Here is a 144,179-nt window from a genome sequence, read left to right as displayed (position 1 = left end):
AGCGTTGGACTGTATGGTTCAGAGACTTGAACATTACGGAAGTTAGAGAAGAAATATTTAGAGAGCTTGAAAATGTGGTGTTAGAGGAAGATGGAGAAGATAAAATGAACAGAGAGAGTAACAAACAAATATGTTTTAAAACGGATAGGAGAGAAGAGGACACTTCTAGCCACCATCCTTCGTAGAAGGGCCAATTGGATTGGACAAATTGTCTTCTTCACACCGCCATAGAAGGAAAGATGGAAGGGAAGAGAGGAATAGGAAGAAGAAAAGCACAGCTGATCGATTATTTGAAAGATAGGAGAAAATATTGGGAGTTAAAAGAGGAAGCTGAAGATCGGGAAAAGTGGAAGAAACGTTTCCAGGCCCAAATCTAAAACTTGAAAAATAAATAAATAAATAAAAAAATCCTCATTAGTCCCAGGACCTGCCGAAAGGCAGAATACTTAATAGAAATATAGCTGAATGGCACTCACCAGGTTATGGGCTATGCTGATGATGACAATTGATGTCTCGTAAAATTATTATCGAAACTAATTTTATATTAAGCATTAATTTGTTTGGTTTGTCAAAAACTTTAAAAAAAAAATTCATATGTAGTTAATAGTAATGATTTTTTTCCGCTTTTAAGCGCTTTGGTAGGTATTATTAGTTTCTTCTGTTTCTTAGTACTATTATTATTATTTGTGACTTCTTAGCACTTTCGTTGTAGTCGGTCAATATTATTTCTTTTAAAAAGAGATTTTATACATAAACTGTTGAGTTTTTAAGGAGTTTGGTTTACCAGAACTCCTTTAGGTATTTACCATGTTCGTCCGTCCAGCAGACAAAAAATTTCTAGAACTACTTGATTATCATCTTCGTAGATATTCTGCCATTATTGGCAGGTCACTTGTCACAATTAAAATCTTCTATGCTTCACGGTCTTCCGCTAACCTCTTCATCTTCACATACGATTTTTCTGTTTTGATATCGTTCAATAATTGTAGTCTCCTTCGCCTCCTCCTTCATTTTCCTTCCAGCATACCCTCTAGCACGTCCCTCATGATACAATTCCTTCTTAGCCAATGTCTTAATCAGTTTCTCTTCCTCTAAAATTGTTCTTTTCTCCTCCACCAGTTTAAGACTCTCATTTGTTTTTCGCTCGGCCTAGTTAATTCTCTTCATTGATCTCCGCACTCACATTTCGAAAGCTTGCAGTCTTTTTTCATAATTTTTGCCTATGTCCTTGTTTCTGACTCACACAGTGCAATACTCCACACAAGCATTTTATGAGTCTTTTTCTCAACTCTTTATTCAAGGTCCCACAAAATAGTATTTTCTTTCTCCTAAAGGCGTATTTCACCATTCCTATCCTTGCTTTTATTTCACATTTGCACTTCTTATTATCAGTAATAATATTACACAAATATCGAAAACTAGTCACCAGTTCTATTTTCTCCCCTTCTACTTCTATATTTGATACCGATCGCATCGTTCCAATCACCATGGCTTTTGTCTTTCTAACATCTATTTTCATCCCATATTCTTCACAACCTTCCTCAAGTTTTGTAATACCTTATTGATTTTCTCTTCAGATTCTGAAACAAGTGCCATATTATCTGTAAACCGTATACACCTAATCATTCTACCTCCTACCGAAACGCCGTCTTCATTTTGTACGCCCTTTTTCATTACCTCTTCTATATATATATTAAATATTGTTAGCGAGAGACAATCTTTCTGTCGAACTCTCTTCACAGTTGCACTCCCCTCTGTCATTTCTTGTTGGTTCACATGTTAGTTTCTTATGAGTCTTCGATCTTTCCATTCTAACCCAACCTTCTTTAGAACTTCCAACAACAATTTCTAATTCACGTGGTCAAAAGCCTTTTCTAGATCAATAAATACAACATTCGCCTCTTTTCATTTTTCTACAAACCTATCACCGATCACACTTAATAATCCAATTGCATCTCTTCTTCGCTTATGTCACTTGAATCGAAACTGTTCCTCTTCAACTTTTTCATTTGTTCTTCGATACAACCTACTGTTCAGAATTCGAAGCAAATCTTTGTTTCAGTTATTCTAATACTTACAATCTCTGAGTTCAATTTCGTATCCATCAGTATAATGATTGTCTTCAGGAAGTCTTTTGGTCAGTCTCCTGTTTCATTTATTTCATCACAGAGTCGGAACAATTCTATCTTGCCCTTGAATCCCATACTCTAAATTAATTTGATTGGTATATTATCTATCCCGATTGCCTTTCCATTCCCAATCTCAGATACTGTTAAAATCACTCTGATCACGCTTGGGACTAATATCCAAATTGCCGTACCAATCACTATGACTTTCGCCAAGTTGGTTACTGGAGAACTGCTGCCTTCTGCCAGAACACTCTTCATCTGGCTACTCCATTTAGTCCAATTCGGTAGAAGTGGCCTTTCTGTTAGTGAGCTACCGCCGACATAGCTCTAAATTTCACTGTAGTACGCAACCCTTCCTACCTGACACATAAATGTCTTCGTAAAGGTGGTGTTTATCGGGGAGGCTACTACTTGATCAATCATCACTAAATTTGGACAAAATATAGAGAGTCAAAAGTTAGGAATTGAGCCTGTTGCTTTCCACTCTTTTTGCTTGCCTGGAACACTGGGAGATTCCGATCACAACTAAGCTTCCCTGGAGCTCTGTGGTTTTTAAATCACACCCTTAGAGCTCAGGAGTATCGTTTTTTGGCTGTCTGTGCTCAGACCATTTATCTACTTCACAAAAAACTAAACATAAACAATACTGTATCATTGTATCACCAGATCAGGTAGAGGGTTCAGAAGAGCTGATATGAAACCTACTGCTGCATTCAGGTCCGTATTTATGAGGGGACCACAAGGTCTGGGACAGGGCGGGATATTTTCAGAAGAAGCATATTTAAAAAACCGAGATTAAAGTACAGTATTCGAAGAAAAAACTAGGAGAGCAACTAGGAGAGAGAAATTTAACTGAAATTTGTACTGAAAACAATGTTGGTACCACAGTGCGAGAGAGTTCACTCGTTACAACGCTACTGGCCACTGGCGGATCCAAAGGGAGAGGAGGGGGCGACCGCCCCCCCCCTCAAAGGTCTGGTTTTTACTTCCAGCATCTATCGTTGGAAAATACAAATATGGACTTTTCCTGACTGATTCAATTTATGTGACAAGCCTAGCAGAGTCTAATCAAAATGTGGTACTTAGTACAGACATATTTGAAGTGTGAATACTTCTGCCCCTAAAGCCCAAAGGAGCGAGAATATGATTCATTCGTTGGACAAACAGCCGTAAGAAGGAGGGTAAGACGACTCACCCTTTGAACTAACAAGCTATATTTTACAATTGTGTCCTTGAAAACGGAAATGGAATTCCGAAACGTCAAGTACCTTTATCTTGAATGAAGAGAAATATAATCTTCAACGCTTCTTACCGAAAAGCTCTCTGAATCTAAGATGAAAATTTTTGATTGGTTGATTGATTGATATGTATGTACGTTCTTTGTCAAATGCGATGCTTTACAGAACGAGAACTAGAGTTTAAAGTTGGATCTGAACCACCGTCGTGCGTTCGATGCTCACTCACCGGGAATCGAACCATGCATCAAAGATACATTCGCTAGCTACTAGATCAACAAAGAGAGCCGCGACTTTTGGGGTTCAATACGGAAACATTAGGAAAGGACCAGGGATTCATTGTGATTTTTAATGACATTTCATCTTTTCTTGGGAAATAGCTACAAGCTGTTATATGAAAGACGAAGTCCTGAGTGAATAACTGATCGCACAGACCAAACCATTGAGGCTAGAAACTTGGAATTCGGACAGTAGATAAGATTTGTAATGTAGGATATCACAAAGAAAAGATTTCTTGGAAATTCGAAGAAAGTAATGGGTCATCTCTCCGAATCCCTTAAGGATGGAGACTTGAAATTTTGTAATTCGATTTTTCATTTTAAATAAGTTGAGCGTTTCAACTTTTTTTTTTTTTTTTTTTTTTTTAGATACTTTAGCAAAATGGGGAAAAAGAGGCAGGAAGAAAAGGGGCAGGGATTGCGATTATTATAATAACATATCAATATGTAAGAATCTTTGAAGGTTAGAAACATTAAATTTGGTGTATGGACTTCTCCCTCAAAATAATTCAATACGTATTTCAACGTTTTTGATATTTTACCTAGGAGGAAATAAAAGGGAATGAAAATTATTATTATTATCATTATTATTATAAGATACCCATATCTCGGGATCTTTTAAGGTTAGAGACATGAAAGTTGGTAGTTTAATTTTTCATTTAAAATAATTAAAAATGTATTTGAGCGTTTTTTGCCACTTAACATAGAAGGGAAGGAAAAGAAATGGGGATGGTTCACTAAAATGCCTTTTGAGGTGTTTGAAGTTCGTTAACAGAGTTTTAGCTCAATTCAGTTCTATATGAAAGATACAGAAGGAAGAACGCGAAATATTGTGCTACAGTAGCACGTTATGCTATATCGTGGGAGGCCGTACGCCAAGCAAATTGGGGGTCTGGGGGCGAAGCCCTATCTAGACGAAGGCTAGTATAATATAATGTTATTATTGTTGTAAGCATAACTATAATTATACTATGTTTCTAAGAACTGCATTTAAGAAATTACCAATTTCCAACCCCTTATTCCTAGTCTGGTCTAATGCTTTTTTCTTTACATACTCAATTATACCATTGCAAAAGCGGCGTATTCGGACAAAATACCCTATAGAGAGCATTAGCCGAAAGAACATTCTCAACACTAAAAAGGTTGAAGACATGGCCACGATCCCGGATGGGTGCAGATCGACTTAGCGACCTGGCACTACTAGGGCCTATATACGCACCGAGACAAACGTAGATTACGATTGTGTCATCGACAGATTTGCCAGGAACAAGAAAAGACGTAGATTTGAGTTTATGCTGTAACTTTCACAGAGATGGACTGCAAGGTGACTAAGGCCGTTGTGTAATTTCCACCCGTCGTGGTTTTGGCCCGTAATTATTTTCAATTCGTGGGTATTCCCCAAAAGTCATGAATCTGAGTGTAAAGTTGAACTCCTTGGATATACCTGAATCGCAAACAAAATCAAGAAAGATGAACGAACTCGTGAAATTACGTTTTTGAAATTGCTTTTCTAAAATCTTTAACTGAAACAAAAGGGCACAACTACAATCGTAAAAAATGTGTACCGGTATATAGCCTATATGATATTTTTAATAAACAGTTATATATTACACATGTGATATTTGTTTATTTAATGTCCCACGGTTGTGCCAGGACAGCTAAACGAGACATGGACCCAGGGGCGTCATTTAGGGAGGGCAGGAGGGGGCAATTGCCCCCCCAAGAGTTTGAGGAATACATATACTTTAATCAATTGTCTACTAATATACTAGTACAAAACCGGAAAGTCTTATGTCTGTCGTGCTTTTGCCCTCCTGTGGAAATGACGCTCCTGTATTACAATAAATCATGTTCTGGAAATGGTAAGAAAATGGGGAATTTCTGAGGTAGATTGAGATATTTGTTTAATACCATGCTTACTTTGTTAGATATCGCCATGATACTTGTAGGATATATTCTTGGAGGTTTACTTTCGGACAGTTTTTCTCTCTGATGGCAGTGTTTCCAGCCAAAACAATTAATTTCCGATTTTAGGTGAAAAATTCGGAAAATTTCCTTTCCCCTCTATAATTAGCCTCTTACTGGCTACTTTGAAACAAACGTACTGCTACCTGAAAGCTTCCTCTTTGGCCTACACAGCACACCATAAAAAGTTTCAATAGGATAATTAGAGAAGCTGTATCCCCGGCATATCTGTTGATTTTTGCTTCTGAGGCGTAAAAAGTATCAAAATTTCATGACAGAGAATTTTTTTCCCCTCTTTGAATGGAAGCCAGCGACTTCAGGATTTCATTGTACCTTGTCAACACACCAAAGAATTTTTTTAGGTGACTGGAACCCATATAGCAGCAGTGGTGCTAGATACAAAAACATTTGAAATTCGGTTAGGGATTTTTTTGTAAATTTTCACCCCTACATTTCCCTCAATAATTTCTCACCCGTTAGCAACACTGCAATACAACTTACACCAAAAAATAGCCACATCCATTTTCTAAAAAAAAAAAAGGCCTTAACCATATCAATCGAATGAATGGTTTTTGAGCAATAAGTCACTTACTGAAAATATAGGAAAACGCCAAAAATGACCTGGGTCCGAAAGAAATAATTACACAATTTTGCTCGTATAGGTACAAAGTTAAACAAACGATTTGTAAGTTACGAGGGCTTCGACTCAAGTTGTGTTGATTATTTCAATAATCAGCAACATAAATCAATAAATAATAGTTGCCAGAAAAAAAAACAGACATTTGAAAAAAAAACGTGAAAAATAACGGTTTTTTTTATTGAAAAAACTTCACAGAAAAAAACCGTTTTTTTACAACACTAGTTACAGCATATAAAAATTATAATGTACTTACAAATTAATTTAGTAGCACTGTTTTATGGTAGTATTTATGGTCCTTTTTTGTCTTCAAACTGTCAAATATACATAAATCGCAGTACATTGTGTAATGTGCTGTCACAAAAAAAAAAAAAAAAAAGTATACCATGATATTTTCCGATCAGTATAAGGAAGAGATACCATACTACTATTAGATTGATATGGTAAAATAGTATTTTAACACTATTTTACCATGAATTATTAATTATATACCTACATAAACTTTATTTTAAATGACTGAAGCGAGGTGATCTTACAATGATGTTCTAAAAGATGGTCATTTGGGGGGGGCAGGAGATCATTTGGGGGGCCTGGCTCCGATGGGGCCTCCCGTGGCTACACCCCTGCCAACACATGTACAAAATGAAGATCTTCAGGTAGCAATTGAGGCGAACAGTGGTCAGACATGTGAGGAACTGGGGTTAACATCCAATGTGAGTGGAGAAACCATTCAGCAACACCTCCATCAACTTGGGTCTATGGGTCCCACATGATTTGACTCCGGACCAGAAGGCTACGCGAGCAGATACCTGTGTTTCTTTGCTGTTTCGTCTGAGGAAAGAGCCATTTCTGGACAGGATGTTGACATGTGATGAGAAGTGGGTCGTGTACAAAGCTCCACGGCGTCGTCATCATTGGTTAAAATCCCATGAACCGGTTCCAAAACAACTGAAACCAGTAATGCAGCAGAAAGTTCTCCTGTATGTTTGGTGAACTGCTCGCGACATCGTGCATCGGGAAGTGCTACCGGCTGGTCAGAGCAGAACATCAATACAACTGTATACTATCAGCAGTGGAGCCGTGTTCAAGAAAAACTCAAAACCCTGGAGCCAGCACTTCTCAATCGCTAAGAGGTTCAATCGCTAAGAGATAACGCTAAGCCCCACATGGCTAGAATGACCCGGGACACCATCCTACGAGTTGGATGGGAAACACTATTGCATCTGCCATACTCCCCGGACATTGCACCGTACGATTATCATCTGTTCCATTCTTTGGACACTTACCTTAGAGGACTCCAGTTCAACTCCGTAGTAGAGCTGGAAAATGCACTTGATACCTTCTTCGCTACACGGCAAACCAAGTTCTACCGCGAAGGAATCCATGCCCATCCCAAACGTTGGCAGAAGGTCGTTGATACTCATGGGTACTATTTTTGATCTTCCATGTACGTCTTAGGTAACATATCGATGCTCTAAGGTGATAGGTCAAAAAGCGACAGAACTTTCTTCGTTACTTTTATACATACTATATAAAAAATATATAAGTTCTAGTATCTCGAGTTCGGGAAGTCGGAATGTCAAAATGCCTTCAGATTATTGCTCATTTTGGTCTATTTTACAGAATATATAAAAATGAAATGGGATCGTTTTTGCTTCAGTGGTGACTTTATGTTCGAATATCTCGAGTTCCGAAGTTCGGAATGTCAAAATTGCTTCAGATTCGTGTTCCTCGTGGTCTACTTTACAAAATATATAAAAATCAGGTGGTTTCCAGTTTGCTTCCATGGTCATTTTATGTTCAAATATCTCGAGTTCTGAAATTCGAAATGTTAAACATTCTTCAGATTCGTGTTCCTCGTGGTCTAATTTACAAAATATATAAAAATCATGTTTGGTCCAGTTTGCAGCAGTCTGTAGCAGAAAAGTACATTAAAAGTGTCATCGAGGAAATAACTTAAAAAAAAAAAAAAAAAAAAAGTGCGAAGGATTCCAGTTTAGTATTTGTAACACAAAAGTTCACATCAGTACTTACAATTTAGAACCCCCACTTTTCCGATTTTAAAATAAGGCAACCCTAATTTAGTTGTAACCTGTACAACCATCGAACTATCCCTTTCGCACAGTGCTGCAGATATTACCATAATAGTCTTGGAGCAAATAAAAAGAAAGCTAAAACACACATATAAATCAATACAATTGTCTCGATTGATAGATGCTTTCATAATTCTTAAAAGGTGTAATTAAAACAGTAAATATTGTTTCTGCTTTGAAAAGGACAAACATGGTTTCACTTATAAAAACGCAAACACGGTTTCTGGCGGCTTTCACTTTCGAAAAGAGCTTTTGCGGTTTTCGTTTGGAAATCCACTTTTGCTGTTTCGGTTTCGAAAACCGCTTTTGCTGTTTCGGTTTTGAAGACCACATTTGCGGTTTCGGTTTTGAAAACCGCATTTATGGTTTCGGTTTCGAAAACTACTTTTACGGTTTCGGTTTTGAAAACGGCAACGGTTTTCTCAAAAAAACGAAAACCGCAAATGTCTCAAAAATTCGACAGCACTAATAAAAAGCTAAGTAACACTTCCCAAGTGTAACACTCCGATTTTGATAAATTTGGCAGGTAGATACTACACATAAAATACACGAATACGTGTTTTTTTTTATTTAATGCGGAAAAACGATTTCAGGGGGCAAAAGCCCCCACCCAAAATTTTGAAAGTTGACGCCTGAAAGGCAAATACAAGTGGACCGAAGTGAAAGAAATTGTGCACAGATATTGTAGACGTAAAACGAGGGAATACGTGTTTCGTATTTTCCTGGAAAAAACGGTTAGGTAGGGCACGGACCCCTCCAAAGCTTTGATCATGAAATATCAAAAGTGCTAGTAACAGTGTCAGATGTGTGTAAAGTACATGAAGAATTGCAACGAAACTTTGTGTATTGACAATACACAAAAAATAAAAGAAAACTGTTTTTTTATTTGCAGCGGAAAAACGGTTTTAGGCGGCAAAAGACCCCACCCAAAGTTTTGAAAGTTGATGCCCGAAAGGCAAGAAGTCAACCGAAGTAAATGAAATTGCGTTCAGATATTGTATACATAAAATGAGGGAATACGGGTTTCGTATTTTCCTGGAAAAAACGGTTAGGTGGGGCACAGACTCCTCCAAACCTTTGATCATGAAATATCAAAAATGCTAATAACAGTGTGTCAGATGTGTGTAAAGAACATGAAAAATTGCAACGAAACTTTGTGTAGGGACAAGAAGCAAAAAATAAACAAATACAGCTTTTATATTTTCTGCGGAAAAACGTTTTAGGGGGCAAAAGCCTCCATCCAAAATTTTGAAAGTTGAGGCCCGAAAGGCCAAAAGGAAGTGATCCGAAGTGAATGAAAATGTGCACAGATATAAAACTTGCTTTCCGAAAGAATATTCACACATAAATGTATATTCTATACGTACATTTCAACAATTTTACGTTTAACTGTTTTCAGTATCCAAAAATTATTGAACATAAATATTTTTAATTTTTTTCTGTTCTTGTTTATATTATACCTAATCGTAAGTCATTTTTGGTAAAACTAGATTTTCGATTATTGTGTCCACTGTTGTAGTTACTAAGAGCTGGAAAATTTAGTGCGGTGACAATAGGCAATCTAGTTATACGTATGAGAGAAACGCTCTGAATTTTATGATGGCTGACTACTTTAAGACTTCCTTTATTGCTCTCTACTCTAAGCAAATTAGATTTCCGTTCATCGATAACCCTAGGAATACCATCAACTGTGACCGGCGCTGCACTGAGTACCAATCTAAGGATGCGAATGGAAATATAATATATACTTATAAGTATGATGAAGAGGTGGTTACTCGTGTTTTTATATACACCTTGCGTGCTTACTCAATTACATGGTTCTGTGTTAATGACATGTGTGTAAAATGCATGTTACCATATGTCAGTATCCGCACTGATTTACGATCCTTTGTACTTCATCAGGAGCCTTCCATTGAGTATGTTCCAGAAGATGCTTGCTGCGATCCAAATGCAACTGAAGATAACGAGAGCGATCGGGCCATGTTACTATGCGGCGGTGAAGAACTCGATTTTGTCAACAACATGCCTGAGCATCTAATACACTGCAGCAATTCAGTTACAACAATAGCTTCAGATGATGATAAAAGCGATGTCTCAGACAATGATACGCTAAGTGACATCCCAGAATCAGAGCTCGATGGAATCATATTCAATTCCTCTCCTGAGAAACAGTGGTTAGATGACATCCCAGAATCAGAAATTGATGCAGTGATACGCAATTCCTTTCCTGAAACTTCTGAACATCCAAGAAAGAAAAGATCGTGGTGGCGGCGCCTACTGTGTTGCTTCACAGGAAATCGATGAACATTAAGAGTCTCTTCAAACAACTACTGAAGCCCTTGCAACAGGGTTGAACTTCAGCTTTTTACACCTTTGTGCTGTCACTGTTTGATGTTTCCTTTAAAAAACCCTGATTGTTACTAGATGCTTTAACGCACTTTACTCTTTTGGAAAACCAAACAAAAGAAAATTTTTAGTTGTAGCTTCCGTGCCTTGGCACAAATTTTCTTTAAGAAAAAAAGAAAAATAATGAAAACATTTTGATATGTATTGAAGATATTTAATCATAAAAGGAAAAGAAAACGATACAGGATGATGAACAAGAGAAGTTTCTAACTACGAAGAAGTGGGACATCAGTTTCTTCTGTTTGAAATTATAAAAAGCAATTGAATCTAGTTACGATGAAATGGTTCAAATTTCTTCATGAATATGTATGGTCTACCACATGTGTAAATGTTATATATATTGTATGTTTTCGTTGTAGTCTGTTTTATAGTACTCTGCTTGCTTGTGAAGAAACGTTGTTTCTAATTATTTAATGTATTGATGGTTTAATGTATGAAGGATATTTTGTGATACGCATGTGACTGCCCATATGGAGTAGTAGTGAAGAAAGGGAGCTTTTGTTTGAAAAAAAAAATGCTATTTCGAAGTAATACTTATTTACAGCAGAGGACAAATAAGGCGAGAAGAATCTGATATAGTTATGGAGAGTTGATAACTGGATAAAAGTTTTCTGGAACGTTCATTATATCTTTGAAGAATATTTGGAGAAGTATTGGAGCGAGTTATTCTATTAGTAATATTTAGAATATTTTTCACCTGAAGAATGAGGAAAGAAAGAAAGAAAGAAAGAGAGAAAGAAAAAGAAAGAAAGGAAAAAGGGAAGAAAGAAAATCAATCGTTACTGCCGATCTCATACCATCTTAAATGAAACATCTGCGATAAATTTGTCACAATTTTTGGTCTGAAACAATATTAAAGAAAACCGTTGCTAATATTGATTTATTATTTATAATGCTTTTGAAACGATAGACAAGGGCCATATAAACTTGCATGGTCATAGTAGAACAACAGTTCCCAACCTTTGTTTATAGCATGAACAATGTATAAGCATTAGAATTGGCTTAAAATGGAAATAACAGACAAACGTTTTGATAAACCAATAGTTCTAAACTTCCGTCACTAGGCTTCATGACTTTGCGCAAGTAGAAAGTTACTTAAGTCGGAACCATACGTAGTTTCGAAAAAAAATACGAAAATAGAAAATAGAAAATACGAAAATAGCACATAGTTCATGCCTCAGTCTCTAGATGCCTCTCAAAATAGAATTTAGAAGTTTAATACTACTATTTACTGCAGATGTAAATTTTATTAATATCAGAAACTTCTTACGTAAATAAGAATTTATGTTTGTCGACTATTTGTACATATCGGTAGGTGCTATGCGCGAGTATGAGTGTGTTTACACAGAGATGTATTGCACATTGTCAGGTGCATAAGCGACAGATTATTAAAAAATCCGAAGATTGCAGTCTCACAGTTTCGTAGGCCAGTAATTAATGCCGAAGACTCAGTCGATATTGACTAAGAGAGTAGGACTGAGAAGTTCAACAAGGGGTCAAACTGGTAGCTCACAACTCGTATTTTCACTCCAGTTTCGCAGAAGTGGAGCATTCTGATTCCATAAAATGAGACTTCTTACCACATCTCTCCGTAGCGGGATACACTATGAGAATGATCATAGTGTCTTCATAGGACAATGTAGGGTATACACGGAGTCATTTTGGGTAATCAAGAACTCCTTAATGGTAAAGATCTATTTGTCCGTGGTTATCTCTGAACCAAGATGTGCTCTTACAACTCTCTTCCAGCGTATCTATGGAGTCAGGAAGATAGAGAAGAATGTTTTACTACTATGTATTTCGCATAATGTGTCATGGTCATTCTATAGACTGGCACTTTTCAAAAATCCAGTCCATAGTTTATCTGTATTTGGACTCAATTGTCCTCATGCATGATGTGCATCTTCAAGGTCTGTTCCTTGACCTTGGTTCATTTTAAACGTGTAACCCGGAAATCACAGGCAATGGAATAGCCCACTGTGTGGCCAAACCCAAGTCCTGAGTGCTTACCAATTATTCTATTAGTCGAGGCAATCGTGCTACCGAGTCAAGTTCTTCCATGCTCTGTAAGCATAACACCTATTGTAAGGCAAACTCACCTTCCGCCGGTGAACCCACTAGCTACCGCATCCTACGATTTGACCACAGCCCAGCAGAGTCCAATCCAATTCGGGAGTTCAGGCATGCCTATGGAAGGGGTTTTGTTCATTCCTGGCTCTATCTACCTCTATCGTTCAATGGCAACGCGTTGTAACTAAGATACTTCCGAACCAAATGGTATTTGTAGATCACCATTTGGGATGGCCATCAAACTTTCCCAGGGCCGTTCAAGTAATTCGTAAGCTCCTTCGTGGCTAAGCAGTAAGCGTACGTGAATTTTGCGTGGGCACTCGGGTTCAATTCCCGGCGGGAGCTCATGTGGTTCGGATTCTACGTTAATCAGTAGGTCCCGTCTCATATAGCCTCGCTGCTGAAAGGGACGTTAATCCCAAAATCAACTCAAGTAATATTCGTAACTTCTTCTAATTACGGTAAAGGTGCACCTACATTACTAGATCCAATGGGTGATGTAGACCGTCTCACTTTAAAGACAATGACCACTTGGAAACGTCGGCTCCCCTGGTGAAGTTGTGGATACTGCACCCAGTAAACACTTAAAATTCTGGGACGAAGGATTGATTCCACTACCTCTCTTACTACGAGGGAGGATCAAATGAAGACCTTAAAAGTGCAATACATTTTAGAATATAACAATGAAAAGGCAAGCTTACCTCTTATTTTTGAACGTAGTCCCTTTGACGCTGAATACAAGAATTTCACCGCTTCGGAAGCATGGATATCACGTTGGAATTATTATTTTGGTCGAGATTTTAGACACTCACGCATCATATATTTTTTTTTACCTCTTTATCACTATTGAAATGCTTGCCTCCGATCGCTTCTTTGAGTGGCCCGAACACATAAAAGTCACTTGGGGCAAGGTCTGGTGAATAGGGTGGATAAAACACTCAAATTTAATTTCATCTATAGTCTAAACAGTAAAACGGACAATATGTGGTCGGATGTTGTCATGTAGTAAGCTGAGGACAGAAGTCTGCCTCGTTTACACCTGGTTGCAGGGCAAAGTTGATTTTTCAGCAGGTTTGAACACGAGGCACGGGTTACCGTCACTCATTTTTCCATGTATCTTCCAAAATTACTCCTTTTGCATCCCAGAAGAGAGTGAGCATAACCTTTCCTGCTGATGGTTAAGTGCAGAAATATTATTATTTAGTTTCGGTGAAGAGCTATGCCACCACTCTTTGCTCGCTTTTCTGTTTTCTGATTGTTGATAGTGAACTCAGATTTCATCACCTGTAACAATCCTGTCGAGAAGTGCATCACCCTGGACGTTGAAACGACGCAAAAGTTCTTCACAGGCATCGACGCGAAGATCTTTCAGTTCAGCAGTCAACTGAAGAGGGACCTATCTTGCAGACACCATATTGAAATGCAGAACATTATGCACATTTTGTTGAGCTGATTGTGGCGATTTCTTTCAGAAAAATGTTTGTTTTCCTTTAAAAGCTGTACCGCTAAAGCAATGTTTTCATCGGTTACTACGCCGTGAGCCTGTCCCGGTCGAGTAGAATCCTCCATAGATATTATGCCACTTTTAAACTTCCTACACTACTCGTATACTTGCTGCAGACAAACACAAATCGCAATACTTTGTTGCCATCTTGCGATCAATTTCAATTGGTTTCACACCATCATTACTCAAAAACAAGATTACCGAATGCTGTTCTACCGCGGTACATGTGGACAGTGGGGCGGCCATCTTGATACGGACACTGCCGCTTTCGTCGTTCTTCCATCAACACTTTCCCAACTGTCAGTCATTACGTGCAACTTAAGGCGTATTACTGCCACGTATCGAAGCAATCGTCCAACTTTACGGCATTTGATTGCATTTTTAGTGTTTTCATTTGATCCTCCCTCGTAGTACTATTGAAGTAAGAGAATACGTTAGGATACTGGTATTCCATTCCGAACCCAAAAACACACGCAAATCGCTAATTGAGGACTTATCACACCATCCTCTCTGTAGTGCGTTGGATTCTCCACCTAGACACGCCAACAATCCCTCTTTCATACGTGTTGGAGTACTACGTAGTTTCATCTTCGAACCCAAGGGCATAACCTAGTTGCCCAATTCGGAGATAGAATGTGAGCCTCCACCTCCGCCAGTATGGATGGCAGTTGACATTATCTATTTCGATGAGACTGTGACGAGGTCTTTGCCACTCATGTCCTCTCAGATCCAACCCACTGATTAGTCGCTATTTATACGTATATCTGGTCGAAACCTTTGTTCCCCAACATATCGTTCTCCAGTCTTAACGATCAGTCCATAGATGGGAAGCATTACACCTGGACATACGAGAGTAAATTGTTTCCTTGCACTTCTTGAGTCCTATACCCCCATCAACACTACAGACACTAATGCATATACCCAGAAACAACCCCTCCCCCTTTCTCAGCACGGATTTGAAACCGGCCATGGTGGGGTTGGAATTAGGATTTAGACCAATTTGCGGCTTTTGTAGGTCCGGACTGTTAGATTCTCGCACAGTATCTGGTACGTGCATTGTAGATGCAATTTTGTTCTTTCGCCATGATATTTTGCTTCTGCAGCGATTGGAATCAAGTGCGCATATTTATGTTGGTCAATGCAATCCCTACAGCGCGTGCGCTACTCTGATGTAAATGATCCATGACAGTGGACGCCTCTATGTAAAGGTGACGAATACATTGGTAATTCCAAATGTCTACGGGAGGTTGAATATCTCAGTCTCGCTCTTACATAACTTATGCATATCTATAGCCATTATCCTCCTTCTCTAACTGAAATTAACAAACATAGGTATATCATACTGTAAATCACTTTTAAATGTCATGTGTCATGGAAGCTTTAAGTTGGCTACTTAGGATCGGGTGTGATTTTGTTTTATAAATTTGTATCAATTCCAGGCAATGCTGGAAAGTGATGAGTCCTATTGTTTTTCTTTTATGTAAAACGACTGAAATTTAGATGTAAAACAAACGCATGTACACTAGTAGAAGTTTAATATGCAGAGCACAATAGTTATTTTTCGACATAATTGCTATGGCAATCAACACCTTTTTGCAAACGTATGATCAGTTTCATAATCGTGTCGTTGTAAAAATATTCATCTTAATAACAAAACTACACCCCGACTTCATGCTTCACTTCATCATTAGAATCAAAATGAAGTCCTTTCAGATGTTTCTGAACTTCCGAAAATAATAGAAATCTGATGGAACTAGCTCTGAATTGTATGTAGGATAAGATATGACAGTGAAACCAGAACGTTGAATTTTCTCAGTTGCCATTGTACTAGTGTGAGGGAGAGCATTACCGTGCTAAATGAGATCATGCGATATAATGACGTTATTTTTTTCTTTGAAGTCTAAGGTTTATGCCAATAAACCTACGACCAATCCAGCCTTGAAGAAGGAAATTGAGTGCTGTATCAACAAAATTCAGCCACATTTATGACAAATGGTCATGAAAATATTCAACAAAAGAATATGTATGTGCTCGCAACACCGTGGAAGCAATTTACCCAATATGCCACTCTATACATAACCCTATACCGTTACTGTCTACTTATGAATCATTTTTTTTAAAAAATACGATTTTCTATTATAGACCTGTGTTTTCTATAAAAATGATTCCCTACGTGAAGTTTGGGACACTCATAATGATAACCATACCATTTATTAAGATAAAATTGATCCTTGCAAAATATTCCAAAACGGGGTGGCTAATGAGATATCAAGGGCGCCCATATTGTGGTTTCCAAGGGGGGGGGCAAGTATAAGCGACATTTCAAATGTTGTCTCAAATTTTGTGGTAACTACTCTAAAATATCTATTGGGTTTTCGATCTTCCGAACACAATTATTTTCTAAAGTGGGCGAGCGCCCCACCTTGCCCCCCTGATGGGCGCCCTTGTGAGATATACACTAAAATTATAATTAACACTCTTATATATATATATATATAGAGAGAGAGAGAGAGAGATACGAGGGCCATCCGGAAAGTGGTATCCGTTTGTGCAATAAAGACACAGTAGTACATATTAACAAATATACACATTTTTATTGGAAAGAGCATACTTTACACTACTTGTCCACATAATAACCAAGCAAATTGAGGCAGTTGTCATACCGTGTGTCGAGTTTTTGTATTCCAGCGTCATAGTCTTCCGCCGCCAGCGTATTGAGATACGTAGTGACGCCTCGTTTAAGTTCTTCATCGCTGTCAAATCTTTTTCCCGCCAGTCTTTAAGCTTCGTAAAGAGATGAAAATCCGAAGGGGCCAGGTCCGGGCTATACGGTGGATGGTCGAAGGTTTCCCACTGGAATTGCTGCAGAAGTTGTGTTTTCGCAGCTGCATGGGGTCTGGCATTGTCATGAAGGAGCATGACGCCAGTAGACAACAGACCTCGCATTCCATTTTGTATCGTCCGCCGTAATTTCTTTAATGTTTCACAATACGCATTAGCATTAATTGTGTCTCCACGGGCCATAAAATCAATGAGCAGTACACTTCGTCGATCCCAGAATATGGTTGCCATGAGTTTCCTGGGGGACGGAACTGTCTTGATTTTTTTTTGATTTGGTTGGTGAATGAGCGTGATGCCACTCCATGGACTGTTGTTTACTCTCAGGTGATGCATAACAAACCCATGTTTCGTCCCCTGTAATGATGCGATTCAGGAAAGATTCTCCTTCATGCGGCGCAAACGGGTACCACTTTCCAGATGGCCCTCGTAGATAGATATAGATATATCATAATATTGTTCAAAGAAAGACACGTATAAATCGATAGGCCAACTTAGGTTCAAGAAAGTTACGTGTGTGATTCAATTAATGCCTCCATGCCCACTACTTGGCCAGCACTGATGTTTAAACTATAGAATGTTCCAAGTTTCATCTTCCTGTCTCTTCTCGTTCCAGAGTAATGGAGCATTCCATGGCATCCAGTCGTGACGTCCGATTAAAACAGCGGGCTGTCATTGAATTTCTGACTGTGGAAGGTTGTGGGCCGAGGAACTTTCATCGCCGGCGACGAATCGTGGATATACCACTACGATCCCGAAACGAAGCGTTAGTGGATGGAGTACCGCCACACGTTCCCTTCTCTTCCAAAAATTAACTTATCCCATCTGCTGCTGGCAAAGTGTTGTTGATATTCTGCATCATTCTGCTAGTCCAGATCTTGCACCATGCGACTTTTGGCTCTTAACCAAATTTAAGGATTAAGGATTAACGCTACAGTTGTGACGCGGAGGTGGAAGCAGAAGTTCGGCTGTGGTGTCCCCAGCAGCCTCAACAATTCTTCGCCGACAGCATTAAAAACCTTGTTTGGCGTTGGCGCAAGTGTGTTGCCCGTAATGGGACTATGATGGAAAATGATGCCACCATTTGTAGGTGACATTGCAAACTTTGCACTGATACATCTGTCGGTGCTATCTGACAAACACAAATAAAGGTATTACTTTACAGACATTACTTTTTGTATCATACTCGTACATGCATGAGCACAAATTCACATGCGTAGTTTTTGAGAAAATTAACAATACAATATTTTTATGGGGTTAAAATATATGCCGTTCGTTGTCAATAACAATTCATAATTTACATTTTTCTGGAATAGACCGTTTATTTATTCATGTACTTATAATCGCCAAGTCGTGTCGCTGTTCGGGCTGCCATTTATTTGTAATCGCCTGGTCGTGGTTCGTGGTTCTGTCCTCCGTTGCCCTACCAATGAGTATTTCCTGTAGGCCTGGACTTACCTGGGTAAGACTTTGAAGGACATCTCCAAAAGTATTACAGAATTGTTCCTAAATTGCTCGTCGGTCTCAATGATAAGATGAGCATTAGACGCGGAGAGGTTCGGGTCAGGGGCGTCATTTAGGGTGGGCAGGAGGGGGCAATTGCCCCCCAAGAGTTTGAGGAATATATATACTTCAGTCGATTGTCTACTAATATACTAGTACAAAACGAGAAACCCTTACGTCGGTGGTGCTCTTGCCCCACCCAAGCGAAGTCTGAAATGACGCCCCTGCATGGACCTACTGATTATAATGGAATCCGAACCACATTTTTCGTTCAAGTGTACTCCCATCAGGAATCGAACCCGGGACCACGCGCTCCAAATGTAAGCGTGTTAACCATTAGACCAAACGGGATCCATGTTATATCTGAGATGAGAGAAAAACAAGTTATTCGTACTTTATTCTCCATTGGTAATTTCGTTTAGAGGTGAGAATTTTTCAAAAATAAATTTTAATTTTCACTTTTCTCAAATATCTGATATTGTCAAATAATATCGCCAGTCGGTATGTTTTAGGAAATATAGTTAGTGTGCAGTAATGAACGGAAACATCACTTTGGTTTTACATTTCTGATCTTCTTTTGTTCATTTTGTTCTAGGATTTGCTAATTTTTGAGTTTTTTTTAACTATTTATACAATATGGCTTATATTGTGATTCTATATAATTTTAATTGATATTTTATTTCATGTAAAATTTATACACATTTCGTGCTAGATCTGATAAAATTTCTGTTGAGTTTAGTTTAGTATTGATATTTTTGTTATTACATTATTTGCAGTATTTTATTGAATAAACTGTGCATTTACCTTCGTAGTGATTTATATGGTTAAGGAGTACTTTAATATATTATATTTATATAGGATATGTATTCACAATTCATTTCTTTATGTGTTACTGCTGTTGTTTAAACCGTCGCTCTGGGGTACTGTTAGTAGTACAGTACAAGGTTTAAATGCAGTGAGGATTAGTATTATGTATTAGGAAGTGTATCCATTTTATTCTCCTGTACTTGATATGTGCCCTTAAGTGAGCAGGCCAGTTCTTTTAAGGCAACATTCTTTATACATTCTTATTTCGGAGAAAAGCCACGAAATTCATTTTCGGGAAATCACTACCACGGGGATAAGCACGGAAACACTAAAACATACTTGGAGTTCAGTTTGAATATTACATTTTTTCTTTTCAATTTTCAATTTGCTGAATTATATCCTGATATAAATAGAAATGAAAGAAATATGTAAAGTTTGCTCCCCTACATTTCGACCCTTTGGAACACTGTTTGCCATATACTATTAAACATCAATTCATAGTTACCTCTAATTATTGTATTATTTTTATCTACCAAGAACTGTACATAGAAATATCATAATGTCTTTTGTTATTTGTTAACACTTTGTATTATTCTTTATGCATGTATACTTTGTTATCTATTTTTGCGTAGACTGACTGTCGTTATTTTTTTTTTCAACTGTTGTTCCTCAAATTCAAAATATAAATGATGGAGCAAATTGTACACCCTTTCGTTAAAATGAATGTAATCGTCAACACAGTATTTTCTTTTGTGCAAGTACTATGTAAGACAGCGCATGTGATACAGTATATTGCGGTGACTAGTGAATCATGACATGACACCATCACGCCTCCGAAACGAAAGTGCGTATTTAATTTATATCTACAGAAAGAATACTCTTTCATTACATATATATGGTCCCAAAATGGAATCTCGAAATCAGGTTTACACTCCCTCCAGCAGGGGCGTCGGAAGTATTTTTCAGCTGGGGGGGGGGGGCAAACTGCTGTCTTGAAAATAGACACAGGAATGTAACGTAGGTAAGATAATACGAATATATGTTTGTAATGTAACAATAATTTGATTTGATTGGTTAATAATAATAATAATAATAATAATAATAATAATAATAATAATAATAATAATAATAATAATAATAATAATAATAATAATAATAATAATAATAATAAATAAATAAATAAATAAATAAATAATAATAATAATAATAATAATAATAATAATAATAATAATAATAATAATATAATGAAGCTGTAAACAGTTTCGTGAGAGTGAAATTTCCATCTATGAGAGGCATCTTAGTTTCCATCTTTAGATTAATTAATTCCGTGTCAGTTTTGTGCTGGATTTTGGTCTGGTGCAGAAATTTTCAACCACTGAAATCAGAATTAAAAACATATAAAATTGTAAAGTTTGTACTGCTCACAATGACTATTTGTAAGTACAATTTTTACCATTTTATATACTGGTACATATTTTTAACTTTATTGGACGTGGTCACACGGCCACTATTAAAGAATCTTAAAGCTACTTAAATCACTTGGAAACGAGGAAATTAAAATTATATTTTTAAAATTCCAGTTCTAGTGTTGCACTACACTGTAATATTAGATATTGCTATTTAGAACTACAAACTTTGTAGCATTTTGTAGTAGATAGTAACTTGAAAATCATAAAACAGGCTACATAATCAAGTAAAAAATAAGAAAATATTTTTTCTACCTACTTGACTTCGTGCCAGAAATGGGAAAATGGAATTTTCACTAAAGACTTCATAAAATTTATATAGAAAATTCAATTACACTAATTATCCAGAGTTACTTGTATTTTTTACTTACTTCAGTATATCAAGTTTGTTATTACATTCACCTCTCTTTCAAATCTCATTATATTCACTTCACTTCACACTAATAAAGTACGACACAATCAATAAGGAATAATTCAAGTTTATGTTAAATTTGAAGTGCTATTTTGTAATTTAAATAATTGGTTATACAGAGGTTGTTCAGTCTACATTTGGCAAATTTCGACTTACCTAAAAATTTAGAAGAATCCATGGCTCCAGGTCCGTAAGTGCTCGATCTGTTTCCCTTGGTTCCTAACAATAGCCCGACACTATAATTTCCAATGTAATAGGCTTCTTTGAAGAACTGGAAGGAAATCTTGTTCCTTTGCACAGCTTTCCAAAGTCCTTCCACAGTTGTCACACGCCGTTTTCCCAAAGCCCGCTTCAGCAATCCAAATCCACAATAGTCCTTAGGACTTACATCTGGAAATTTAACATGTACGTCATTGAAAGGTATCACCTGTATACTACTTGCCTCCTCCATCTCCCTGTAGAATGCGAGGGACAATTTGAGGTATGTGATGAGGCCTTGTCCATGTGAATGCGCACCAGATTGCCGTCATTTCCGTACATTGTTGGAATCTCATGCTCGCAGATCGGCCGAATGATCTGTTCCTGAAATTACTACAAATTTATTTTGCAGTTCTTCGCCACCCTACGAATCTTCAGTTTACCTCGGTAACAGCAGCCAGTAGCGACCATGAACCCTTTTGGAAAGGATTCTTTAAAGACACGGACCCACCTTCTGAAGTTCTTGGTGTCTTTCTCTCGGTACATGATGGCTCTCGGTTTGCCGCAGTCAGAAAGGTAAATCCATGCTTTATCGAGCGTTACGACGTACATCCACCTTTGTTTTGCCAGATGCCGTTCGTACAGCTTCCGAGCGTTACACTTTCGTTCCTTTTGGTGGGCATCCATGAGAAGATGGCCGCGAGCTTTCATGACTTTTTCCAGCTTGAGTTGGTGAACGTCCGGCTCACAGTCCCCAAAGACACGTCAAGACGATTAGCCATACACTTTTGTGTTGGCGGATTTTCTTGCATTGCCATTTTGCGAAGTTTCCTCTGCATGGTGGAGGTGGCCTTGGTGCATTCCCGCTTCCTAGGCAACTTCGTTGGTAATCCAAATGGTGGAGCTTCGTTGCCCTTGTACTTTTTGATAACATTTTTTATTCCACTTAAACTGATGTTGCAAACATTCTTCTTGCACTGTTTTCTAATGACAGAAACACTAAAGTGGGCGTCATAAAGAGCCGCAACATAACCTTCCCCAAAACCGGCTTAGTTTGGGCGGCATTTTGGTCACAGAGCGGAAACCCACACACTTGGAAACAAACTTAACACAACACTCACAACAATGGTCCTGTTTTGTGCGTTATTGTCGTCCGCGCAAAAAATAACTCTGTTTCCAGGAAGCCACTGCACAACACTACAGGACGCCATGAGGCAGGTTGGGTGAGTCTATTCTGCCCGGGAGGGGGAAGAAACGAAATCGGCGAAACGTTGGCTGAACGATCTCTGTATAACGCATAACATTTTCACTTATGTAATTCTACATTTATTTCTTTTCAAAATTGACCAAAAGTATCTTTTACTTCGCTTGTCTTTGACATGAATTCTCTTTAATTGTGTTTAAATCTAAGTCTGGTCGCTATACATATGCAACAACAGCAGATAAGCCAATCTTTCCTGCGTCATGGAGGTCCTTAAATATGTCTTTAGACGACGCAAATAGCTGAATGATCTTTCGCAAATGCTCAAGATGCTGGCATAGTGAGAACGAAAGTCCCTAGACGAACAGCTTGGTCGAGAAGGCTGCGAACAGTTGGGGTTTCAGCACTAATAGTTTTTAATATTCTGGTGGTCGTCAGCGACTCAGTCGCCATCAAAGTATGTGGAAACAGCCTGAGCTGATCTCATAATCTATCCAGGTTAAAATCCGAAGCGTGAACTCCCAATTTCTGTTTCAAATAATCTCCTGACAGAGGCCCACCAGCACATATAGCTCCTTCACAAAGTATCTTCTAGAGTTTTATGAGTTGTTTGAGGCCTGGCTGATTGAAACGACGCTGCATTTCATTCAACAAATAGTCTATGATTTCGAAGTACATTTTTGGAAGATCTGATACAGGTTCTAGGGTAGGTGCTATAGAAGGATTATCAGTCTGCCCCAACCTAATTGGTGTTCTGTTTGATCTTGATGAAGTGAGCCATTTTAAGTGTAGTCTGTCTGCATTTTTCGTTGCTTCCTTATAGATGTTTTCAAATGCAATGTCCGTTCGTAGGTTTCTCAGAGTATCCTCTAGATAGAATTGCTGCTGCTCTTTTAGCTCCAGAATCAGAAGCTTCAGAATTTTGAAGCAATTTCGCCAGTTGTCCGCAAGGCACAAAAGCACGTATACTGTCTATCAGAAAAAATATCATTCTTTGTTTGTCCTTTTCTTTTCAAATACCCTTTTAGAATTACTTTTTGATCATCATTTGGACCACTTGTATTACTGATGATTCTTTTCCAACGTGATTTGAATTCGTTTGTAGTAGATTGAAATCTGATTATAGATTTTCGCCTAACACACCAGCGAGTAGGACAAAGAGGTAGCAAATGTTTAGGATTACTTTCGGTGATAGTTTTACAGGGTTCAAGAACAATGTCGGCGTATGTTGTCTATCGTTTTGCAGAATTCAGGTTGATGTTTCAAACGTGTTTCACTATGGCCCGTACGTCACACAAAGATTCGCATTTTCGTGCTTCTTCCTGCAATGAAAGATCTAATGCATGATTATTGCAATGAATGTATACAGCTTTCGGATGTTGAGTCGAAATTATCTTCTGCACACCATTCACTCGTCCTGACATAATAGCTGCACCATCATGACACTATTCGCGTATATTTTCCTCATTCAGGTTAAGCTTCGTTAGAATATCTTTGATCGTGAATTCTGTTTGTGCAATGTGGGGTGATCATTCTTATAAATATTTTATTGTGTTTGATGAATCAGAGTCAATACCGCGCACACAGAGACAACTGTTCTTTCTTTGAACTATCAGTCGTGGAGTCGGCTATGATTGCATAAAGTGGAGACTCTTTAACTTCTGCTACCAAGTCTCTCTATATTGCGTGTTATTGCGTGTACCATAATCTTTAAAATTGCATTCTTTCAATTAGCACTAAGCCAGTTATCCCGTCGATTAATCCATTGATTGAGAACAGGCACATCCACTTTTCTTTCAGCCAGGAGCGACATCAAATTATCCGTACTATGCAAATGTCCACTGATTGCTTGACCACTGCGAGATAAATATCTAAGACTACTAGCTATTATAAGCAGTGACTGACTTTCTTATTCTTCTTTACGAACTTGGTCTGAAAGGAGAGCTGAAACATGTTCTGTTTCTGCACTCATATCTTAAACGAACGGAACGACAATGTAGTTCGCATTTATCATGTGCTCTGAATTATTAATCCTACCTCATACATTTTTTCTCCTCACTATAAAACTTGATGCACTCTGTTTGTTTGTAAGATGATGTTGATGATGTTTGTAAGAACATTAATTTAACTTTATGGAAAATGTATGTAGGCCCTAAATGTCCTGTTACTCATTTAAACTGTTATATTTTTCAAACTTTAAAATCTCGCTCGACGACTCGTTTCATATTGCAGACTAATGATTACTTAAACAACTTAAAGAATTTACAATGTTTTGAGAATGTACACCAATGGAAATAAAGAGAATTTTCAATTCTTTTTCCTAACTCTTTCAGTCTAACATGGAGGCAAAAAAGCGCCCGTTCCCTTGTTTCAAAGAGAAAGATGAATCTGGAATAGAGATTTTTTTCCCCACATTACCATAAAAAGCAAAATTTAGTTCTTATAATCGGTATTGTGTGATGTTTTTAGTCTGAAAGTGAGGGGGCAAAACTAGTATCTTGCCCCCTCTGAAAATTTCAGGAGGGGCAACTGCCCCCTTGCCCCCCGGTTCCGGCGCCCCTGCCCTCCAGCCCTGCATTCATATGCGTCTGATTCTTGCAAACTATAATTCTGGTCACCTTGAGGCTATGTTTATCTTTTAGGAAGCGAACCGCCCCTCCCCCCAAACGATCCTTCTGGATTCGCTAGTGCTACTGGCGCTAGAAGATGTTATTGCTTATTAGCTACAAATACAGTATAATCCATGCATTTGGTTCTGTATACCTCGCCTCGTTCATGATGGCTAAATATAAGCGGACGTGGCAGTATTGTTTATGCCTATACAGAATACAAGTAAATAAGGAAGGGCGCATTTTTTTGGCTGACAAGGAGAAAGGGTGCAGAATTTTCTTAAGACTATGGCTGTAAAATACCAAACTACCGAACCTGCTTGTAACACTAAATTTATTGGGTTAAGGATTAATTCTTGCGTTTTCTTATTTAAATTTATTTTATACAAACTACAACAAATCAACTAATTATTTACTCTTCGTTGCTGATTACGACTTCCTCTCATCGTTGAATAAGTTTTCTGATCCCCCGGTAATAAAAATCTCTCTGTCTTAACGCAAGAAATTCGTTCAACCAAGCCCCCAATTTTTTTACGCCATTATTGAAAGATATATTGAGTATAGCGTTCGAAAGAGATGAAAATGTGACCGTTCCTAATCTGGAGTGTATGAGGAATGAGTTCTTAAATCGTGACTTTGATCATATTGGTGATGGAAAGACGGATGTTGTAATGTTACAGAAGATCCCTATTTCGCCTATTTGGTCTTTTTTTCCCTCAACTGCTTTGTTGAATCAGTGTAATCATTGAATATAGAGCTCCACATTAATTGGTTGCGCTCAAGCAGTTCGTAATGAATTGTGATTTCCTAGTTTCACCATACATACTAAATATTCTTTCGAAGATGAAAATCTTGTTTTACTTGCGGAGTCGACTTAGTTCAGTTTGCGTGGAAATGTCAGATGTCTGGGTAGCGTGAATACCTCTACGCTGAACGCCAAAATTTGTGTGAAAGCCCCTTCGCTGGGGGCCAAAAATTATGTGAAGTTTACTCTGACGGTGAGTTAAAGTTGTAAATCGCCCTGAAGAGGTCATTAATTAGGTCAATAAGCAAGAGAGTTTTTTTAAACGCAATGTAAAAGAAGTAGTCACTAAGAAGTGTACGTGCGAAAGAGTGTAGGAGAAAGAGAGAGAAAAAAAATTACCAAATGAAAGACTGGCAATACTGTAGACAGATTTAGAAAATATTATTTATACCCCTCCCTTAATTTGTCTCCTGCATAACATAATTATTAATTTGTGAGTTCAAGAATTTCTCATCTCTTATCCCGTAGGAAATGTGTCATATGCTGCCGTAGCTATGACAGGTAGATAACAAGTACGAAATTATTGGCTGCTTCCTGTAAAAAAAAACTTTGTGGATTATTTACTGTGGACGTAACCTTGGCTGGACAGCGACGTAAATACGCTAGTTGTAGCCTGGGCAAGAACTCGTCTTAGCGCCCCCCTGACCAACCAAACCAAAACGCTCCTTCAAACATTTGCCCAATTTTGCGCCCTTCCAATCCGGCGCCCGGGACACAAAATTTGGCTCTTTTGCCCCATCCCTAGTTTCGTCATTGCTGGATAGAGACAGGAACATCGAATTTAGAATCCATTGAACGTGTAGACATAATTATTTATTGGTTCCCCCAAACAGGAAAATTAATATTAAAAAAATATTTACACACATACAAATACCCACTTAATTTACAAACTTATTCACAGAGATGTTGAACTTGGTATCATGTTACCTCAAATGCTTACTTTCTTAAAAGTTAGCTTATCAATTTTAAAAGATAATAAATAAGATTTTATGTTTCACACGAATGTTTCAGTGTTGTTAGTCTTCAGTTTCCTTTTCTACTTTAGAACCATTCCTTTGAGATCTTCGTCACACTCTCTTTCTACTTGGTGTGAACCAACATTCTCCGTACTTTTCCAGCCGATGATCGAAGGTCCCACTTTCGGTATATTATCACCACGCATTTACTGCTACCAGCAAGATCATGACAGAGTCTTCCTCTCTAAATTAATTTTGGGTAACGTGAGTGTAATTAGTGCTGGTAATCAGATAATAGCACCATTAATAACGGATACAGTTAGTGCAACTTCTTTTGCGCACTGTCATCCCATTTTATGTTACAATATTTAAAGTTCTGTTACGTGCGAATAGAGTAGAAATACGGAACTGTTGATGAAATGTCCACCACTGTATACCCTATTTACAGTTCATACTGTTAAGTCAATACGGAGTCCCTACTGCGTCCTTTGCTGGAATACACATAATTCATTGCGATTACCACTTCCGACATGTAAAGTCATTCAGGAAAAAAATATTTTCCAATATTGCAGCCCTCAATTCACATTACAGCCAAATCATAGAAGGAAGGGCCAATCACACAACTGAATGTCTGAACAATATAATCAAACTTTAAAATTTTAGAATCTTAAAATTTCAGTCTAAGACAGAAGATCGAGCGAAGCGAATTATCCTGTGACTTCGCTTCGATATAAATAAATTGGTGCTTTTTGCTCCAGACAAGGTGTTAGCTTCTGCGGCCCGCCTATCTTCGGATGAGATGATACTGTTTTTTTAAAAAAAAATAAAAAAAACTAAAATAAATGATGCTGTACAATAATTATGTTACTTATTGAGACTAAACCAGTACTGAAATATGGCCTCTTCAATTTCTTTACTATGACAGTAGCAAGACGACAATAGATAGTACGATTGCTGAGGTATAGCCTAAAATTACCATTTACTCTTAAATTTCAATTGCTATCTAATTAAAATATACTCCAGATATAAGACATTAATCACTGAATAGGTCACATCAAGCCAGAGCACACCAACAGGAGTATCCACCGGGTCCGGATCTCTCCACAAGTTCCTAACTGAACATACATTTGTACACAATCCCAATAAAACCATGTTAACGGGAAGGTAATTGATGTAACATGAAAATTTGATCTTACACTTCATCTGTACTCTTTCTATCATAAAAATGATCTATATTTAAAAATATATGTAGGTGGTAGTATTTTACAATTACTTATCGTCTTTTCGAGTGCAGAATAATACCCGTTTAACACTTCATAGATGTAGTAGTTTGTTGTATTGGACCCCCTCTCAAAACTTGGATCCTTCCTAGCAAAAGTTTCTGGGTGTGCGCCTGCATCAAGCTAAACAATATAATATATGAAGACCTCAGGGGGAAAAGGAGGTAAGTCAAGAAATGGTCGAAAATGGGTTAACAGCAGAATAACGCAGCCTGAAAGATGTAGTTTGTATGTACTAAATCCGGCAGTAAGAAGAAGGTTAGTCACTAAGAAATTTAATGCTGAAGAGTTTGCTATAGGCGAAGAAGTAGGTAAGTCAGTGGAAAATAGGGCAGTTGTGTAAAATTATTAAAAAAACTGACTTGCCTCCTTTTTCACCTGTAGTCTTCGTATACAAAAAATATTCGAGATAACCGTAGTTTGGGAGAACCCTCTACTATTTAGAGAAGTTCAGCGCAAGTCACACGGATTAACACATGTTACTTTATAGCCCCATAATGCATTCCTTAATAGTGATTAATTGGTTATAAATTATTACTTATATCGTGTGTATTATACACTCATTAAATAACATCTATGCAATTGTCTGGTTGAAAATCCATTATATAATATTAAGCTTTTTACTGACCTACAAATTTCATCACCTGCAATTAAACATTAACTGTACTATACAAAGGGATTCTTAAAATAAATTGTTTGATAATGTCTGTCTAGATAGATGTCTTGGTAAGCCAAAATGAATGGAAAGATAAGATCACTCCATTTATAAGTTATATATACTCTGTCTCTTTAGAATATTGTAATATCCCTTCTGTTATCTTATCATACTTATAAGCTTACTATCAATTTTCGTGTATCTATTATAGAAGAACTATTTAAACACAATATACAATAGCTCATTCTTCATTTAGTAAGAAAACTACCAGAAACCATTCATCACAATGTTTGCACGACTTCTTGTAGTGTTGGTGATAGCTGAAGTTTGCTTTGCAGGTAAGTTTCTGATATTTGCCAGAAATACTCTTACTAATCTCCATTCACCGGAGAAGTGGTTGATCTTGTTTGTCTAAAGCGTTAGCCTATTGCATGCTTGTGCAATCAACCATCTTCGATGAAGGGAAATTAATGCTCAGAAAGGGATTATTTATGACTTAAATCTCCATTTTCTTTTTTTATTTGGATTAAATTACCAACTTCCATGGTCGCCTATGCTGATTATGCTGACTTCATTAAAAATATATTATGTACGGAATATTATTATTGTTTTTTTTTTTCATTTTCACAAAACTTCTACAATAAAGGTACTATCTTTTGATTGATTGCTACCCTACTTCAAAGTAATTTCTGTGATTATAAACATAAGTTGACAATCAAACGAAGATATAATTAATTAATTCACTAGGTGTTTGTATTTATACAGCTACAAATGAAAAGTAAGCGGATAGATAAAAAAGAAATCATACTTTTAATATAACTATGACGACTTAGGCTATCTTATAAAGCATCGGGCCTCCACTTGTTGCACTCTCCTCTATAGGCTTTCCACTAGTTTCTGATTAACACCAAGCGTTAAGACCGCCCATTTCTTCCTCAAAGTGACAGTCAGTGCTGCCAGCAATTTGGGTCGATTCAGACGACACCTTAAACGACGTTTCGCAGTTCATGAAACAGATAGGTTAAAATCGAAACTTGAAACAAGCCAGTTCAGTTATTGTGCAGAATTATGGCCATATAATATTATAAGAATGGCAGATCCATAGGAAGGAGCATTGCTACCTTGATAGAAATTTTAGTCCATTTAGTAAAACCCATGTAAAGCGCTGAATTGTCTAAAATGTTCAGGAAGTGCTACCAGGGACTACAAGGAGCATGCTCAGACCATACTCCACACCATAACATCATCAGTATAGAATGTCTGTTATAACAACACAAACAACTGAGAAGAGTTTGACGACTTGGCGCTACAGTTAACTCTCCCCTTTGACTGGAAACACGTGTACGTACGTTGATCCATCACTCCATAGTTTGTTCTTCCATTGGTACACTGTCTATGTTTATAGTCATTACATCACAGCAGTAGACTATTCCTATTGCAGCCAGTCATTGTACTCTTACGCCGGGCCGTTTCACGACACTAGTAATACCTGTACGTGTTCAATTTTCTATAACGCCACCAATTGTCTATAACTTTAACTTTGGGTGATTTAATTTGGCTGATAGCTTTACATTAAAAGAAAACATGTGATATCCAATGATTATGCCCTTTTCAAAGCCACTCAGTTCATATCTGTTTCCAGTTTGAGCTTCTGACACTCACGATCGTTGCATAGAACAAGTGTATGTGATAAGTGGGTCATTGTAGGGATGGCCTTTTTCGAAAAATCTGTTTTTTGATTTTCGGAAATTTCATTTTTCGTTTTTTCGTTTTTCGCTTTTTCGAAAAAATTTTCGTTTTTCGTTTTTTCGAAAAATTTTTCGTTTTTCGAAAAAATTTTCGTTTTTCGTTTTTCGAAAAATTTTTCGTTTTTCGTTTTTCGAAAAATTTTTCGTTTTTCGTTTTTCGAAAAATTTTTCGTTTTTCGTTTTTCGAAAAATTTTTCGTTTTTCGTTTTTCGATAAATTTTTCGTTTTTCGTTTTTCGAAAAATTTTTCGTTTTTCGAAAAAATTTTCGTTTTTCGAATAAAATTTCGTTTTTCGTTTTTAGTTTTCGAAAAAGTATTTTTCGAAAAAATGTGGCCATCCCTAATCTCAAGATTAAAGAGATTCGCAGTCACGTCCGGATGTGTCCAACACTGGCACTAGTACCCGTAGAGTATATTTCTGATGGTTTGTTGATCAACATGGAGGCTGTCCGATTAGACGAAGAGTCGAAGTCTTCAATGATTAGGAGCAATGGCTGGAAAATCGAAATTTTTCTCCGGAAAGTTGGAATTGTAGCAGTCACAGGAATCGAACAAATAAAGCAGTAGAAGACTGACACAAATGCTTAAACAAAATATTATCCAGAACCCCTGCACATTTCCAATCTTGTGAAGACTATTGAGGGAAGATTCTATATGTAATCATGTTTTCAGAAGAATGGAAATGCTGAGCATTACTCAAAAGAACGGAAAAGCCATGTATATGAAAGTTGACGATAGGATACAGTCAATACTTCAAAATTTGAGAGAACATGTTGACCTGAGAAAATGTCTCAGTCGCTTGAGCTTTGTATGTACTCCCATGCGCAAAAAATATTGCGCGTATACTGTAACTCACAATTTTTCGCAATTATTCCATTTTCCATATGTTTATTGGTAAAATTCAGTTATTAGTACGTGGAGATAATAGAAAGCAATCCATCTAAGGAGATATTTCCAAAAAATATAATAAAATAATAAATATATAAGCAAAAAACAAAATTATGTTCGGTTTTGTGTATACTGGCAATAATGTTTTCGAGGGAATTTTTGGAGTAGCACAGCACGATTGCAGAGGGAATAACAAGATTACTAGGAGAACTGCTGAATCAAGGAACTGGAAATTGGAGCAAAATATTGCATTTATTGGCTTAAATCTAGGGTGTAAATTGTCTGCCAAATATAAATTAGCTTCTGTAGGCAAGCTGTTATACGGAAAATATAAACAAGGAGAAAAACTGTTGTCTTAAGTTTGGAAGTGACATGCTCTATAGCCATGAGCATTTATTTCTTAAGAAAAAGATAGACAACAAAAGAAAATCTGTGTGGGCAAGTGGGTAGAGTGACGAGCTAGTAATTCTTATACTGTTTTGACACCAGATCGAATCCCATGCGGTCCTGTTCATTTTTTTTCTTTACAAAACATTGTAGAAAGTGTATAATTTTTATGTTAATAAAACTGAAACAATACAATTAGGAAATAACTTTTTGTTTCCTCTGATGACGTATTTATTTAGAATTAGTGTACTATTAGTAATATCGATTGCTTTCAGTTTATGATGTTGTATAGCTTCCTTTATCATCCTTTTTTTCTTGAAAAAAAAAAAATGTCTCCAATAAAGTATGAAAAATATATATAGTCAGAAACAGACATCTTAGTATCAAACATGATTTATCGTGATGCAATAAACAAGTTTCCCGTTATTAAAAAATAAAACTATAGAAAATCATTGAATTTGGTCTTAAGGTTTTTATTATGCTATATATATTCTTTATAAGACTATACTTTATAAGGCAAGATGAGTGATCATACCCTCAAATTTAGCTAGTGAGTGAAAGATGTTTTCGGCACAAATATTTTACAGGTTTAGGTGCATGAAACACCAATACGCTATGGTCTTGACCTTCGTTTATTTCACATTATTATCCGACATATCATAGCAGGTAAAAAGCAGCATCAATCGGCAAGAAGAACTGCAAGTTGTAGTCTTAGTCTGTTTCTGATGCTCCGGACTCGATCGCCTAGCACGCTCGTCTATACCTTGACTCATACGTCTATCATTCAGTGCAGGCACATATCCAGCTTTTCTTTTCGGAGGGGACCCGACACGAATCCTCGTAAGCACGTAATTCTAATGTTTCAAAAATATCAATAATAATAATAATAATAATAATAATAATAATAATAATAATAATAATAATAATAATAATAATAATAATAATAATAATAATAATGCAACAGTTCTGTATTTCTCTTAAACGTTTCTTACTTGTCATTTATGAACCGGTCAAACTTAATTCTAACTCACACGAAATCAAAAAATATTTTCTAGAGACATGTATGGAAAACTGTCTGCTACGTATATCACATAACAAAAATAGCAAATGGCAATGAGTGTATCGTTCTAATACAGTAATGTTATAAACAGACCGGAAACGAAATTGTAATCCCATTTAAAAGTGTTCTTTAATTCCACCTGGTATCAATGGCATTACGGTATATTCTTACAAGTAACACTTCCCAAGTGTAACACTCCGATTTTGATAAAATTTGCAGGCAGATACTACACATAAAATAAACGAATACATGTTTTTTATTTTCTGCGGAGAAACTGTTTTACGGGGGCAAAAGCACTCACCCAAAATTTTGAAAGTTGACGCCCGAAAGACAAAAACAAGTGGACCAAAGTGTACGAAATTGTGCACAGATATGGCAGACGTAAAATGAAGGAATATGTGTTTTGTATTTTCCTGGAAAAAAAGGTTAGGTGGGACGCAGACCCCTCCAAACCTTTGATCATGAAATATCAAAAGTGCTAGTAACAATATGTCTGATGTGTGTAAAGGACGAAGAATTCCGATGACACTTTGTGTATGGACAATACGCAAAAACTAAACGAATGCCTGTTTTAGGGGACAAAATCCCCCATCCAAAATGATGAAAGTTGACGCCCGAAAGGCAAGAAGAAGTGAACCGAAATGAATGAAATTGTACACAGATATTGTAGACGAAAAATGAGGGAATATGGGTTCCGTATTTTCCTGAAAAAAAAAAAAAAAAAACGTTTCGGTGGGACACAGACCCCTCCAAAACTTTGATCGTGAAATATCAAAAGTGCTAATAACAGTATGTCAGAAGTGCTTAAAGGACATGAATAATTGGAACGACACATTGTGTAGGGACAATACGCAAAAAAAAAAAAAAAAAAAAAAAAAAACGGGTTTATTTTCTGCGAAAAATTGGTTTTAGGGGGCAGAATTCCCCACCCAAAATTTTGAAATCGTGCACAGATATTCTAGACGTAAATTGAGGTAATTGTGTTTCGTATTTTCCTGAAAAAAAAAAAAAGCGATTGAGTGGGGCACGGACCTTCTAAGCTGTTGATTAGGAAATATCAAAAGTGCAAATAAGTATGTATACGTCAGAAGTTCCTAAAGAGTATGGAGAATTGCAACGAAACTTCGTATAGGGACAATTTGCAAAACAATAAATGAAATGCATTTTAATTTGTATGAAAAAACAGTGTTGGGGCCTAGAGCCCCTCCAAAAAAAAAAGTTAATATTACCGTAAAAGTGCAGGAAGGAGTGGACCGAAGCAAATGAAATTGTGTGTAGATATTGTATAGACTGTATGTAAAATAAGGACTTTCGTGTTTTAAAGATGTCCCTATCAATTTTGGCACATCAACAGCAAACAGGAAATTAATCGGCACGTGTTTTTGTTTATGCGGAAAAACATTGTAAGGGTTAAAGTTGCCTCGTGAAATACTACAAAATACGCTATACTGTTTGTGCTTGATGTTGATCTGCCAAATTTGAAGAAATCTGATGGAGACACTTGTGAAACACGAGAGGCTTTATTTTTCATATCCAATATCTACAGACAATTTCATTCGCTTCGGTCCAATCCTTCCAACACTCAATGCCTCGGTCCACTCAAAAGCTTTTTTTCTCTTTTCAGGAAAATACGAAGCACGTATTTCCTCATCTTACCTCTACAAGATTTGTGAACAATTTCATTCAGTTCGGTACATTTTTTCTTGCCTTTCTTGCGTCAAAATTCAAAATTCATGCGGGGGACCTTTTGTCCTCTAAAACCGTTTTTTCGCAGGAAATAAAAAAGCCGAATTTGTTTATTTTTTGCTTATTGTCCTAACAGAAAGTTTTGTTCCAATTCTTCATGTAAATTTAGGCACTTCTGACATACTGTTATTAGCACTTTTGATATTTCATGATCAAAGGTTTGGAGGGATCTGTGCCCCACCTAACCGTTTTTTCCAGGAAAATACAAAACACGTATTCTCTAATTTTATGTCCGCAATATCTGTTCACAATTTCGTTCACTTTGGTCCACTTGTTTTTGCCTTTCGAGCGTCAACTTTCAAATTTTGGGTAAGGGCTTTTGCCCCCTAAAACCGTTTTTCAGCAAAAAAAAATAAAAAAGCACTTATTTGTTTATTTTATGTATAGTATCTAACTGCCAAATTTTATCAAAATCGGAGTGTTACACTTGGGAAGTGTTACTTGTTAGAATTATAACAACAACGCATTGTCCACAGTTTGGACACTGACTCAAAGTAATCTGACATAAATAAAAAAAAAAAAAAACTCAAAAGGGAAAAAGTAGGTTTATTAAAAAGTGCTTGAGGTTTGGTAAGGGACAGCTTCCAGGACCTCAAGCTGGATACGTCACTGAGTCAATGCATTATATTTGTTTCTTGCAAAGATGATAATTAGATGCGTAATGTGTAAAATTATATCATAGTTTGACATTTTATAGGTCTTTCCTTAACACATCCATATTATCCGGCGTTCTGCCTGCCTGTTTTATGTCGGATAAGCGAAACTCTACTGTATTTTCAGATAGCATATACACAGGAGCTAGAGGTCTGCACGGGCCGGAATTTTTAGAACTGATCCGGCCCGTCCCCTTTAATTTATAATCTATAGGCATTAGCGGATTAAGGGCGGAGCCAATGGAGCCCAGGGCCCCCAGCTCAGGGGGCCCTTTAAAATCCCTCTGTTTAATACTTACGCTCGCGGTATCGCTAGATTTAAGTCTTTGCATCAGCAGCATTTACCTGTTAATAATGAATGCAATTATTTAATTGTTAATAATGAATTTAACTAAACTAATTATTGTAAACTTGAAGCACATTCAAATATTACAGCATAGTTCTCGGTAGTTCCATAAGTAATTTCAGAGACCACGGTGTTTCAGTAGTAGAGCGTTCACCTTTGGTGCATGGAGTCCTTGGTTCGATCTATGCTCGCGCCAAGTGAACCTTGTGCTGGACAAATACTGTGTGTGTGGGTTTTCTCGAGGTTCTCCCGTTTTATCCCACTTTTTTCATTCCACCATTTCATTCATTTCTTATCATCACTGTCTCCTTTAGCCTATCCGGCATAATCGTGGGACGTAAAACTTAAAAATTTCATTTCAAATCATTTCAATCAAAAAACAGTTGCAGGAAGTATGTAATTTCGAATAAAACAAACTACTATATACAATTCTGAGTATATTATTCTTTTATGAAATTCTCGCGAACCTTATTTCTAAATTGAAGGGTAAGAAGACTAAATTCTTTCTCTTATTATTATAGATCCATTTCAATTGAAGCAGTTGGAATAGTTGGAAAAAAAATAAAAAGAAAAAAAACATACCCTATATTCCAGTGTGCCACAATCGGTATAACGCGCCACACTGGTGTGTCCAACAAAGTGAACAGTGTGACGCAAACTTTTTCCTATTATTTGCAAGAATATTTGTCGAGTTCCTGTTATTTATTATTATTATTATTATTATTATTATTATTATTATTATTATTATTATTATTATTATTATTATTATTATTATTATTAACGATTTTTCCATGGATCAGCTGTCTGTATACGGTTAAGCAACCACAAGTATCACATTGAAGGAATGAGTGTAATTATTTACTTTAATAGTAATACAAAAGTCTATTTGCTTGTATATTCTACCGGTAATAACTGCATCCGTCTAGAAAGCTAGGACTAACAACAAAGGGATACCAAGTTGTGACCACACACCGCCCCAAATCCTGGGTGCCACAAGTTCTCTTCTACGCCTTAGAACAATAAGGGCTGTAGCGTTCAGGGAGAGAGAGAAACAACTTAATTCGATTGCAGTTATATGCTTATTAAATGTTAACTTATATTTATAAATTATGTAAGTGATCTATCGTTTTCTGTTTATTATTATTATTATTATTATTATTATTATTATTATTATTATTATTATTATTATTAATAATAATAATAATAATTCTTATTATTATACATTTCTTAAAACGTTGATTGCCATGTGTATGTGTCCACGGCTGTCCTGTACAGTAGAGCGTGATTATTTTCCATACGCAAACAATGTAGATATTCCAAGTTTGTTGTGTTCGTTCTATAGGTGTGTATGTATAATAATTAGATACATATGGCGTAGAAATCAAAATTTAATGTCCATGCCACGTATATGAAAAACCATACACAAAGACATTTATGAATAAAGACATTGAGTTTGAGTTTAACGTCTCGTTCAGCAACGAAGCTATATGATACGTCGGCCTACTGATTAACGTGGACTCCGAACCACGTGAGCTCTCGCCGGGAATCGAAGCCGGGTCTTCCACGCCAAAGGCGCGTACGCTAACCACTAATGAGCTTATGAACAGAGACATTTATGAGCTAAAACAAAGGCGAAAACAAAGATGTGTGATGTGATTTTGAGTTTATCGTCCCTTTCAGCAGCGAGGCTATATGAGACGTGGACCTACTGATTAACGTGAAATGCGAACCACATGAGCTCCCGCCGGACGAAACCAAAGACCTTTGGAATTGACAATTGTTTGGACATTCCAGTCGAACCTACCTAATATTAACAACGTTTCTACGATAATTTCGTAACATTGTATTATTTCTTTTGTTGATTAGCTTGGTTAGGCTTATTTAAACACTTTCTTCTTTGCACCGACGTGTCACATCTCTTGGATGAAGATACACTAGCTCTCACTGGAAATCTAATCCAGAAGCAATGCACTTCAACCATTTGATCACAACAAGGCACATTTAAAAAGAAGTTTCGATTTTGTTCGGAAAATTGTGATTAGGTGTAACATTTAAAAATATATTTAAGAAAGGGTACGGAGTAAACGCACTGTACTTTCTCGCTCGAATATTTTACACTGACTTATGTTAGGCTCCAACTGTTATTGATACATTTATTTGGGAAATTGCGAATAAAATAATGTTTTGGAAAACTTTGCTAGAAGAAACTTCAGGCCCAAAAGTAAAGTACCCATTGGTCATATTTCCGTTAGAAATAACTTGATCCATATATTAGAATTATAAAGGATATAATTGTATGTGAACTATAAGCAAAAGCGTCTGAGTAATTTCTGAGAAAATTATGCAAAAAGTCACCCCCAAGAATAAATTATCGATTGTAGATCTTTTCAGTATAAACGAGCTATGCTATATTGTTAGTGTTTTCATAAAACATTTATTTATGAAATACGAACACAATCGCCTGAATCGTTCTTGAGAAAATCGCAGGGTAAAACTTACTGTCAAAAGTAATATACCATTTCTAGATTTTCCGGATGAGGGAATTATACCATATAGCTAGGTTATTTATGTAATACGTATTTATAAAATATGAACAACAAACATCTCCTGAGTTGTTTTTAGGAAGGTCATCGGCAAAAGGTTACCCCCAAAGGTAAACTCTTCTATCTGTAATTTTGACAGTATATCGAGTAATTTTTAAGCAAATCGTCGAGAAAAATTTCACTGTCAAAGTAAACTATTTCTTTTGGATTTTTCTTTTCGGAACAAGCGAGTTATACCATATTGTAAGATTATTACAGAAAATATTTTTACTGAAATTAGAACAAATTTCAGTAAAAATAGAAATTTCAGTAATAACTGAGACAATTGTCCAAAAAAATCAACCCTTGAGAAAACCACTTCTTCTGTATGTTATCGGAATAAACTATTTATGCTCTATGTTAGTTTATTAATGAAATATTCCTTTACGAAATATGAACAAAATTGCCTGAGGCGTTAATGGGAAAACCATCGGGGGAAAGCTCACCCTAAGATTAAGCTACTCCTTCCAACGAGTTGACATATTGTTAGGTAATTAATGATACGTTTATTTATGAAATGTGGTTGAGAAAATTGTGCAAAAAGAACGCATACCATACAGTAAATTACACCATATATATTTTTTCAGAAAAATTATTCATATGTGGTGGAGATTTGTTAATAAAATATATATTTATCAAAAGTAAATAAAATAGTCACAGCTTTTTTTTATTTGAGAAAATTGAATTATTTTAAATTTTAATCCTTCAGTAAATTAACCTTGGTTTTAGGTGTCGAAGGACATAAAATTCGAAAGATATTATGTTACTAAAACGTTATGTCTAGAATTCGGTGCAGATACGTTGAACAGTATGGCTTCTATTTGAGTGCGTGTAAAAGCGTCACGAACCGAGAGACAAATAGATGGACAGACATCGAAAAATCATTTTTTTCGCTATGTAGGAGCCATGTAACTTGAATTTATTGAAATCTTGTATTCGGTTTTTATAACTATCACCACACATTCTTTTTTCGTCTCTCGAATGTGAAAACGAATAGGCCTACACCGACACGTAATGTGATAATTTGTAATCCCAAAAATTTAATTTGTTATATTTAATGTGTGGTTACTCTAAAAAAAAAAAGCTTATGCCTATTACATCATTTTATTATTAGTTTTTCACGCTACTGTATAATTCGGTACGATTATAGTTAATATTCATGGCATCTTTTGGAAGCATTCGCGTTCCTCACAAAGAGAGCTGTAAAATTTAGTTTTGTTTAAAGAAAGCACTCTTTATTTTTTTTTTCACACAGACTTGCATTTGTTGCACTTGTGGATATGAAACAAAAGGAGAGAGAGAGAGAGTCAATACTTTAAAAATAAACACACACACAGAAACACTAGAACAGTTTTTTTCTTCATGACAACGAGCTATCGCTGTGACTGTGTTCCTCACGCTGTGTGTAAAGCTGCAGGTTGCTCTTGTTTTGTTTTTTCCTATTCCTGACTCACAGACACTCGCAGTGAGTTGAAGCTGTGTAAAAACGGAGAGGGAACGGTTAAGCATACCATACCATAAACTAAAAACAATCGCTATTAGTAATAAATAGTAAGCTAATTCTGAATAAATACGTCATCAGAAAAACAAAAAGTTATTTCATTATTATATTATTTCGTTTCTTATTAACATAAAAATTATATACTTTCTACCAGTGTTGGGCAAAATCAATTGAAATCAATTGCAATTGATCAATCAATTGAAAGTAATTGCTCTGAAAATCAATTGCAATTGATTTCAATTGCAATTGATTTCAATTGCAATTGATTTCAATTTGTAATTGACAATTAATTTCAATTGCAATTGAATTCAATCATAAAATTTGCAATTAAATTTTCGTCAATTGTTAATTGTTAATTGGTCACCAGGCAATTGAAACTTTTAATTGTTAATTGTCAATTGCAAAGGGTACAATTGAAACATTTAATTGTTAATTGCAATTGACAATTGAAACTTGTAATTGTTAATTGTAATTGTTAATTGCAATTGAAATCAGCAATTAAAACTGAAGATAAGAAGATGTGTGTGTATTGTGTTGTCCACTTGTTACTGTTTTACATATTTCAAATAAGGTACTTATAAGAAATGCTGGATACCTACCATCCCTTCCCCCCCCCCCCATGGGAAGAAAGCCGGGAAGCTAAGTATTTTTTAAAATATATTATGTTTATGGTTCTATCCCCCTCGAAAGAACTCTATATGCCCGTCATGCATACAATAGGAATGGGCACCAACGAGTTCGAGCGAGTTTTCTTTAAAACTCGACTCGACTCAAAGCAGACATCTTTGAGCTCGACTTGAGATCTCGGCTCGAAAAATTTCCCCCAACTCGACTCGAATTCGGATCGAGTTTCCAGTCGAGTCGAGCCAATTCGAGCTAAATTCTTTGTGTAGTTCCAAGTACTACTATCTTCAAGTATCCTACATAGACAATATAATTATCAATGATACTACTACTATAATTAATTATCATTATAACACCGTGTACCTGTATAAACATGGAATATAGGCGGTTTGTATCGGAATACTAAAAATTAGTTGACTGTCGATCTCGGTCGTCAAGAAATCTTCAGGAGGCAAGGACATCGGTCACGAAGTTCTTGGTTTGAGTTCAGGAGGAGCAAGTATTCGGGCTCGAGCCAAAAAATATTAAAAGTTATGGGACTCCAGCCAAACATGTTCAAAACTGCTCGACCCGGGTTTAGGGTTGTCAACAGCTCAAGCGGCTCGCTCACAGCTTATTCACTTATCGAGCCGAACCGAGAAGTGAGCCGAGCCAACAGCTCATCCAACCGAGCCAGCTCGAGCCGATGGCTCACACGAGCCGAGCCGAACCGAGCTGATAGCTTACCCCAACCGAGCCGGTTCGAGCCATCGGCTCAGTTAAGCTGACTCGAACCCAGCCTATGGACTCGTTTCAACGGAGCCGGTTCAAGCCATTGGCTCAATTGAGCCCAGTCGATGGGTAATCCCAACCAAGCCAGTTCAAGCTGTACGCTCAGTTGAACCGATCCGAGTCGGTTGACATCACTATTCCGGTTGGGCTTCTACTTTGGCTAAAAAATTGGACCGTGCAGTTCTCAGCCTTGATGGTAAGAATTACAAAAAATGATATGAAATCTTTAGTTTTACGTCCCACGATTATGCCGGTTAGGCTAAAGGAGACGGTGATGATAGGAAATGAATGAAATGAAAAAAGTGGGAGGAAACGGGAGAACCCCGAGAAAATCCACGAGCACGGTGTTTGTCCACCACAAAGTACAAACTGCGCGAGCTGGGATCGAACCAGGAACCTCAAGCACCGGAGGTGAACGCTCTACCACTGACCCACCGCGCCAACTGGTAAGAACTACAGTATATATTTATATTGGTGCTCACGGCGTCATTAACTTGTTCCGCCACCAACGAATTTCAAGGTACTTTGTTTTGCATCTTTTGTGCGTGTTTTGTGTCGCTTTATGCGCCTATTCCCACATGTTGTGCATCACCGGAAGTGGGTCAAAATGGGCCTACAAATATGGTGGAACACATTATTGCTCTTCCGCCACCAATGAATTTCGAGATCGTTTCCTTCACATCGTTTTATGCCGTTTTGTGCATCTACTTCCGTTTTGTACGTCGTGGGATGTTGGTTAAAATGAGTCTCCAAGGTGGGACGAAAACGAGTTCCGCCACTATTAAATCTCGAGGTCGTTAATTTCACATCGCGTACCCTTTTGTACGTCTATTTCGACGTTTTGTGCGTCACTGGAAGATGGTCAAAATGGGCCTCGAAGGTGGGACGAAAATGACCCACTGCTCCGCCACTACCGAATTTCGAAGTCCTTCCTTTCGTATCGACTACTGAAGTTTCGTGCCCCCATTTCCACGTTTCGTGCGTCACCAGAAGTGGGTCAAAATGGGCTTCCAAGATAAGACGAAAATGACCCACTGTTCCGCCACTATCGAATTTCGAGGTCGTTAATTTCACATCGCGTACCCTTTTGTGCGCCTATTTCGACGTTTTGTGCGTCACTGGAAGACGGTCAAAATGGGCCTCGAAAGTGGGATGAAAATGACCAAGAGTTCCGCCACTACTGAATTTCGATATCCTTCCTTTTGCATCGACTAGTGGATTTTCGTGCCGTTTCGTGCCCTTATTTCCACGTTTTATGCGTCACCTGAAGTGGGTCAAAATGGGCTTCCAAGATGGGACGAAAATGACAAAGAGTTCCGCTACTATCGAATTTCGAGGTCGTTAATTTCATATTGCATACCCTTTTGTGCGCGTATTTCGACGTTTTGTGCGTCATTGGAAGACGGTCAAAATGGGCCTCGAAGGTGGGACGAAAATGACCCACTGCTCCTCCACTATACCTACCGAATTTCGTGGTCCTTCCTTTCGCGTCGACTAGTGAATGTTTCGTGCTCTTATTTTCACGTTTTGCGCGTCATCAGAAGTGTGTGAAAATGGACCTCCAAAGTGTGACCAAAATGACCCATTGTTCCGACACTGTCGAATTACTAGGTCGTTTCTTTCGCATCGTTTAGTGATTATTTTTTAAAAAGTTTTCTGTGCCTACTTCCTCGTCTTGTGCGTCACCGGAAGTGAGTTAAACGGGCCTTTAAAGTGGGAGTTAAATGGCTCACTATTCCGCCACCACTATTCGGGGTTGGTTCTTTCGCATCATTTAGTGTGTATTTTGTACCGTTCTGTTCGCCTACTTCCACGTTTTGAGCATCACCAGAAATGCGTCAAAATGGTCCATCAATGTGTGAGAAAATAGAGCCATTGTTCCGCCACTATCGAATTTGGGGGGTCGTTTCTTTCGTATCGTACAGTGCCTGCTTTGTACCGTTTTGTGCTCCTATTTCCACTTTAGTGCTTCTATTTCCACTTTAGTGCGACAACAAAAATGGTTCAAAATGGCCTACAAGTATAGCGGAATAACTTAATGCTGTTCCGTCACCATCAAATGAGGTCGTTTCCTTCACATTTTTTATACATGATTTGTGTCGCTTTGTGCATCAGTGGGAGAGGGTCAAAATGGACCTTGAAAGTGGAATGAATATGTCTTTCTCTGCCATATTTGTAGGTCGCCTTTGACCCACTTTCGTTGGCCTACAAAACGTGAAAGTATGCGCAGAAACGGTATAAATATGCACTAAACAATGCGAGAAAAGCGACCTTGAAATTCGATACTGGTGGGAGAGTGGTTCAGTTTTCTTCCCACATTGAATGCCCATTTTGACCCACTACCATTGAATCACAAAACGTGGAAATAGGCTTACAAAACGGTAGAAAACACGCACAAGACGATGTGAAGGAAACTACCTCGAAATCGTTCCTGACGGAACAGCATTAACTTGTTCCGCCATATTTGTAGGATAACATTGACCCATTTCCGGTGACGCAGAAAACGAGGAAATAGGCGCACAAAACGACACAAAAATGGAAATTTAGCTTAATTACATGGAAATTTTAAGTTTATAACCTTAATTATATGGAAAATTTTATACATTTCTCCTTTACGTTGATTTGGGACTTTTAAATTTTATTCATTTTTCCACTGAAAAGTATGTATAATTCAACAAGTTGATTTGATTTTGAGGCTTAATGTCCCGGTCAGCAGCGAGGCTATATGAGACATGGACCTACTGATTAACGTGGAATCCGAACCACATGAGCTCCCGCCGGGAATCGAACCCGGGTCTTCCACGCCAAAGGCGCGTACGCTAACCACTTAGCCACGGAGGAGCTCTATAATTCAACAACGAAATAATTATTAGTTATAATTATAATAATTATCTATATAATTGAATTCATTGTAATTTGGTCCATAACAAACACTTTACCATTTCGTAATAGCTGTTATGCCCGTTCTTCGAACGGATCAGATAAAATATCAATGTAAACAAACTGAACAACGGGAGAACAATTAAGAAACATTTCTAACATTGGATATATTTTGTGTGAATATATATCCAACAACGTATATGTGTTTTCATTGGGAAGGCCGATGGGGGCTGAATTTGAACGTAAACACTATCGGGGGTTTCACTATAGGTCTGAGCAACCCCGATAAATATGGATTCGACACAAATTCTAGTACTTTTACATGTCCCCTCAGACCCCCTTGGTTCGTATTGTGAAAAAATCTCCTCTGGCCCCCACCAACCCCCAACTAATACCGCGAAAACTATGAATGTGACACTAACATCTGCCATTTTCTACTACTTTTTACATATGCCGGTAAAAGTCCCTATAATCCTCTGGTTCCAATTTTGAAAAAAAAAAAAAAAAACAATGCCTCTGGCCCGCAGCCGATGGGGGCTGTATTTGGACGTCAACGCCTGTGGAAGTATCACCATTCATCTCAGCGACAGCGAAAACTATGGATTTGACACTAATATCGGTAACTTTCCATTATTTTTACATGTCTCGCAATTCCCCACCCCCGGTGACTCCCGGCCCGCATACAATGGTGGCTAAATTTGAAAATCATCGCTAATGAAAGTATCACCATTGATCTCAGCCTCCGCGAAAACTACGGATTTGACATCGGTCATTGTGGATTATTTTTACATGTCTCGTGATCCCCGTTATAATGCTCCCGTTTCTTATCTGATGGGGGCTAAATGTGAAAGTAAACGCGGTCTTGAGTTTCACCAATGAGCTCAGCTACCCCGAAAACTATGAATTTGACAATAATATCGGTCATTTTCGATTATTTTTTTACATGTCTCGGAATTTCCCCCTCTGGTGACCCAAGGCCCGCATACAACGGTGGATGAATTTGAAAGTCATCGCTAATGGTAGTGTCACCATTGATATCACCAACCGCGAAAACTATGGATTTGTCACTAATATCGGCATTTTGGATTACTTGTACGTTTCGGCATTCCCCCCCTTCCCCCGTTGACCCACGGCCCGTAGCCGAATACGGTGAATTTGGAAGTTAATGCGATCGGAGTTTCACCATTGATCTCAGCGACCGCGAAAACTGTGAAATCGACACTGATATCGGTCATTTTCTACTACTTTTACATGTCCCGGTAAACGCCCCCCTGAGACCCCCTGGTTCGAATTTTTTCGAAAAAGCTTTGCCTTAGTGTGGGACCTGGACCAAGGTATCTTTGACCAAAATTTGGTAACTCTCGGTCGACTTGTCTGGTCCCAGGCCGGTCCCGGTAAACGTCCCCTGGAGACCCCTAGTAAGGAATTAAAAAAAAAACCTCTTCGTCTTGGTCTGAGGCCTAGACCAAGCTACCCGTGACCAAATTTTGAAGAGTTTCGGTCCACTCGTCTCGTCCACAGGTCGCACAAAGATAGACAGATAGACACATGAACAAACTCTATTTTATTTATATTAGAAAGGTCAGATCCGCCGTTATTGTATTAGTGCGGTGCTTGAGCTATTGATCGTAAAAATTCAAACTCCGATGAGTGATAATTTTATAGGCTTGTTTTATTACAAGTTTAAACTCTTTAGTCAGTAGAGATGAGGGCGTGAATCATGGGTCAGAGTTGATGACAATGGGTTTTGGTGGGTCTGTGGGTCACAGTGGGTAAGAGTGGTTTATGGTGGGTGGTGGGTCAGAGTGGGTCACGGTGGGTCGTGGGTCATGACGGGTGGTGAGTCAATTGGTCGTGGCTAAAGTTTTCATTGCCCCACGCCCTCTCTGAACTACAGTGTTGAAAATTAATCAGTAAAAATCAATTGCAATTGATCAATCAATTGAAAGTAATCAATCAATTGATTGCTGTGGAAATCAATTGCAATTGAATCAATTGCCAATTAATTTCAATTGCAATTGAATTACAGAATTCAATTGCAATTACTTTCCACTGCAATTACTTTCAATCAATTGATCAATTGCAATTGATTCTCCTCTTTTAATGGCCAACTGCAATTAACAATTAACCATTACTTATTTCAATTGTTAATTGCAATTAACAATTAAATTTACAGATTAATTGTTAATTGTTAATTCAATTGAAATTTGCCCAACACTGCTTTCTACAATGTTTTGTAAAGAAAAAAAATGAACCGGACCGGATGGGATTCGATCTGGTGTCAAAACAGTATAAGAATTACTAGCCCGTCACTCTACCCACTTGCCCACACAGATTTTCTTTTGTTGTCTATCTTTTTCTTAAGAAATAAATGCTCATGCCTATAGAGCATGTCACTTCCAAACTTAAGACAACAGTTTTTCTCCTTGTTTATATTTTCCGTATAACAGCTTGCCTACAGAAGCTAATTTATATTTGGCAGACAATTTACACCCTAGATTTAAGCCAATAAATGCAATATTTTGCTCCAATTTCCAGTTCCTTGATTCAGCAGTTCTCCTAGTAATCTTGTTATTCCCTCTGCAATCGTGCTGTGCTACTCCAAAAATTCCCTCGAAAACATTATTGCCAGTATACACAAAACCGAACATAATTTTGTTTTTTGCTTATATATTTATTATTTTATTATATTTTTTGGAAATATCTCCTTAGATGGATTGCTTTCTATTATCTCCACGTACTAATAACTGAATTTTACCAATAAACATATGGAAAATGGAATAATTGCGAAAAATTGTGAGTTACAGTATACGCGCAATATTTTTTGCGCATGGGAGTACATAACCTTGAACAATTTCCTATGGGGGCGCGGTGGCTCAGTGGAAGAGCGTTCACCTCCGGTGCTTGGGGTCCCTGGTTCGATCCCAGCTCGCACCGTGTGGACCTTGTGGTGGACAAACACCGTGCTCGTGGGTTTTCTCGGGGTTCTCCCGTTTCCTCATTTCATAGCGTTGCACCATTTCATCCATTATTTTGCTCATCAGCATCTCCCTTAGTTACGCAGCCCCATTCGAGGTCCCTCGTGACTATATGTTTAGTGTATGCGTTTTCGGTTCGGGAGACCGGGTTCGATTCCAGCCTGGAGCTTAAGTGGTTTGTATCTCATGTTATGCTGAGTTCACGTCTCTATAGCTGAGTAGGACGCTAAACTAAAACCAATATCCTCATCATCATCGGAACACATTTGCAAGGTGTTGAGCTTAAAATAAAAACTAGATTGCGAATCTTCTATTTATATGTTTTCTTTTCACTTGAAAAATATTTTGAGTCTCTTTAAAAGAAGAAAACACAACAATCATTTGAGATTTTACATTTAAAGAAAGAAAAAAATGATTAATTAGGCTTATATTATATGGAACTTCTCCACTTTATAGTATAAAAATTTGAGATGGGCCATTTATCTTGATACGCCCATGTAATTTTGAAACTAATTGACAAAAATGGCTGGAATTTTGTAAGATGCAAATAACGACAAGGGAACTCTGTCTAATAAACTCTGCAGTACCAACAAATTAATAGTGTTGCCATCATAATATAAAGTTATATTTTTAACGCCACTATGCCATGTTATTACATATCTCAAATCTAAATATTAAACGAAACCTTACAACACAAATTTGTTATTCAGTGTTGCAAATTAAGGACGCTGCAATATGACAAGCATCTAAACTTTAGAAACCTGATAATAGTATTAATAAAAGCAGAGGCGGATTCAGGACGAATTCAACGGTGAGGAAAGAAGGTAGTGAAAGATTCTGTTTTCTCTCTCACCGACTTTTGCAGCACTGGTGATTGTGAAACTCAGGGAGGTGAATAACCTTTCCCCCCCTGGATCTGTCTATGAATAGAAGTGAGACGGACAGTGAAATGCAAACCCGAAATACCTTAGTGTCGAATACTATGACCATGGCTTATTTCGAATGAATACAAGAAATTAAAAATTAGACTTTTTTCGAAAAATTTCTTACATAAACAGAACGTCTAATCACGTAGGTGATTCTCAAAAGACGTAAACTTCTCGGAGCCGTTACAGCAATTTGATATCTCAAATCGTTCAGGAGATATGAAAAACGTGAATACTGATAGTGATACTCCTAAAAATGACGTATTTGGGGATTGTTCGTAATGTATCTTGATTCTCTTTGCTTTTATAACATTACAGAAACAGATTTTGGTACTTGTAATTACAATAAATTCTTGCAATTACATAATTTTAACCAGTGTTGCAAACTTTACCAATGTGTATCACATCTCCAGATCAGTTTGAGATATCAAATTGCTGTAAACTGCATTATGATCTTTACGTCCGTTGAAAACCTTCTATGTTGTTGGATATGATACTCATCCAAGCAGTTATCGAAATAAAATCTTTCTGGAAAAAAAGTCAAATTTTCAATCCCTTACGTGAAGACTAAGGAGCATGGAAGCTTCTCAGTTGCGGCAAGTGACTTGCCAATAATGGCAGAATACCTATGATGACAACTTTGTACCTATTTATTTGAAATAAATCATATCATGATCATAGTATGTAATGTGCTAATGTGCTGTGGATGTGCATGCCCCGTCCAAGTTATTATTTATTACTATTATAGAAGCCTAAAACATTTGGATCTTTGAAGGCCCATGCTGGCCCACCGGGACACCGGGACATGTCCCGGTGCGCCCTCCCAAACATCTCAATATAAATAAAGGTACAACTTTTTTTATATATATAGATCTAATAAATTCTTACATTTATTATTGCTAAAGAACTGGTGGTGAATACAGCGCGTTCTTTACATAAGACGCCCTCGCGAACTACATCAAAAATAAACAGTTTTATTTATTCTTCTGTATGGCACAATTTTGTACAATGAATACATACTGTTACTGTTGGTAAAGAACCCGTGAAAGGTACAATGCGCCCTTTATGTAAGGCGCCCTTGTGAAACCAAATTAAAGATAAACGGTTTAATTTATTCTGCGGTATGACACAGTTCTATACAATAAATACTTACTGTTACTGTGGGTAAAGAAACCGTGAAGAGTACAGTGCGCCTTTTACGTAAGGCACCCTTGCAAAACAACATCAAAGATAAAAGTTTAATTTATTCTTCTGTATATTGGTGGATCCACGACCACGTGGGGGCAGAGGGGGCGACCGTTCCCCCAAAGGTATTTTACTTCCAGTTTACTTTCGGAAATAAAAATATTGTCTTTTCAATCTGGCCGATCCAATCTGTGTGACAAGCCTAGCAGAGTCTAATCAAAATGTATGGTACTTAATACAGACATATTTGAATTGTGAATACTTCTGTCCCTAGTTCCTTGAGACTGTCACCATAAGCCGCAAACGAGCGAGAATGATTTATTCGTTGAACGAACAGCTGTAGGAAGAAGGAAAGATGGATCACTCTTTGAACTAAAAATGTATATTTTAAAACTATATCCTAGAAAAAAATGATGTGTGATTCAAAACCCGAATCTTCAATTACGTTTACCTTGAATAAAGAGAAATATAGAATATTCAGCGCTCCTTACCGAAAAGCTCTCTGAATCTAAAAGGAGACTTTTCGGTTGGTTGATTGATTGATATGTATTTATGTCGTTTGTCAAAAGCGATGCTTTACAGAACGAGAACTAGAGTTTAAAGTTGGATCTGAACCATTGCAGTGCGTTCTATGTTCACTTACCTTGTATCAAACCACAGAACCTCATGCATCAATTATCAAAGGTATGTCCGCTAGCTACTACATCAACAAAGAACTGTGACTTTTGGGGTTCAACACGGAAACATTCATTGTGACTTTTAATGGCATTTCATCTTTTCTTAGGAAATAATACAAGCTACAAGCTGTTATTGTAATCTATATATATAAAAGAGAACGTACAATTCTTTGTCCGCTCATCACGCTAATACGGCTGAACCAATTTCTTTCATTTTTGGGGGGTTATTAGGATTTGGACCCTAGATGGTTTTTATCATATCACTTTAATTTTTAATTACCAGTGTCTTGAGATAATTGACCATTCAAGTGTCCATAACGTACAAATCCTTTGTTATTAGTTCATCATAGGTAAAAATAAACGTATTTATATGCAACCCGCATGACCGTGTCACTCGGCGGGTTAACATAAATGACAGGCGATATACAGCGGAAAATAGCTTGAATCTTCTGTTTAAAATTTTTTAATTGATTTGCTTATTTTTACAGACACTTTTACAATATGCCAGCACCGGGATGACCGCAGCGAAGCGGGGCGGGTTAACATAAATGACAGGCGATATAATGTTAAGATTTACTGCAATCTTCTATGGTTTTTATCATATCACTTGAAAGCGAAAAAGTAAAAATTATCTAAGTAACAAAGTTTATTGCGTTCCGGGGTGACCGCAGCGAAGCGGGGTGAACGCTGCTAGTCATATATAAAGAAGTCGTCCTGATCTTCGCACAGGCCAAACCGCTTAAGCTAGAAACTTGAAATTCGGACAGTAGATAAGATTTTCGATCTAAGGTATCACTAAGGAAGGATTTTTGGGAAATTCAAAGAAAGGAAGGGGGAATGGGGTGGGAATTATTTTAATAAGATGATCATCTCTCCGAATCCCTTAAGGTTAGAAAACTGAAATTTGGATTTTGATTTCTCATTTAAAATAATGCGTTTCAACATTTTTTGATACTTCAGTAAAATGGGGAAAAGAGGTGTAAAGAAAAGGGGGCGGGGATTGCAATTATCATAATAAGATATCAATATCTAAGAATCTTTGAAGGTTAGAAACATGGAATTAGATATATGGACTTCTCACTTAAAACAATTCAATATATATTTTAGCGTTTTGTATTATTATTATTATTATTATTATTATTATTATTATTATTATTATTATTATTATTATTATTATTATAAGATGCCTATATTTCGGGATTCCTTACGGCTAGAGACATGAAAGTTGCTAATTTGATTATTCATTTAAAATAATGAAACATGTATTTGAGCATTTTTTGCCACTTAACGTACAGTAGAAAGGCCAAAAAAAAAAAAAAAAAAAAAAATAGGTGAGGGTTGACTAAAATGCCTTGCGAGGTGTTTGAATTTCGTGACAGCGTTTTAGCTCGATTCAATTATATGTATATGAAAGACACAGAAGGGAGAACGCAAAATATTGTGCCACAATACACGTAGAAGCATTTTCTACATTGTACAGGGCCGTATTCCGAACAAATTGGTGGTCTGGGAGCGAAATCCCACCTAGGTAAAGGCTACTATAATATAATTTTATTGTTGTTGTAGGCATACATGTTTCTAAATGCTGCTTTTAAGAAATTAATTAATAGAGCCAATTTCCAACACCCTCTTCCTCGTCTGGTCTTTTTTTTTTTTTTTTTTTTTTTTTTTTTTTTTACATACTCAATTATACCACTGCAAAAGCAGAGTATTCGGACAAAATACCCTATACGGTGTTTAAAGTCCCCAGTTTGATTCCCGTTGAGGGTACATTTCAACGAAAAATGTGGTTCGGATTCCATTACAATCAATAAGTGCACGTCTCCTTTAGCCGTCATGTCACTACCATGGAACGTTAAGCTCAAGCAACAAATCAAAATACCCTATGTATAGAGGTCTACACTTTTGTAATAGTGTCCTATATTTGTCTTCTTGCTCTCTCCTGCTTAAGTTAAAAATTCCTGAATGTACCAGAAATTGAATTCCTTACACATTCATCTTTAAATGCATCAATTGAGTACAGTTGGGAGCTTTTCTTGAGAAATGAACTATTCCATGCACACATAACGTCAAGGCTTATCAATGACTCCCCAACTCCTCGTGAATCCTTGGTTCTATACCAATCATAGAAATGTTTTCTTCACCTTTGATACATCAGAAGATTTTGGTACGACTTATGTAGCCGCAATCTTAACGCGCACTTAAGAAAATGTCAATAATGTTGATAAACTGAAATCATGGTGAAATATTGAGTTTAGCAAAACGAAACGTAACGGAAATCCAACATCTTGCCCTCAGGAAATGTTCTTTCCATAGCGCCATAGATCAAAGATCAGATCAGAGAGACAGTGAAAAAAAAATGTCATGGATAGGGGTCGACGAACGTCAAGGCATTCTATTGGATAATGAAATTGATAGTTATATCAAACTTCATGTTTTCTTGCGATCACTTTAGTGAAACAAAGGGAAGCTATATTTATATACACAGAGGAGATATGGGAGAGGCTCGTGGCAGATAACAGGTGACATATAAATGCAATCGTCAATATAGTACTTTGTGTAAGTACTGTGCAAGACAGTGCATCTGATATATTGTGGTGACTAAGTGTGAAGTGAATTATGATACCGCCACGCCTCCGAAACGGAAGTTCGTATTTAATTTAACTCTAGAGAAAGAATATACTTTCATAAAAATAATAATAATAATAATAATAATAATAATAATAATAATAATAATAATAATAATAATAATAATAATAATAATAATAATAATAATAATAATAATAATAATAATAAAATCGGGTCACAAAATATAATCTGAGAATCAGGTTTACGCCCCCCCTCCTCTCCAGCCCCGGATTCATATGTGTCCCATTTTTGCAAATTAAAATTCTGGTCACTTTTAGGCTATCTCATCTTCCAGAAAGCGAACCGCACCTCCAAACGATACCTCTGGATCCGCTAGTGCTTCTGTATGGCACAGTTCTATACAATATACATACTGTTATCGTTGGAAAAGAACCCGTCAAGGCACCCTTGCAAAACAACATCAAAGATAAACGGTTTTATTTATTTTTCTGTATGGCTTAGTTCTATAAAATGAATACATGCTGTTACTGTGGGTGAAGAACCCGTGAAGGGTGCAGTGCGTCCCGCGCATACAGCACCCTGCGAAACACCACGTTAGAGGGAAGTGGTTTTAATTGTCCTTCTGTACATCAGTTCTATATAGTAAATTCATATAGTCATTGGCGCAAATCCCGAGAGAATGAGGGGGGCATGTCCCCAATCTTGGAACTACGGGGGACTGTCCCCTCAATAATTCGATTTGAAATGTGTTTTTGGGGGAGAAATGTGATGATTTGTGTCCGACTGCCACAAAGGAAAGTGAGATGAAATTGATGTCTCTTGGCTTGTTTCATTTTAAAAAAAGAATCGTATTCTTTCATATTTCAAACTGAACTTCGTATCCTGGCGTATTTACGTCACACCAATCTGTATTAATTCAGCTCCCGTTACTTGGACACAAATTGCAATAAGTGTCAGAAAAGGATATGTGCCTCTCCTCATGCTGGAAAATTGTATCAGCTGTAGATAGGGCATAAATCCCGAGGAAATGGGGAGCCTGCCCCCCAATTTCAATACATTAAATTCGTCTTTAATTATTGTTAGTCTATTTATTTAATTCCTGTAACGATTCCTATAATGCTATTGAGATCATCATCATTTTTCTCAAATAATAGTATTCTTGCGTCATACATAATTTATTTTCTTTCTTCATAGTTTTGGGAAAGTCATTATTTAAGTTATTATAAAATAAGTGTCCTAAAATTTAATGCGGTCTAAGTAGAAGCATACCAATTACAAATATGCATGTATTCAGATTTCAGAATAAGTTCATGGCACTGATTTGTAATACTGATATTTACCACTATTTCATCTACATCGCCTGATATATAATATACATGTTCACCTCAGAAAGCAGATTCATCTGAGTCTCATCTGCCCCTTCGCCATCAAAAAAAGCCTTAAATCTGCCCGTCTCCCAATATTGAAGACAACTGTGCTCCCCCAGTTTCTTTGGGAGCCACCCTTGCACCGCCACTGCACTTTATCCGATTGTACACTAATGGAATCTATGACTAAAAATAATGGACATTCACTTTTGCCCAATTTCAATCCGACATTTTGTTCTGGAGTATGTCTGTTTTTACATTTTTCCGAAAATTTTCGGATGGTCATCGCTCCGAGGCATTTCTACACCCAGGTTGGTCTATACTTTTCTTTTTATCTTGGAGACAGGAATTAAATCTTCCAAAAGACACAGACACAGACACACACACACACACACACACACACACATATATATATATATATATATATATATATATATATATATAACGTAATCACGTTTGTATGACCGCCCTCTTGGTAGACTTGTCCACCGCCCTCATTAGTAAGCCAGCACGGGCCTGGATCTTTGTGGATGTTTGTGATACTGTAGCATCCTTAGTTTGTAACAATTTTTTTTTTTTTAGTGCTAGCCGAAGGCTAGCTCCCTTGCGAGGGTTACGCCCTCTATCCGGGGTGAGTGCTGAAAGTATTGGGGTAGTAAGGAGATTGGAGCTGGTCTATGGGATGTAGGAGAACTGGAACATCATGTATTTAAGTAACACTTTATTATATTTCAACTTTATTTCATTTTATTATAGTATCCATCAGACATTATGATCTTGTGATCATAATCATAAGGGCAGGAAAAGATGATGGTGAGGTGCACTTCACAGGACAAACACAAACAATTTGTTAAAAAGACGAATGCTGGTTATCTTCTTGTCCAGGGGCTACTCTGGACAGTGATGAAGACATGTGAAGCCCTGTTAGTATAATGGATTTACAGTGCAGTAAATGTGGGTGAAACATGATGGGGAAGATGATCGGAAGAATAGGCAGATGCGACAAAATTGTCGGGGTGATCAGGTGGAAGAGTTTTGAGATAAAGGGAGAAGAGCAGAGATAAAGGACAGGTGATGAAATTATAACCCAGATCGTAGTTGCGATCGATATCCATCGTGTCCACAAGTAGAGGGTGCCGTTGCTGAAAGCGGGTAGTTATGAACCTGAGCCTTAATTTTTCGATGTGATGAAGTAGGGTAGGAAACGTTATGCGGTCATACAACTCCTGCGTTGGACTCGGAAGCTTGATTCGGTATGCTACACGAAAAGCATGTCGTTCGAGCACTTTTAATTTGTTGTAGAAGTAAGGTAATGCACTAACCCAGGCGGGATGTCCATATGTTAAGACGGGGCGCAAAAATACCTTGTAGGTATTGAGTACTGTAGAAGGCTGTAATCCCCATGTGGTACCTATTAGACGTTTAAGAAGGTTTAAACGATTATAGGCCTTGCGAGTGATTTCTTTAAGATGTGGGCGCCAAGTTAGATGATGGTCGATAGTGAGACCGAGGTAAGTGACCTGTTTAGTGGGTTGAATTCGTGTACCGTCGACACTGATGTTAAGGAGATTCGGATTTTTCTGTACTCGAGAGCGCTTGCGAGGTGGAATAAAGACAATTGCCTGCGTCTTAGTGGAGTTTATGTGAAGTCGCCACTTATTGCACCATCGAAAGAAGGAGTCAATTGTTATGCTGAGAGAGGAATTAATCTGTTGAATGGTTCGGGCTGTACAGAGAAAAGCAGTGTCATCAGCATATTGGAAAGTGTGCACATTGAGAGGAAGTGCCGGCATGTCAGCTACAAACAGAAGATATAGTAGGGGTGAGAGAGCAGAGCCTTGGGGTACACCAGAGTGAATAAAAATCGGATGAGAGAAGGAGCTATTGATGGTTACATAAGAGAGGCGGTTAGAAAGAAAGTGAAATATGAATCGGAGATAAGAAAGCGGAAGTCGGAAGCGGTGTAGTTTGAACAGAAGAGCTAAATGCCAAACTTTATCAAAAGCTTTTTCGAGATCGAAAAGGATGAGACAAGACGGTCGAGTAGTATTATAATGATTGGTAATGAGATTTAAGAGTCTGAGCAGTTGATCGTTGATGCTAAAATTAGGTCTAAATCCAGCCTGATGCACAGGAAGCAAATTATGGGTAGAGAGATGGAGATGAAGTCTGGCGACGATGATGCGCTCGAGAATCTTGCTAAATACGGAGGTTAGCTGTATTGGACGGTAAGATGCAACAGAATCTGGAGGTTTGTTAGGTTTCAGAAACATTAAAGTAGAGGATGTTTTCCAGTCTGAGGGGAAGTAGCCGGTACGAAGTATAAATGTATAGACATACGAAAGAAGAAGAAGAAGACAGTATGGTGCTTCTTTGATGTGGCGATAAGTTATCCGATCCAAACCAGGAGCTGTATTACGCTTGCGATTCACGACAGACGAAATATCGTCAGTAGAGATAGGAGCGGTGAGAGGATTATTGTCGGGAAGACTATGAGTTTCACTCGGTTGTAAGTAAGGTGCTGATAGGTTCAAGATGTCCGTGGGATGCCTCCGGGGAAAGTCTGGTGAAAAAGGAGTGAATGTAGTTTGCAGGTGGTCGGCAAAAGCGTTGGCTTTATCTTCATCTGTTTGTAGCGGACAGTCATTAATAAGCAATGGATAAGGCGTCCTGGTAAGCTTGCCCGTCAGCAGATTAAAGCGTTTCCAGTACTTAGTTGGGTGCGAAGTTTCTGCCAATGTGTTGCAAGTCTTGACCCAGGTCCGGAGTTTATATGCCTTAACATAGTTTCGGACTGTGCGCTGGAGTTTGCGATGATGCTGCAGTGCTTCCAAGTTCCCAGTGCGCTGAAACTCTCGGAAAAATGCGCGGGAGCGGTGTATAAGAGGTAGATAACTTGGTGGTAGGCGTGGTTGGAACCGGGAGATTTCAGTGGTTGGTATATGAAGTTCGGACGCATGACGGATAGAGTAGGTGATATCAGAAATGCAATTATACAGAGCATCTTCTGTGGTAGGCGGCTCAAGATTGGCTAAATCGGCAGTGATTGTTGAGCGATAATGTTCCCATTTTGCTTGGTCAAAACGTGGGACACGCCGAGATTCTGGTAAGGTTCGAGGACTATGAGGCTGTGGTTGATCAATGTGAAGTTTGATGGGTAGATGATCGCTACCAATGGAATCTAGTACCTCGAGAGTACATCGTTGGGAAAGATTGACAGATGAAATCACTACGTCTGGTGTGGTTTCAGTGATAGGTCGGGTAGGTTTTGGTATGTCAAAGATATGGCCTGTGGTATGACTGGTGATGAAGTTAAGGAAACGTTGTTTCTGGTTATCTGAACGGCTATGAATATTAATATCTGCCATAATGATATAATATTTAAAGTTATTAGAGATATACTGAAAAAAGGAGAGGGGGATTGGGTGTCCAGGGCGCACATATATGGTGGCTATAGTGACATAAAGGGAGTGAAAATAGAGGGTGATAATGAGGTGCTCCGGTATGTTATATAAGGCAGGGTGGTATTGGCGATGACTAATGGAAGAATGAAAGCCAACAGCCACTCCCCCATTTGCTCGGCGTGCAGCTACTGTAGAATCACAACGTAGTAATGTATATCTAGGTATTTTAAAAGACATAGCTGGTGTGAGGTGAGTTTCGTTAATGAGGAAGGCTTGGATAGATTCTTCTAAGAGAAGCTGTTCGAAAAGAGTATAATGAGTAGCGATGGATCGAATATTAACAAATAAGAGCGAAATACCCATGATTACGCTGCAGTAGAAGGGTTGGAAGTTTCTGCGGAGGCATGTTCTTCGAATGGAGTGACATGAAAATACACGTGTGGACCAGAGTAGGTAGCTTGAAAGGAACATTTAAAGATCAGGCGAGCAGAGTGATTGACCACCCCGAGAATGTGTTGTCGAAGAAAAGGATGAATGTTTTGCATTGCGATAGTGAAAAAAGATAGTAATTGTTGGAGAGTAATAGGTTCGTCGATAGCAGGTGGTGGTAGTGCTTGCTGAGTTGGCGGTAAAACAGGTCGCAAAGGAACCGTGAGTTCCGGGCTGAGAGGCTCAGCTGTAGGTTTCGCTTTGCATCGATAACTATACGTCGGATGCTGCTCTGGACATGTGGAGCATTTAGGTGGTTTAGCTAAGTTGGTGCATGCCTTAGTATCGTGGGCCCCGCTACAGTATCCACATTTGCTAGGTTGCGTACATTTTGAAGTCGGGTGGGAATTGTACGCTTGACAGCGCTCGCATCGCAATGGTAAAGGTGGAGGTGATTTTGATGGCTCGACGCGATGCTTTCTTTTATAAATGAAAGCGCCATAAGCTAGCAAGTCATCGATGGTGGTTTCGGAATTAGTAAGGACTCGTACCATGTATGTGGCTCCATGGTCGTTTTTAATACGTATGCACTTAAGTATAGAGTGCCCCTCTTGAGTGAGTTCTTCCTGAATCTCATCGTCTGTCAGGGAAGGATCCACCCCCCTAATGACAACTGAAAGAGCCGGGGTTTTTCGTGGAGGTGGTGCCTGTTTAAACGCCTTTGATTCAAGTCGCTTCATTTCAGCATGTTTGCCAAAAATTTCGAAACTGCATTTGTTTCGGACAGTGGATAAGAATGATGAATCGTATGACTTGAAGATTATCCCATTGCGTGTATGAACAATTTGAGCGACGGAGGCGCGTGGTAGATATTTTATGAGTTGTTGAAAAGCCAGCTTGGTATTCTCAAATTTGGGATCAAAGTTGGTAAGCAGGAATGAATGAAGACGGGGTTTGGAAGAATCCAGTATAGTCGGAAATTCATTAGCGTCGTCGAGATTCATGGATGAAACAGACTGCTCGGATTCACTAACAGTATGATGACGCTTAGACGGTGGCTGGGTTGAAGAAGTGTGATGTTTGTCCGGTGTGCGTGATCGGGATCTACCAGAATTTTTGCCTTGGGAAGCAGTTGGATGCCTTCGGTCAGTCCCCTGGCCCACTGACGTGGGGTTCAGAGACGGCCCAGGAGGTTGCGGTGGTACTCCCGGATGGCCACCTGACGCCATCCAAATGGGCGCAAAAGACTTCGGCGAAGAGGATGATCGAGGAAGCCCACTGTGGCTCTCACTTGAGGCAGCAATACGTCCTCGCGGAGATGTCGGTCAGTGCGAGCACTGGCCCTCCACAAAAGAGATGAGGAGACGAAAATGATGATGATGGCCACGGGCTCCCACTTGAGTCAGCAATACGGACTGCAAGGGGATGTCGATTGTCTGTATCAGAACAATCCTCCCTAAATGATCAAAAATAGTAGTAAATGCTCGTAGAGCGTTAGAAATCGAACTCAGACCTGTAAATCGATGAACGATTCGGAATTCTGAGTGAGTATATGCAGTAACAAAATTTCAGCCTTTTTTTTTATATTATTCTAAAAGTTACAAGACTGTAAAGATAAATAGTCCACTAAGTGTGTTCGTGTCACGTTATTTTTTTATTTTTACTCTAAGAGTGTCAAACACGAGTATCCTCTAAATAAATCTTATCTACCCCACTCGGGGAGGGGGCTAGAAGATTCAAATGACACCAATGTACAATCACTTACCTCTGTTTCTTTTGTGGCTCCATCTCTGGATCACCCTCGGCCTCAATAATCTCTTCCAGTGACTGCTATCTTGATGTTTCCTGTATAACACCAACGTGTCGTGATCTTAAATGGTACCACAAGCCAGTCGTTGAATTTCGATTGTGGATAATACTTCGACAGTAATTGCATTTTGAAGAAACACCATCATTTTCACGAGTGAAATGTTCCCATATATTCGACTTTCCCATTGTAAATACTTCCCGAAAATATCTCTTCTTGCAGTTATCTTATATAGTTCGAAACAAGCTCTGCGTTGGTAACTGATATAATGAACTCAGTTGGGTATTCCTCATAACGAACTAATGCTTCTCCCACTAGGCCAATAAACATATCAGAAGTGTTGATATCGTAGGACACGTGTCCTTTCTCTAAACAACAATCTTTTATTGTTACCAAAATATTCAGTCACAGCGAATACGAAACCACGTACCGTATCAACAAAGGCGAGTACGAGATAGCTAGCTAAAAGCAGTCTCAAATAGCTATTACGATTAGAACACGCCGCATCAGCGAAATAAGATACTATTCAATTTCAGTCAGGGAGTAAAGCTTATCTGTATGTAACGATGCGTTTCTTTTCTTATGTTTATAACTTCAATCAAACCAGGCAGGGAAGGAAATGTTGCTCTTTCGCAACTTCAAATTTCTCATCAGTTTCGTTTCGTCCCTTCGTGTTCCATCTCCTTCTGTTTCGATTTTTTTCGTTTTTCGTTTTCCGAAAAATTTTTCGTTTTTCGTTTTCCGAAAAATTTTTCGTTTTTCGTTTCCGAAAAATTTTTCGTTTTTCGTTTTCCGAAAAATTTTTCGTTTTTCGTTTTTCGAAAAATTTTTCGTTTTTCGTTTTCCGAAAAATTTTTCGTTTTTCGTTTTTCGAAAAATTTTTCGTTTTTCGTTTTCCGAAAAATTTTTCGTTTTTCGTTTTTCGAAAAATTTTTCGTTTTTCGTTTTCCGAAAAATTTTTCGTTTTTCGTTTTTCGAAAAATTTTTCGTTTTTCGTTTTTCGAAAAATTTTTCGTTTTTCGTTTTTCGAAAAATTTTTCGTTTTTCGTTTTTCGTTTTCGAAAAATCCATTTTTCGAGAAAGTATTTTTCGAAAAAATGTGGCCATCCCTAGGTCATTGTGCAGCCTGCTTTCATTAGACCACGTACTTCTCGGCATGTGTGTACCGGGGAGGGCCAATCCCATGCATCGTTAGAGGTGTCCGGTGACTTCTTGAAAAGATCATATGTATATACATGAATATTCAGTTGTGATATATGGAGTAACATGTTGTAAGAGTTACTGTCAGAAGATCGTGCAAATTTAGAACGCATATGAAAGTCTAACAGCATGTTAATCTCCAATGAAATAATACACTGAAATAATCTCAATTGACACTTCATATTCTGTGCGTTTTAAACCATATTCAGATTTAGCAAACACTTCCGTCACACGTGCTATTTTCGATAAGCTATACATAGAGATGCCAGAGCTCGAGCATATATATATATATATATATATATATATATATATATATATATAACGAATTTTTTCAACGGCTCTTTTCAAGGGCAAATCTGTAGATGCAATGGTATTTCTAGTTCAAATGAATAGTTAGTAGAGCCATTGGAGAAATGTTTTATGACCAAAATGACTTAGTGAGAATTTAATGGCGTTAGCGACTACTGTTCTCAGTACGTAGTAGTTAAATTTAGCGAAATAAACTCATCATTTAAAATTTATCCATAAACTAAAACTTCAACATTTTTGGGTGCTAATGACACTTTTTATGTGGGAAATTATATCTATCTATATACATAGTATTTATTGAGGATGTTGAAATTCTAGCGTGAAGAGGTTAGAAATGAAGTACACAGATTTCTTATTTCAAATATATTAACATGATATACAGAAAGAAAGAGTAAATTCTGTAAATAATGAACTTCTACTACTGTTAAATTTACACTATATCTACTCTACTCTACTATATCTACTATAATAATCGCTGAATGGCTTTAATTTCGTAAACTGAACTTACATTGGGTTCTAATAGAATATCTAAAGCTCACAATAAAGTTTCCCCCGAACGGAGAACGAGTATAAGCGAAATTCAGTACAAAAATAAATGTGGGTTTTGTGTCTCTTTCTTGATTTATCATACTATTTCTTGTTTGCCAGTGTGAATTAGGCAAGCCATATAACACGACGGCAAGATGTATAACTTTCAGGAAGTTGACAAGATTGTGAGACAACCAACATAACTTTTATGATATACTGGGTTGCAATACTTACGAAATGCCAGCCCGAAAACCAACAAAGATAGCCAGCCCAGCCCCGGACTAAACACAGAACTTAATTTTATAGGTAACAAATATTGTAAAGATACTTTTTTAACTGTAGAATCCACTACAGGAAAACAAAGGTGATAGTTGAATAAGAAAATTATTTTTAAAATGTCAAAAAAAGCGAACATTTCAGTTTTTCCCCAAGAAAACGGGCTTTTTATGAAATAAACTCGATCCAAAAAAGCCAACTTTTTTGGCATATCTACGAATACCAGACGAAGTAAGATTATATTTTTTCTTTTTTTGTCCTCCTCCCAAAGTTGTTCAACTAATATTCTGTATGCAGATTGGTAAATCGTTTTGTTACACCCAGAAACGCCAGTTTCACTGTATTGCATTCGAATTGTTAGGCAATCCAAAGATGTAAACAAAATATAATAGAAATTGTTATTTCACACCTCATTCCATTTCTTACACTATTGACGGACTACTTAGAATCTAGCTCAGAATCATTATGATATTCCAACAAGGACATAAGTAGAAGTAAATTATCATTAGTTTTTGAAAGAAATAAATACAAATCTTCATACTTCATATAGACAGAGATAACAGATATCGTTTAGGAGTTTAATACATTCGGCTAGCGATCGTAAGATTGATTTGTCCCAGGTTTCAATTCTAGTCAAGAGGTTGGTGATATGCGTTGTTCTTTGTTTATAAACAGGATATAATAGTCAAAAATAAAGAAACACACGAAGTATCAATTGCCCATTATAAAAGTCACGAATAAAATTTTCTGCTCCTAGCAGACACGCGGCAAACCAGTGAAAGAGCTTAGAATGGGAGAAAGCGGGGCAGTTTAATAAGTGTTCCGAAAAGTCGGCCATGTAGCCCTACTAATAACCATTAAAGTTCCCGGAACTCATGAGCTCGGCGCTCACAAATGGAACTCGCGCTCACTTGACCTCACCTTCACGTGAGTGTGAGTTACAAATCTTGTGAGCGTGATGTCAAATTATGTTGTGAGTGTGAGGTTGAGTGATCGTAAAGTTGAGTGAGTTTAGTCCAAAGTGGACACCTTTGGCATGAGTCTGTCGTACTGTACCTGAAAGACCATACACTCTGTCATTGAAATTTTTATGTGTCTGCTATAGTGCGGAAGGTATAGCGTCGTTGGCTTCCCGCGAAAAGTAGTAGTGACGTTTATGCGGAGTTGCCAGCTTGGTTTACTCGTGGCACGCTGAGAGCAGTAGACGATTAAGGTTGACTGACCTTGCGATAAGTAAGTTAGGCAAATTTAAAGGGTGGTGATTGGCTATCCTCTTACCACACCCTCAGTGACGAGCACGTCTAAGCGCGGGAAGCCAACGACGTTATACCTTCTGGACTATAGTAATGCTTGGATAACCTGAAGTTACACTATCTGTTCCTTACGTTGTTTCTTGGTTTTAATAAAAACATGAAGCAGCTACGTATGAAGTCACACAACATAGAATTAAAAATGGCTGCTTTAGACTTTTATATATATTACTATGGCTAGATCATACTCAACTTCTTATCTTACTTCATAAATGTTTAATCGTTTGTTTAGTAATTCTTGAAATACTTCTTTTTACTTTTTTAAATGCAAATTGTAAATTTGTTTTCTTTAGCAAACCCAAGAACTTTGGAATTTAAGCTGCCTAAGAATCACCCTCTGGTCCGCAGAAGTACTAAAGCTATCGCAGATCCAGAAGGCTACGTAGACAGCATTATCATCCAACTAGATGAAGAACTTAGAAACAATGGTTACGATCATCTTCCTCTTCCCCCAGGCTCAATTGGCGTAGAGTGAGTATAACACTTAAATATACACAGAATGGGTATCACTAATATTTAAAATCAAAACATGAAACTATACATTATTTATGTCCTGTGGCTCTCATATGCTAAGAATTACTTATTAAATGAAATTACAAAATTAATTATATATATATATATATATATATATATATATAAATGAATGATATACATATCTTACGAGACCAATTAAACTCATGAAGTCTTGACTTTGAATGCTAGTAGTGTTTGACGATCTTATAGTACTTACTCATATGAGATATTATGCAGGGCAGTGGTTTTTGAACTATGGGCCATCAAAGTTGGAACTTGGACTTCGTAAGAAATGTAGAAGACGTGTAGCAATGATGGAAGTTGTAAAAAAAAAAAGTCGTAGGGTAAAACACCAGTAAAAGGCCATCACAAAGGAACAACCTTAGTGGTGGAACAAGGAAGTTTAAGTGGCAATAAACCATAACAAAGATATTATGAAAAGATGGAATGAAGTATGTAGTATGTAAAATTACAAATTGATTATCATATTTTCAGCTAAGATACTGTATCCTATAAACTTTTCTCTTCCATAAGTACGAATTCATTATTATTATTATATTTAATCTCTTTGCTTAGCGATGAAATTGCTGATGTCCCCATTCATATACGTGTTGCTGTGGAGAATGGAACGGTGAATGATTTGGAGAGTGTTCAAAGGAATGGAGAAGTTACTGTCAGTGAAGCAGCCGATGGTTCCACTCTCCTCACGACTACCCTCATTATCAACAATCTTACAGCCGATTACAATCTTCGTGCAGATTTTGAAGGAGTTGATCTTTTAAATACATTAATTCTCGCTGAAGCTGATCAAGTCGTTTTGACTTTGCAAGTAAGTACATTTTAGAGTCTTCAGAATCAAAATAAAGCGAATATGTAGTTTCTTAACTAAAACAATACCCCTGTAGAATCGTGAAGTATTGAAAACATTCATGATGTTACATTAAACCTTGTATTTTACGAGGGAAAGTTGAATAAACATGATCTATCTACAAACATAATGTGCATACATAAGACAGTAAATCCACTGACTTATTCATAACCACATCTCCGAGACTATTGGGTGTACATGCTTGAAAGCTGGTATAAAAATTGTCCTTGCATTCTATGTGTTAGTATCGCCATGCTATGGCTGTAGATAAAACGGGATATTCTGAAATGTATAAAGGAAAGGTTCGGAGAAGATAGTGCTCTGTCACACTTTGGCTAAAAATGAACAAAGATTTGTTTGTGGACCCTTATCTGCCCTCATCTTTAACTATCAGTAAAAAGTTTCAAAAATGTTAAGAGACAGTAGCACAAGTGCTGTGAATCTTTATTGTCCCCATAAGCATGATCTTAAACATTTCAGCACGGAAAGCCTATGCCATGTTTTGGAGCAATATGGTGGAAGGGACTGGAAGCTAGTAGCATACAAGAAGTGTCAGAATACGTGCAGAAAACATTTATATATGTAAACATATTAAGTGTTATTAAAATTTTACTTATTTTAAAAAGATGAATATGTTTCTCATACTAGGGAATGGAGGGTGATGGTATTGAGTAGCAAGAGATGCTTCTGCTTTGCACACGATGGCTGCCGTATGTTGTGCCTTTGCCCGTAAAAGTTAAAGTGAGTGAAGAAATCAAGCTTGTGTTCGCACTAGCCATACATATCCCACATCCAATATTCTGGTTTGAAGTCAAGAAGCTTCATAACCCGCTCATCTCCGGTATTCATTCAGGGGCGTTTGATAATGCGTCCTATATGGTATTCATGATGTCAATCCTCTCCTCCAATCTTGTCTGGACATATTTCAGCAAGACAATGTACGTTCCCATATCGTCAGCGCACCCAACAGTGCTCTATTCTCTAAACGTTTTTCATCCTGTGTCACTAGGTCCCCCGAATTTATCCTTATTGAATATATGTGGGATATGATGGGATGGTGCTTGATCTTCAGCCTGAGTCCCAGTAATACCCATATTTAGTTATGCAAAGATATACAGACGTTGGTGGTGGTATTGTTCCCAGACAGACATTCAGCATCTTTCTGCCCTGACAGATACTTGTGTTCACCGTTGACATGCTATTGTAGTGACTATTATTTGTCTTCCAACACCCTCTATATAACATGTCCGTAACGTCCCAATAACACTATCTTGAGATCATTCAAACCTAACACTATCTTCTTTCTGAGTTCAAATTTGCGGCCAGATCGTGAATTTCTACTGAGCATTCTTAAATTCGTTTCCACCAGTGTACAAGTGTAAACTGTCAGAAGTGGGCTCATAAGTATAGAGAATGTACAGCGCATCCTGAAACCCTTCCAAGTAGTGCATATCTTTGTTATTTTAATTTTACGTCTCCGGCACAATGCACTTTGATGTCACTTATAACGGCAGCAGCAAAAATAGGTATAGCATTAGTGAAATAGCAGTTCCCTACGAAAATGTTAATCCGTACCGACTTGTCAAAGTCATGAAATGACGTTTCCACATTATAATATAATTTAGAATGTCAATCATGAGGAATTCCTATAGTGCTGAGACAACCCTCTGACTAGAGGAAACTATTGTCACTACTTTTTAACAAACCTATGTAAAATAACTATAGATTTGTTTCAGCGTTATATTGATGTTTCCCTTAGAAGAGAAGAAAAAGGATGGGGGGATTGTAATTGTGAAAATAAGATGGCCATATTTTGATTATTTTAAGATTATGGATATGTTATGGATATGAGAAGTACGAGAGCATAGACTGAGCAAATGCGAGGCTCTGGAGGGCGAAGTCCCCAGTTAGCCGATAGCTTGTTATGTATCTGTCTCATCAGAGCTACAAGCTCTTTTTATACAGGCGAATTTGAGTTATTATTATTATTATTATTATTATTATTATTATTATTATTATTATTATTATTATTATTATTATTATTATTATTATTATTATAGTGGAAATCTGATTTTAAATATCCCCTTGGGCACGATCTTGAGTCAAGATGATAACCATAATCAATATAACACTCAAAGTAATGCAATTAGAAAGAATGCATAACAAATAAATTCACACTTTATAAATTTGCTTATTGCTACATTTATATTGTTCTTAATTATGTTGCGGCTTATTATAAATCTATTTTAAAATTAATTCACTGTTTTATTCAATAGCTTGGTGCCAACGAGACCTCAGGGCAGGTTAGAGTTATAAGTTTCCATGCTCAAGATGTTGAACAGGTTGAAGTAGATTTTGAAAACGGCAACTCAATCACTCAAGTTGTTGTCCCACAGGTGAGTACTGCCTTTTATACCAAATTACACCACTACTGATATCCGTTATACAAAATTATACTTGTACTTATTTTTAAAGTTCGGATTAGAATCAGTGATGTAGCATTTCTACGTGCGGATCCTCCACTCACGAAGAAAAAATGTTGCATCTAAATGAATATCATTTTTTTAAAAAAAGTATTTTTGTGTCTACACTGCTCATCGAAATGTCTCTGACGTATCGTGCAAATTTGAAACTATAGCAAAAGGTTTGTACAGATTATTAAAAGCTGCGATAGCTAATTGTAGAAGCCAGTGGCGTATTTAGGGGGGGCTTCCGGGATTAAGCCCCCCCCAAATCTTACTTACTATAGTAAAGTATATGAAATATCTTGCTGAATTTTCACATTTTCAGGCAAAGCCCCTTCCCCCGGAAGTTAGCAAAGCCCCTCCCGAAACAAAATCATAAATACGCCACTGGTAGAAGCATAACGACGTCTTAAAGTCTGGAAACACCCTTTTCTCAATCAACTTGACTTAAAATTAAAATACGGGGTGTGTTCAAAAAGTATCTAACTTTTGGTCGGCAAAAATTCATTTATTGATTTGAAAATCCGAAACACCAATTCCCTTCAAAGTAGTCTCCTTTGTAATGTACACACTTCTCGTAGCGGTCCCGCCATTGTTGGAGACACATCTGGAACGAAGTTTTTCAAATGGTGAGCAACCGTGTCGTCGCATTCCGCATCATGATGACTTCTCGTGACTCAAATCGAGCCCTTTTTAGTGGCATTGTCAGCATAGGAAATAACCAAAAATCACATAAAGTCATGTCGGGTGAGTAGGGAGCCCAACGACACACAGGAATATTGTGTTTGGCTATGAAAGCCTGAATAAAAATATTGCGGACATTCTTCTCATGCCCAAATTCTCGTTCGAAATTGAACGCACTATCCGATTGAATAGTTTCCGCTAAGGGTATCGCCAAGCTTTTGGCAAAATTTAATTCAATATCTCTGCTCAACTTTTTCTGTCATTTTATACAAAAGAAATCCGACGACCGCTCACTGCACATCTTCACTTGTTGGCCGACTGCCAGCGACTGATGCTTTCTGCGTGCGGGGAAAAATTCACGACTACGCATGAGTGTTTCCTCTATATCTACACTGTAGAAAGTCTCCTGTGCTTCATTGGTTTACCCGGGAAAAAATAAGGTTCGATACATTTTGAACACGCCTCGCATACATAAAAATCACATTTTAAGTATTCTTAGTCTATCTATAAGTATCATACAAATACGGAGTTACGACAAAAGAATCGTCTTGATTTCGAACTTTAACGACAATCATTGTAGTGAAGTTCAAAAATCTCTTTCCGTATCCTGCCAAACACAAGGTTAAACATTAGATATTTTGATTAATGTCTCTTTCAAAGAAAATACATTATTAATTTTATAATTAGGTATTTTGTCTCTTGACAAGGGCGCCGATTTCTCTGTAAATTTGGGGAAGGGGACATCCAGGTGCAGAAGGAATATATGAGGATTTTTAAGACAAATTGCATTCAAATTATACCAAATATTGTATATTCATAAATGCAATATCAGGGGGCCCACATGAGATTTGGGGACCGGGTCCCCTTGCCCCCCCAGGATCGGCGCCCTTGCCTCTTGATAGGTCTTTTGACTAATAGGAGAGAACTTTTTTGGATCAAAAGATCCTATATATTTCAATCAAAAATTTTCTTGTACGTCTTGCATCTGGAGAACTATATACAGTGTAGCCAAACCCAAACTATTACTTAACTCAGTATGATGTATTTATTCCGTAGAAAATACGAAAATTCGATTTAGGGACCGTTCAAAAATTATGTGGCTCCTGATCCAAAATCTAACAATATATTTCAATCAAAAATTTTCTTGTACGCATTATATCCGGAGAACTACGTGCGGTGTAGCCAAACCCAAGCTATCACTTAACTCAGTATGATGTGCTTATTCCGTAGAAAATTCGAAAACTCAATTTAGGGGCCGTTCAAAAATTTTGTGGCCCTTGACCAAAAACTAATTATTGTCAAGATCGCAATCTTTTGATGTATTTTTTGATCATTCCTAAAATTCTTGGTCAAGATCGCAATCTTTTGATCCATTTTTTTTTATCGTTCCTAAAATTCTTGTTTCATCGTAAGTTCAGATCTAAAAATATTTCTTCCATATTTCTCAACCTTCAGTTTCCTCTCTGAATTCCCAATATTTTCATCTATTTTGAAAATCATCGATCAGTTGTATTCTTCTTCCTTCCTTATTTTCCTTTCATTTTTCACTCTATGGCGTTATGAAGAAGATAATGTCTTCACAAGACTCGTTCAATCCAATTGGCCCTCCTGCAGAGGATGCTAGCTAAAAGCGACCTCTTCTCTCCTATTCGTTTTAAAGTACATTTATTTGTTACTCTCTTCATAAATTTGATCTTTACCATATTTCTCTAGCACTACATTTCGAAACTAAATATATTTCTTCTCTATAACTTCCATTACCCCAAGTCACCGAATCATACGTCCATACCCTATTTATAGGACTTGACCGGCTTCCTTACTTCAATGTTAAGCCTGCTAGTTAGGAGTGATCTTTTCTTGTTGAATACCTCTTTGGCTACGGTAATTCTTGACCTGATCTGTTTGATACACTAAGTATCTCTCCTTAAAAGACATCCCACGTATTTGAAACGATCAACTTCTTCAAGCTCTATTCTGATTCCTATGAGCGAAGTTTCACGGGATATCCTTATGTCGTTAGACTTTTCAATGCAGATTTTCATTCCATATTACTTCCCAGTGTCAACTATTCTATTCTGCATCTCCTACAGTTCTTTTTCGATTCTATCTATAATAACCATGTCATCCGCATCCTTCATCTTTTAAATGATTTTCTAAAAATATAATCTTGAAATATTCAACTTCAATTAATGTCTTCTTAAGTAAGTATTCACTGTAAACGTTCAATAATTAGGTGACGTAATATATCCTTGTCTGACTCCTTCCACTCTCCATATTATTAGCTTCCCTTTAATTAAAGCGCAACTTCATTATGTGTCCTATATACAGGTTGCGAATAAGTCGACAACCCGTCCAGTTGACCCCGAATTGCTGAAGTATTTTTAGAAGTTTGGTCCAATTGACTCTGTCGAAAGCTTTTCGCCAATCGATAAAGTATAAATATAACTGTTCCTTTACGTCAAGAACTCGTTCTAATATAATTCTCATAAACCCAATAACATTTCTTTTCTGCGTTTCTCCATCTTCTTAAGCGTCGTTTCAGTCACCCACGGTGTTTTCGATGCTATTTCTATCTTGCCAGTGTATCTAGTGGCATCTGCTTAACTTTTCCTCAGCTATTTTCTACACTGCCTACCATATCGTCCATTGCACAGAGAAATCAAAGGTTGAGAAAAGATTTGTTATCATTTTCAATTGATTGCTGTTCTTTAATAGAAATGTTATGCTTCTTCTATCTCTTCTCTTGCATTATCATTCTTACTTCTTAGTCGTTCTAAATTTTATGTTCGATATTTCCTTCCGTTTTTCTTGATTGACATTAACCAGGTTTGCACCTCTGCCATCAGAAGATTGAGGTCTGATTGAGACCCGCCTCTGGTAGTGTCTTCACATTCCGTACGCTATTTCCGAAACTTTCCTTGATAAACGATTTGGTAGTTATTTTTTTTTTTTTTTATTTCCTGGACTTTTTCACGTGTACAGCTTAGTTTCTACTTTCTTAAACAATGTATTTGTCACCATCACATCATGTTGCGTACAGAAGTCGACAAGCATCTGGTCCCGTGCATTTCTTCTACGTGTGCATAGCTCAAATTATGCCACCACTTTACCGTTGACCATTGCACTTTCCTCAAGCCCACTATATTCACTTCACATTTATCCATATCTACTTATAAATTTCCAAGTTTATCCGCACGTCGTATATTCTTACGTTCCACGTTCCTATGCTGAAGTGAAAGTTATTCTTATCTTATCCTGGGTTATTCTTCCCAGAGTAGCCTCAACTATATAGAACCGTAGGAGGGGGGGGCGGGCTATTTTATCGCTGAGATATTTCACCTCAGGAAGACCATTCATTCTTTTTCTTCATCCCTCCTCGGAAAAAATAATGTAGTAGTATTTCCATTTCCTTTCCATAGGAATACATATGAAAGCCAAGTTTTAAATATTGTTCATCAACTCTTCACCGAAGGTGCATTTTGAGTTAGTTCATTTACGGGGTCTACAGCTATCTTCCAGCTTCGATTCAAGGCTCATGGAGTATCGAAAAAGTTTGCGAATTCAGCTAGGGCTTCAAATGAAATTAGAAGTTCAATAACTTTTTAAGTCATAAAAACCAAGTGAGATATGATAAATGAAACAAAAAGAAGGTTACGTAATTGGCGCAGTGAGTTATAGAAGCAAATTAGATAACCCAGGGTCACATATAACATTTATGCCGCCCTAGATCATTAAAGAAATATTGCACTATTAATATCAATAAACACCGGTATAGAAAATTTGAAACAGTAAAGTGATTAATCAATATTTAAGTGGAAATTGAGAAAATAAAATATTTACAACGAATAAAATAATTTATAATTTTAGTTTAAGTTAATGAAATGATAGTTGGTTAGTTGGTTGACTCGATTTCGTACTATGAATTCCTTTGAGCTTTGTCATGGAGCAAATATCGCTCATATCATGACCATCTACAATCGAAAGTGATATTTTGAAAGATTTTCGATGCGAGGATAATAATATCCATCATCTCCATATGCGCTGCATAACGACTTTCTAACATTTCCAGAACTGGGGTATGAAAAAAGACTGATCCTAGAAATTTTGCAACATCCAAAACTTGCCGTCCTGGGTCATGGCCCATGTTGAATCATGAGTAAACACGGCCCTGGATAACCTCAATAAATCAATGTGCACAACATTAGTCAATCACCAGCTAACATGGGCTGAAATTGAACCAAATGGACCCAGAAGATTTCTCTTTAAGCAGATGCAAAGTGATGCAATTCAGCCACTCTTGCCTCTAACAAAGCAAGTTAAAATATGAAAATATGAACCAGTGGTGTAAGCAAGGGGGCTTTGGGAGCTTAACTCTCCTTGAGCAACATATTACGGAAAAATACAAATACGACATTAAGATGTTTAGCATGAACCAATGAGCTCCCAACGTGTTCTTTTCAAACCTCATGTGAGAAGTTTATATGAATATTGCGATATGATAACAAGGTTCTTGTTTCACGAAGAACAAATAGCATGTGTCTATACCGGATTTATGCATCTGCGTGTACGTTGCTGTAATCATATTAGGTAACGTGAGAACAATTTTAAAGTTCAAATGACGATTCGACTGCCATATATAATAAATATCTTTATATAATTATTTTTAACACTAAGTGTAACTGTGGACACTTAAGTTATTATATATAAGTTAACCCTCAGAATAATTTTTTTTCTCTATATTTCAGTTGCAGGAACTCTTGAAGATCTTGGTACGTGTTGGAGTGGATTTCCTGATTAACGACCCAATCGTAGGCATCCTTCAGAATGTCCTCGATGAAAACCCGCTTCCAACTGAATTTTAATAATGATAATAATGAAAGATTGATCGAAATAAATTCTCGTTTCAATTATATTTGAGCGGCTCGCCAAAAGATAATCTTAATCGAATGGTGTTACTGGGTGGAATGGGTTAGAATCGGATTACAGAACAGTATGCAGGTAGTTGAAGTTCAGAAATATACCTGCACATAGCAGGAGAGCTTTGCTTAGTATACTGCATTGCACGGGAATGTTTAGCATTCTTTTTCAATTTACTCAAAAGTTTAAAAATGTCACTTACTATTATCTTCCTCTGAGCCTCTCATTTGCTCGGCCATTGTAAATACCTGAGATGTATATAATATTTTAATCATTGGTACCTATGTATTGTAGAAAATGATTACTCGTATTGTTGTTGTTCTTTCTCTGTATTCATTTACTGTTCAAACTGTTCAATCACGCTTATTGCAATGTATAATATAGTCTTATACAGTTACAGCAGCTTGTTCCTTCAGGTTACGATTAACATTCCTAACAATGTTACTTTATTATACGAAGTACTTACTGTGTAAAAGAAAAGTCCTTAATAAATTGCCACACTTGTATAATAGAGAAATATATGAGTTCTATTTACAGTTGTTCTTGTTTTCATTATTGTTATCTTGAATCTGCGAATTCAGGTAGCAGATGACATATCAGATGTTCGCTATAGCTTAAACTTCAGTGGTATGTATAGGGATACTCTGCAAAAATAAAACTTTTTTTTTTTTTCTGTAGAAGAGTATCCTAAACGTATCAGAAAGTTTTCATACAGTGGCTCAAAAATACTGTACCCATCAGCTGATATTTCATATTTTGTTCTGTATGATTTCATAGTTTATCACTATCTCGGAAGCAGTCGAAAATACAAGGCTGTTCCACTAAACAAACATGCTCCTCTCATTAGTAGCAGTCAAGGTGATCTTAATTCTAAAATTAAAAAAAAAAAAAGACTTTTGGAAAAGAATAGACGGAGTTATACGCGATTAAACCTCATATTGAATCAACTTGATTGTTTCCCATTGATAACAATGACTTCAGATGCCTATACTTACAATTTTGTACAGATAAGTAACAGCAACATTGCAACGATTTTTGAACGGAGCGTGATTTGTGGGTACAAATTATAGACTCCTTTCTATTGTTGTTAAAGAGAATGTTCCGTAGAAAGTTAGTTACATTCTTTCAAGACTTGAAAAAAAGTAGCTTTTTGTAAGTCTTTTCTAACATCTGAGTGTGAACAATGAATGCATATTGTAGTATCCCGCACATGGTTCTGCTTGCAAACAGCCAAACGTTGCTTATATTTATAGACAGAACCATGTGTGTCCTAGTGCGAACTACCGCAGAGCCAGATGACAGGAACACCAGTGACACCGTGTCGAAGAAGGACTACCAGTGCCACCATCATACTGAAACTGGAGAACTACATTTGATATCAGTCTTTGGTTGGTCACCTTTGCTCTTCTATCTTGCTTGGAGCTCGAGGAGCTACCTAACCCAAAGTTTTTAGCTTCTTCGGAGCTCTAGTGCTCCTTTCCTGCCCACTTAGTTTGCTCAAAACTCTGTTGGACTCCTAACATCAGCCAGTCAGCTTGCGTAGATCTTGGTGGCTTCCAAATCACCCTCTGTTTGCGTGGAGCATTAAGGATCTTAAGTCCACTCCATCTAGCTTGCTCGAAGCTCTGTGGAGATCCTTCCCTAAGCTACTTAAGCTTTGGTATACCTCTCTTTACCCAGTATTAGTGAACTATTTACATGAGAGTGGTTTTGTATTACACCATTTATAATGAGATTTTTATAATAAAATTCGGTAGTGGGAAAAACGTTCCTGTGCATAATGCATCTCTACCCATGCTCTGCCTATACTTGCATAAGCACAACTTTACAATATGCAAAAACAACAGTCTGCATGCAACTCTGTGGTGACAAGACAACAGCCTGCCAACTTATTCTCACTACCAACTCTTCATATAGTTAATAAGGGTAAACAAATTACCTCTTTCTACATCTCTTGTTGAACATTAAATAAATGAGTTGGCTACCAAATCTCGACACATCTGTGTTTTCATCGTTCTTCAAAAAGAAAATCTTCCTTCGGAGCTTTCATGTTCCCAAATGTTTACTAGTAAAAATGATGCTTTCAAGTAATAATGATTTATTATATTAACACTTGTTGTTATATCACTGCTCCTTGCATTTTGTTATCCGAATAATGAATATTCATTATTTTTATAACTGAATTAAATATGTACAACACATGACTACATTTACAAGTAATTATATTTTAAATTAATCAGTCATCTATAGTCAGACATCTATACTATGTAAATATTACACAAAACATAAGCAAAAGTGTAAATATTAACCTTTTCCAGCCCGAATTTTCATGTGTGATGGAAACAAAATATTTTTTCAGCATTTCCTGTTGCAATGATGCCACTCAAGACATCAAACCCGAAAAATTGCCAAATGCTGAAAAAATTAGTGCTGAAAAAAGGTAGTGCAAAAAGCTATGATACCGTGTGACATCATTGAGCAAGCCATAAGGATAACGTTACTATAGGAAAATATTTTTTATTATTACCTCATTTAATTTCATGAGAAATACTTGATCTGAGAAGTGAATGTAAGAAAGGTATATTAGCATAAAACTTATTGTTTTGAAATATCCCAAGTCGATGGATCACTTTTTTGTGAAGAAAAGGAACCTGGGAAAATTACTTTCTTTATGAGCGACTTACTTTGGAGGCACATACAATTTTTTGGTAAATACTACTTTCATATAGAAAGAAAAGAACAAATTCTTACATTTCTTATACTATTACAGTACACGACACAGTAAATTTGAAGTTTATGCGAAATAGAAAACTGTAACAATTATTTTTTTTCGTGTAAAGCACAAAGATAGTTTCCACTTTATACATCTCACCCCTGGAATTCTCTTTGACACAAAGTTTACAGCGCTGCTTTTATTTTGCATACTCTGACCAATGACCACACCATCATATCTTACATCATCAATTGGTCTTGTAGCACGAGGCTTCCTCTTCTTAGTCGCTGGAAAACATTTACCATCATCATTGGAAAGCCTTCCTCGTTTGTGTGTCACACCCTTATTTGACATCATCAACCTTGCAGTCACTTCAAAGCGGAATCGCAGCAAACTTTTGAAGCTAGTTTTATCTTTTTGCATACAGTGTCTGCGATACAGTACCCATGCATTCACAACACATATGTCCAACACCTGTCAACATTTTTGTTAGTTTTCAGGGATGTCCCAGTTTGCTGCAGACAATAAAGGTTTGATTTCTCAACAATGTTCTCCATCACTTCATCGGTGCAAAATTATCTGTAATATTGTAACGGAGTCAACTCAATATCAGGTGGGACAGAAAACTACGTACAATATGAAGAATCCACAGCATCTATATCTTTTTACGCCAACTGAATTCCTCTTAATTGGCTCTGGAACTGTCTTTGGTCTAGATGTCTCCGTTGGAACTAGCATTGCATCAATGCGTTCAAAGGTACTACTTCATCAAACTGAACTTCTGTTTCTACTGTAACTGGAGTGAGCCTATCTGCAGATGTGATGATTGAGTAATAAGTGTATCAACTCATTATCTTCACCTTCTGAGAATTCAAGGTCTACATCAGATATGTCATCCTTAAACAGAACATCACACCCTTGCAGTGACTTCCTGCTTCTGTCAGCCATCTGTGAGAAACAAGGCAGAAACTTCAATAAAAAAAATAAATTATATATATATATATGTAGTGGGGGATCCAGGATATGATAAAGGGAGGGGCTAAACCATAATTTACTGGTTTATCTAGTGTAAAGCAGGATTGAAGCTCATTTTATCCAGTGTATACCTGAGCGTCAAGGGGAGGGGGGCTATAGCCCCTATAGCCCACCCTGGATTCGCCACTATATATATGGGGTGCAAGTTCTTCGACGTAAATATACATATTTAAAGACAAAGTCTTTGAAGCTGCAGTGGGTAAGTACATGAGTTCGAGCCCCAGGAATGACCATCTTGACAGATTTTCCTACATTTTCCTCAATTCTATCACGCAATAATAATAACCCCTTCGCAAAATAGACATACTCATCTCCGTTCTTTGATTGACATACATGCATGTATGCAATATTGGTTGAAGAAATGAAAAAAATCGTTTAAATACTTAAGAGGATAAAACGATATAATTTTCGTTCATTTCAGTAAAAGTCGCTGTCTTTCTGCCTATTGAAACTTTTCCTCTTAGAAGAAGCCACACCTCACACTCACGTGCGCATTTGAAGCATGAGATAGATCTACAAGCCGGCAACTAAAATAATAGTAAACCTTTTTCATGTGTCACATAATTACAGGTCACAACATTCCGGACAGCTTGCGTTTTGACATTACTTTTGATCTTACGTTACTTTTGTCAATTGAGAACATTTGGCAACAGGCGAACAAAGTCGTATTGTTTACCTTGAAAATTCATAAGGAATGAATTGTTTGTTTTATCATCGTAATCTATGATTATTCTAAATAGCTAAACATAAAAATATTTGAGAAAAATAACTTAGGGCACGTTTCCATTTTACATGAACTTGTAGCTGTCATTAAAAGAGACCTTGCAACCCCCATATTTCTATGTACAGTCTTAAATTAAAACATTCTTGTCAACTTGAAAGGAGTTCAACATGCGCACTTGCTGGGACGTCTTGTGACTAACAATTAACCCCTCCCCACTTAAAAAGAGAACCATTTTCGCGCACTCCCCTCCCTGTCCAAAATAATCCGTAGCGGCGAAACTGGTTTTTCTTTTATGTCAGCGGGAGGGCGATAGCAGGTAGCAAGCAAGACGTCCCAGAAAGTTGCGCATCGTTCAACTCCTTGCAAGATGGAAAAAATGTTTTATGACCTTTTCAAGACTGCGTGTACATGGTGAAATATGGTAGGGTTTCAAGATTTTTTTTTAATGACAGCTACAAGTTCTAACGTGGCAACCCATCTTTACTCATCTTATTTATAGCAAAATCACCATAGCCGTTTTTCTCTTCCTTCACAGCAGTACAACATGGCCTTGACAATTGACGTTCTAGATCCTCTGGCTTCACCGCGAGTAAAGGCCAATCTACACCATAAAAGATCTTGTACAAGATCTTGTAGCTGTCATAAAAAAATCTTGAAACCCAATCTTTCTATTTACTGTCTACACATATCAACTTCTTGAAAGCAAGAAAGACATTTCCACCCATGCAGCACTGCGCTCTAGTGGACAAATAGTGAACCTTCTCATTACAGGGTTCTGCCTGGATGACAAATGGGTTTACCTGAATCACCTGAATGAAGTCTATCTATATATTGTAATTTTCTTCACATTTATGTGGCTTTCAGATATTCACTACTAGCAGCGTTCACCCCGCTTCGCTGCGGTCACCCCGGAACGCAATAAACTTTGTTACTTAGATAATTTCTACTTTTTCGCTTTCAAGTGATATGATAAAAACCATAGAAGATTGCATTAAATGTTAACATTATATCGCCTGTCATTTATGTTAACCCGCCCCGCTTCGCTGCGGTCACCCCGGAAGTTTTCGCTTTCAAGTGATATGATAAAAACCATAGTAGATTGCAGTAAATGTTAACATTATATCGCCTGTCATTGATGTTAACCCGCCGAGTGACACGGTCATGCGGGTTGCATATAAATACGTTTATTTTTACCTATGATGAACTAACAAAGGATTTGTACGTTATGGACACTTGAATGGTCAATTATCTCAAGACACTGGTAATTAAAAATTAAAGTGATATGATAAAAACCATCTAGGGTCCAAATCCTAATAACCCCCCAAAAATAAAAGAAATTGGTTCAGCCGTATTAGCGTGATGAGGTAACAAAGGATTTGTGCGTTCTCTTTTATATATATAGATTTTTAATTAAGAGTTCAAATACAGAATTACACACCTCCAATTAAAAAAAATCCTTACATTTGACCTTTTTCTAAACAAAGAATAGCAAAATTTGAAATATTAAAGAAATTGGCCTTCATTCCCTCTTCAACATCGAAATTTTTGACAACGCTGCAGCATGTTTTCAGTTATTTATAACAAGGAGTTGATATGCCGAGTTTCACGTCCCTTACTTAAGGGATTTCTAAAATACTCTCGGTAAAACATTTGAACACCCATTACCGCTTCCCCATTTGAGTTCGTATTTTAATTTAAAATCCTTTCTGATTCCTTGCTATCATATTAAAATGATTTTTCTTCCAAATATCACATTTTTTAGTATATTAGTATGACCTGGGCCAGTGGCGTAACTACAATGGAGCGAGTGGAACAGTTGCTCCAGGGCGCACAGTAAAAGGGTGCATGTGCGAACGGACTTTATGCAAAGAACGTTTGAAATCATTTCAAAAGGTACGCTATGACTATTAGCAATTAATTGGCAACAGCCGATACCGGAGGCGGATCCAGGAATTTTTGAGGGGGCGGGCAGGTTTGAAAAATAAACTTGAAACATTTTTCGATATTTGGTTCGCTAACTAAATGTGTGGACTGCAGTGCTTCATAATTCGTATTTATCTCCACCCTTCTAGAGGCGGCACTGAGGAGTGGCGAACGCACCCAGAATCTTCCTTTTGAAAGAAGTTTTATATATATTTTTTTCCTACAGCCTTTAATCAAGCGCTCCGTTAGGGACTAATTTATATATTTTACTCCTCATGGAATATGGATTTCTCTCAGGATTAGAAACCTGCTTGTGTTTGATTATTTTTGAAAGTATATTTTAACATCAAAAGATGATATTATATTACGAACGTTTCTATTCTATCCATTAATTAAATCACATCTAAAAGTGAGACAAGTGTAATATCAGAGAAGGGGGATGGGATAACGAGTCAGTTGTTACGCCATGCCACTCTGTTGGCCCGTGTTTCACGATGCGAGCAGGTGTTTTCACGATTCATCTTACAAATATCTCCCAAACCGTTACTCCCTGTTAAAAATCTTAGTGAACCTTCTTTGTAGAAGTAGTCTTAGAAATAAAATGAAAAACGAACAAACAAGCCAGACTGTACGATAACGAAGATATGAGTGATACCGTAAACGCTTCCAGAGGGAGGGAGTCTCGATTTTTACAAATATCCCCTAACCAGTTACTTCCAGCTATAAATTGTACTGAATCGTATTTGTACTACGTAATCTTAGGTGCAAAAAAAGAGTGAACGCGCTAGGGTATATAGTAACGAAGATATGAGTGATGCCATAAACGCTTCACAGGGGGGTTTAGGGGAATAGCGGGATAAGCATCGGGGAGAATTTAGGAGAATTTTGAGAAATTATACCTTTACATGTGTGCTAACGATTGGTAGATAATTCATCTTGCTACAAATTTGTTCTGACATTTTCCCTTCATTGACCGGGCTAGTGGGCAATATATATATATATATATATATATATATATATATATATATATATATATATATATATATATATATAACCGGGTCACGGATAATTCGCAACAGAAAATGAAAAGGGGTCAATTCCCACCAGGAAAGCAAAAGGAGATAGGTTATTCGTTATACGTACAATGTACCTAATAAGAAAAACACTTGTAGATGAAATATAAGCTTTAGAAATATGAACTACTACTACTACAACTATTATATTATTACTATTATTATTGACCACATAGGCTCGGAGGCCAATTCACCAAAATCTGTTGACTCCATTCTTAGAAGCCCATTATTATTATTATTATTATTATTATTATTATTATTATTATTATTATTATTATTATTATTATTATTATTATTATTATTATTATTATTATTAGTTTTGAAATACTAATAGCTGAACTTCCTATTTGCTACTTATTTCCTATTTTGATGAATGTTGAACAATGACTTATGAGAAATGATAACTTCGATTAAAATTTATTGTGATTACAGAATTTAGCTTGAAGTACCGTGATGAATTCAATATGCTATTTCGATGACAGCAGAAATTATATTCTTTTGACACACACATTCATATGGCCACGTCTCTCGCAAGAGGAAACCAAAAGTGTCATAAAATTCCTGACGTAAGTTGTTAATTTATCACATCATTAACTTCACGAGTGATCAAAATGATGTGTTTGTGCATATAGCTTTCATTTTATTTATAGACCCTATTAATTGCTGTATATTTATATTTTATTGTTTGTGAAGTCAGTGTCAAAATTTTGTATCCTTGGCCTTTTTCTTTTGGCGCGAACAATTTTTTTTTTCACTCATTCATGTCTGCATACTTTCTTTCATCTGTAGCGAAATGGATCCTCAGAAATGTGCATCGGAATATATAAAAGAGCAACCTTTGTGTAGATTTAGGCCATCTGTCCCAAAGGAAAAGAAAGGATGTTTCCATGCTTCTTTCCTACCGCGTAGGGTCGTTGCTTCTTCAATTCCCAGTTTCAGTACAGTGCAGTTTATTGCACGTGTAACATGGAGCACGCTGCTAGTACACTTGGAGTGGAAGAGCAATTTGTTTTTTTTGTTCTTATACCTACCGTACTTGTAGCATGTAATTATGCTGCTGCTAGGAATGGTAGGAAGCGACTATGGGTGAGGGATTGGATAAGACGTCGTTATGGCCATGGTATTCACTCCACTCTTTTACCAGAGTTGAGGATCAATGACAGTCATTCTTATTTCAACTACTTACGAATGACTGACGAAAGTTTTCAAGAATTGCTACAATTAGTTACTCCACTTATCAAGAGGAAAGATACAATCATGAGGTCTGCAGTCTCACCAAGTGAACGTCTATCGATAACGCTTCGATATCTAGCTACAGGTGAGTGTACGTTTAATTTATTGGTTTAGTAGTTGTAGAACTTGGTTATGATAGAATATCCTCAATTTTAAATGTTTATTATTTTTACATTTAGATATAATTTACTAGGCTTATATAATGTATTAGAATAAATTTATTCGAATATTTTGTATTTCGACAATAAAATTTGTTCGAATACTTTTCATTTTATTGGAATAAAAATGATTTGAATAATTTTCAGCTTCTTCAGGGGTCTCCCGGTTTGATTCCCGCGGGTACATTTACATCATTTAGGGGGTTGGGGGAAATTGCCCCTTGAGTTTCTCTCTCTCTCTCACACACACACGCACATACAGAGATAAAATTTGTTGGAGAGAAGAATATATTATTCAACTTGGAATTCAATTCAAGACATTTCTGGATATTTGAGGCACCTATGCCTCACATTCTGTATCAATCTCCGCAATATTTGCGTATCGTAACGCAAAAAAGTAAATTTAAAAAAATGCAAAACAATCATATAACTGCTATGACGATTACCTCAAAGTAAAACTTTAATTTTGAATTGTGTTGATGCAGACTGCAAGGGAATAAGGGACTATATTATTTACACCTTGTTTTTATATTGGACGTAGTTTTATATGACAATGTTGCATACAAGCAATTTCTTTTCTGTACTTAGGTACATCTCATTTATACCAAGCGCAGAACATTTTAAGTTAATTAAGTAATTTAGAAAAGTTAGACACCTCACTCTAGAAAAGGTTTATTATTATTATTATTATTATTATTATTATTATTATTATTATTATTATTATTATTATTATTATTATTATTATTATTATTATTATTATGTTAAATGAAATTGTTTAAATTGCAACCAAGTGACTGTACATTATAATACTTAAGTTCTGAGGTTAAAAGGTAGTAAATGATGGGGATAATAAGATAAAATTATGTATAAGTTTTGCACCTTCGTACTTAATACAATAAAACACAAGTTCCTACAATTGACAAATATGTTTTTTGCATGTTTTTTTCGTATTGTTTTTCTTGTTTTGAATTATGTTGCATAAGTTTATTTACTCCTTTGCTTCATAATTGAAATCTTTTATTAGGGTAATATTATTAGAAAGAAAACATATTTGGAAACATGGTTGGAATGAATAGATATGGGTATTAATTGTTAATTTGTTTGTTCTTTAAATGACAGATTTTAAGAAATTGCAGAATCAATATATCAATAATATATGACTACTATTGAAGTATTTAGTAAATATAAACATACACTTCTGTGCTTTTCCAATTGTGCTCCACAATATGAATTATGGGTGATATCAGTGATTTATCTACACCCGCTAACACCCCCCAACACCCCCTAAAATTTTCGGACACCCCTAAAATTTTCAAACTAGATGGGTGCAATATTAAAAAGATTCATTTTCACTCTGCCTAAAGCCCTCTAGGACTCTGTAGAAAATACTTTAAATGATCTTACCTGTAGGCAAAACGGGAATTCCCTTTCTGCCGAATCTTTGGGGACAGGGAATTCTATGCGAGGAGGAACTTTTTAGGGAAATGCAGCACCGGAAAACTTGACTCCTAGCGTATTTGTATTCAGATCGGAACTCGTGTATAAAATGGCTGTAGTAACGAGCCCTGAAACCAAATCCAAGCGGTCAAAATGCAAGGAAAATTCTCACAAGAACAAAATCCAAAGGACAAAATCACAGGAATATATTGGATGTATCAATGCACACTATATATGATTATTTTCTTCCTTCAATTGTCATATATTCTAAAATGTTATCTGTATTTTTTCCACTGAAATAACTTTCTCTTTCTTTTAAAAAGCTGAAAACTCGTAAAATGCGTAAAAATGTTAAATAAAAGGGCAGATTAACTTTAATTACTTTCACATAGGCCAATATGAAAAGTTCTGGGTATTCCTATTTATTATATCTTTAATATATTTGAACTAGGTTTAGCGTATTACAGTAAGACCATTCATTTAATTACTAAAAGTAACTGTGATGCTACTTGATTTTTAAAAAGTCGTTCTTGTGTGGTAGCATATAGGTCTTTTTTTTAGTAATGTATAAATATTTATTTTAATTTTGAAATGCTGATCAAGATTTTTTTAAGCAAAGATTAAAATGTGAAATATATACTTACTATAACAATCTTAAGTCTTTTATTGGGTTTTCAGCATTTTTTAAAAATGTTATTTCCGTAAAGTGAAGAATTTCAGATAACATTTTAGATACATAATAGTTGAAGAAAAAAATTATCATTATTTTATTAATCTGCGCCTATGACTCTGTCGCTTGAATTTAGCCGTGTCGGGTTTGTCCTCTTGAATTTTGTCCTGGATTCGTAATAATCACTTTGGAAATTGTAATAGAGGTTGTAAGAAGTATAACTATTTCTCCAAGTTTCATCATAAATTTTAGATGTTATTCTTGTTCTTCTCGGAAAAATGACAAGGATACAGTTCTTTATCAGCAGTGTTATTCACATCTACTTTAGTAAATATAAATGTAATTTTTTAAAAATACCTGCGGGCAAATGGAAAATTGATTGACTCAGTTGCAAGAAAACCAAACAAACATAAAATAAACTTAATTCGGTATAATATCAAATTATTTCACATCAAGATTTTATTCATTTTTTCAGTAGTTCATCTCTAACATGCTAAGAGTCGCAGCACGTAAAAGGTGCCACAGTTCACATCCTCAAGATATATTTGACCATATATTAAGCAAAAAATGCAAGAGGATGGATAAGGCCACTATTAAGAAAGAATGACAGTGTTCTAAATCACAACAACTTTTTCGGCATCACCTTATCAGTTGATTTGTGTTATATACATTATTCTATACTATATGCAATAGTATCATATATACTTCTATTTTCATATTTATATTGTCAATGTAAATAGCAGCAATACAAAATATCAATATCAGTATCGAAATACTTGTATGTTTTTTTGTAGTTTTAATCAAATCAAAAGGTCAGATAATCGGGGATAAGGACCGTCTTAACCATCCTTTTGCATTGTTTGCGTAATATATGGCCAAACATGTCTTGAGGATGTGAACTGTGGAACCTTTCACGTACTGCGAGCAGTGGCGGTTTTAGCGGGTAGACACGGGGCTACCCAAAAATATATAAAACTGAAAATATATAAACACTAAAAGATATAATAAAAAGTAAATATATTTTCACTTTTTCTATTAATGGTAAATAATTATTTAATAAACAGCATCAACAACTACTGTAAAAGTAATTTCCTACTGTCATTAATCAATCGAATGTGCATGTATCCATACGCGAGGAGCGCACCTACTCAAAATTAAAATCCTAAAGCCGCCCCTGACTGCGAGCTTTAGCATGTTGGAGGTGAACTACTGGAAAACAATACAATTGAAATGACTTGATACTAAACCGAAGTAAGTTTGTTTTATCTTTGTTTCAGCTATAATGTCAAACGGTTTACTTGCAACTGAGTCAGTCAATTTTCAATTTCTATGCAGTTAGCTTTCTTTCTTTTTATTTCTTTTTCTTTAATCACATTCATTTTTACTGATATAGATGTGAATAACGCTGCTAATAAGAGAATAGTATCTAGTTATTTTTCCAAGAGGAACAAGTAGAATAACATCTAAAATTTATGATAAAACTAAAAGAAAGAGTTATTCTTCTTACAGAATTATTGCGAAAAAATGAAATGAAATCTTTAAGTTTTACGTTCCACGGTTATGCCGGTTAGGCTAAAGGAGACGGTGATGAGATATGAATGAAATGGTGGAATGAAATAAGTGGGAGGAAACGGGAGAACCCCGAGAAAACCCAGGAGCATGGTGTTTGTCCACCACAAAGTCCACAGCTGGGATCGAACCAGATACCCCAAGCAACGGAGGTGAACGCTCTACCACTGAGCCACCGCAGCTTCTATCTACAATCAAAATATAGGCATAATTAGAATAATTGCAAAACCTAAGGATTTCTGCTCAAGTACAACCCTGAAAACTATGTACATCGGTTCAAATTTCCATTTAATCCATCATATATATATATATATATATATATATATATATATATATATATATATATATATATATATATATATATATATATATATATATATATACATAAGGAAAATCAAAGATAGCAACCAGGGCCTAGAGTTGAACGGCATTCACCAGGTTATGGCATATGCTGATGATGTAAATTTAATAGGGGATGATAGGAGAACAGTAGAAATAAATGCAGAGATATTATTAAACGCTTAGGGACATGGGTTTAGAAGTAAATGCAGAGAAAACTAAATACATGGAAGTGCGTCGGGACCGTAATACGGCAAATTGTGGAGGCGTTAAAATATTAAATAATACTTTTGATAAAGTGGATACTTTCAAATATTTAGGATCAATATTAACAGACGAGAATGATATTCACGAAGAAATTAAATGTCGACTAAAAGCAGGGAATTCGTGTTACTATTCGGTTCAAAATCTCTTGTCGTCGCGAATTCTGTCGAGGAATTTGAAGCTTAAAATATATAAAACGATAATCATGCCTGTTGTTCTATATGGTTGCGAAACATGGTCGCTTACTCTGAGGGAAGAACATAGACTGAAAGTATTTGAGAACAGGATCCTGAGAAGAATATTCGGACCCAAGAGGAACGAGAATGGGGAATGGCGGAAGCTTCATAACGAGGAACTACATAGTTTATACGGTTTACCCAACATTGTTAGGGTCGTCAAGTCTAGGAGGCTTAGGTGGGCAGGTCATGTAGCTAGAATGGAAGAAAGTAGAAACGCTTTCAAAGTCTTGACTGGTAGACCCATAGGAAAACGACCATTAGGAAGACCTAGGCGCAGATGGGAGGATAATATTAAGATGGATCTCGCAGAGATAGGAATACAAAGTAGAAACTGGATCCAATTAGCTAAGGATAGAAGTGAGTGGAGAGCTTTTGTGAACGCGGCACTGAACCTCCGGGTTCCATAGGCCATAGAGTTAGTTTTAGTTAGTTTTTTTAGTTATATATATATATATATATATATATATATATATATATATATATATATATATATATAATATATAATATATATATATATATATATATATATATATATATATATATATATATATATATATATATATATATATATATATATATAATATATAATATATATTATTTGGTGACAATCAGTTTATCGGAAAAAACATTATTATTATTATTATTATTATTATTATTATTATTATTATTATTATTATGAAAGACAATAACTTCGATTAAAGCTGCTATGATTACAGAATTAATTTAGCTTGCGGTGATCTGTGAGGAAGCTAAATTATTTCGATGCCTACATTCATGGAACCGAGCTGTTAACAAAAGAAGAGACACTTGTTTTCCCTGGCAGTCGTAAAAATGTGTATTTTGGCTCTTCCCCCTCCAGCCCGAAAGAAATCGTAGTTTCGGAAGCGGCGCAACTGGATTTTCTTTTATGTCAGCGGGAGGGCGATAGCAGGTAGCAAGCAAGACGGCCCAAAAAGTTGGACACTGTTGAACTTCTTGCAAGATGGAAAAAATGTTTTATGACCCTATCAAGACTATGTCTACACGGGGAAATATGGTAGGGTTTCAAGATTTTTTTTATGACAGCTACAAGATCTTGTACAAGATCTTTTATGGTGTAGATTGGGCTTAAGTAGAGGTATCAACTTACGAGATTGACCCGAACGAAGAGTGCAATTACATGGAGAAACTGCATGAATTATTAGATTTATGATTATAAATACTTAGTGATTCCAAAAGTTATCAACAGGCTGGTAATAGAGAAATTAATATAAAATTTACGTTTTAATTCGCAGATACCTTGTATTTAAATATTGATATGAAAAACATTTATATTTAAAAAACTGCATTTCGTAGGAGCCACAGATTTCCGAGCAATAGTAGTAAAAGTGGAAACGGAACAGGAAGCGAGGCTGGAATGCTTCTTTTTAGACGACCTTCGCACCAGCTGCTGAAATCGTTTTGACAACCATAAACTGTCGGATACGCTTTTCTCGTCAAAATGATGGACAGTCCCTAGAATTAGAACAATGCTCGCCCTTACAGTTGACACAAGAGTGCTTGGTCTCCATCGTGACCTTCCTGATCATAATTCGCACAAGAAACAGACACTGCATTACACAATGTGTTGATGTGCGCGAAATGTTGACATTTAAAACAACGAAGAGGACTAGGAATGTAGTGGCGAATTTTCAGTCGATAATACCCACCTTTTACAAATTGTCGGAGCTAGGACAAACTAAAATTAACTAAAGAATCACTGACTTAGTTGGAAACAATTCACCTGACCTCTCACTTTCAATCCGAGCTACTTCTACAGTATGTTAGTCTTCTAGTTCAAATTCAATCTCCTTCTTCAGTGGTGTTCAGGAAATCCTAACATGAAAGCACTCCCCGACTAACATTTAGTAGACGGTGAAGTTCTATGATACATGAAACGAGCCAATTACGTTATATGCAATTTAAGTAGCTTAGCAGTTTGCTTCTTAGTTACCGTTTCCACTAACAAATGGTCATTTTCTAGTTTTCGAATGTCTTTTACTTGTCAGGCTGTATAGATGATAATTTCGTTTATAGAAAAAAGGAAGAAGTTCTTGACACTATTTGGACAGTTAGTTTCACAACTCGCACAATCAGCATTATTTTCTATAATTATAATTAATAATTAAAAATATATCGGACTACAGGATTCACGTTTTTTTTTTTTTTTTTTTTTTTTTTTTTTTAACATTCTCTTCAGCAGACTAAGCTCACATTAGGTTTAAACTTTTCCTACAAGTCAAGTCCGCATTAGAAGCTAAAAGATTTTAAACCAACAAAATGTGTTTATTTAAAAAATAATCAAAGACTAATAATAATAATAATAATAATAATAATAATAATAATAATAATAATAATAATAATAATAATAATAAAATAACCACATAAAAATAATAAAATCTTGAATTAACTAAGCACAACATTCACACACCCAAAACAAATAGCAAATAAAACAGTGCGGATTTTCTTTTTACCATTTTATATTTTTATTTATCTTTTTGATTTTTCAGATTGTTATACAAAATGTAATTACTGGACTCACAGAAATGCTGACCGAATTATGTACCTCCACCTTTGTCAGAGGAAGATGTTAACTGTTCATACTCTATGAAGTTACCACCAACGAGACCAGCAGCGGTATTCGCAACAGAAAGGGCAGGGGAAGAATATGCAAGAACATCCACTCAGCTCCACTTGGTTCCCGACGGTGACAATACGCTGCATGAAGGAGGTTTATTGATATTATACATATCAATATCTCATTGCAGTCAAAACTAATGAGATAAATTACCCTATTTTACGCAGGAAATGCGTACTTTACAAACCAAATACTTAGATACAACTAGAGTTCTGGGTGCAATATGAGTAGAAACTGATCCTACTACAGGGACTATAACGCACTTAAAGTCTTGGCTGTTTACATCATACAACAGTGTCATAATTTTCGAGAAATATGTCTCAGGGTTTTGATATGTTAAGGTTTCCAAGTCAATCAGCTAAATAGTTAATGAATGTACTTGTTATACTGTATACTCACATTTACCTACATATCTCATTATTCGTCCCTGTTTTGAAGTTATTCTTTGATTCGATTCAGATCTTATATTGTTTAGGTACTTATTTGGACGATTTGATTATTTGCACATTAGCATTTAAAACTAAAAAAGAAAGTATCCAAATTAGAGACATATACCAATCGAAGAACGTTATTGAGTCGAACAAAATACAGTATAACCTCGTTAACACGAACTCGCTTAAGCCGAACACTCGGTTAGGACGAACGAAATTTCGGTCCCGGCATCGTTGTACGTTATCTTATAGGAAGTTTTATCGGTTAACACGAATTTCGGTTAGCACGAATTACGAACTAATTTTTAGTCCCTTGAGTCAGTAAACGTTTTCATTTAACACGAACTTTCAATCCTTTGTTTTTTTTTCAGTTCATTTTTCTTATTTTAGATTTCACTCCAGATCAATTTTTGTCATACAGTATTTATACAGACGAAAATTGCCTTGTAAATGAGAGAAAAACCAGAAACGGTTATCTTTCCTCTCTTATGAGGTGTTGATTCTGTCCTCCGTCAAGCGCTGAACATACAGGTGCTTCGCAGACGAGCTGCTCGAGACAAAACATGATCTCTTCCCTGTAACTCCAAACTGGTGACAGCAGTCATAGATACATTTCCGTTACTATCGGTACCCACCCTGCTAGCGGAGTTGTCAATTTTATAACTTGACCGTGATTTTCTGCGTGGAAATTCCATTTGCGGAATGCTCGCTGTTCCACCACTTGACCTTTCGGGAGTGGGCAGTATTGGCGCTATTTTTTCCCGTAAATTTCACCTCTGAAGTTAGGGCGCGGACATTTTTCGAGCGAATACGGTAACAAATGCAGTTCTGTGTTTAGATGTGCTTTTTTATTCTTTAAAAGTGCGAGAGAAGTTATGGCCAAGAGGAAGCAGGCAAGTATAGATCTGCAAACAAAACTAAAAATCCTAGAGGAAGTAGACCGTGATGTGTTGAAGAAAAGTGCAATTGGAATTTTTCACTAGAAAATGATCAATGAGTACATTTTTTCAAGTTGCAAAACAGTTATAATCAGTATTACAGTATTATTGAAATGTAAAACCTTTTATTCTGAAGTGAATTTTTTGTTGTTGTTGCAAACTGACGTTATAAAGAGGATTGATGGACTTAGTAGCAATGTAAACTTTTTTTTTTTTTTTTAATCTTCAAAGATAGGATAATAAACTTACTGTAGTGTTTTCACTTTTCAGAGGATGGTACCCAGACCGAAACTAGTCTCGATCTCGATCTCGTCTCGAATTTGAGACCGATCCGTGCTTTTCGAAAAAGAGACGAGACCAAAAATGTCTCAGTTTCGTCTCGATATCATTCTGTGGATGATATCAAGACGGGAAATAGTCTTGGTCTCGTCTCGACTTTGGAACCGAGACGTCTCGATACCATCTCTAGTGTTTTCTATGACATACATAATATACTGTAGTAGTATGTATAGTCAGTATACTGTAGTGCGTATGTATGGAGAAAATGTATTCGAATAATAAAATTTGGGTCCCCGGTTAACACGAATTTTTTTAACACGAACTCCTGATTTTTCAGTCCCTTGGAATTCGTGTTAACGGGGGTTTACTGTAATGTGTGTGAGTGTAAAATCTCATGCACAGTTTCCGAGAAAATGGAGATAAAACAATTAATTTGTGTAACTCTTCAAATTACTTCGCATTTTATCTCCAATTTACGTACGGCTATCGCGAATCTTCTTCACCACCGTTCAGCATTTATACAAATTACTCATGCACGGTCCCATCACTTTATCCTGAAAGCTGGGATTCCGCAAGACTCTGTTTTGTCTCCACTTCTCTACATCTTATACGTAGCTGATATGCCCGAACCTCCACCACCAATCTATACTTTATAGTTTGCAGACGATACCGCATACCTCGGTCTTTGTTCGTCTATAGATTGTATACACGTAACTTTACAACCAGCAATTGATAAATTTCTTTGTTGGTATCTCAAATGGAAACTGAAATTAAATCCATCTAAAACTCAAATGACCTTGTTTGACCTTAAACGCAACAAATATTGTCTAACACGAAATATCGAGTGATTACATCTCTCACTCCTAGGTTCACAATTATGTTTGCAAAATAGTGTTAAATATCTTGGCGTCCCTTCGATAAACACCTCAGTTGGTAAGTTCATCTCACCAACTTAGAAGCTAATATACAAAAAAAAAAAAAAAAAAGCAATTTGTTGCGTGGTTTACGAGAAACCAACCGGGGCTTCAATACGAACCTCATACTTTATATGTACAAGGTCTTTATTGGTCCACCCCTTACTCATAGACATATCGCCTTGTTATCCGCCCCGTCCAAGTTCTACGACAGATTACAAGACCTCGAATGTCATGTCTTGCTCTTTGCCTACTCACTACCTACATGAACTCCAACACAAGGAATCTATCGCCCTACAATTATTCCTACTTTTTTACAACATCTCTACCGTCTCCGCTGTCGCTACGTTCTAACACTGTATCAACGCCGCTCAGCCGATCTTTCATCAACTACTATTAGATCAAAGTCCAGCTGTGCCAGGTTACGCATATTCACCACCAGTCGACCATCTTGCACTCCATGAACGTAATCAAGCCATGTCTCTCTACAACCCACATCGTCACACTTACCATCACAATCCGTACATCAATTGCGCATAAATTCGTTCTTGCAGTCCTTTGCTCTCACTAACAGGGCTCCCATCGCCTCAACCCACTCTAGTACCCCAGAACACAAGATTGACACCCTCGTTTTAGCGAACACCATGTGTCCTTATTTTAACAACACTTCATTGCAACCATCTAGCATCGCATCGGTATTAATCTAAATCAGCGTTTCCCAACCTTTTTCAACTTGCGGCACACTACGGGTGTAACTTGAATTCTCGCGGCACATTCATAGTTACTATTATTATTATTATTATTATTATTATTATTATTATTATTTGCAAATATAAAATACCATGGTAATTTTTTCTGTGATTACTGATCTCCTTCTCACAGAAATGAAAGCTCGATCACTGGTTTTCCCCTATGTTAATTCATCATGCTTATTTTTTGTTCTAATTTTAAAAAAGAAAACAATTGCAATGAAATATAGGACTCAGATTTTTTAAAAATACGCTTTTTTCCGAAAACTGTATCCAACCTTTCACTAAGAACGAAGATCACTAAATAACGAACGAATAAACAAATGTCTTGTATTTTTAACTTTGCTGTTTTAACCAAAACCGGTGCATATTATTCCAATGACACAGCTCGGGATGCGTTGAAGTCAAAACACAGCTGTTGAACAAAGTATTGTTCTGTCATTCACGTGCAAATGAGTGTTCTACGAACGTTCACTTGACGCGTACCGTACAAGTGCTTCCATTTCTCGGTGTTAGTATGACTCTCAAATGAAGCGTAACATAGCAGCGAACCGTGGAAATGTGTACGAGCCAAAATACTGTCTGCTACACAGTAATAGATGTAGAATAATGTATTACAATTACAGTAATTTTTTCCATGGTAGAAATTCATAGTAATGTGAAATACAAAAATATACATTTTTCCCTATCTCTTGCAATTTGGTTGCTATGGAATTATTAATTTTGTTTTGATTTCTTCGCGGCACACCAGTGGTCCATTCGCGGCACACCAGTGTGCCGCGGCACACCGGTTGGGAAACGCTGATCTAAATAAATAAATCCTCATACCCGCTGCTAATACCTTTTTACTACGGTACACATAAATTGATGTTACTAGCCCAAGAGAAGGTGTTATCTTCTGTGGCCCTCTCAACTGTTGATGGGAATGAAACTGCACTTTAAAAAAATAATAGTATACGAAAATTATGTCACTTACTGAGGTTGAAACGATGCTGAAATGTACCCTTATTTAGCTCTTTATTCTGACACTAGCAAGACGACCGTACATAATATGGTTGGTGAGAAAGAAACTAAAATTACCATTAACTCAAATTTCAATTTCCGTCTAATTAAAATGTCCTAATATATATATATCTGTTGATAGATCACATCAAGGTATAACATGTAAAAAATATAGAAGTTCGACGCAAGTCACACGGATAAATACATGCTACTTTATGGCTTCATAATACGTTTCTTAGAATAATTTATTACACTAGTTAACAAATTTAAACTTTTTGTTTGTTACATGAGAAAAATCACCTGATCTTAAAGGAACTTTTTGCGCTGAATTCGAATATGCACTCAGTTTCTCTCCATCACGTACAGTTTTCCCGTAACAGAGGGATTTTCGGGAAATTCCGTCAAAAATTTCCCTTTCTCAGATATTTTATTCCCCTAGCTCCTATCCCCTTACATATAGTAACATAGAAATTATACCTAAGTATACCTTGATTTATATTTAATAAACCCTAAAAGTTTCGTAAAAATCGCTTTGTTCTTTCTAGAGAAATAAATATATTTGTATGTATACTATGTGCACTGTTTATTGCACCTGATAGAAATGCTTTCAGATCTCCTGAGTTGGGGTAAAAACGATTTGCTTTATTACTACAAACACAGATATAAAAATGAATATTTACAATAGTCAACAACACACTTGTATTGCTCTCTGTAAATTAGAAACGTGTATAAAAATAGAATGTACTTCCAACGTATATTTTTTTTTTAAACGTACAGTATATGTATATCTTAATACATATATATATACAATTCTCCAAGTTTTTTCGTTTTGTTCATGAAATGGTTATCAATATTTGTTATCAAATGTAACAGAATTCAAAAGAAAGAAAGAATGGAATACAGACTCATTGTTGACAACAATGAACTAATGCAGTCTGAATTTTCCACTACGGTATCGTTCCCCCCTCCCCCACGCATTTCTTTCTTTCTTGTGTTCTTGACACCTGGTGAGGGAGTTTTGTACATTTTTACATTGACGTGTGGTTTAACACTACTTCACTTTCAAAGTTGTCTTTGCTGCTAAGAGTGCTTTCATGTTTGATCTTAACGGCATTATACCCAACTAAAACCAGAAGTTTAGTTTGTGATCAGTACAATGGCGTCAAGAGGACGGCGTTCGTGTGTTAACTCACCAAATAGTTTTTGTTATGTGTGTGGCCAGTTTGTAGTTACAGGACAGTGTAGATCCATTACGCCATCGGTGAAACTAGCATATTATATATATTTCGGATGTCGTGTGGGAGATCAGGACAAAACTTGGGCACCCAACATAATTTGTGCGTCGTGCTACGTCACTTTACTTGCATGGTCCAAAGGGAAACGGAGGTTCATGAAATTTGCTGTACCAATGGTGTGGAGAGAACCCACCAACCATCTGGATGATTGTTATTTTTGTCTCACAGTAGTTAAGGGACATTCTAAAAAAAGCAAATACACAATAAGTTATCCCAACGTTAAATCCGCAATTAGACCTATTCCGCACGGGGATGAACTTCCATTTCCAGAGCCCCCTACCAACTGGGAAGAGATATGGCCAAAAGACTCTGATGATGATCATGACCTTGATGAACCATCGACATCAACATGTACATCCAAGGATCCAACGTTCATTCCTGACTGTGTTCGCGAGCCACATTTCATCCGGCAATGTGAACTTAATGACCTAGTCCGTGATTTGCACCTGACGAAACAAGAGGCGGAACTTCTGGGATCAAGGCTCCAGCAGTGGAACTTATTGGATGCAGAAACGAACATATCAGTGTACAGGAAAAGGCATGTTCAATTTCCAAGCTATTTCTCAATGCAAGATAATGTGTGCGTATGTACGGATATAAATGGGTTGATGGCGGAGCTAGGAATTCCTTACGTTCCAGAAGAATGGAGGTTATTTGTCGACGCGTCAAAGGTCAGCCTTAAAGCTGTCCTTTTACATAATGGAAATAAAAAACCTTCTATACCACTTGCGCACTCAGTGAAGATTAAGGAATCCTATGACACCATGTCAACTTTGCTAAATCTTATAAATTACAAGGACCATTGTTGGCAAATATGTTGTGATCTCAAGGTAGTTGGTATTTTATTAGGACTGCAGTGCGGTTACACGAAGTACCAATGTTTTTTATGTTTATGGGATAGCCGAGCTGATGACAAACATTATGAAGTGAAGGAATGGGAACCTAGAGTGAATTACGTACCTGGAGAATGCAACGTCAAATACGCTCCTTTGGTAGATCCTAATGAGATATTACTACCGCCACTTCATATCAAGTTAGGACTTATGAAAAACTTTGTCAAAGCCATGGACACATCTGGTGAAGGTTTCAAGTATTTGCGAGATAAGTTCCCTAATCTGAGTGATGCTAAGATTTCAGCGAGAGTGTTTGGTTATTGGTCCCCAAATTAGGAAATTAATGCTTGATGATAGCTTTGACAGCAAGTTAAACAGTGCTGAGCTAGCTGCCTGGACAGCATTTAACCCGTAAGTACTATGGACCGTCTCTCAGACCGCTGCAACTTTTCGTATCATTATATCTTCCACAGTCTCACTACTACAAGTGGATCTTTTCGTCTACCTTCCTGTCTAGCAAATGGTTACGCATTGTGAAGTTCGTGTTATAATTGATCCTCTATGCGCGGCGCTGGAGGGGTCGAGCGGTCTCACAGACGTACTATAGTAGTTACGTGAGTAATTTTCTGTTCAGTTGTCTTTCGTTATCTACTGATTATTAGCAGTTTTGTGTCTTACCGTGTGGCACGCCTTGCACCACACATCAAATAATGACCCAGAGACTAGAAAACCTAAAATAATCATATTTTATAACATCAATAAAGGCGCAATGGATACTCTAAACAAAAAATGTACAGATTACACATCAAGTCGTCGAATAAGACGATAGCCCTTTACAATTTTCTTTATGCTGGTGGATGTTGCGTGTGATGTCAATGCCTATGTCTTGCATCAAGTCTACGCTAAGTCTGCAGTGACGACAAGACTTGATTTCATGAAAACGTTGGCAAAGTGACTTGTTAGGCTCACATAGAACGTAGATTGTTCATTGGACATCTGCCACGAGAACTGAGTTTTTCCATCAAGAGCATACTAAAGCTCTGAAAGTGAGTTTCCCACCATTTTGCACAAGGAATTGAAGAGGAAAACATAGTCTTCTATCCACTTGAGTTGTAAGCGGAAAGCAAAAATATTCGTGTCAGCGGTGTGGGCCGCGGTGCCAATTTCCTTGCAGTGCAGAAAAAAAAAATGATATAAGTGTCTACCTGAAGAAATAGCATGCTATTAGAAAAGTTAGTGCGATACTTTCTTTACCGGCAAAAGGTATTTTCTTTACTTTTGATATCATATAAGAACTTAAAATAAGTTTTATTCATTACCTTTTCACTACAAAAAATGTAACAGTACAACTATAACAGTACTTTCTTGTAAGTTTTACAAAGCTAAAATTCTGTTTTTTCTCCGTTTTTACTGTATTTTTTTTATTCTCAATGCATCTATAAGAACACTTACTTTAGATTAGTGTTACTTTGACTACATAGTAACGGAGAAAAGAATTGGATATTTCAACAATTACAATTTTAGAATAACAATGAAAGCATTGTTGCAAATTTTGACTATGTTCTCTTTCTCATTGTTTTAAAAATATAAAGCTTTTCTTCCATCGTGAAATTACTATGTTTTATTTTTCTATATGCAACTAAGATATGTAGGATAGCATTTAAAAATTATGCAATAAAACTACTATTCAGAAAATGTGAAACAACAATGCGGTCTGACAGACCGTTCCATAGTAGTTACTTGATTATTTTCGTCCATAGTACTTAAGGGTTAAGTGTGTTGTGCGCAACTTTCTGGGCAATAACAAAGCTGAGAGTTACACAGAAATCGTACAGGACATGATACAGAAATACAAAGAGTTGGGTTGTAGGATGTCTTTAAAAATCCACTTTTGGCACTCCCACCTCAGCTTCTTTCCTGCTAACCTAGGTGCTCTCAGCGACGAACAAGGGGAAGGATTCCACCAAGATATAATGGCAATGGAGAAAAGGTACCAGGGACGATGGGATCCTTCAATGATGGGGGACTATTGTTGAGGTCTTGTTAGAGAATGCAACATTTCTTACAAAGAAGGAAGTAGTGTACGTTTTTGTAACCCAATGGAAGTTTCATATATTGTGATAGTTTTGATTGTCTTTTCATGATCTTTTGGTACATTTGTATTATTGTTTATTGTAAATTGTCACACTTGTAAATTATATTGTATTATATTTTATATATGTGTTTGTGGTAATAAAGCAAAACGTTTTACCTCAACTTAAGAGATCTGAAAGCATTACTATAAGGTGCAATAAACAGTACACACAGTATACATAAAACATATTTATTTCTGTAGAAAGAATAAAGCGATTATTACGAAACTTGGAGGGTTTGTTAAATATGAATCAAAGTATACTTAGGTATAATTTCTATGTTAGTATATGCAAGGGGACAAGATCTTGGGGTGTAAAATAAACGAAAAGGGAAATTTTTGAGGGATTTTCCCGAAAATCCCTCTGTTACGGGAAAATCGTACGTGATGGAGAAAAACCGAGTGCATATTCGAATTCAGCGCAAAAAGTTCCTTTAAGAACAGGTATTTCCTGTTATGTAACAAAACCTTTGTTAACTAGTGTTATAAATAATTGCTTAAATACTATGTATAATGCACTCATTGAATAACATCTATGCAATTGTCTAGTTGGAAACCCCTTATATAATATTAAGCTTTTTACCGATCAAAAATTTTGAACACCGTCAATTAAGCATAACTATATTATACAAAGGGAACGTTAAAATAGTTGTTCGATAATGTCTGTCTAGATAGATGTCTTGGTAATCCAAAATGAATGGAAAGATAAGACCATTTCAGTTAAAAGTTATATTCCCTGTCTCTTTAGAATTCTGTAGTATTCCTCCTGGTATCTTATCATACTTACAAGATTACTATCAATTTTCATGTGAACATTTAAACATAAAATACAATTCTTATTCTTCATTTAGTAAGAAAACTACTAGAAACCATTGATCACAATGTTTGCACGACTTCTGGTAGTGTTCGTGATCGCTGAAATTTGCTTTGCAGGTAAGTTTCTGATCTTTGCAACAAATACTCTTACTAATCTCCATTCACCAGAAAAGTGGTTTATTGCTGTATTGTCTCAAGCGTTAGGCTACCCAATTGTCACAAGCCTGGCCATCAATCATCTTCGGCGAAAGGAATTTTTAATCTAAATCTCCATTTTCGTTGTTGAATTATAAACTTCCATGGAAGGCTATGCAGATTATCGAACAAATTACAGCATTTAGAAGATATTAAATAGGGAATATTATTTTTTTCATTTTTACAAAATTTCTGCATTAAAGGTACTACCTTTTGATTGATTACTGCCCCTACTTAAAAGTGATTTCTATGATTATAAACATAAGTTGACTGTCAAACGAAGATACAGTTAATTAGTTTATTAGGTGTCTGTACATGTACGGCTAGAGATGGAAAGTAAGCGAAAAGAAAAGAATGAAACCATACTTTAATATACCACAACAACTTACAAAGCATCAGGCCTCCATTTGGCTGAATCACAGCATGCAAAATCCTGGAAAGGTTTTCCACTAGATTCTCATTAACATCAAGTTTTATGGTCGCCCATTTCTCCCTCAAGGCGATAGTCAGTGCTGCCAGCAATTTTGGATAATCCACACAGGACCTTAAAAGGCCTTCCAATTCACCCCACAGACGACCAAATGATTGAGATCGAGACTTGGAAGAAGACAGTTCAGTCATTGTACAGAACTATCGCCATATAATCTCATAATGGCGGATCCGTGGGAGGCAGCATTGCTATCTTTAAATGTAATGGAATAATATCTTTCAGTTTAATGTCCCACGATTATACCCATCCAGCTAAGGGAGACGAAGATTAAGGCAAGTGAATGATGATGGAAAAATCGTGGAATGACAATGTGGGAGGAAATGGGAGTATGATGAGAAAACCCACAGATGCGATGCTGTTTACCACACTTACTTTACAACGATATAGAATCAAATATGATATATAATCGCTGTATAGCCTTGGTTCGCAACTCAAATTAAATTAAACAAGAGCCTCACTAAAATAAATACACACTTCCTTCCTTTAGTGATTTGCTTCCATTTTATTTATATTCTGTATATCTTGTCATGTCAACGGCGTGCCATAAACCTTATTATTTTAAACATTGAAATATTTATATTTTATAAACATTCATATTACATCTATTTTCTTTTTCTTCTTCTGCATATATAAATCAGCAAGCTAGTATTAATATATAATGTAGCATTGTACAAGCCTAGTATTAATATACAATATACCATACAAGGTACCATTGTACTTGTACCGTACCATACAAGGTACCATTGTACTTGTACCGTTGTTTATTATGGCGCTTGAACGGAATTTTCGTTTTTATCCGTTAACTTTTATAAAAAGGAAAAAGAATTCTGGATCGTTTACATACATATGAAAATTATCCGAGTTTTGGAATGCACCTCGTATATTTAAAAATTATAATTTATATAATTATACATACATATATATCATATTTACATCTATAACAATATTATTATCATATTTATCATCATCTTCATATATTTATACATTTCAACGACGATGAAGTACATTCAAAATTAGATTAACATGTTATTTTAAGTCCCTTTTTGTGTCCATTTGCAAATTATTTTAATTCTTTTTCAGGGCCATAAAAATGCTTATTACTAATCAATAAATATCTATTTAGGTATCATGAAAAATATTTTGAGAAAGATATATGTGATATTCATATGGTTGATCGTCTAGCAAAGAATGATCGAATATAAGATATAGTTAAACAAAATATAAATTAAGATTGAAATATCGATGATAATCAGGACATAACATAATAATTAATGTCTTATTAACATCAGAAAATAATAATGGGATTCATATTTCATTTTGGTAATCACAGGAAAACACATAAATAATATGAAGCACAATCATTAAATAATACACATAACATAAAGCAAAATCAATTGAGTACGGGTCCGTTCAGACGCATTATAAAATTGCTTATAGAAAACAAAACTTATTAACTTCAATTTATACCCTAACATTACAAAGATGCTTTTAAATATACTCCAATAACCTGGAACATAAATAATAAAATTGATAATACAAATATCAAAGAAAACGCATAACATTTAACCATTTGATCTTATTAAGAATTAATTTGATATGTCCTTTTAGACGTCCCTACATTAGTTTAAGTTATATGACCAATGCATTTGTTTGGGTTGCATCGAAAGTCACAAACCGGAATACAATCTATCGCTTTATTGACGTATACAGTTCTTTGTTTCTTACTTTGAGAATGTTCGTCATTTCCGGGATTTCTACGTAATCTCCATCGAACGTGATTAGATCTTATGCTTACATGCTTCCTAGGCGAACGTAATCGTACTATTCTCTTTCCACCCTTAGAAAAAAGTAGAAGTAAACAAACCCACCTGACTACCAGTCGGTCGATGACCAGTGATTGGTTTTGGTCTCACTGCACTAGTATCCTACCGCAATATAATTCCCACTAAAATAATAATTTCGAATAAAGATACCTGAATTTATCCTGCATTTCGTGATAAGAAACGCAATATATATAATATTTAATAACAGATGTAGCTTTATTTCAACCATACCCGTACTTTGACATATAGTATTTACTGCGCATGCGTATGCATTCGCGCGTTGATCCCGCTTATTTGAAATTGTAGAATGCAGAGTTTCATGGCAACGATGAGTAACAATAATCCATCTTCGTCTCATGCTATAAAATACAAAAGAGGACGACAGCAACAAAGGTAATCTCATTTATATAACGATTTGAGAAAATTCATATTTTCAGCATAACAATAGTTAGTGTCGTGCGTTAATTATTTACCAACCAACCGTAGCGTTACACTTCGGAAATTATGCGACGACAGTAAGCTGGCAGACGATCTTGCTGTTCACGTCTCTCGCTGCCGAAGCACGTGTGAGCCGCGGAGTAATACATTTCGCGTTGTTTTCGTCTACTTTGTACTAAGGCTGGAAAGACTTTACACTAGGATTAGGTCGAGTCACACAATCACATCTACTGTCAGTACCAAGGTTAGGTTCGGTTCTCTTACCGGTATCACATTTATCGTCACAACTAAGGTTAGGTTCGATTCTCCTTCGTTTCACTGGAGGTGTAATATCATGCCTTCTAATAGATCGGTATTTGTCCTTTACGTGACATCCACGGTAGTCTGTCCTGCCATGGTTTCCTTTTCTTCTATAGCTAGACTTGGCTACATTATCGGCACACATGGATCTAAATTGCATTGCATCTTTTACATTGGGATCACCCTTTAGTCTCACATGTCCACTTCGAACTTGGTTACGAAGGTTAATTTGATGCAAACTACTACTGTATTGAAACATTGATGTATTTTCGAAACTCTGCAACATCACATTTAGATGATGGAAATCAATGCACTGCATCACATGCTGTGAAAGCATCATCGGATTGTTTACTAACATCATTCCGGTCTTTTTGTTGAATACACAATTCAACTGATTTAATTCATTCGGCCACTCAATACAAACACTGTTGGAAACACAAGTCCTCTTCCCACATCTCACAAATATTGGAATCAAATTTTTTTTTTTTTTTAACGGGTAACGCAAACAGTTAATAGCGTTCTCAAGATAAGGATGGCCATAACTTTTCCCATACTGATTAATACCAGAGTCTTCGCTACAAACAATATCAGTAAAGCAGTCAAAAACATTCAAACGAGGAAAGAAGTTGGGATAATCCGGCACAACCAATACAGCATCACGCCTCTGTGGAAACTACAAATTCCACCCATACAGACCCAAAATTTGTTTTCTTAGTGGTTTTTATAAAGTCACCTTGGCCCATTTCTTCATCATGGTGTCCAAATTGGGCTGTAATTACCTGGTTCACCTGGCTTAGTTGTTTCTGCAGTCGGTCCCATTTTTCGTCATTACGTTCTTGCAAATTCTCAAGCTTTACCTCAAATCGCTGAGCTTGGTCCTGTAATTGTTGGTTCTGGTCTTTAATTTGTTGAGATATCCCTTTCAGAATATCTAACACACCTTCCGGAACAATTCTTTCGGTCTGAGGTATTTGTGTATCTATTGTTTCATTAGCCATAATATTCACTTTCTTTCTAGATATTATTTTTCCACTTCGTAAGAGGGTGAAACCTCTATGAGGCTCTATGGTACTCGCTTTACTTTGCTTCAAACGATACTCTTAATTTCTTCACTGTCCCGATGTTTCCGTCACCATTTTATACAACAATATAGAATCAAATATGATATATAATCGCTGTATAGCCTCGGTTCGCAACTCAAATTAAATTAAACAAGAGCCTCACTAAAATAAATACACACTTCCTTCCTTTAGTGATTTGCTTCCATTTTATTTATATTCTGTATATCTTGTTGTCATGCCATAAACCTTATTATTTTAAACATTGGAATATCTATATTTCTATAAACATTCATATTACATCTATTTTTTTTCTTCTTTTGCATATATAAATCAGCAAGCTAGTATTAATATATAACGTAGCATTGTATAATGTAGCATTGTACAAGCCTAGTATTAATATACAAGGTACCATACAAGGTACCATTGTACTTGTACTTGTACCGTTGTAACTTGGTCGGGCATCGAATCAGGGACTCCACGCACCAGAGGTAAGCTCTCTACCACTAAGCAACCGTGCCCCCTATTGCTATCTTGATAGGAACATTGACCCATTTAGTAAAACTGCCATGCAAAGTGCTGTATTTTCTAAAATGCTTAGGTATCATGCACAGTTATCCTATCAGGGACAAGGAGCGTGCTCAGACTATACCCAACACCATAACATCATCCCTATCGAATATCTTTGTTATATCTAGAGCAACCCACATTATGCTTTATTTTTTGCTTAATTATGCTTTACTTTTTCCAAATTATGGTTTATTGTTAATTTCAATCGTTGTTTTACATTAATCGTGTATAATGTATAATATTTACTATACATTAAATATTCTAAATATCTTGATTTATTTACTAATATTTTATGCTATCAGTTTCTTTCATATTTAGTGAACTTTCTGCTTAATGCACTAAAGAGATATGCTTTATTCGAGTCAGTTTTTTTTTACTACTTGTGTGCGCCTTAGACGTGCATATTGTAGTGTCCGCAATTTCGCAGATTAATTTTTGCTTATTTTTTCTTTCTTTCTTTTTTTTCTTTTTTTCTTTTTTTTTTTTTTTGTATTTTTGTTACTGCAACAGAATTAGTATTTCATTTATTTCTTTTTAAATTCAAATTCGTGTTGAGTGTTTTTGTTTTCTGTTAGCCAGAAGGAAAGAATTCTTTTCTCGATTCTAGCTGCTTATCTCCCCTCGCGTGACCTTAGAGTTCAACTCTCTGGTAGATAATAACATCCCCTCTGCTAACAGGGAAATGCCTGTGTTACACAACTCTATGGATACTATATGTGTAATCGTAGTATTAGTTATGTTTTTATTATTATTGGTAGAAGACTTTAAAAGAAGCCCATATAATCTGTTTAAAATCTTTTCGTTTCTGCTTCTAAAAAGAAGAATCTTTTTGTACTCAAACTGTAGATATTTATATATGTTTTAACTGAGTGTTTTAAAGATAAATTGTAGGAATAAGATCCTTGGTACAAAATTATATAAAATCTTTCATGTTAATATTTTCACATGATACTATGCATGATTATTATACATCTCGATGTAAACCACTTTGCCAGAGTTTGGGGGCAACACACACAAATACACGGAGTACAAAAAACACATACATACACGCATGCGTACAAACAGAATCTCTTCTTCTCATTTAGCACCTTGTTGTAAACCGATCTTGATGTTAAATTTTGTTATCAGCATGACGTGTTCCAATCGCTACTTTCTCCGCCGACGGAGAACTTTTCTCAGTTCGACTTTGCTCTTAGTGTCGTGCGCAAACCAATCAGCTTCCTTTTCAGGCTGCTGACCACTCCTTGGTTCCTCCTCAGGGAACTTTCAGATTACCATGCATGTCCAACCTTTGACCTAACGGTCCTAGTGCAATGTCTGCACACGTTACACATATGCAACCGACCCGTAAATTGGTGCCCACCACAACGCCCACCGAGCCCTTTAAAACCCCGGTTTTAGGTTCGATCTTCGGACTTGGTCCGTCTTTCTGATAACCTCAAGGTCGTACTGTTAAGACGGAGTCCGCAATGTCTTAGGTACGATCTAGCCCAGGATTTCCGAGTAGTTTCTAGTAATCCTTACCGTCACTCTGCCTCTCTCTCTGCCTGCTTTCCCGGGAGCCCTCCTTACTCTCTTGGTTACCATCCATACCTTGTCCCAGTGGCTAACTTGGCAATCTGTTTCTGAAAGCTTGATGACAACCAGGGGTCTGGCCATAATTTCAGGTCGGCTTAGGAAACTGACGGTTAAAGTCTGCCTCCTTCGAACTTGGCAATCTGCTTCTACAACGGAACCTGTGCACCCTGAAACTGCCGGCGAGCTTAGAAACTGACGGTCGAAGTTCTATCACTACCCTATTTGATATGTATTTAGATAGACTCTAGGTTCATTGCCTAGCTAACTCAAATACACCGGTAGATCAAATAGTTACACATGTACACCTAAACCTTCTCTGGTAAACTCCCCTATTTGATGTGTGTTAAATAGACTCTAGGTTCATTGCCTAGCTAACTCAAATACACCGGTAGATCAAATAGTTACACATGTACACCTAAACCTTCTCTGGTAAACTCCCCTATTTGATGTGTGTTAAATAGACTCTAGGTTCATTGCCTAGCTAACTCAAATACACCGGTAGATCAAATAGTTACACATGTACACCTAAACCTTCTCTGGTAAACTCCCCTATTTGATGTGTGTTAAATAGACTCTAGGTTCATTGCCTAGCTAACTCAAATACACCGGTAGATCAAATAGTTACACATGTACACCTTAACCTTCTCTGGTAAACTTCCCTATTTGATGTGTGTTAAATAGACTCTAGGTTCATTGCCTAGCTAACTCAAATACACCGGTAGATCAAATAGTTACACATGTACACCTAAACCTTCTCTGGTAAACTTCCCTATTTGATGTGTGTTAAATAGACTCTAGGTTCATTGCCTAGCTAACTCAAATACACCGGTAGATGAAATAGTTACACATGTACACCTAAACCTTCTCTGGTAAACTCCCCTATTTGATGTGTGTTAAATAGACTCTAAGTTCATTGCCTAGCTAACTCAAATACACCGGTAGATCAAATAGTTACACATGTACACCTAAACCTTCTCTGGTAAATTCCCCTATTTGATATGTGTTAAATAGACTCTAGGTTCATTGCCTAGCTAACTCAAATACACCGGTAGATCAAATAGTTACACATGTACACCTAAACCTTCTCTGGTAAACTCCCCTATTTGATGTGTGTTAAATAGACTCTAGGTTCATTGCCTAGCTAACTCAAATACACCGGTAGATCAAATAGTTACACATGTACACCTAAACCTTCTCTGGTAAACTCCCCTATTTGATGTGTGTTAAATAGACTCTAGGTTCATTGCCTAGCTAACTCAAATACACCGGTAGATGAAATAGTTACACATGTACACCTAAACCTTCTCTGGTAAACTCCCCTATTTGATGTGTGTTAAATAGACTCTAGGTTCATTGCCTAGCTAACTTAAATACACCGGTAGATCAAATAGTTACACATGTACACCTAAACCTTCTCTGGTAAACTCCCCTATTTGATGTGTGTTAAATAGACTCTAGGTTCATTGCCTAGCTAACTCAAATACACCGGTAGATCAAATAGTTATACATGTACACCTAAACCTTCTCTGGTAAACTCCCCTATTTGATGTGTGTTAAATAGACTCTAGGTTCATTGCCTAGCTAACTCAAATACACCGGTAGATCAAATAGTTACACCTGTGCATCTAAACCTTCTACTAGGACTGACTCGTGTCCTCCCAGTCTAGTGAAGTTTTATTTTATTTTGTGAGTTTTTCTCAGTGAAAGTATTTAGAGATTGGAACGTATCACGTAAGTTTTTACAAACATTTTTATAGACACTTAGTTACACTCAAAGTCCGGCTCGTGGACTTGTAGGACCAATAAACTGCAGGCTTACTGCAAGGAACTGTATTTCTGAGTTTTTTTCTTTTCAAGTGATATGCCAAAGGGTTGGTAGCTATTAAGTTTTTGTCGAGATAACATACTCCATCCTTTATTAGAACTCAAGTCTTGGCCGAGGCCAACGCTACCTTGTAATACTAAGATCTTCAGATTGGTTGTTAGTTGAGTTCATGTTCCAGTTTATAACTTTGCCGCTCGAGTTATAATTGATGATTTGCAGAAACTTTGTTGACCAATTTGGAGTATTTTGGTTAATTACTAAACTCTCTTGTGTGGGTGCCAGTCTACGAAAACGCATACCCCAGGCCTGCCACAATATATACAGAAAAGGAAAGTAAAAGATGCCGCCAAAAATTACAGAAAGTACTCAAGTTCAAGAGGTACACGTAACAATATAGAGTGGAGTTCTTGTGCGCTTTTTGTACATTTCGAATCATCATACATATAAATATTGTACACATGATTTTTGTACTAGAGAAAGTAACTAACTTAAGATGTTCACAACTATGTATATACAAAGCACTTCTTTCAAAATTAATACTCTCCGAACACAAGGTACACAAAAGTTTCCCCTTTCCAGCAACAAAGTAGTGTTAGAAAACTCATGAACTCTTTGAATTGCGCTTACTGACTTTTTCGCATTATTAGGTTACTAAATAAGATCTACACTTCTCTGATTCAGGACGCGTACTGACTATAAAGATTTTAAACGTTACTTCAACTTTTTCTCACAGAACTGTGCAGTTACACTTAGAACTACATAGGTTGACGGCTATTTGAGTGTTCAACCCTTTCCAGGACCCTTCTGTTCCGGTCTTTCATTGTAGTGGTACGTCCAGGCCATTTAACGACACTGGTGATACCTGTACGTGTTCACTTTTTTATAATGTCATTAACCATTCGTAGACTTCGGGTATTTAATTTTACTGATAGATTTACATTAAAACAAGACATGTGATATCCAACGATGATACCCCCTTGATATATATAGCGTGGCCTAAAAGTAGGTATACAGTACCGTACTGATCAGCTTATTGCATTTTATATAATTTCTAATTGTTATCCATAAGGTAGACTTAGTTTCTTTATTATTTGTTCTTAATGTGTTTTTACTTACATCTTAAGCTCCTAATAGCCGAAGCAAATAAACCCATAAACTAGAATGTTATACTTGATCAATGCAGGGGTGTATACCTACTTTTGGGCCACCCTGTATATATATCAGATCTGTACTGCTCAAAAAGTTGTTCATGTTATATTCTGTATATAGATAGGAAAATCGTTTTGTTAAACCCAGAAACGCCAGTTTCACTCTATTTCATTCAAATTGTTAGACAATCGAAAGATGTAAAATAAATATGATAAAAATTGCTCTTTATTTTCCACCTCATTCCATTTACGCGGTCGGAATCCAGAATCTAGTCCAGGATTATTATGAGATTCTAACAAGGACATAAGTGAAAATTTATTATAAAATTAGTTTTTGAGGGGGGGGCGCGGTGGCTCAGTGGTAGAGCGTTCACCTCCGGTGCTTGGGGTCCCTGGCTCGATCCCAGCTCGCGCCATGTGGACTTTGTGGACAAACACCGTGTGCGTGGGTTTTCTCGGGGTTCTCCCATTTCCTCCCACTTTCTTCATTCCACCATTTCACTCATTTCTCATTATCACCGTCTCCTTTAGCCTAACCGGCATAACTGTGGGACCTTAAAGATTTCATTTCATATTTTTAATTTTTGCGATAAAAAACATAAACCTACTTACTTCATATATACACAGGCAACTAACATCGTTTAGCAGTTTAATACATTCGGCTAGCCAACGTTAGACCAGTTTGACCTGTGTTCGCATCTTGGTCAAGAGGTTGGTGCCAGTCTTGTTCTTTATTTACAAACGGGATATAAAACTCGAAAATAATACCTAGGTAAATACATCAACTTTCAATAGCTCAACAAAAGTCCGCTTGTAGCTGACACACGGAGAATCAGTTAAAGGGCCTAGAGCGAGAGAAACCGGAGCAGTTTGGTAGGTGTTACAAAATGTTATTAATGAAGACCTACGATCAATGTACGATCATTTACCCTCATCTGCACGAACTGAGCGTGAGGATAAGTGAGCGCGAGTTCTAAATCTTCTGTGCATGCTGTCGAAACTATATTCAGTGTGAGGTTGAGTCCAAAGTGGGCAATTTTGCTGGCCATGATTTCATCGTACTGTACCTGAAAGACCATACACTATGTCCTTGAAGTTTTTTATGTGTTTCCTAGTAATACTTGGATAACGTCAATTCTACTGTTTGTTCTGTACGTTGCTTCTTGGTTTTAATAAAACCGTGAAGCAGCTATGAAGTCAGACAACACCGAATTAAATATGATTGTTTCAGACTTTTATATATATTACTGTGGTTAAATCATACTCAATTTCTTATACTTAATTCATAAATATTTAATCGTTTGTTTGGTAATTCTTGAAATACTTCTCTCTACTTTTTTAAATGCAAATGTTAAATTTGTTTTCTTTAGAAGAACCAAGAACTTTGGAGTTTAAGTTGCCTGAGGATCATCCTCTAGCCCGCAGAAGTACTAAAGATGTTACAGATCCAGATGGCTACGTGGACAGCATTGTCACTCAACTCGATGAAGACCTTAGAAGCAATGGTTACGATCACCTTCCTCTTCCCCCAGGCTCAATTGGCATAGAGTGAGTATATCATATCAAACATTTAAAGAAAATACATAGAATGGTTATTACTAATATTTAAAAGCAAAACATCAAACTGCACATTATTTAGTTTGCAGCTCTCATATACTAAAAACTACTAATTAAAATGAAATTACAAAATACTACTACTACTACTACTACTACTACTACTACTACTACTACTACTACTACTACTACTACTAATAATAATAATAATAATAATAATAATAATAATAATAATAATAATAATAATAATATAAAGGTAACCAAGAAAGTTCTGTTGCTTCTTGTGGAGGTCTGTATTCAGTTTGTCCTCACACCGTGAGTTGAAAGCGAATGGAGATAACGCAAAGGTCAGTTGTTGGTGTGGGTATATCCAACATACTAGCTCGTTGAAGCAGTTCAGTTACACCGTGAACTTGCGTAAGGACAGAGTGAACATGGGTCCTCAACAGAGCGTCATAAGAACATGTATGCTGTACGAGTTCAAACTGGTGTTCATTGCCGCTGTAGCGGAACGGAAGATATGCCAAGGCCTTTGGCAAGAGTGTCGTGTCTACACGGACAGTGGAGCGGTGGTTTAACAAGTATCGGCGGTGACGAAACACTCGAAGACGCACCACGTGCTACAAGCCCAACACATGTATAAAATGAAGATCTTCAGGCAGCAATTGAGGTGACCAGTGCCCAGACATGTGAGGAACTGGGACTATAATTCAATGTGAGTGAAGAAACAATGCGGCAGCACCCCCATCAACTTGAAGCACAAGTTGGGTCGGTGGATCCCACATGATTTGACTCCGGACCAAAAGGCAACGCGAGCAGACATCTATGTTTCTTTGCCGTATCGTCTGAAGATGTAGTCATTTCTGGACAGAGTGTTGACATGTGATGAGAAGTGGGCTCTGTACGAAGCTCCACGGCCTGTTATCATTGGAATTGGTTCCAAAATAGCCGAAACCAGCACTGCATCAGAAGAAGGTCCTCCTGGTGTTTGTGGACTGCTCGCGGCATCGTGCATCGAGAACTGCTACCAGCTGATCAAAGGACCATACTGTGAGCAGTTGAGCCGTGTCCATAATAATAATAATAATAATAATAATAATAATAATAATAATAATAATAATAATAATAATAATAATAATAATAATAATAATAATAATAATCAAAACTCTGAGCCAGCATTTCTGAGTCGCAAGGGATCCTTCTGTTACAGAACAACGCTAATCCTCACGTGGCTAGGATAACCATTGGATAGCCTTGGATGGGAACCATTATTGCATCCGCCATACTGCCCGGACATTGCACCGACTGATTATCATCTATTCCATTCCTTGGATAATCACCTTATATGACGCCAGTTGAAATCCCTAGTAGAGATGCAAAATGCACTTGATGTCTTCTTCGCTTCACAGACGACCAAGTTCTACAGCAATGGAATCCGTGGCCTTCTTGTTGGCAGAAGGTCATTGATGCTGATGAAGACTATTTTTGATCTTTCAGCTACTTCTTAGGTGATATATCTATGTTCGAAGGTGGTGGGTGAAAAAGCGACAGGGTACTTGGTTCCCTTTATAACTAGTGTTGCAATAGACTATGCAGAAATGAGTGAATAATGTATATAAGATTAGTGATGTGAATTTACATCCTTATTTCGATTGACTGATTACTGTTTTATGTTATTTATGTTATTTGTTTTTTTTTTACTTTCACTATTCTCTAGACTGTAATACAATCTTCAGAAGTAACTTAATTCTTTCAATAGTTTTCGTTCTTCATTTTTTTGATTATATAATATTTTTAAACAAATCTGTAAGCGCATGATAATTATAAGATCGATAAAACTCATGTAACCTTGGATTTAAATGCTTGTAGTGTTTGACTACTTTAGTACTCATATGAGATATGAGGGCAGTTGTTCTTGAGTTGTGGTACATCAAAGTTGTAACTTGAACTTCGAAAAGAAAAAAAGTAGATGACGTGCAACAATGGTAGGAGTTGAAGTCACACCGTAAGAAGAGTTGTAGAAAAGTCTTAGGGAATAAAATCAGAAAGGAATCGCCACAAGGGAAGGAGCCTCCTTGGTGAAACGAGGAAGCTCTCAAGTGGCAATAAAGTATAAGAAGGAGAACTTGTACGAGGGAGCAGAGTCGCAAGTGAAGAGGAATGAGAGCATGATAGAGATGATTTCCCTGTGGAAATTGATCTGCACCAGAAAATAACTCTCAGCTCATATTTGTTCAATTTTATAATGAATGTGTGGCTGAGGGAAGTAAAAAGTAGAACATTATGGAAGATGCTGTTTGTGGATGATGTCATTACATGGGAAACATCCAAAGATAAGGCAGAGAAGAAATCAAAGAGGTGGAGATGATTTTTGGAAGAAAGAGGCACGAGAATAAGTAGAACAAAAACAGAATATCTGTCACTCAACACAGAAGACAGGAGCTCCCTACAGCTACAAGGAGATAGGCAATTACCTACCTTGAAATTTAAGTATTTTGAACCGGACATCAACTAGGATAGAGGATTACTATCAATATATTGTAACTCAAGACAGAATAAAATCTAACTCGGTAAAATGGAGAAAAATCAGTGGGGTGCTGTTGGAGGTGAAAAGGCTATATACTGTATATGAAACGGTAATAATACCGGTCACGATGTTCAGTAGTGAAACGTGGGCGATCACAAGAACTCAGGGAAAGAAGATGGAAGTGGCGGAGATGAGAATGTTAAGATGAATGTTTCGTGTGACGAGGAAGGATATAATAAGGAATGATTATACGTATGAGAGGCACTGTTAAAGTTACATTACTTGAGTAAAACGTTTCAAGAATGGAGGCTGATATGCTTGGAAATATGAAACGAAGAAATGACGACTATATGGGAAAGTGAATTGGAAAGCAGGAAGTCCTTGCTAAAGGGAAGAGAGGGAGAGCGAAGATGAGACAGAAGGACAATATACGAAATGAACTGAGGAAGAAGGGATAGAGAATAGAGAACGCCCAGGATAGAGAACAGTGATGGAAACTGTAATGCCTACCTCATATAAACATGGAAAAGGGCGGAGATGAAGAGAATGAAGTTTAGTTTTGTTGTAAAAGAAGTATGAACTTACAATGAACATTTGTTTCAAACAGTATATGAGGGGCGAATTTTGTCTGTAATAGAGGAAATTACTAGATGTTAATAAGTTTGAGAAGTACGCAATGGATTTAATTGTAATTCTTAATGGTATGGGAAATAGTTTTGGGAAGAAAACAGTTCAGGTTTTATATTTGTAACGGAGCCAATTAAGAATTTGTAAGGTGAGATTGAAGAACAACCTGGAAAATAGTTACTACGGAATTCTAACCCAAGATAATCACCTTCCTAATAATGAATGAGAAAGTTCACCTACGTGCAGGTGTTTTTCAGAATACCGCTATAATTACGTAGATTTACCAATACCTAGATTTATTATTTACATTAGAATCTAAAACCCACGTGCTTCTACTGGTAATTGAATCCTGGTATCCCATATTGAAGATGCGTTTGCTAACCATATATATTGTTACGGAAGCTCCAAAATGTGAGTAAAGTTCCGTATGTATGTTGGAAACCGAATTTACTCATTTTGTGTTCCATGCCTTAAACCTACCATACATGACTTGAGAATAAATTCACATCCACGATAATTCTTACCTTGAGTCTACTAAAAACAAGATAAATTCATGTTTGTTTATTTCTTTGCAATATTTGGAATTTCATTTTCCAGTATTTTGCTATCCTTTACTTATTGCTATTTTATAATTATTTCTTTGAATTACAAGCATAACATTTACATATTTGTCTGTGACTTAGGTAATTACGCGTAAAAAAAAAGTTTTCTATGTGACGCGTAAAATACGCGTAAAAACGCGTAATTTACGTAAAATATGTAAAGTACGTAAAAAATTAGAAACAGCTCTACAAATTAAAAAAAACATTCTACGCGCTGAGCTTAAAAAAAAATTCTTCCTAAAATTGTATGGAATCTAGCTGGATTTCGCATAACTTAATCCGTAAGCATAAACTGGGAATTTTGTATTGGCTTTGTAAAGTAGCATTGTATAATACGGTTTGCACGCGTGACTGTTCAAAACCCATTTCATCATGTTTCATGTTTTAAACCCTCTGTAATCGAGAATAGTTTTATGCCAGAGAAGCCGTAGGAGAAACTATTGTGCAATACAACAATAATGGTAAGCCTTCGTGGTCTCCATTTGTGACGACTTTCTGCAATGTCTGAGAAAAGCATCACGAACAAGTAGAGGAGTTTCTGTTGGAAAACCTCAACCCTTCAGGAATAACTAGCTACCAGCAATATCGGGGAAAATGTGGAAAATTTGAAGAACTTATAAAGAAAGGAATTATAACACCACGCACATTCTAGTATTTCGCTACTTGGGAACATAAGGAGTTGTCGGAATTTGTTATGAAGTTACTGAACATCCTAGCATCTTCAACGCAAATTGAAAGACTTCTCAAATTGGTCCTTTGTTCATAACGTCACAAGGAACTGGCTCAGCTTCGAACGTTCGAAGAAACTACTTCAAATATACTACACCCTCAAATTACAAGACCACTCAAGTTATGAATATTAGTGTGATTAAGAGTATTGTGTTTGAATTGTACTAAACTATAATGGAAATTGCATGTAACATTTTTTTTTTAGAATTAAAATAATGGCTAAGTTTTAAATGAAATGATATACTCAGTGTTATTGGAGCCAAATGATATATATTCAGTATTCGAACTAAGAATAAAGACAAATTGTTTCTTTCCAAAAACAACGAAGAAACAAGTAGTTCAATATTCTGTTGAGTATTTTCTTCAGTTTTGTCTATTTATTATGAGCATGAAAAATTACTACATTAAAAGTTCAAATGATAGTCAAGTGCTAAGGGAAGTAATATATTTAGTGTTGTTGTTGGACTTGGAAGAAAAGAGCAAAATAAATTAGTTCATTCCGAAAAATGTAGTATAATGTTCTGTTGGGTGCTTTTATATTTTTTCAGTTGTGTGTGTTTAAAATGAGAATCTAACTTTTACATCGAAAATTCAATATGTTCCAGTGCTAAGTGAAGTGGTATATATAGTATCGTTGGGATGGGGAAGAAAAACAAATCTGTTAATTCTAAAATTTCATTATTTCAATATTCTGTTCAGTATTTTTCGTATCAGTTATGTCTGTTTTTTTTTTTTTTTTTTTGTGTGTGTGTGTGTGTGTGTAATATGAAGGTGAAATAAGCCTAACAGTCAATCTCTTTTCCTTTTCTAATAGAAGTTTCAAAGTATACTGAAATATTTCGAGTTTTATACTAAAAGCTGCAAAGGTATAACAATAAATTGTTATAATCAAAAGGTTACTTGATACTTTCAAACATATCCGAACCAACACATATTTTTAATGTGTGTGCTTATATGTTGGGTGGTTGTGCTTGTGTGTGCGCTAATAGGTGGAAAGTAGTAGTGGGCCGGCGAGGGACTATCCAAAATTATCTTTTATTACTATGGTTTGGCATGAAATCATCACTTTTAAACCTAATGTTTAGAAGATAATAATGTTTTAATGCTTAAATAAGAAAACTAAGCTTACAATATAACCGACTATTCAAAGTGATCTTAGTTTTAATGAAAGAAATATAGTTTTCTACGTCTGCGTAAAAAAAATGATTTTCTACATAACGTATATTACTAGTAAATTACGCGTAATTTATGTAAAATATGTAACAAGTAAATTACCTTGCCAACCCTGGACTTAGCATGCATGATTTCACATATGAAGGGTAAGGGGAAAAAAGAAGGAATGTCACAAAACTACATTTTCGAGAAAACGGCTTTTTAATATTGAAAACCGCGTACAAAATGAATACGGTTGAATTACAAGAACGCTCACTTAATAAAGTTAAAGGTCATTCATTCGTTATTGTACGTAGTGAAATAGTACCAAGAGTCACCAACAGATAGGTCAAACCACACACACATGGACATTCCTTGTTTTTTTCCCTTACCTTTCATATTTGAGACATAAATTCATTTAAAACGTTGTTCAATAATATTCATTCATTTTTTAAATGGATGCAAGCAAGTTACGTAAACATATATGTATCAAGTATTATTAAATTCCTAAATTTAAAGTGAAGAAAATTTTATATTTTCCTTTTTATTAATTTGTGTATGAGCGTCACAAGGCAAACAATGATTCAGAAAACTATTGCAGAGGTATCAAGCCCTGCAACAATAAAATTTTAAGTCTTTTCGCCACGAAATCAGAACATTCCTCTTTTCCTCCCATGCAACATTCAATCATCACAGAGCCTAGACGCTCCACCTTCTTTTCTGATTTCTCGCCCATCTCAAGGACGTATAAAACGAAAGGTTTTTCAGTCACGAAAAATGTGTAAATTGTACGGATGGACTGGCGTTTAATGAGCTGCTCCATGACAGCAATGTATACCGATAGGAGCAAACCAGAATACGTGAACAGAGAGTAACACCAAGCATTATGACTTACGGTATGTTCGTGAATCTTTCATGGACTTCAATCCGGGTTACAGATTTTATACCAAAATAATTAAAATGTGTGTTTGGTGTTTCCTCATTTGTAAAACTGGAATTAGCGTCCATATTTTTTTAAACATATATTTTTCTTCGTATTAGTGTGGAAAGGAACGTGACTTTGTGACTACATCGATGATATACACAAGGGAATTTCGTATAAAATCTTCTGTTGAGCAAGATCATCTGCAGGCCAGCCAACCTGAATGAGGATTTCCTGGGTTTTCCTCATTCACACGAGACAAATGCCGGGGTGGTACCTAACTTATAGGTCCCAGACCGCTTCCTTCCTTCCCTTTTCCCGGATGGTGTGCTCACGAGAGACGTCATCCCTTAAAACGTGACGGGCTAAATGGCCTTAGATACCGAGAGCCCAAAAATCTATATCCTATATCCTAAATCTTGAAAAATAAACAATTACTAAATTAGGAAGTATATACAAAATATCACGCTTGTCCTGAAACGATATAAAATTGAGAACTCGAACCCTTCTTGAACAAATTCTGCATACACCACTGGATTACTTTACACAATCACCCCTGCTAGAACCATGAAACAAGAAACAGGATATGCAAAATAGAACAAAAATTCAAAAAAAAGGTATGACTTACGCACGTTCCGTGAACCACCGCTTTGAGGAATGGGGCAAAGAACATAGAATAATATAGCCATCAAGCATGATTCTTATTTTGCCCTGCTCTGCAATACATTATAAATTGGCGCCATATTTTTCAGCTAATAACCTGTATTTTATAAATATTTCTCTTCCATAAGTACACATATATGATTACAATATTATTTTATCTTTTTTGTGTAGCGATGAAATAAGTGATGTCCCCATTCATTTACATGTTGCGGTGGATAATGGAACTGTGAATGATTTACAGAGTATTCATAGAGAGGGAGAAGTTATTGTCAATGAATCAACTGATGGTCTCACTACCCTTACGGCTGCACTTGTTATCAACAATCTTACAGCTAATTACATTCTTCATGCAGACCTTGACGGGGCTGATATCTTAAGTACGTTAGTTCTCGCTCAAGCTGATCATGTTATTATGAGTTTGCAAGTAAGTATATCTTACAGTCTTCAGAATAATTTTTTTTAGAGTTTTTATTACATTAATTACTAAATATTCGAAGTGCTTTTCTGTTTGCCTTTAAAAATAATAAAGAGAATGAGTAGTTTCTTACTAAAACAATAAGCCTATGGAAACTTGAAGTATTAAAAGCATTCATCACGTGAAATTAAACCTTGTATCTTACTAGGAAAAGTTGAATAAACATAATATATCTACGTACATACATATATAGAAATACAGGGCCGGATTTAGGGGGGTGCAAAGGAGCACATGCACCCCCTTCGTTGTAAATATACACTACCTAAAGTGAGAAGCTAGCAGTGAATTTTGCAAAATCAATAGTTTCAGTCCAGGGTTGAAGAAAAAGGGTTCATCGAGAGCGGATACTTAGCATTTCCAGGACAATTCCTCATTTACACCACAGATACTTAAAGGCATTTAAAAAATTCAAATTTAATCCAAATGTACTGCCAGTTATTTGGTGCACACTTCTCAGAAAATCCTGGATTCGACCCTGCAGATATATATATTACATACATGTATACATATATACAGGGCCGGATTTTAGGGGCTGCAAAGGTGCACGTACATATACGCACACACACACACACACACACACACATATATATATATATATACGCACACATAAAACAGCATATCCACTGATTCACTCATTACCAGATTTCAGAGACTATTGGGCGTACAACCTTGATAGTTTGTATAAAAATTGTTCTTGCATCGCCAGTCTACGGCTGTAGATAAGACTAGATTTTCTGAACTATGACTTCTAACGGGGGAAATTTTATATAAATCAAGAGCTGGGGGAAGGTATGTTATACCATATTTTGGTCAAAGTAAGAGTTGCTTGCAGGTCCTCATCTATAGTACTTTTAACTGTCAGTAAGAAGTTTCAAAAAATGTTTCAAGTAGCACAAGTGATTTAAATCATTATTGCCCCATAAGTATGATCGTAAATATTTCAGAATGAACAGCCTATACCGTATATCGGAGCAGCATGACTCAAGCTAATAAGTAGTGTCAGAACACGTGCGAAAAAAGTCTTAAGATTTACTTCGCAGCAGTGAAGAGGAATATGTTTCTCATACTAGTGAAGAAAATTTGTTGACAAATTTAGCATTTCTTAAATAATGTAGCTGTGGCTTAATACTGTTTCTCAAATTCAATGTATACTCCTTGAATCGATACTATGTTAAAAATTAGCTATATTATTGAAATGATAAAGTAAATTTTTCATTGGACAATTCCTTCCAAGATTACGAGGACTAGCTCTGAACAAAGCCAGCCACTGAACAAAGATATGTTAATTACGACGGTTGTTACAAGTGCAATATAATAAGTGATCTTAGAAAAGGTTGTTCAAAGCAATAAATGTACACAATTTCTTTCTCACTGATTGGTGTTCATATCATTATACATGAGCGGCAAAGAAAATAGGATTTAGACAATGTGGCAAAAGATAATGTCACTAGTATGGTACATCATTTCGACATGTACTTTTGCCTTACTATCATGTGAAAATCGTTGATTGTATATACAATATACCGCTCTCCGGATAACGGATTTTTCTCAGTGTAACATACTCAAAGCAATGCAGTTAGAAAGAATACATAACAAATAAATTTACAACTTAAAAAGTTCTTATTACTATATTTATTGTTGTTAATTATCTTACAGCTTATTATTACTATAATTAAAATTAATTCATCCTTTTACTCAACAGCTTGGTGCCAACGAGACCTCAGGAGAGGTTAGCATTATAAGTTTCTACGCTGTATACGTTGTTCGAGTTGAAATAGATTTTGAAGACGAGAACTCAATTACTCCAGTTGTTGTTCCACAGGTGAGTATTGTCTTTTATAGCAAACTACATTAGTACCGTATATCAGTTACATAAACTGTAATTGTAGTTATTTTATAAGTTCGGAATAGAATAGGTGGTAGGGGTGCACACGAGACATAATTTTCCTGACAAAATTCGAGTCGAGACACAGCTCTTCCAATAGAAAAGAATACATTTTTCGAGTCAAGACATCACTTTTACAGCACATTTTCGAGACGAGACAGCCTTAAATCTTGTCTCGTGCGCATCCCTAATAGGTGGTGTAGCATTCCAGTTTGCGGATCCTCCACTCATGAAGAAGAATGTTGTCTCTAACGCTGCAGAAATGAAAATGAACATGAATATCAAATTTTAAGTATTGTTAGTCTATCTATAAGTATCATACAAATTCGCAGTTAGGCAAAGGATGCGACTTCAGTCCAGGGGCGTCAGTTCAGACTTCGGTTGGGGGGGTAAGAGTACCCCCGACATAAGACTTTCATGTTTTGTACTGGTATATTAGTATACAATTGATTAAAGTATATGTGTTCCTCAAATCTTGGGGGAGGCAATTGCCCGCTCCTGCCTCCCCCTAAATGACGCCCCTGCTTCAGTCCAATCTTTCACAATAGCCACGTAGTAAAGTTCAAAGATCTTCGTCCGGATCCTGCCAAGAGCAATGTTACGAATTAGGTATTTTGATTAACGTTTCCTACAAGGAAAATATTATTATTATTTTCTTTTCCCGTAAGTCCAGGTCTAAAAATATTTCTTACACATTTCTCAATCCTCAGCTTCTTCTTTGAACTACCAATATTTTCTATTTTGCAAATCATCTATCGATTGTGTTCTTCCTACTCTTCACTTTCCTTCCATTTTCCCCTCTATATCATTATGAAGAAGAAAAAGTCTTCGCAAGATGTGTTCAATCCCCTCGTTTTAAAACTCCTTTCTTTGTTATTCTCTTTATAAATTGTCTTTTCTATCTTCCTCTAACACCACATTTCGAAATTCTCTAAATATTTCTTCTCTATAACTTCCATAGTATCCAAGTCTTCGAAACATACATCAAATACTCCATACAGAACACTTGACCATTTTTCCTTATAGTCCAATGTTAAGCCTACTAGAATCGATCTTTTCTCGTGGAATTCCTCTGGTTACAACGATTCTTGATTTGATCTCTTTGATGCAGTCCTTCTTCGAGTCTAGCTATAATCGTCCTTGTTGATGATCTGCCCTCTAATCGTAAAATCTCCAACTTCCATTAATGCCTTCTTCATTAAGTATTCACTGTAAACGTTGAATAGGTGGGTGATATAGTTTTCCTTGCTTGAGGCGCAACTTCACTCTTTGTCCTGTGTACAGATTGGGAATAAGTCGACGATCTCTCCAGTTGACTCCGATATGTTTAAGTATTTTCAGAAGTTCTGCCCAATTGACTCTGTCGAAAGCTTTTCACCAGTTGATGAAGCATTAATACAACTCTTTCTTTAAGCCAAGAACTCGTCCTGATATAATCTCATCAACAAAATATCGTGTCTGGTTCATATTCCTTTCCAGAATCCAAATCGATCTTCCTCGAACATCTCTTCTATTATATCTTACTTTCCGGCCGCTTATTCAGCATGTGTGCAATAATCTTTCTAATGTGGAAAATGAGGCTAATGGTTTTGAGATCACTGAGCTTCTTTCGTTCATTTTCTTTGGTAATGTAACTATTATAACATATAGAATATCCTTTGGTCATTTTCCACTCAGGTAGATCTTGTTAATAAGTGAAATTAGGGTCTTCAATGCATTCTCTCATAACCCTTTTGTAAATCTGGTAGTATGTTGTCGCCTACAGTAGTCTTCCTCTTTTGCATGTCTTTGATGTCTTATACTACTTCACTTTTCAATATATTGGATACTTTTTTCTTTTTCATCCATCTCTTACTCTGCTTCGATCGCAATATAACATGGACGGAACTTCTGGTCATACAGATCCTTTATGTATTCCTACGAGACCCTAAGGATTATTTAATAATTAGTAACTATGTAACCTGGTTGAACTTCGATTTTAAATGTGCTTACACTTTTGTTAATTTTCCCTCCTAATTCCTCTGCTTTCTGATAAATAAGATCATATCCGTCGTGCCGTTGAAATTTCATTATTTCTTCCATTATTTCCATTATTTAATTCCCCATATCTCTTTCATGTGCTTCTCTCTGGCTCTGTCTGTTTCTCTTGTAAATTCATTATTCTGTTTCTTCTTTCTTCCTTTGTGTGTTCCTCCATCTTTTTAAGCGTCGCTTCAGTAACCCATGATATTTTCGATGCTCTTTCCATCTTGCGACTGTTGTTGAGACTATCTAGCAAAATCTGTTTAACTTTCCCCTAGTAATTTTCTACGCTACCTACCAAATCATCCATTGCACATATTTCTTCTTCTACCTTTTCTTTGTCATGATAGTCGTCCTAAATTCCATTTTTTTTAAATTTCTCCTTCCATTTTTCTTGATTGACTTCAATCAAGTTTACACCTCTACCATTAGGAGATTGTGGTCCAAATCAATGCCCGCTCTTGGTAGTATCTTCACGTTCCGTACACTATTTCTGAAACGTTGCTAGACCAAAAAGTAAACGACTTGGTAGCATTTTCTTTATCTCCTGGACTTTTCCAAATGTACAACTTAGTTTCTTTTTCTTAAAGGATGTAATCATCACCAGCATGTCATGTTACTTACAGAAATCGATAAGCATCTGGTCCTTTGCATTTCTCCTCATGGTCCAAATGATCCACTATTTTACTAGCAGCTTCTTCTTCCATAACACTCTTGAAATCTCCCATTACTATGGAATTGACGTTAACCCTTCTCTCGTGCTGCAATATGTCACTATCTAGTCATATATTATTTCCACTTCATTGTCATCATTGTCGGTTGTTGGCATATTCGTTCCTCAACCAACACGCCCTTCTTCATCTTAACGTACGTACCATCATGGGAGACCCGTTTCCGATTTCCGGCCTGAGTTCATGTTTTTCGGATTCCACGTTAAGCTGTAGATCCACTCTCGTATAGCCTCGTTGTTGAAAGGGACGCAAAACAAAAATAAAATTGATCTTAATGTAACCCGAGTAGAGTATTGTGTAATTCCCCTCCTCCTTTGTTATGTATATTCTCCTTCTTCATCCCTCCTGAGAAAAAATGTGGTAGTATTCCCATTTCCTTTCTATGAGAATACAAATGAAAGTAAAATTCTAAATGTTGTTCATCGATATAATTATTCGTAAGATCTCATCTAGATTTTGATTTATTCTATACCCAAAGTGCATTTCGGGACCGACAATTTACATAGCAACTCTATATTTTGCAGCGCTCTTCTGGATTTGTCATTGCTGATGGGCTGTAGAAAAAGTTCACGAATTCAGTTATGGCTTCAAATAAAATAAATCTGTAGTTCAATGACAATTTTATGTCATATAACTCAAAAGAGACATAAGGTATCTTCCGTAAATAACGCCACCAATTTAACATATTGTTGTGGTAATCAGGTCGTTTTATATCTAGAACTGTAAAATGTACATGGGCAAGAGAGTGAACTCTTCGCTATAATGCAATGAGGAAACAGAAGTATAATGTGCAGAAGAACTATAACTCTGCACCAAAAATTTTGAGTGATAGGAGAAGGCGTTATAAATAGACATATAGGGAAATAACTCCACTACATTCTTAACTTGGCAATAGGTTATCTGGTTCGATACGACACAATTGAGAACGCATTTCTGAGATTGTAACCCGTATTAGGAATGTAAAAATTAGAACATTTACTGTCACATGCTGCATGTCTCAATTATCATCTGATCTGTCACTGTTTCTTATATACAGAAAGATAAGTGGTATTACATACCATACAACTGTGAATGATCAACTTACGAAACATGCTAGCGGTATATAAAATTTCCAATGACGTTATTACCGGACTAGCGTTGTTTACCGAAGTCACTTTAATAAATAAAAGCGAAAAAAGGTAAAGTACGTAATTGGCGCAGTGAGTTGTAGAAGCAAATGAGATAACCACAAGACCATACGTAACATTTTTGTCGCTCTAGCTCATTAAAGAAATGTTGCCCTCTTAACATCAACAAACCCGGTGTAGAAAATTTGAGATAGTGAACAGAATAATCAAGATGAAAGTTGAAGTAGGGAAAGATATAAATAAAATAACTTAAAACTTTAAGTTAGTAAAATTATGGTTTGTTGATTTGATTACTTGTAAAGATTCCTTTGCGCTTTCTTTAGGAAAGAAATGTCGATCACATCATGATAGTCTATGTGTATTAGAAGATGATATTTTAAAAGACTTTCGATATAATGATAATAATATCTATCATTTCTATTTGCGAATGCATAACGAACTTCTAAAATTTCCCGAACTGGAATATGAAAGAATAGCCAATTCTAGAAAATTTGCCGCCCAAATAACATTCTGTCATCAGCCATGCCCTATCTTGACACATGAGCAAATACGCCCCTGAATAACCCGAACAAACCAATGCACACATTAATCAACCTCTAGCTAACATGATTTGAAATTGAAAGAAATGAACTCATTACGATTTGTTTTTAACCAAAAGGAATCATGATATCTTTCAGCCACTTTTGTCTCTGACATATCAGTGGCGTATGCAAAGGGGATTTCGAAATTTAAGATGCTACGGAAAATTAAAAATACTAGCTATATTAAGATATAAATACAGAAATCACACCCTAAACAAAAAATAAATCCCCCTTGAGGAAATTCTAGATACGCCACTAATATGAACTATAATACACAGCAGCTGAATTGATGTCTAGCGTAAAGCAGAGGCTTCTGAGACACTTTCTTGTCAAACTTTATGTGAGAAGTTTAGACCAATATTGCGACATGGTCAGATTTTGTTTCACGAAGAACAAACAGCATGTAACCATATCGGATTTACATATTGCAGCATCGGTAACGTTGCAGTAAATGTATTGGTTAACGTTAGAACAGTTTTGAAAGTCAAACTCGGCTGCCGTGAATAATAAATATCGTTGTATCATTACTTTCAGTATTAAATATATTTATGTATCTTTAGGAACTTAAGGTATTATATAAACTTAACTGTGCAAATAAAACCAATATTTTTTCTCTACTTTTCAGTTGGAGTACCTCTTGAAGGCTTTAGTACGTATTGGAGTAGATTATCTGATTGCAGATCCAATCGTAGGCATCCTTCAGAATGTCCTCGATGAAAACCCGCTTCCAACTGAATTTTAATAATTATACTTGTAGTAGTGAAAGATTGGTCAAAATAATTACTCGTTTCTATTATATTTGAGCGACTCGGAGGAAAATAATCTTAAGCACCACCTCTATCGAAATGGTATTATTAGGTAGATTGGGAAAGGACTGGTTGACAGAAACAGTACGTAAGTGTTGAAGTTCGGAAATATATCTGCACATGGCAGGAGAGGTTTGTTTAGTACGGTTTTGCATTATATTATATGGGAATGTTTGACGTTTTTTTAATTTACTCGAAAGTTTAGAAATGTCGCATACCAGTATCTTCCCCCTAGACGCTAATATTTTTGGCAATTGTAATGTATATAGGGTGTTTCAAAGCAACACCGACAACGTTTGGAAGGTGATTCCTGACACCAAGATAAGACGAAAAGTATTCACTAACCTGCGCGCAGAATTCCGTCATTTCGGAGTTATAAGCTGCAGAAAACAAGAAAAATGAACTTTAAAAGTTCATAGCTCCAAAACTATGGGACCTACCGCAGTCGGGTCAAGACTTCACTTTGGAACTACTATGTACCCTATTTAAATATCCATGTTTCTGAATCCTGTGGTACTTCCGCAACAATTTTTATAGAGGTAGTTGGTGAGTACTTCAAATTATATGCCCGTAGCCAAACTCCCTCTATAAAAGTTATTGCAGAAGTACTGCAGGATTCTGAAATATGTATTTTTGGATAGCGTACAAAAATGAGTTCTTAAGTGATGTCTTAGCCCGACTACGATAGATCCCATAGTATTGAAGCTATGGACCTTTAAAGTTCATATTTCATGTTTTTGGCTGTCTATAACTCCGCAATGACGGATTTCTGCACCCAGATTGGTCTATACTTTTTCTTATCTTGGTGTCAGATATCACCTCCCACACGTTGTCGGTGTTGTTTTGAAACACTCTGTATAATACTGTATTTGAATCATTGGCACCCATGTGTTGTAGAAAACGGTTACTAGTAATATTATTGTTCTTTCTCTGTATCCGTTTACTTTCAGACTGTTGAATCACGTTTATTGTAATGTAGACCAGCAGTTACTATTAACTGTATGGTTATGGTCAACATTTCTAGCAATGTTACTCTATTACACTTACTGTCTGAAAGTAAACTTGTAATAAATTGTCAGACTTTATAATAGAAAAATATATTAGTTTGGTTCATATTTGTTATTCTTATTATTAATGCTATAATGAATTCTCGGATTCACGTAACCGATGATATACCACAAGTTCGGCATATCTTAATAGCTCACAAGGGACGTATGCGAATCGTGACAGCTAGATATTTGTAAACATTGGTACCCTGACTAACTGTGGATTGCTAATCATCGTTTATAGTCACTCGGTGCGAAAATGTCTTGTTTACCCGCTACGTATAATAGATGTACCAAGCAGTGACCAGGTGATGCTGTGCCAAATTATAAACAAACAACGCCGGAAAAAGGCAAAAAATGAAAAATGTATACAGGCAACCTGATACCTACGGGGGATACGTGACTAAGAATACGGCAGTAGTGTCCAACAAGCAGTGTTGCCATCCCAATACAAACTTATAGTTTTTTTCAAATAAAACATATACCATTTTATGGCATTAAAACAATTGGCATAAAACGTGAAAGAAAATAAGCAAAAGATAGGTTATCGATGTTGCCAAATGAGGAAGATATGAAGCTCTAAAAATGAGAAATTATAGGGTCCGTACAGATAAACGAACAAATGTACAACAAGAACAAGACTGCAGAAGGAACAAACGTACAGTAGAAACTAAACTACAGCATACAAAGCATCCAGTGACTAACGGGCTTGATCGAGTCATATCGAATGTGCGGCTAGGGCGAAAAATATACGTATTTTGCCGTACTATCTATTTCTTTTCTGTTATATGTTATGGTTTGTCTGTGTATTGGTTTTTATTATGTTAAATATTTTGCGCCTATATATTGCTGGTAACCTGAATGCAGTGTGTTTTATCTTTATTGTTGTCTCACATGCTAACGCTTCCTATACTCTCGACTGACACCTATCACTGGTCATTAATCTTTGTCAATTGATTCGGACGTGCTTTCTTGTCACAGATTTGTTACTTTTCGTGCCACAGCTCTTTTCATGCACTATGTCGTCGTGTCTGTGGTTGCAGGATTTTATTATGCACTGCTGCAACCCCAAGTCAGTTCATTTTATAACTCTCGGGAACGGTTTGAGATATCAATTCCACACAAAACCCATTGCAATTGCTGCGCTACAGGAAGGCTTGCCGTTCATATTTCCGCTTTATGTCACATAGGACTTCTTTCTACAGCTACTCTAACATGCCCCCTTTTTGGGCGGCTGAATCCTGTATCAAGGCCGTTAGTCACTGGATCCTCTGCATGCTGTCGCTTACTCCCTACTGTACATTTGTTCCTTCTGCAACCTTGTTATTGTTGTACATTTGTTCGTTTCTCTGTACGGATCCCATAATTTCTCAACTTTTGAGTCTCGTATCCGGAGTTTTCGCGGAGGCTTTTCTGCCTTTTTCCGGAGTTTTTTTGTTTATAATTTGGCACAGTCTCACCCGATCACTACTTTTTATATGTATTATACGTAGCGCGTAAATAAAGCATTTCCGCACGGAGTGACTATCACTACGATGATTAGCGATCCACAATTAGTCAGGATACCAATTTTCATAAATATCTAGCTGTCACGGTTCGCATACATCCCTTGTCAGTGGTATGGATAGTGAAAATTTAAGAAGAGTCATACGTGCTTATTTAAATAAGAAAACACAGTTTTTATAACCTTCTGGATAGTAAAACAGTATTAATATCGAATTTACGCTAATAATAATTTCTATACAAATAAAATTGTACACGTATAATTTATTTCCAATTAATGATACACATACTCTGCACAAAATAAAACTCTTTTGATTTTTTTAAAGATTGAATAAAAATTGAGAGGAAACGGAAGAGCCACAAGAAAACCCACGAACACAATGTTGTCCACCACAAAGTCACGTGGTCTGGGATTGAACCAGGGACTTCTGGTATTAAAGATTTTTTTCCTACCATAGACCACTGTAATCACGAAAACATTTTAAGTTAACCTTTACTGGTACTCTATGAACATTGCTGGAAAACAGTGATTAACTATAGCCTATATTTTGAATATCTATATAAATATAAAAACTTTTGAAGGTTTACATATGCGGTCATCTACGCAGAACTAGGAGTAATTACGTTTCTTAGTTTCTAGTAGTGGTCTTCAAACCTAAGTGGTATCATCTAATGTTTGAATATTGTCTGCACTGCAAAAGTTGGTACATTGCTGCAACACCACTGCAACACATTTTCGTAATTTAATTCTTAAATAAGTGTTAAATCACTGTTAAATTATTGTCCAAAGTGTTATAATAGTGTGTATTTATATTTGACCCGGTGAACCAGACAGACCTTCACTCGGAATGACCCATCTGACCCGGAGACCAAACAAGATTATCGTATACATGTATGAGCTGCTTATGTGTTTCTAAAAACAACGATTATCTCCTTTATTTCTGACTTTTTACTAAATCTATAATTTTCTTTCTACTTCTTACGTGCATCTGTATGCGTGTCAAAGGATTACATTGGAAGTTAACTACAAACACCGAGAAAACTCTCACACACGCTGTTTGTCCTTCACAAAATTTACTTGTAGTCTAGCAGCTAGGAGAGTCCTGTTGGGAGTTTGAGAGCCAGAAGGTTTGTTTGTTTTACCGAGTTCTACTATCTTTAGTGTTTTTAAAAAAAATTGGTCACATGTTCTGAATCATGGTCATTATTGCGCAATGGCCGCCATCTTGAATATTCCTTTCGTATTCACTACACTTTTCTTAAATCCATCTAGCTCAAGCTGTAATTGTCGCAAAGTTATCAGTTATACGTCGTTCGATTTGCAATAGTATAGGCTTTTAGGTGACGTTATTCACTTGTCAGTAATACACACAAGAGGGAAGTAAAGGAGGGAAATTTGGACAAATTCCCTCAAAAATTTCCCTTTTACCGATTTTTCAACATATATGGCAACACTGGGTTCTAGACGAGAAAGAAAAATTACATACATTTTCTGTAATGTGATAAATATATGCTGAAAGTTTTGTCTTGATTGGTTCACTAGCAGAGGAGTAATAAAATATTTTGTATTTTATGATTTTGGTCGCTTTAACAATCTTTGGATTTAATGAAAGTACTTTTGTCACATAGAAAGAGCTCCAGCTCAGACTGTAATTGCCGTAGAGGTACAGCGGGGGACACTTCTAAATGGTACACCTTAGCCGTAAATCTCCATATGGCTGTACCATTTAGAAGTGTTCCCCGCTGTACAAATAACACTAGTTAACAAAGGTTTTGTTACATAAAAGGAAATACCTGTTCTTAAAGGAACTTTTTGCGCTGAATTCGAATATGCACTCGGTTTTTCTCCATCACGTACGATTTTCCCGTAACAGAGGGATTTTCGGGAAAATCCCTCAAAATTTCCCTTTTCGTTTATTTTACACCCCAAGATCTTGTCCCCTTGCATATACTAACATAGAAATTATACCTAAGTATACTTTGATTCATATTTAACAAACCCTCCAAGTTTCGTAATAATCGCTTTATTCTTTCTAGAGAAATAAATATGTTTTTATGTATACTGTGTGTACTGTTTATTGCACCTTATAGTAATGCTTTCAGATCTCTTAAGTTGAGGTAAAACGTTTTGCTTTATTACCACAAACACATATATAAAATATAATACAATATAATTTACAAGTGTGACAATTTACAATAAACAATAATACAAATGTACCAAAAGGTCATGAAAAGACAATCAAAATTATCACAATATATGAAACTTCCATTGGGTTACAAAAACGTACACTACTTCCTTCTTTTGTAAGAAATGTTGCATTCTCTAACAAGACCCCAACAACAGTCCCCCATCATTGAAGGATCCCATCGTCCCTGGTACCTTTTCTCCATTGCCATTATATCTTGGTGGAATCTTTCCCCTTGTTCGTCGCTGAGAGCACCTAGGTTAGCAGGAAAGAAGCTGAGGTGGGAGTGCAAAAAGTGGATTTTTAAAGACATCCTACAACCCAACTCTTTGTATTTCTGTATCATGTCCTGTACGATTTCTGTGTAACTCTCAGCTATGTTATTGCCCAGAAAGTTGCGCACAACACACTTAAATCCTGTCCAGGCAGCTAGCTCAGCACTGTTTAACTTGCTGTCAAAGCTATCATCAAGCATTAATTTCCTAATTTGGGGACCAATAAACACTCCCGCTGAAATCTTAGCATCACTCAGGTTAGGGAACTTATCTCGCAAATACTTGAAACCTTCACCAGATGTGTCTATGGCTTTGACAAAGTTTTTCATAAGTCCTAACTTGATATGAAGTGGCGGTAGTAATATCTTATTAGGATCTACCAAAGGAGCGTATTTGACGTTGCATTCTCCAGGTACGTAATTCACTCTAGGTTCCCATTCCTTCACTTCATAATGTTTGTCATCAGCTCGGCTATCCCATAAACATAAAAAACATTGGTACTTCGTGTAACCGCACTGCAGTCCTAATAAAATACCAACTACCTTGAGATCACAACATACTTGCCAACAATGGTCCTTGTAATTTATAAGATTTAGCAAAGTTGACATGGTGTCATAGGGTTCCTTAATCTTCACTGAGTGCGCAAGTGGTATAGAAGGTTTTTTATTTCCATTATGTAAAAGGACAGCTTTAAGGCTGAGCTTTGACGCGTCGATAAATAACCTCCATTCTTCTGGAACGTAAGGAATTCCTAGCTCCACCATCAGCCCATTTATATCCGTACATACGCACACATTATCTTGCATTGAGAAATAGCTTGAAAATTGAACATGCCTTTTCCTGTACACTGATATGTTCGTTTCTGCATCCAATAATTTACAGAGAGCAATACAAGTGTGTTGTTGACTATTGTAAATATTCATTTTTATGTCTGTGTTTGTAGTAATAAAGCAAATCATTTTTACTCCAACTCAGGAGATCTGAAAGCATTACTATCAGGTGCAATAAACAGTGCACACAGTATACATACAAATATATTTATTTCTCTAGAAAGAACAAAGCGATTTTTACGAAACTTTTAGGGTTTATTAAATATAAATCAAGGTATACTTAGGTATAATTTCTATGTTACTATATGTAAGGGGACAGGAGCTAGGGGAATAAAATATCTGAAAAAGGGAAATTTTTGAGGGAATTTCCCGAAAATCCCTCTGTTACGGGAAAACTGTACGTGATGGAGAGAAACCGAGTGCATATTCGAATTCAGCGCAAAAAGTTCCTTTAAGATCAGGTGATTTTTCTCATGTAACAAACAAAAAGTTTAAATTTGTTAACTAGTGTAATATTTTGTTTTATAATTTGTTTGATTAGAGTAATAAATGGTGTGGATTAATCTAACATATGTGCCATTATAAATTATGACAAGGAAGTATAAAGGAAATAAATATAAAATTCACACGAAATATTTTCCTTTAATGACGTGGAAACACTAAAAGATAGAAGTGGAACTATTAGAAATTCACTAAACATTAATACCCAATATTTAATTCACAAGTGAAGACATAGATTTTTTAAAATCGTAACATTTCATATTTCGTAATTAAGAAATGTGTTCCAAATTTGATATCAAGTAATATTTTCAAACAGCAATTTATCATTATTCTTATATAACAGTCCACAAATGTCTGATAAACTGACACTTTCATGCCACGTTTACACACATATTCTTCACTTTACATTTACAGAATGGACAACACGGTATTTGTTTCACTCTGCAAGGACAAACATTAACTTTGGCACATGTCTTGCACATACAAGGAGAGACAAATTCAGGAGGTCTGAAATATCCAGTCGTTATTATTGGCTTAAGATATCCTGCTTCTTCTATGTAACCATACTCTAATGGATTCAGTGGTTGGGCTTCATCCAGTACAGTCATCCATATGTAGCACTCAAGATATGCACGCTCTATATGAAAGACTATCGTTGATGGACATAGTTGAGAAAAGTTGATAGCTTTTGCTTTGTGGTATTGTTCAAATCGTTCAAATCGATGAACCAACCAAGTACTTTTGCGATAAAAAGCTCAGCATTTTGTATCATTCTTCCATCCAAGGGAGCAACCCCAAAATTGTTCAACAGGGTTCGTGATGTCATTACTGTTTTAGTTTTAAGTGCCATAAGTTTTGTCCCAACCTTACTTGTGGTATCGCAACCAGTTAAACTGTGCACAGCAAAAAGAACATATAAAAGTGTGTCGTCCATGTTCTCCGTCATTTTGTGAAGTAGTATGTACCTCATAGATGGTCGTGTGTCTTTGACAACCCACAGTTCTTTCAGGCCACATTTTTTATAACTCTATTTGAAATGATATAGTGCGGAAATCATAACATCTGTATCTACTGAGGCAATCATAACTCTTTCAATGGAATCAGTTTCGACCATGTGTTGGATGTGTTTCATGATTCTATTATCAGCTTCCTCACATTCACAGTGAAGATCTGGTACCAAACTAACAGATCCTTCGGTTAATTTCAGGCATAGCTTTGGGTTATGTTTGTGACCTCCTCCCAAATACAAAGATTTTATAGAATTTCCTTGATGACAATCCACTCAATGAAGAGTTCTTGCAAACGTGCTTTGTTCTGGCTTGAAGCCCAAAAAGTATCCATGTTGACAAGAAGAGGTGCATTTGGGTTACTAGGAATCACATCAATAAGATCAACATTTTTTTGTCGCCTCAGTCGCTCCCAGTTTTTGATACTTTTATCTTGATACAATTCAAACACTATGTCAGTGCGCAAACAACCTTCGGAGAGTTTTAAAAATATTTTCCACAAATAGTCAAAGTAGTCTCCAAACGTTTTACACATAATTCGTTTGACATAGACTTTTCGCGCGTACACCATAAAGTCAATCACCATTGCTGCTCTCGTTTCCTGCGTTGGTAGATAACTAACTACATTATTCTTATTTAAAAAGTGTTTTTCAAGTTCTTTGCTGAGTTGTGCTTTATCTGCTTTCTTTAAGAACTCATCATCTGTTAGATAATACGATGTAAATGTAAGATCGTATTTTAGTACTGTCTCAATATCGAAATTTCTTGAACATGCTATTTCTATGAACCGAATAGCATTATTTGTTTCTTGGAGTGCCGTCTCGGTTGCAGATATGTGTTTCTTTGTTTCTGGAAATTGTTTATGTATGGGATCTAGAATACCTTTGGATTTGTCAATGAGCCTTTCTTGAACGAACTTTTTGTAGCTAGTATAGAGAGTTAGTACTCAGCTATTACTTGATCAATTTTTGTTCCACTTATAATGTTAGAAATTCCACGACTTTCGACTTTCGAAAAGGGATTTCCTCTCTCAAGCACAAGAGTTATCATCTCTGAAATATTTTGCTGCTCTTGAATTGTTAAAGACTTTGAAAACTCATGATGAAGAGCATATTCATCGTCTTCATTAAGGCCACAAAACCGTCTCAAAAAGTATGTTATATTTTCTTTCTCATGTTTGATAAGATTGTGTTTTGTCACGGCTTCTTTTTTCTGGTTACTCCGATTTTGCCTCCAGATCCCTTGGCTGGCTTATTGTAGTGTTGCTCTAGTGCTTGATCCAATGCAATGCTGCTAAATCTATTGTTACTATGTTGAGCTGTGAAATGACCGTTCTTAAACTCATTATAGATCAGAAGATGTTCTTGTTCTAGTTTTAAGCAATCGTGGTAATATAGAGTACAACACCGTGCATAATTTGTTCTGTCAAATGAGAAGAAAAGAGGCAAACACTCTCTAAGGCTGCACACATGCAAGTCCCAGTTATTTTCTCTGTCCGCTCGAATTAAGTCTCGGAGAAGAGGAGCAAGTGTGGAGACAAACCGATCCCAATAAGCAAACATTTCACTCTTTTGTGCTCCACTTTCTCTAAATTTTTCAAAGTCCATTCTGATGGCACTCAGGTTTTCGATAGCACATTTAGTTTCTTTAGATAAACTTTGTTCTTCATACACAGATAACTGTATGCGTTTTACTATTGAGAACAATTCGGAATATTTAGTTATGTTAATCTGTTCCATGAACGCCTTCCACTCCTGTGTTTCCATTTCTTCACAAAGCATTCCTATTGCTCTAACTCCCCTGCTATAGTGGTTTCCTTTTAAAGTGTGTGGACCCATGGTTTCAGTCTGAACAAGCATTTCAAAGCTCCACTGCTCTTGAGGTATAGACCAATACATGCAAGCACGACTTTCTGAAGATGAAATCCTCCAAGGCCAAAAAATATGTTGGAAACCTTTTCGGGTTGAAGAAGCTGAATTTCTTTAGTTATATGATATACGCCTTCGTCACACCACAGTGAACTCTCTTCGATATTTAACTGGTGCAAGATATCTTGGAAATTACACATTGTTGTATAAATAGAGTCATACTGAGTTGCAGGATAGGGTAATATTGGAGTATATCCCGTAATGGTCCTGTGAGAAGGATGTTCAGACGGTGCACTCGTAAAAGCGTTTCTAGAGGGAATCTCAATTTCCTGAGGGAGATCTAAATGAGGTACGTTAGGAACGAAAGTACTGAGGATACTGCACTTTGTTTTTGGCTTTGTGTAGTAAAATAGTTTTTGGGCATCTATATCTTTAGTGAGAGTTCGTGAAGTGACATCAATGCCAAACGTTCCCAGGTATCTCTCGCTAAACACACACAGAGTGTCTCGAAAGTCCCCCGATATAGGGTAATTCTGTTATTATCAGAGTTATAGCAAAATGTAAGAGGGAAAACCATCTCCAAATATGATGTTTTCAATCTAAAGTGAAGATTCTTCTAACGAGACGTTATCACTCAGATGATGGTCTTGAAACAAGACAAGTACTGTGTCGTGTGTTCCATGCATTCCTGAAAATTAGCTTCTTCTCTGTCGAAATTGTCCATAGCACCTCGAACAGGAATGTTGGTTTTATTGATGGAGGTATGGAAACACGGTGTCCTTTAGCCTTAATAATAGTCCTGTTTGCTAGCATTTGATCTTGACGTAGCACATCATCATAACTGCAGCATAGCCCTTGACGGTTCAACATGGTGATGATAGTTTTGGATCTACTTAAATGGTGTATTGCTTGAGCATTAGCGACATGTAACGATGTTTTTTTTAAGCCATTGTGTATTAAGAAATAGGATATCTGAAATAAGGTATCACGTCTACGCTGAGTACTTGATGATTTACAGAATGAGGGTACTAATTCGTGAAGGAGCTTTTCTCATTGCTTTGGCCCTGACTGTTCATAATCTAATTCAGATTTTTGCAGGTCAACTGTATCACCACACCATTTATTACTCTAATCAAACAAATTATAAAACGAAATATTATTTGTACCTCTACGGCAATTACAGTCTGAGCTGGAAATCTTTCTATGTGACAAAAGTACTTTCATTAAATCCAAAGATTGTTAAAGCGACCAAAATCATAAAATACAAAATATTTTATTACTCCTCTGCTAGTGAACCAATCAAGACAAAACTTTCAGCATATATTTATCACATTACAGAAAATGTATGTAATTTTTCTTTCTCGCCTAGAACCCAGCGTTGCCATATAACAATAGCAAAAAATCGGTAAAAGGGAAATTTTTGAGGGAATTTTTCCAAATTTCCCTCATTTACTTCCCTCTTGTGTGTATTACTGACAAGTGAATAACGTCACCTAAAAGCCTATACTATTGCAAATCGAACGAGGTATAACTGATACCTTTGCGACAATTACAGCTTGAGGTAGATGTATTTAAGAAAAATGTAGTGAATACGAAAGGAATATTCAAGATGGCGGCCATTGCGCAATAATGACCATGATTCAGAACATGTGACCAATTTTTTTTAAAACACTAAAGATAGTAGAACTCGGTAAAACAAACAAACCTCCTGGCTCTCAAACTCCCAACAGGACTTTCCTAGCTGCTGGATTATTGGAGAGGGCTGGTATCAAACCAGGGACCACACGAACCGGAGATGAACGCTCTACCACTTAGCTATCGCGGCCCCCAATTTCATGTTTAAACAATGTGCCACCCTGCATGTGATGTTTTTCGGCTTCTATTCTATTCGGACTCTGTTGGCATATTTCAACTGAAAGCAATTGAAACGATTGGAAGTTCTCAGAAAAAATTAGTCCATATTCAACAAAATTGTATATTTTTAAATCAAAATTATAAGTTTCTTTGGTTAAGGGGAAGAGGGGTCCTGATATTTGATTGACTTCAACTGAAAGTGTGGATATTATGCGAAAATCTCAACAAACACACACATCACACTGTATTAAAGTCAAATAACATGTATGACATTTATCATCAACATTTTTTTAATTATTCGGGGGGGGGGGCAGAGAAAGGATACACTTCTTCACTCTCTCCTTATCGATTAATTTTAAATTCAAGTAGTGGGAATGATTGTGAGGCCTCAAAAACTATGCGTTATATTCAATGAAAATATTTTTTACGCAAGATATACCCTACTCGTATATTGGATCAATTTTTTTAATCTGTGGAGGAAGAAAGAGCAACCCTTACCACATCAGGGGGCTAAACTCACAGCTCATCCTTAATTGACTTTGATCCCAAGCACAGGGGATTACGGAAAGAAGTCAAAGAAAATATACATAACATCGTGTGAAAACCGAATGTTTTATATAAATTATCTTGGAACTCACAAAATATCAGGGTGGGGGATAGCACTACTGCTTTATTCTTTATCGATTTTCATCTCCATCCAGAATGACTGACTGGGCAACCTTAAAGAAAATGTACGACATACAGTACTACACAAAAATTAGACAGTTGTAATGGAAATTGTCATGAAAAATATTGTCTGAAATAAGGATGAGAAGAGGGAGAAATAATCCTTCTCACATGAAGGGACTGAATCACAACTTATCCTTAACTCATTTTAATCCCAAGCACTGGAGAGCAGGGGAAAGAGTCATTGAAAATGTACATTATATTATATTGTGACCGTATGCATTTTAGAAAATTTATAATAGAACTCTTAAAATTACGCCGTATTTGACGGCAGCGATTTTTTTACATGCTTTACCATAGAATATTTTCTAAATCATGGGAGGAAAGGTTGGCGAGTTCTCAAATTTTCTGATTTCAACTCTAAGCACTGGGAATTATGTGAAAACCTCAATAACCACATACTTCATATTGTGTCAAAATCGAACATTTTTTATAAAAATTGTCGTAGAACATATTCTTTTAAACAGAGGAGGGGGTAGGGAGATACGGTCACTCACTTGTTCTAGACTAATTTTAAACACAAGCAGCAGAAATGATTTTGAAGTCTCAAAGAATGTGTAGCATATTACATGCAAATTTAATATTTTACGAAGGATATCGCGTATTATATATTTTAGAAAACATATTCTACATTAAGGGTCTAAATTCACCACTCATTCTTGGCTGATTTTAACTCCAAGCATGTGGGATTACGTAAAAGTCAAGAAAATATATGTACCAAAACCGAATGAGTTCTATGAAAACTGTCGTGGAACTCTAAAAAATATCAGGACAACGAAAGGGTTACATCAACTATTTTATTCTCTACTGATTTTAACTCCATGAAGAGCGATGACTGTGAAGCATCGAAGAAAATATACAACACATTACACAAAAAACGAACATTCTTTTCAACGAAAATGATCGTGCAACATTCTTTTTTTGGAGGGGGGGGTGTGTGCAATTTACACGTTCGTTGCTGGCAATTTTAACCCCAAGCTGCGGAGATGATCAGAATGCATAAAGAAACTATACACTGTGTTTAACCATAACCGAATAACTTTTATGGTTTATATTGGAAAATTGTCTTGCATGTTTGTATTCAAGCTTACAACATGGGAGTGAATTTTACACCAGTCCTCCACCTTATTCTTGATGGATTGCAGCCCTAAAATTAACGTTACTTTTGCAACTTGAAGGAAGACATATATGCACAAAGTGTCATGAAAATTGAATAAGTTTTAGAAGAACTATCGTTGAACAGACGGATAGATGGAGAGACGGGATAAAACAAGAATGTCGACAGAGTCGAATAGTATAAGCTTCGCTACACTTGTTTACTCTACTACAATATATATACAAAAATACAGCGCTGTAACTTAATTTTTTTTTCTGAGAGGGGCAAGCATTAATATTTGGGCCCTCTAGAAAAAGATGTTTTGAGCCCTCCCGCAATATTTGAAAATAGGGCCTTTCTTTCCATTTTTCTCTTACTCTTTGTGGGGCCCTCAGAACCTGTGGGCCTTCTCTCATGCCCCTGAGCCCGTTCCATACATTACAAATTAATTAAGGGGACAATATTGATAAATCTCAAATCCATACTAATAAATGTTATTTCTAGGACTCTAATAATAGACATTTTTTACTGAAATCGGCCCAGAACTCATTTTTGTTTTATTTATCTTTTATGTGCTGTTTTTTAATGTAATGTAATGCACTTGTTTGATGCTTCATTTATAATTGTCATTGAACTTAATTAAAGCTAACAAAGATGTAGGCTAATAATGACTTTTTATACGTTATGAAAGTATTTGACGTTGTAGAAACATTATTTTCTGGGCACTGAAGTCAGTGTCGTAACTAAGGGATTGGGGACCACCCCGCAGACAACGTGGAGTGGGCTTCCCTCTCTACGTCCTACTTAACGATTTCGAGGCCCCGTGATGGTTTGGGGCTCCCCGCAATGAGGGGTCTGCGGGGCCCTAATTTACGCCTCTAACTGAAGTACTTATGAATCGACTACAGTAAGAAGAATGAAGAACAAAATGCGAACTGTACAATAACAGGAAAGCGGCCCATACATGTACACACTTGCATGACCAACATGCATGAAAGATTTGTCTCATCATGTATGATGGAAGAATTGTTTGCCCACACACGCACCAACATGATGTCCAACTTACTAGAAGTTGTTTGAGAAATGTGGAGGACAGAGACCATGAAGAGTCGAATGGTAAGACAATATGATTGCTACCAACTAGTAGTAACCATGGAGGTCTCTTAATTCTACATGTCAGTACACAGGAATAAGTGTGAGAATAAAACTAGTTGCAATAATATTTTATTTTAATTACCTGTGGAGATGACTCATCAGGCTCTTAAACACTACTGTGTTCATCTAGGTTGCTTTTGCTTACACGTGTTTCTTCCTGATCCGATAAAAATTAAAGTTAATCGTAATACCACAGGGGTGTAGCCATGGGGAGGAGGGCGTCGTGGCCAGACCCCAAATGATTTCCTGGACCCCCTAAAAGACCAGCTTTTAAAACATCATCGTAAAATTAAATCGCTCCAGTCATTTAAATATAACAAAGTATACATATAATTAATAATTTACGTTAAGTTATTTACCGATTGAAAAATAATATGGTATCTCTTCTCTGTAAGGCAGCGTTTCCCAACCAGTGTGCCGCGGCACACTGGTGTGCCGTGAATGGGCCGCTAGTGTGCCGCTGGAGTAGTAGAAAATGGCGGTTCTGCGACACTGACCCTCTACCCACTTTCTCAGTCCCGCCTGAAACAGACAACGAATTTCCCAGTGCCGCCTGACACACTATTCCGGGGGACATATGGGGGATACGAGAAATCGAGCATCGTGAACCGTCAACCCACGGTCTTTTACGACCTCCATTTTAGGGGTGAATTTGTTCCCTTTTATGAGCACTTTTTAGGGGGTGTATTCATTCCCTTTTATGAGCACATTTTAAGGGGTGGACTCGTTCTCTTTTATGAGCATATTTTTCAACCCCTACGTAACAGAACAGATCAGATAACAGATAAGAATATGAAACATAGAAGGGGTGTATTCATTCTCTTTTATGAGCATATTTTCTAACCCCTATTTTAACATAGCAGAAAGAGCATCAGACTACGTAACATAACAAGGGTGTAGTCGTTCCCTTTTATGAGCATATTTTCCAACCCCTATGTTAATACGAACACATAGAAGAGCAGATAACACATAAGACTATGTAACACACAGCAGAACAGATAACACTTAAGAGTACGTAACATAACAAGGGTGTACTCGTTTCAACCCCTATTTTAACATAGGATATAACACATAAGATTACGAACACATAGAAGAGCAGATAACACATAAGGCTACGTAACACACAGCAGAGCAGATAACACATAAGAGTACGTAACATAACAAGGGTGTACTCGTTCTCTTTTATGAGCATATTTTTCAACCCCTCTTTTAACATAATAGAAATGACATAAGAATACGTACATAGCAGAAACACATAAGACTATGTAACATAGCAAGGGTGTACTCGTTTCCTTTTATGACCTCCATTTTAAGAGTATACTCGTTTCCTTTTATAAGCATATTTTCCAACCCTTATTTTAACATAGCAGAAACTACGAACACATAGAAGAGCAGATAACACAAGGGTGTAATCATTCATTCTCTTTGATGACTATTTTTTTCCACCCCTAATTGAAATTACATAGCAGAGCAGATAATACATAAAATTCGTTTCCTTTTATGAGTACTTTTAGGGGTGTATTCATTCCCTTTTATGATTACTTTTTCAACCCCTATTTGAACATTTTAACATAGCACAAATTTATGAACACATTCTCCACCCCTATTTTAACGTAGCACTGATTTCGTTCCCAACCCTTAATTTAACATAGCAGAAATGACACAAGCATGTCCCAAACTACTGACCATCGTGAACAAAGGTCAAACTCAAAAACGAAACAACATATCGAGGTGGTGTTTCCACATTTAGCAATTGGTCATCAATTACTGACCATCGAGGTCAAAGATCAAAACTCGTAAACGAAGCAACATATTGAGGTGGTGTTTCTACATTTAGCAATAGGTCTTCAGGTACTACATGTCCCAAAATTAGTGGTCATCGAGGTCAAAGGTTAAAATTCTTAAAACCTAATAGTTCGCAAACGGATCCAAATATTGCGATGCTCTTTCCACATTTAGTAATTGGTCATCAACCACTGCAAGTTCCAAAATAATGACCATCGGGGTCAAAGGTCAATATACTTAAAACCTAATAACTCGGAAACGGAGCCACATATTGATATGGTGTTTCCACCTTTAGTAATTGATCATCAACTACTACAAGTTCCAAAATAATGAGCATCAAGGTCAAAGGTCAAAATACTTAAAACCTAATAGTTTGTAAACTGACCCACATATTGATATGGTGTTTCCACATTTAGTAATTGGTCAAGTTCCAAAATAATGATCATCGAGGTCAAAGGTCAAAATATTTAAACGCAAATAACTCTTAAACAGAGTAACGTATTGAGGTGCTGTTTCCAAATCTAGTAATACGTCATCAACCACTGGAAGTTCCAAAATAATGATCATCAAGGTCAAAAGTCAAAATATTTAAACGCAAATAACTCTTAAACAGAGTAACGTATTGAGGTGCTGTTTCCAAATCTAGTAATACGTCATCAACCACTGGAAGTTCCAAAATAATGACCATCGAGGTCAAAGGTCAATATACTTAAAACCTAATAACTCGAAAACGGAGCCACATATTGAGATGGTGTTTCCACATTTAGTAATTGATCATCAACTACTACAAGTTCCAAAATAATGACCATCGAGGTCAAAGGTCAAAATACTTAAAACCTAATAACTCGAAAACGGAGCCACATATTGAGATGGTGTTTCCAAATTTAGTAATGGGTTACCAACTACTACAAGTTCCAAAATAATGACCATCGAGGTCAAAGGTCAAAATACTTAAAACCTAATACTTTGTAAACGGAGCCAACATATTGAGATGGTGTTTCCACATTTAGTAATTGGTCAAGTTCCAAAATTATGATCATCGAGGTCAAAGGTCAAAATATTTAAACGCAAATAACTCTTAAACAGAGTAACGTATTGAGGTGCTGTTTCCAAATCTAGTAATACGTCATCAACTATTACATGTTCCTAAAGTACTGACTAACGAGGTCAAAGGTCAAATATTTAAGCTTTAATAACTTTAAACAAAGCCTGTGTGACCTATTCAGTTTTGTACCAAGCAGAGAGAAGTGAAGAATGAATAAATATGATTGGTTTATTTCGAGAAAGAAAGCAAAGATATGCCATTTTAACTATTTAAATAAAAGAAAGGATAAATTTGAATGACCTATTCAATTTTGTACCAACGAGAAATGCCATTTTTACTAATCAAATAAACAAAAGAAAACCGAAGAAGGATTATTTTAACTAACTCTTATATACCATTTTGTACTACTCCAATAAACGAAGGAATACCAGAAAAAAAAGAAGTAAAGAATGAATAAAATTTAGGTGGATTATTTTCTTTTGTACTAACTGGAAAAGAGAAGAAGAGCTACTTTAACTAGCTTATTATGTACTGTTTAAACAAACGAAAATTGACCATTATGTAACTTTTGAACTTACTGAAATGTTCTATTTTTGTATCAATCAGAAAAACCCGAAGAAGGATCATTTTAACAAGTTCATAATTTCGATATTCTACTTTTTATACCAACGAGAAAAAAAATGAACTAGCTGAATATATGAAATAATAAATTTAAGTGACCTATTCAATTTTGTACCAATGAGAAACGGCATTTTAACTGGCTCAGAAAAAGGCGAAGAAGGACTATTTTATATAATTTTACTACTCAAATAAACAATGGAGTATTTAGTTTTGTACCACCGAGAAAATAAAGAAATTGCACCATTTTGGAGTATTCAAATAAACAAAGGACTTATAATTTGTGTCAACTCCAAAAATCAATTAAACGAAGTAATGCATTTGAGTGAGCTATTTAATTTGGAAAACCGAAGTTGAGTATTATTTCAACAAATAAAGGAATAAGCAAAAAAGTATCATTTTATATCATTTTAAACTAGTCTAATAAACGAAGGCATAAATATGAGTGAGCTATTTAATTTTGTAGCAACCAAAGAATCATTTTAACTAGCTGAGTATTTTCACGAAAGAACAAAATTGTACTAATCAGAAAAAGCGAAGAAGACCCATTTTAACTAACTGAGAATTTCTGTACCTTTTTGTACTATTTAAACAAACGATGGGATAAATTTGAGTGACCTGTTTTTTGTACTAACCAGAAAAATCGAAGAAGGCTCTTTTATACTAGCCCAATGAACGAAAGAACAAATTTGGGTGTTCTACTTTTTATATTAAACAAAGAAGAACCATTTTGTACTACTCAAATAAACGAAAGAATAAAATTGTACTAACCAGAAAAAGCGAAAAAAAGACCGTTTTAACTAGCGCAGAGTTTCTGTAACGCAAAAATTAATTTGGATGGAGTAACAAGAAAGAAAGCAAAGATATGCCATATTAACTATTTAAATAAACGAAGGGATAAATTTAAGTGATCTATTCCATTTTGTACCAAGGAGAAATGCCATTTTTATCTAGCTTAGAATTTCTAGTGCATGTTGTATTATTTAAACAAAAACGAAGGGCTAAATTTGAGAAAGCGAACATGAACCATTTTACTCAAATTTGGATGGAGTATTTAGCTTTGTATGAACCGGAAAAAAGTGAAGAAGGACCACTTTAACTAACTCAGAATTTTATATCATTTTGTAATACTAAAATTTGGATGGATTATTTACTTTTATACCATGCAGAAGAAAGGAAACAAAGGTATAAATTTGTACTAAACAGAAAAGCGAAGACATTTAAAAAAATAATAAATTTATTGAGGTGTCCTTTTTCCTTTTGTACCATCGAGAAAAAAGCCAAAAAGGATCATTTTAACTGGCTTAGAATTTTATACCTTTTTTGTAAAAATTTGTACCGAACCTAAAGAAGCAAGGAAATACCATTTTTGTGTTAACCAAAAAAAAGCGAAGACCATTTTAAATAGCTCAGCATGTTATAACTTGTTGTGTTTTTTGGTCTACCCAATTTCTTGACCATATTGTCATATGTAAACAAACAGAAAAAGGAAAGAACTAACATTTTGTACTAATCAAATAAGCGAAGGAATAAATTTGAGTGGCTTAAGCAAAGAAGGTCAATGGTAACGAGCCTTTGTGTGCTATTAAATTTGAGTGACCTATTAAAGAATGAGTAAATTTTGTTTGCAATTAAAAAAGCGAAGAAGGTCTACTTTCTGTACCAATCATAGAAAAACAAATTTGTTTGACCTTTTCACTTTTATAGCAAGCAGAAAAAGCACGAAAAAAAGGGAAGAAGGTTCATTATAACAAGCTTGGTATTTTTATCTTTGTGCTGCTACATTTTGTATTATTTTTGTGTCATCCAGAGAACAATTTAAATTGACTCTACCGTCATTAAGTAAGGCTCATAAAATATTTGAACGTGAGATTTAACAAACAAGAATTGCGTCATAATTCAATTATAACTTAATTGTGTAGAACAGACTCCATAGCAATTAGCGTTCTAAAGAAAAAAGAAGAAACAGCATGCTTGGCCAATTTGAATCACAGCAGAAGAATTAGCTCATCAAGGAAATGAAAAGTTTTCAAAGTTCCATGTTCCATACCATTTATAAAGAGTGCTGCAGATATTTAAGCAACGTTACGAATGCGTTACCTAACATTTGTATTGCTAAGGTACTGCCTATTGCTCAACGATTCAATTATTTTTTTAAAATTTTCTTTCCTCGTCTAAGTCCAAAAAGACAAATATATATTTTTGCATTTATGTATTTTATTATAATGGAATATAAGTTTATGGAGTATATTTGGAAAATAATAGAACATACATCATTATGTTATATCAACGAATTGTTTTGTATTGCCTTGAAACATATTATTAAACACGGAGAATGCATAGAATGCTTTTATTCTAGGTATATAAATAGATGTATCACACTTGATTTGTTTTTGCTGAAGAGTAGAAAAATGACTAGCACGGAGATTGTTTATGTTTCACCTAGAGAAAAAGAAATTCAGCGTGAAAACGAAAAACCTATACTGTTAATTCACCCGTCTGACCCCGATTTGCCAGATGAATTATGTGATAAAGTGAGAATCATATATCCAACACAAGAAATAGAAGAAGTGTATTATTTTAGAAGCTATAATAGATATAATGATGAAATACTCCCGGAAAGTGATGATGACAGTGTTTCAAATATTACCTGTTTCGAACTGGAAGCTAATGAGTGCGAGTGTACTAGTGAAAGTATTAGTGATACATGTGTTATACAATTATTTAATGAGTATACACCAAATTCAGTATTATTATGTGAAGCATGTTC

General features: G+C 36.4%; 2 protein-coding genes across 2 annotated transcripts; both read left to right on the top strand.

The window, feature by feature from the left end:
- The first annotated feature begins 29,243 nt into the window (after positions 1-29,243).
- LOC145679714 (uncharacterized) lies at positions 29,244-73,201 on the top strand. The gene is made up of 5 exons (XM_081750281.1): positions 29,244-29,385; positions 63,512-63,689; positions 64,308-64,560; positions 66,876-66,995; positions 72,494-73,201. Exons 1-5 carry the CDS (start codon positions 29,334-29,336, stop codon positions 72,608-72,610), a joined length of 720 nt encoding a protein of 239 aa, XP_081606407.1. The 5' UTR covers positions 29,244-29,333; the 3' UTR covers positions 72,611-73,201.
- Positions 73,202-98,122: 24,921 nt separating this feature from the next.
- Positions 98,123-124,945, top strand: LOC145679713 (uncharacterized). Its single transcript, XM_081750280.1, has 5 exons — positions 98,123-98,203; positions 108,882-109,059; positions 116,459-116,711; positions 118,465-118,584; positions 123,734-124,945. The coding sequence occupies exons 1-5, from the start codon at positions 98,152-98,154 to the stop codon at positions 123,848-123,850; spliced, it is 720 nt and encodes a 239-aa protein (XP_081606406.1). The 5' UTR covers positions 98,123-98,151; the 3' UTR covers positions 123,851-124,945.
- Positions 124,946-144,179: the final 19,234 nt, after the last annotated feature.

The sequence above is a fragment of the Thermobia domestica genome, chromosome 2 (genome assembly GCF_964235325.1).
Source record: "Thermobia domestica chromosome 2, izTheDome1.hap1.1, whole genome shotgun sequence".
Classification (NCBI taxonomy): domain Eukaryota; kingdom Metazoa; phylum Arthropoda; class Insecta; order Zygentoma; family Lepismatidae; genus Thermobia; species Thermobia domestica.
The sequence above is the reverse complement of the archived record's forward strand: the minus strand, read 5'-3'. Positions and strand labels throughout refer to the sequence as shown.

Bases quoted from the DNA above. Each gene is read 5' to 3' on its own strand.
- LOC145679714 (XM_081750281.1), top strand. From the start codon at position 29,334: ATGTTTGCACGACTTCTTGTAGTGTTGGTGATAGCTGAAGTTTGCTTT. The intron at 63,690-64,307 runs GTGAGTATAACA...CTCTTTGCTTAG, and splicing joins CCAGGCTCAATTGGCGTAGA to CGATGAAATTGCTGATGTCC. The intron at 64,561-66,875 runs GTAAGTACATTT...TTTATTCAATAG, and splicing joins AAGTCGTTTTGACTTTGCAA to CTTGGTGCCAACGAGACCTC.
- LOC145679713 (XM_081750280.1), top strand. From the start codon at position 98,152: ATGTTTGCACGACTTCTGGTAGTGTTCGTGATCGCTGAAATTTGCTTT. The intron at 98,204-108,881 runs GTAAGTTTCTGA...TGTTTTCTTTAG, and splicing joins CGCTGAAATTTGCTTTGCAG to AAGAACCAAGAACTTTGGAG. The intron at 118,585-123,733 runs GTGAGTATTGTC...TCTACTTTTCAG, and splicing joins CTCCAGTTGTTGTTCCACAG to TTGGAGTACCTCTTGAAGGC.